The sequence below is a fragment of the Centroberyx gerrardi genome, chromosome 20, assembly GCF_048128805.1.
Source record: "Centroberyx gerrardi isolate f3 chromosome 20, fCenGer3.hap1.cur.20231027, whole genome shotgun sequence".
NCBI lineage: Eukaryota > Metazoa > Chordata > Actinopteri > Beryciformes > Berycidae > Centroberyx > Centroberyx gerrardi.
In genome coordinates this window covers 8,967,352-9,090,391 of record NC_136016.1, presented here as the reverse complement: position 1 = coordinate 9,090,391, position 123,040 = coordinate 8,967,352, and the positions used below count along the sequence as shown (strand labels likewise).

At 44.3% G+C, this 123,040-nt stretch overlaps 6 protein-coding genes across 15 annotated transcripts in view; 2 read left to right on the top strand and 4 right to left on the bottom strand.

Moving 5' to 3' along the window:
- The first annotated feature begins 6,970 nt into the window (after positions 1-6,970).
- Positions 6,971-17,783, top strand: msh2 (mutS homolog 2 (E. coli)). Its single transcript, XM_071907656.2, has 16 exons — positions 6,971-7,178; positions 7,448-7,596; positions 7,734-8,018; positions 8,130-8,276; positions 10,451-10,600; positions 12,038-12,171; positions 12,557-12,756; positions 13,031-13,140; positions 13,283-13,406; positions 14,435-14,585; positions 14,693-14,790; positions 15,092-15,337; positions 15,504-15,708; positions 15,797-16,044; positions 16,361-16,536; positions 17,241-17,783. Exons 1-16 carry the CDS (start codon positions 6,971-6,973, stop codon positions 17,415-17,417), a joined length of 2,808 nt encoding a protein of 935 aa, XP_071763757.2. The 3' UTR covers positions 17,418-17,783.
- A 1,296-nt stretch (positions 17,784-19,079) lies between these two features.
- On the bottom strand, positions 19,080-32,679 carry fbxo11b (F-box protein 11b). Of its 3 annotated transcripts, none has more exons than XM_071907658.2 (22): positions 32,408-32,679; positions 30,824-30,987; positions 30,508-30,589; positions 30,126-30,270; positions 29,882-30,011; positions 29,259-29,342; positions 28,952-29,084; positions 28,683-28,789; positions 26,290-26,401; positions 25,670-25,776; positions 25,396-25,533; positions 25,059-25,276; positions 24,513-24,693; positions 24,191-24,313; positions 22,564-22,649; positions 22,124-22,200; positions 21,891-22,034; positions 21,448-21,558; positions 21,228-21,335; positions 20,974-21,082; positions 20,705-20,803; positions 19,080-20,574 (listed from the first exon to the last, which is right to left on the bottom strand). In XM_071907658.2, exons 1-22 carry the CDS (start codon positions 32,493-32,495, stop codon positions 20,445-20,447), a joined length of 2,676 nt encoding a protein of 891 aa, XP_071763759.1. In that variant the 5' UTR covers positions 32,496-32,679; the 3' UTR covers positions 19,080-20,444. The 3 variants fall into 3 exon arrangements, with proteins under 3 accessions (XP_071763759.1, XP_071763760.1, XP_071763761.1); XM_071907659.2 differs by having other exon boundaries at positions 30,126-30,267; XM_071907660.2 differs by having other exon boundaries at positions 30,529-30,589.
- A 3,556-nt stretch (positions 32,680-36,235) lies between these two features.
- On the bottom strand, positions 36,236-44,773 carry fshr (follicle stimulating hormone receptor). The gene is made up of 14 exons (XM_071907663.2): positions 44,586-44,773; positions 42,887-42,958; positions 42,537-42,611; positions 42,172-42,246; positions 42,013-42,087; positions 41,279-41,353; positions 40,738-40,818; positions 40,026-40,094; positions 39,799-39,873; positions 38,973-39,158; positions 38,479-38,699; positions 38,094-38,275; positions 37,303-37,494; positions 36,236-36,751 (listed from the first exon to the last, which is right to left on the bottom strand). Exons 1-14 carry the CDS (start codon positions 44,771-44,773, stop codon positions 36,236-36,238), a joined length of 2,082 nt encoding a protein of 693 aa, XP_071763764.2.
- A 6,226-nt stretch (positions 44,774-50,999) lies between these two features.
- Positions 51,000-99,670, bottom strand: nrxn1a (neurexin 1a). Of its 8 annotated transcripts, none has more exons than XM_071907937.2 (25): positions 98,938-99,670; positions 94,059-94,076; positions 93,184-93,213; positions 92,067-92,078; positions 82,232-82,533; positions 81,257-81,280; positions 79,025-79,186; positions 76,878-76,949; positions 76,285-76,509; positions 75,416-75,563; positions 74,459-74,589; positions 72,996-73,248; positions 69,615-69,818; positions 68,297-68,323; positions 64,933-65,055; positions 63,928-64,309; positions 63,445-63,635; positions 63,058-63,231; positions 61,598-61,717; positions 60,581-60,762; positions 60,245-60,416; positions 59,174-59,263; positions 57,718-58,032; positions 52,050-52,121; positions 51,000-51,301 (listed from the first exon to the last, which is right to left on the bottom strand). In XM_071907937.2, exons 1-25 carry the CDS (start codon positions 99,668-99,670, stop codon positions 51,000-51,002), a joined length of 4,464 nt encoding a protein of 1,487 aa, XP_071764038.1. The 8 variants fall into 8 exon arrangements, with proteins under 8 accessions (XP_071764038.1, XP_071764037.1, XP_071764039.1 ...); XM_071907936.2 differs by lacking the exon at positions 92,067-92,078 and adding an exon at positions 82,990-83,001 and having other exon boundaries at positions 52,050-52,128; positions 57,722-58,032; XM_071907938.2 differs by lacking the exon at positions 92,067-92,078 and adding an exon at positions 62,689-62,715 and having other exon boundaries at positions 52,050-52,128; positions 57,722-58,032.
- Positions 99,671-116,379: 16,709 nt separating this feature from the next.
- Positions 116,380-119,421, top strand: chac2 (ChaC, cation transport regulator homolog 2 (E. coli)). The gene is made up of 3 exons (XM_071907890.2): positions 116,380-116,688; positions 117,146-117,181; positions 117,990-119,421. Exons 1-3 carry the CDS (start codon positions 116,554-116,556, stop codon positions 118,359-118,361), a joined length of 543 nt encoding a protein of 180 aa, XP_071763991.1. The 5' UTR covers positions 116,380-116,553; the 3' UTR covers positions 118,362-119,421.
- Positions 119,422-120,248: 827 nt separating this feature from the next.
- Positions 120,249-123,040, bottom strand: part of LOC139918434 (proteasome activator complex subunit 4B-like) — a 25,769-nt gene continuing 22,977 nt past the window's right edge. Inside the window, exons 45-47 of the mRNA XM_071907830.2 lie at positions 122,107-122,245; positions 121,695-121,828; positions 120,249-120,712 (exon numbers count right to left, since the gene is read on the bottom strand). Coding sequence (XP_071763931.2) covers positions 120,578-120,712; positions 121,695-121,828; positions 122,107-122,245 — 408 coding nt within the window. The 3' untranslated portion in view covers positions 120,249-120,577. The remainder of the gene's footprint in view (positions 120,713-121,694; positions 121,829-122,106; positions 122,246-123,040) is intronic.

Below are 123,040 nucleotides of genomic sequence, written 5' to 3'. Positions count from 1 at the left end.
ATTAGTAGAGCGAGGGCCAAGATTATTTTGGATTCGAACACTGACTGAATTCAGACTTATCTGTGTTCAGTTGTAAGAAACAAAGAGATACAGCTTTGAATATCCAGAAAACAGTCATGTAAAGTGGCCAACTGCTTGATATCACTTGGGTTTACCAAGAGGTACAGTTGGGTATCATCAGCATAACTAAAATCATGTTTGTGAATTATATGGCCCAAACAACGTTGCCGTTTTTCCAGTGATGACGTTTTCCAGTGATGGCCTGGTCTCCTCCATAGAAACAGAGGAAGTTCTATCATGCATATAGGAGGAAAACCGGTCTACCAGTGTAGGCAGTACCAGAGATACTGACCGAGTGTTTGAGATGTTCTAGTAGGAGAGAAAAAGCAGCTGTGTCAAAAGCTGCACTAAGACCTATGAAAACTAAAGCAGAAGATTTATCGGCTGCTAAAAGTATGTTAATCATCACCTTGAGACGGTCTGTCTCAGTACTATGAAGAGTTCTAAAACCAAATTGAAACTTCTCAGACATTAGTACTCATAAAAGTAACTAATTGGTTGGCTACTTTTTTCTCCAAAACCTTTGAAAGGAATGCCAATTTAGAGTTCAGTGTGTAATTGTTTAAAGAATGAGGGTCAAGAATAGGAGAGTATCAACAATATAGTAGGTTGGAACAATGCCAGTTGTTAAGGATGAATTAATAATGTTTGAGACATACAATTTCCAAGACTTTTAGGGCACGATCACACTTACACTTTGTTTTCTTTGGTCCAAGCCACAGTTTAAAAGTTTACTTTGTTGCATTTTTGTATTTGCTTGTCCATGACGTGCCTTACAGCTGATCAATACATTTTTTGACCTTACATTGACACTGAAGTGAAGCTAGAACTGGAATGAGGAAGTAAGGGAGTGGCTCTAAGGTAATTCAGATATGGGCCAGATGGAGCTTCTGATTGCCAGATTGCATTTGGCTAGTTTAGGTTCACGTGGCCCAATTACAAGCCAACCAGGGCTTGACAAAAGTCACATGGACTTCCAAGTGACATATATTGAACATATTTGTCATCTGTCATCCTACAATAGGCTATTGGAGATTTTAGCAGCCTGAGAACAAATCTGATACCTGTCCCTGTAATTTTAGCTAAGCATGATGGAGTTAGCTGTACTCTTTGCTACCTTGCCCTCACTTTATTTGTTATGCTTGACTTTCCAAGCATGAGTAATTGGTGGCTGTCAGGCGTCAACATCTAAAGCTGTATGTAACAATGGTTGAACAACAAACAAGATACTTGTAAAACAATATGTTTTGGGGTAATTTCCAATAAGTGGTAGGTTCATTGTTCTCACTCCAAACAAACGGTTCGCTTGGAAGAGGATCCAGACCTGCATTCTCAGGTTATTTGGTCCACACCCAAGATGGCATCGTTCTCACCTGCCCAAACCCCCTCCAGAGTTTCATTAAACTGCTCCTGGTGGTTAGTTTACTTTTAGAGATGTTGATGGTTGTCAAACAACAGCATGATCATTAAAATGTTTTTTTCTTGAAGTCTCAAAATGTTGAACGGAAGTTTGCACGGACGTTAGCATTTTGTGACTTCCAGAAAAAAAACATTTGAATGATAATGCAGAATAGCGGTAAATCACTAAGCAGTAAATTGTGCTGGGGAAAGAAATCGAAGATTAAAGAAGATATCATATAGAAGAAGAGCTAAGGAGAGAGATAGAAGGGATTTGTTGTGAGTGGAGATGGGATATCATTCATAAAAGGTGATGTGAAGTAGGCTACTTAATAAAAAGATGAGTTTTCAGTCTACGATGGAAGATGGGGAGTAACATTGCTTCTGACTGGCAGAAGGTCATTCCTCCATTGGGGAGCCATGAGGCAGAAGAGTTGAGACCAGGTAGAGCAGCGACCAGGTTGTCAGATAGAAGGTAGAGCCAAGAGCATTGGCTATTCCATGTACCTGTAACCCCAACATCCCTCCTCAAGACGATGTATACCATCAGCATAACATGATTAATAAAAGACAATTTTGGCTATTTCTTTACCACATTCCTCATTTTATGTCTCATAGATGTCACATATGCTTGGTTGCATTGGGCCGGAGTTTTGACCTTTGAGTTGGGAGGGTCTCCACACATGATCTCTAATAACAAAGCAGGATCTTGCTGCTAGACTCATGACAGACTGACCTTAGCCTTCACCTCTCTCTTATGGCTCAAAGTGACCCTCTGATGACTTTCTGTAACAGCTGATGTGGTGTGTGACCACTAGGGGAATTTACTGTTCATAAGTTGGTGTGGTAGGAAATGTCTCATCCCGGTTTTTGTCTCCTAACCCTCAATCCTCTATAAACACCATTATTTCTTACCATAGACTTATTGCGGGTCCCTCAGTAAGACCTACAGCCACAAATATAAACAACCTAGTTTATATTTACTTGACAACCTTCAACTCATACGCCCACCTGTGACTCAGTTGTCAGGTTTAGTCTACCGAATGTGGGATCCCTTTTTATTAAAAGACAAATTTATCTGCTATGATTATATTACTTCATACAATTTTGACTTTTTATGATGAGACTTGGTGAGACTATCATCCTTCTATCACTAAAGAACAGAAGGTGCAATTTCTCTTCTTTCATTTTACTATGGAAGCCAATGAAGAAACTGAACGGAAAGAAACCCCCAACAAGGCACCCTCTGAACTTTTACAGATCAGGTCACGATTTTCTTAACTATTTTTGAAGCACAAGAAAATGTGCACACATTTCAAGGGAAATTAATACTTTTTATAGCCACTATAATTCAGTATCATCTTTTCAACCTCTTATTAAAACACACTTTTATAGACTCGCTATTATTATGTAATATGTGTTTATTTACTTTTCATATATCCACTTTTCTTTTGAATTTATTTCCCAAATTTGTATTTCCTTTTCAGATCTTTACTAGTCCTTGTTTTATGCCTTTTTGTAAGGCACTTTGCAAACTCTGCTTTTAGATATGTGCTTTATAAACAATGTTTCACATACTACTACTACTACTACTAGTACTACTACTACTACTACTACTACTACTACTAATAATAATAATAGTAATATTTTAAGGCCAGTGGCGGACTGGAATAAAAAAATGACCCGCTTCTCTCTCTTTTATACAATGTAATCAAACACATGACCACATGTATCACTACCTTTAGGCCTACAAGGCCTATAGGGCTACTCTGCCTCATACACTCAAAGACACTCATTTCCTTGTTATTATTGCAAACAAGCCTTTGTGTTTCATACACTGTCTGAATATAATGTCTGAATGATGTGGTAGTGCGTCACTAATGTTAGCCACTCATACCCATATCACACAACCTCACAGAGACTTATTACATTAACTCAACATGGCTGATATTATCAGTTTCTCCAGGCATCAGCCTCTCTGGTAATGTGCTGTGCAGTCACACAGCAGTTTATTGTGCATTTATTGTGATTACTATGCCATATATTCATGTGTTTATAAGTCAGATTATTGTACAGGGAGCTTTTATTAGCTTTATAACATTTTGTTATGTTATATATTTCGTCTCAAGTGACCGTTGCTGATGTAGACAAATAGTTTATCTGTATATCTAACTTTGGTACAATAGCTTCATTTTCGCACAGTGATACCATTGTTTATTAAAGCTATTGTTACATACAGTGACAGCCTGCATACATGATATTCAAAATCTTACAAAAAGAATATCATTGTCCTATATCAGCTATTTGAGTCAATAGACACAATGCTGCCAGATACACTAACATATATTTTATCAGTACACATCTGATATCAGTGCATCAGACTCCCTCGTGCTATAATCAAAAATAACTGCTTTTATAGCGTCGATCAGAGCGGGAGCGGAAGGGGGTGGGTGAGGCAGAGAGAGGGTTCAGCCTGATATTTCAGCATCCTGGCTTGGATATTGGAGGAAAGGGTGGAGGGTGAGAATGGATTCATTGGGGTCATCAAGTGGGCACGTCTCACCACAGATGCTTCATTGAATTAGTATCCCAGCATGTCCAGGAAGCTACAACTGACTACAACGACAGCTAACAGTAAATTCTGGCATGCAAATTGGCCACACACTTGGCCTAACAACTCCAAACAGATTATTTACACACACCTCATCAATCTCACCATCAATAGGTTAATGAGATGGTGGACACTAACTTAACATGGCCCACTCAGTAATTCAGAAACTGCATTGTATCCACAATCAGACTTAACTGTAAAATGAATTCACCAGGAGCTGCAGGGGCCATGAATGGGTGCATATCTATTCACAAAGTAATCAGGGTATAGTTCATATCAAGCTGACTTTATGCAGACTGTGTATACAGTATGTGCCTCAGGATTCTGGCTGATATTGGTATGTTCCAGTTATTAACTATTATTCGAAATACATAGCATAGTGTGTTGTGTCTCAATGAATTTAATGTATTTGAGGATTTTTTGTTCCAAGATGAAATGTCCACTTAAGTGACTCCATCTCAAATAAATGATTGCTTGCATGAAATTAAAACCAATTATATTACTTTGTAAAGGATAAAATAAGTCCTTGGTTCAGAAAATGATAACACCTTGTATTAACTGGATCCTACTGATGAACCTCAGATAGCTCCCCTCAAAAACCATTCATGTATCACAATATGCTAATCATACATTCACATCATCCTGAGACATAAGATACTTGCACATGAACACATGCATGCACACACAGACACTGGAACAAAAAGAGGGACCTCTTTTCCTAGAACAAGGGGACATGGGCTATTTGGTTCAGACTGTAGCTGATGATACCATTTGGTGTGCAATTCCCAGGAATCTTCATGTCATGAGACCAGCACATGCAGGCACGCACATCTACCTCATTAAAGCAAATTGGCTCTTGGATCTCTCCTTGTGAGGACTTTCCCCTGAGCTGAAATTAAAAATTAAGAGTATGAGAAAATCTTCCAAATCTTATTTCGCTCTCTCTCTCACACATAAATACACTAAAACTACCATCATTAATATTCATAGCATCCCATTGCCTTATAATCATTTCATTTTACATTTTAGGTATTTAGCTGATGCTCTTATCTAGAGTGAGTGAGTGCAACAGTAGAATAAGCTTAAATTCGTAGATCACCAAAGTTACAAGCAAACAAAAAAATAAAAGCCTTGTCCCCCAAGCAAACTTTCCATCATTATTCAAGACTTGAAAATGATCAAATTCATTTTTTAGACTTTCCCGACCTGCATGTAAACTCTGCAACAAACATCAGAGAATTGGGGTAGACCAGAGGTATGAGACCAGGTATATGGTTGAGGAGAAAAGCAGACTATCCACATCATCATTCCACACCCTGTAGCTGTGAGTGCACAGCTAGAGACATCATCATCATCATCATCATCATCATCATCAACATCACTGGGCGGCAGAGACAGCGGTAACCGCCCGCTGTCTGCATTATATGTAGGCTAAACCTTATCCATGCCTATAGTTTATAATACATTTTGAGTATCAGTTAAGAAACACTGATAAAAACAATTTTTTTGTTGTTTTGTACATAAATTACACTGATTGACTGCTAAACATTTAGAGCATGGTTTCAAGCTAGTATATTTGACAGAAAAAACATTAAATTGATAAATGTACTGTGATATTCTAAAGCCATATAACCTATATGCCCTATGTGTATCGTGAAGGTACATAGTTGAAGTGAGTAGGGTAGTTTTTCATAATATGGAAAAAGCAACATATTCAATTCCAATTGGTTGAAAAATATGTAACTTTTGAGCAGCAGGTGTGTCCAATGCTCTTCTCTATTTTGTATTGACAAAGAATTTGTCGCATGGAAATATGATTTATATTGCAGTTTTCCTGTTATGTCACAATGTTACAGTAGCCTATGTTAGTAGTTTATCCTCATTTTGTTAAAGGTTATATTAGTTAAGGTACTTCAGTAGGTGACAAAGACATGGATGCAAGGATGTAACTGAATGTTGCATGCGACGTCAAAGTGATGTTACAACGTCTCCAAAAAGTGCTGGAAACATTGGGACAACGTACCGGCGACTCCAGGCATCAGGCGTTTAAAATGACTTGCAGGTGACGGCACTTTGGAATTTCATTTGATGTTTCAAAGGGACGTGGTAACAATGTCTCTAAAGGGTGTATGTTACGTCTGTACAACGTACCGTGAAGTGCTGGCGACGACACTGGCATTTCACTCAGTAGGTTGCTACAAGACTCTGTGTTAGTAGGGAGGGATTCCCAAAACAGGGAAAAATGTAATTCCTGAATTCGTTACTGTCCGTTTGCACATGTGGCAATGTATGTCAGTTCAAGTCAAGTTTATATAGCCCTTCATCACAAAGCATGTCTCAAAAGACTTTACAAAGAACAAGGCTATTTAATTGATCAACATTCAGTTACAAAACAAAATGGTGCAATACAGTAGGCTGCAGCAAAATAAAACAAGGAAACAAAACAAAGCACAAAGACACAAACGATATGGAAAATAATATAAATGATATGGAAAAGACATAACAGGCAAAATTATTTTTAACACAAATTGATAACTATGACATAAATGTGTTAAGTGTTGCCCTACATATAGTGTAGGCGAAAACATTTTTGCAAAATTACCTAAGGCAGAATTATAAATAATAATAATAATAATAATAACAATATTTTCTATATTAGAATTTATTTTTAAAAAGGTAGGCTCATTTTGAGTAGGCTATACTACAATCTGCTGAATCATCACTTGAGTGTGCAGTATGCAATACATACTGATGTGATGAGTATATAGTATGTAGTAGGTTAGATTTCGGACACACGACCAGAAGTTACGTTACGTTACTACCAGAAGTGACTAGTTTCCATGGGAACAAGGTGACAACGTAGTTTCCTGTTTGGCCCCAGTCGTGGCGGGAGTTTACAACATGGCGGTGCAGCCGAAGCAGAACCTGTCTATGGACAGTGCAGCCGAGCATGGCTTTCTGAACTTCTTTTTCTCCATGCCGGAGAAACCAGACAGTACTTTCAGAATATTCGACCGTAATGACTACTACACTGTGCACGGGAAAGACGCCGTCTTCGCGGCGAAGGAAGTTTTCAAGACGAATGGGGTCATCAAAAATCTGGGCGCAGGTAGCTAGCCTCTGTAGCATAACGTTAGCTAACCAACTAGCTAATGGCAGGCTAGGTAAACTAATGTATCTCTCGCTGGTGGCAAGCTAAGCTTACTCGTTAGCAAGCTAACTCAGTGGTTTGTTATTGTTTGATGCATCCAGAGACGAGCTCAGCAAAGGTAGCTACTCGCTAACCACAAATGCATGCCAGGTGTGTAACGTCAGGGAGCGTTGCAGGTGGTGTAGGAGGCTACGCTGACTCTAATATTCATGCGTGTTGGTCAACAGGGAGCCGCAAGCTGGAGAGTGTGGTCCTGAGCAAGCTGAACTTTGAGGCCTTTGTGAAAGACTTGCTGCTGGTGAGGCAGTACAGAGTAGAAGTGTACAAGAACCACAGCAAGAGCAGCAAAGAGCATGACTGGAAGATCGAGTACAAGGTATTGACTCCATTACTGACTATGAAAGAATGTTAAAAGAATGTTTAAAGGCTCTCCCATTCTTTAACCATTGTCTTAGTCTTCCATGACAAACTGTCTGTCCCTCTCATCCCCTCTGTCACTTCATCCAAACTCAGGCATCTCCAGGAAACTTGACTCAGTTTGAGGAGATTCTGTTTGGGAGTGGAGCTGGAGCGGAGGGCTGCGCTGGGGTTGTAGCTGTACGGTTGGCTACAGGGGCTGACGGACAGCGTGTGGTGGGCGTGGGCTATGTGGACGCAGCCCAGAGGACCATGGGAGTGTGTGAGTTTCCAGACAGCGAGATCTTCTCCAACCTGGAGTCCCTGCTCGTCCAAATCAGCCCTAAGGAGTGTCTCTTAGCCCAGGGCGACGGCAGCAGTGACAGTGCTAAACTACGCGAGGTATGTGTGTGTCAGGGTCGTGATTATGAACATAAAGACAGGAAAAAGCAGGAAAACACCTACGCCCAATTTGAAACAAACAAACACTGTAATTATTATGTGTCTGTGTAGGTGGTGCAGCGTGGTGGCATGCTGGTCTCTGACAAGAAGAGAGCAGAGTTCAGCAGCAAGGACATGGTCCAGGATCTCAACAGACTGCTGAGGGCCAAGAAAGGAGAGACTGTGGCCAGCAACACGTTACCTGAGCTAGACAAACAGGTATACACATGAGCTCCCAGACATGAGTGAGTCATTGACTTTATTTGACAATTCAAAGAAACGTAAGATACGCAATATACCACTCCTTACCGGAAACCATATCACACACAATACTTACTACCAAGGACAACACAGTAAAGTTAAGTAGCTCATTGCCATTTTGGTTCATAAAAGCACTTAAGCTAAACATTTTCAGATTCACGCTCCTAGTAAGACATAAGAGGGAGTATCAATACATTTCCAAATTCACGTTATTCTGAGAGCATAAAGTATTAATAACCTTTCTAGAAGCTGTAAACCAGACAAACAAGACTACTCAGTGATGTCATGCCAATGTACATATTGTTCCATTGACATTGAACAGGAGTGTGATTCTTTTAGGGCTGCAGCTATCGATTATTTTAGTAATCGAGTATTCTACCGATTATTCCATCGATTAATCGAGTAATCGGATAAGAAATACTTTTGCTTTATTAAAGAGCAATAGTAAATATACAAAAGAGAAAAGCTGTCCGCACGAAGCTGTCCATACGACACTGTGATTTACTGAAAACGAGGTGAAATAATTATTATTATTGATATTTATTACTAGGCCTAAATATCATACAAGTTCAAAAGACTGGCTAATGTACATTTATTTGCTATGTTGAAGGGTTGCCCTACACCTGCTGACCCTACTCACTGCAATCAAACTAAACTGAATATACCTGCTGTATTGGACTGGTGCATTTTAGGCTCCAATTGCTACTTACACCACCTGATATTTTGCTTTCTGGGGTATTTTATGCATCACTGTGAGGGGAGTAGGTGTGTGTGTGTGTGTGTGTGTGTGTGTGTGTGTGTGTGTGTGTGTGTGTGTGTGTGTGTGACTATCATAATAATAACATGAATGAAGCTCAGGCTTTCACAAATTGACTGCAGCATTTTATTTTCTGTGGTTATTTTCTTGAGCAAAACTTAGCTAACTTAGGGACATCATAACTAGCCACCATATTGATTTACGTTCTTAACTAGCCATTACATATAGCCATAATTAACGTGCATTCTTTACTAGCCTTCATCTCATCCCGTTTTAATATTAAGTGCTGACTCCGCCCACCCGGCCAGTTTCGGCGTACGCCGGTAGCAATTACAAGTGGACCCTATCCTACAGTCCCTGCTCTCAGCGGAGGGAGGGAGCTACGCTGTGTGTGGGAAGTGCTGTGACCGTCAGACCTCTCTGGATTAGACAAGCAAGTAGAGAAAACCGGCATCAGCCGAACCAATTTATTGCCAAATGCTTTGAGATTCAACACATTAACATTGCTTCCCATGGTCAGAAAAAGTCGGCAGATTTGTCGCTAGTCGCTTTTGAGAAATAAAGTCGCCAGGGGGGTCTGAAAAGTCGCTAAGTCTAGCGACAAAGTCGCCAAGTTGGCAACACTGGATCCGAAACTTTGGACACTTTCTGTCGTTTTCTCTGGCCTGTCTCTTCTCTTCGCCCCTCGCTATTTTCTCTCTCTTTCTCCAGCGCGTTGTGCAACAGTAATAATCATCCGTGCGAATCACTGAGTGTGTATATAGTTATATGGATTAAACGAAGCTTCGATGCAAAGAATTTGCATCGATGATTTTTAGTAATCGAGTTACTCGAGTTTCTCGAGGAATCGTTTCAGCCCTAGATTCTTTATATCCAAATTACCTATATATTACAGGGAGAGTGGCTCTTCACATCCAAATGACCTATATATCACTGAGTTCATCTGATTCTGTACCCTCCAGATTAAATCTTAATGGATTCTCTGGTTTCACATTTTCCGTATTCCAACTCATTCTCTACGGATTTGTGTATATTAGTGTTGCATCATAAATTAAAGGGCTCTCTTGCGTCTTGCCTTGGGAGCTATTAGGGAAAGTCCAGTAATTCAGAGACATAGAAATAACATACCCTTCAATGTAAAATGTTCAGAAAAGGCAGAATTTATTCAAAAGAAAATATTTTTTCCTCATTACAGTAAAAATAAGCTCTCCCAAGAAGCAATATTCTGCCTAACATCGTAGTAAGTAATATGGCCTGATTGACAATTATATTACCCAGTCCCACTATCAGCATATATTTAAATATTGAATTTATATTGACCAAAGTCCTCAAATGCAGAATAGAAATGAAGGTGTGTTTGTTTGCTCGTTCCCAGGTGGCTATGTCGTGCTTGGCTGCAGTGGTGCGCTTCCTGGAACTGCTCTCTGATGAGTCCAACTTCAACTCCTTCAATCTGACCCCTCTGGACCTGGGTCAGTACATGAGGCTGGACAACGCTGCTGTGCTGGCACTTAACCTCTTCCAGGTCAGACCCAGGGTCATATGATCTCACATCTAGTCCTGTTTATTTATATAGCCCTTCATCACAGTCAAGTCTCAAAGGGCTTTACATACCATCATATATACATGTCATATACCATACTGCATCATACATATACATACACATCATATACATCCTATACTAGGTCATATACATCATATAACACCTATGGGCAATTTAGAGTCTTCAATTCAGTGGTGTGTCAAAAAGAAAACTGGAGACAGGGAAGAATCTTGTTGCAAAGTCTCCCTGCAACAACAAACCTTTTCAAGCCATCGAGATGCAGCAGCAGCCAACACAAGTCATATTTCTTTTCTGAGCTGGCTTGTGGTTGAAATATTCAGTTTTATGTTATGGAGGGCTGAGTGTACAGTATGCACGTTTACAGACAAAGACTACAGCAGGTGATGTCACTGATTAGTTCCTCCTCTGGTTGAAGCTGTGTTAATCAGTGAAATCACCTGGTGCAGTCTTTGGTTGGGATGAAAACCTGCATACACTCGGTCCTCCATGGCACACAGTTAAATACCCCTGTAATAGAGTATTCAGGCAATAATCCATGAAAGATAGTTTGGATGTTTGGATGTGCGTGCTTTTGCGTATCTTTGGATAATCCATGAAAGGCCATAGTTTACAGTGATTTTAGAACAGCTAAGAGATGTTGTTAGACACAAGGCAAAGTGCCAGTAACACACCATTGTAATAAAAACAAACACAGATGTTGAAAGAATCTTATTTTTTAACCAATAATTAAATGTTTCTGCCTATCAATATAATTCTTGAACAGTAGTTAAGTAGCGTTATGAGGGGTTATTATCAGTTGAGTATGTTAAATGAACTGTTATGAAATTGTTGTGCAAATGTGGAAACACGCATTATAAGTTACATATAAACCTACAGTGGCGGATCAGAATATCATCTATGCTAGGCTGGTTTTATTTATTTTCAAACTGCTGAACACTTGGTGCAATATTATAGCCTTAGACGGATTAATGTACTTTGCTGCTGCTGATTGTTTTGTTGAAGTATCTGTTATATAATAGTCAACCACTTATGTCTTAGGTGTGGTTGTCTTTTGTGGTCTTTTGTAGTTTGGATATGTGGAGATGGGATTAGTGGTGATAATGATCTATGATGGAAACTGTAATGCGTTTAATATTTCCCCCATTTGTTTGTGCTCAGGATCTCTGAACTCCTTGTTTACACAATAGTCAATTAGATTAAAGAGTTCAGAATATGAGATGGGTACATATGGTTCTTTATTCTGTGTAATAGAGATCAAGGTTTGTGATGGTGTATGTCACTGGGTGTGCAGATACTTTTGGGAGATATCCATCAGATCATGTGTCAAGAATCCAACCTCACCTGCTCTGGTTGGGTTTATTTCATTCTGACACATGCTGTTCTGGTTGTGTTCTCCAGGGTGCACCTGATGACACCAGTGGAGCTCACTCATTGGCTGGTCTGTTGAACAAGTGCCGTACCCCGCAGGGCCAGCGGCTGGTCAACCAGTGGATCAAGCAACCACTCATGGACAAGACCAGAATAGAGGAAAGGTAATACAAGGATGGGAAATAACTGTCTAGATCAGATACATGATTATCTGGAACTGTCAGATACTGTCCGGGTTAGATTTCATTCTGTATATTGCAGGTACAAGATGTCCCACGATTTCCTGCATTTGTTATGCTATCATAGGCTAAGTTCACATTACAAGTGGCAGCGGCCCAAATCTGTTTTTTTTCTGAGCTGTGTCAACACCAAAATCTGATCTTTTCAAATCAAATTTGGGCCACTTTCATATGTGATCCTAGATATGATACATATCTGATCTAGACGCAGTGGACTGTCGCTGTTGCTTTAAAAAAACAACCAAAAAAACAGCAATATGTTCTGTTATCCTCTCACTGCTCCGTCATCAAAATGTGTGTGTGTAACTAGGCTGGACCTGGTGGAGAGTTTTGTGTGTGACTCTGAGCTGAGGCAGACCTGCCAAGAGGACTTGTTGCGGCGGTTTCCCGATCTTCACCGCCTGGCCAAGAAGTTCCACCGTCGCTCTGCAACGCTGCAGGACTGCTACCGCGTCTACCAAGCTGTGAGCCAGGTCCCCGCCCTCATCACAGCCCTAGAGAGATACTCAGGTACACACACACACACACACACACAGTACAATTGCAATTCATACAGTGTGTGTGTGCATTCATCTCCCATACATACCTACATGCATTCCCACCTACCTGCCTACCTACATACATAAAATAATTCTTCATACCTACTTGTATAAGTTAATTTCTGATATATGCATTAATTCATTCATTCATTCATTCATTAATGTCTTGTTGCACATAGTCGGCTAGGTTGGGGAAAAGTACTGCTTTCATATTTGTAACCATAGTGTGTCTGTGTGTGTTCTAGGCAGCTACCAGGCTCTGTTGGAGGCAGTGTTCCTGTCCCCTTTCAGAGACCTGCAGACTGACTTCACCAAGTACCAGGAGATGATTGAGACCACTCTGGACATGAACCAGGTCTTGTGCTTTGTGTTTGTGTATATGTGTCTGTGCACTATGTAAGAACGAAATACGTTCTGTTCATTATGTTTGTATATTATCAGTCCCATATGATGTGTAGATGTACTTTTTCATATAGTTTGTGTGCATGTGTGTGTAGGTTGACCACCATGAGTTCCTGGTGAAGCCGTCGTTTGACCCGGTGTTGAGTGAGCTGAGAGAAAACATGGACTCGCTGGAAAAGAGCATGCAGGCAGTGCTGAACAGCGCAGCACGGGAACTAGGTGCATACAACACACGCATACTAGGATGGACGCTCTCTATTATTTGTGCAGTGATTATTTACAGAGACATTGATTGTATTAATTAATCTAATGGATTAGTCTACTCCTAGAGCAGCAGTTTGATACTGCACTGTGAAGGCTGTGAGGGCCTGCACGCATTTGCTGATTAGGTTTCCAGGATGCGGTGTGGCACAAATGCAAAAGAAACCAAAGGCTGAACTAGGCTTATCACATAATGTGGCTATCAGGTGGCCATCAATTGATTGATGCCACCTGCACAGAACTTTTTTTTTTTTTTATGGTCGCAGTTTAGGCCGTCAGTTGCCTGATGTATAAAAACAGGTCTTTATAAAAAGTGGTATATTCTACAGATCCCTACCTGCTTACTGCTATACATATACTGCTGTACGTTATTAGAAAAAATAAAAATAGACACTCAAATGATTGAGATTAAAGGTCAAGTTGAATGTCTGTATGTTTTAACTAATAGAGCAGTTAATCCTGTCCTATGCAGAATAACATACACTTTTAAATCAAAAATCAAAGCTAAAACTTTAAACAACATTAAAGCATGAGCTACATGTCAGTTGATGTGATTTCAATTCAGTGAGTGTAGTTTTAGTTTTCAGAGTTTTAGTTTTTCCACATATTTTTGTTTTCTTTTGAGACCTTTCATTTAGGGCCAATTATGGGGGAAATGGCAGTTTGTGTGGAATGTTTACTTCATGTTTGGGAAATCATTCTTGCTTTTTATATATGACTTAACAGGAATCCCTCAAGTTGGGAGACAAACTTGCCATCAATCTTGCTCTTTCCAGACTCAGGAATGGATCAAAACAAAAACTAAAAATAATTCATTATTCGTGCATTTCTATTTTAGTTAGTTTCTATTTTAGAACAGGCAACATCGTTTTTAGTTGTAGTTTTTTTTTTTACTTGATTTCCTTATTTCAGTTGAGGAAAAAAAATGTTCACACTGTGCTTGCTTTAGTTTTAATTTGAGCTCACAGTAATAACCTTGTGTTCAGGTCTGGATGCTGGTAAGACGGTGAAGCTGGAGTCCAATGCCATGCTGGGCTACTACCTGAGGGTCACCTGCAAGGAAGAGAAGAGCCTGAGGAACAACAAGAAATTCACTACACTGGACGTCCAGAAGAACGGAGTGCGCTTTACAAACAGGTCCGTCTCCCTCCGTCACACACTTAATGTCAACTCTTGCCAATCCTTCTCTTCTTCTGTCATCTCACTGTGTGCATTTGTGCACATCTACGTTCCCCTATCCGCAGTAAGCTGAGCTCTCTGAATGAGGAGTACACCAAGAACAGAGAGGAGTACGAGGAGGCCCAGAATGCGATTGTCAAAGAGATCATCAGCATTGCCTCAGGTGAGGAATTTCATCACATGCTGCTCACCCTCTCCAGCCAGCATATCAACATGACATGGAAACCGAACTAACTCCCTCTGAATTCACTGGAATTTGTGATATGTGACATTTAAGAACTCATTTCACATTTTTCACATTAGTCATGTGAACTAGGTTGAACTTTCAGGTTTTGAGTAAGAAAAGTATATAGAGGTATATCAATGGGTTTGGAACCTACACGCCCTGTAGTCTCCCCAAAGTGCAGATCTGATATTTCATTTGGTTTTGGACTCTTCTAATGTGGCCTCCTCCGCTCCTCCAGGCTACGTGGACCCCCTGCAGACGCTGAGCGACGCCATAGCGCAGCTGGACGCCGCAGTGAGCTTCGCCGTGGCGTCCGTCTCGGCCCCCGTGCCCTACGTCCGGCCTCGCCTCCTGGAGGACGGCTGCAGGCGCCTGGAGCTGCAGCAGGCCAGGCATCCCTGCATGGAGACGGACGCCGACACCGCCTTCATACCCAACGACATCAGCTTCACCCAGGGAGAGAAGAGCTTCTACATTATAACAGGTGTGTAGAGGTGTCGCGCTTCAGTTTCCAAAATTACACATCCGCCATTTGAGAAAGGAAATTGTCACTGATGAAGTCATAGACACATTTCTGTTGTGATCTGTGGATGCAAATCTCACCATCACAGATACACTTACCATAGCTATCCTCTCTTCTGTCTCCCCAGGTCCAAATATGGGCGGCAAGTCGACATTTATCCGGCAGGTGGGCGTGATCGCTCTGATGGCGCAGATTGGTTGCTTTGTGCCGTGTGAGAAGGCGGAGCTTAGTGTGATTGACAGCGTGCTGGCCAGGGTGGGAGCGGGAGACAGCCAGGTCAAAGGAGTGTCTACCTTTATGTCGGAGATGCTGGAGACAGCCGCCATTCTGCGGTAGGGGCACACACACACACACACACACATTGACTCCAACACTCGTGTACACACACTTCACATCTTCACATCCGTCCTCTCTCTCAAGGTCGGCCACAGAGAAGTCGCTCATCATCATCGACGAGCTGGGCAGAGGCACGTCCACGTACGACGGCTTCGGTCTGGCCTGGGCCATCAGCGAACACATCGCCTCCAAGATCGGCAGCTTCTGCCTGTTCGCCACTCACTTCCACGAGCTGACGGCGCTGGCTGCGCAGCAGCCCTCCGTCCACAACCTGCACGTCACCGCCCTGACGTCCCACGACACACTCACCATGCTGTACAGGGTCAAGCCGGGTCAGTGCACAACACACACGCACAATGCTTTTTGGACTTTATTCATTTATTTTCCCTCTTGAATTGAAAGTTGGTTCTCTATAGGTCATGTTTCCTAGGCCTAACATGGGGGTCAACTGGTAGAAAAGAACTGATTAAGCGAGCCAATCAGCAGTCTAGAAGTTTAGAACATGCATGGTGATTGCATGAAAGACGATGTAAGATTAACCATTGAAGTACCGAATTACCAGTACCAAATGTTTTAACATATTTTTGTAGTCAGTAGTACCGATGTGACTCAATACCCCGACATAATTATGTGTGCGTGTGTGTTTAGGTGTGTGTGACCAGAGTTTTGGAATCCATGTCGCCGAGTTGGCTTGCTTCCCGCCATCGGTGGTTGCCATGGCGAAGGAGAAGGCCGAGGAGCTGGAGGAGTTCCAGGAGCCTGTGGGGGAGAAGTCGGAGCAAGAAGAGGGGCCTGAGGCCAAGAGACGCCGTACAGACAAACAGGTGGGGGGCAGTTTTCCAATGTCCTGTCACCACAACTGAGGGGTTTCATTTGGCCTCCCATTTGCATTTTAGTATGCACATATCAGTCATATCCTTTCTGCATAGCTGACATGGTGTGGGTCTGTCTGACTCAGTAGGTAGAGCTAGAGATGTGCACCAGTAGTCGAATCCTTGATTTGATGTTAAAATCGACTTTTAACATCAGGAATATTTTTTTAAGAATGGATAATTCGCAAGAATTACTTACGTTATTTATTAACTTCAGTTAAACAAAGTCCTGCCTAAAATACAGTAGGTAAGGGCCACTTTTTCAAATAATTATGGCTAATAATTTTAATAGGTGGTGCGGGTGACACGGTCAGTTGGGTTGTTTCTGAGGAGCACTCTGCAGAGCAAAACAAGACTATTTTATTTAAACAAGCCATGCATCCCACCCAATCAAAATTTACTCCAATGGTAGCAGAGCAACAAATTTAAGTCCATAGTTAGTCCATAGTCCATAATTGTGGAGCATATAACTTGGTTGTGAATATGTGTAAAAAGCATGAATTTTGACTGTTGAATTTGACTCTAAAATTAATCTCAATATATATTCACTAATGGTACTGGAAGGTGCTTGGGAAGAAGTGTCTATGAAATGGCATGTTTGTATGTAGTGATACAAGTGAAATAGAGCTCAAGCTGTTGTTTGGCCTCTTCTTCAGATGGGGGAGAGCCTGATCCAGGACTTCCTGGAGAAGGTGAAGTCACTTCCTGCTGCCACCATGACCGAGGAAGAGCTGAAGGCAGAGCTCAGGGAAATGAAAGAGGAGTTGGTCACTAAAAATAACAGTTACATCACAGAGATCCTGGCACGCTGTGCTCCTGCACAGACGGCTTGAGTTGGACACACAACATTCACATGTCCAACACAGGTCAAATTCACGTAAGCTAGAGGACCACAAATTAGATCGAAGTTTTATAGTGTTCTTTTTCAATAAAGAATTATTCCCGAATGTGTTGCGTGACTTTTTTCCCCAATAATTCCCATTCCAAACTGCTGTGCTTTTTGTGTACCCAAGGGAATAAAATGTCCTTAGGAAATATGGAATGCGAGTGTAATGCTTGCACATTGAATATAATACTGTATGTAGGTAATACAAGTTGTATTTGTTGGAGTGTGTACTGGCCAGAGAACAAAGGTTGACAGTTTTGTTTTGTTTTTTGTATCCCATTCCTTACTTCAATAACTTGAAGCTGCAATCAGATTTGAAACGGCCTTAACAGAGTACAGTGGGACTTCATGTCCTTTTGTTCTCACACACACACATCTTCACTTTAAACTTAAAAACATATTGCATGACCTAAGAATACATGAAATGTTTCATATTTGTTAGATTTAGTAGACAAAAGTGTGAAACAATCAAAATAACAGATTTTCAAACACCACTAGGCCTGTTTTGTCAGTATGTAGTCATTTAGTTTTATATCTCTTTATCTCTTATTCGCCCCCTTTACTCACCTAGGCTCTATCATGACTGTTAAAAACATTTCAGAACTTATTCTGCATCTCTAGGTAATAGTAAGACAAATAGATTTTCAAAATTGCTCTCATTTTTCCTCTTTTGCTAGGTCTTACGCTAGGGCCCTTCAGAACATGCTGATAGAAGTTTAGGTGTATGGTGTATTCAGTTTGGGAAAGCTTTGTCACTTACAGATGGCATTAGATTCCAGTTTTTTTTTTATTGTTTCTTGAATCTTCAGTCCACTTTGTGTAGATTCAAGGCCAAAAGGGGTTGTTTGGGTTTGCTGCTGCTAAAACAATAATTTTGCTAAATTGGATAACCCCTGACATTTGTATGAAATAAATTCTATAGGATATAGTTTATGAGTCAAGTGAGCATTTCAACATGGTTCTGTCTAGATGCGAACACAAAGTTAAACCAATCTGTCAGTTATGATCGGAACATCAGAAATGGTCACTTGGCCTGCCATGTGTCAAGAAGTGATGCCAAAGCTCTTATATAACTGAATAACATGGATACTGTAAAACCACCATTACCCTGGGTATGGAATTACTTCAGATAGTATTATTTCAATTGATAGAGAGCTGTCGCTAGCACCTCCTAGGTCAGTGGTTCTCAACATGGGGTCCGGGGTCCTTGAGGGGGTCCCCAGCAAATGGATGAATTGTTAAACTTCACCATTATTTCATTTACAAGAAGTTAACACAATTAGAGAATGTAGAAGGATGACTATTTTGATCATAGTTTCACTGTTATCGCTACACCTCTCTTATGCCTACAATACAGAAAGTCATGGAATTCTGGACAAAAGACAAAATATTCTCAGGGGGGTCTGGGTCTGAGACAAAGTCTCATCAAATGGGGGTCTGTGGCCCTAATGTGAACGAAATTAGGGGTCCTTGATATGAAAAAGGTTGAGAATCACTGTCCTAGGTTACATAAGCAACTATTTGGTTTATCAGACCAGGCATTTGTTGGAAGTTTTACAGTATATGGATTTCCTCACAGCACGTGAATTTAAGACAAACACTTGTGATCTAATAAAGTTTTATTTTCTTAGAAATGACCAGTTTCCTGTTTTCTTTTTTTGTCTTTCTAGGAAATTAAACCCCTTTTTGAATTCCAACTAGCATCTACATAATGGTTATTGAATACTTCACAATATATTAAGTCTAGATGTTATGGTACATGCATACGATTCAGGCTGCATGAGGAGCCACAGTCACCACGATACACGGAAGAGAGAGGGGAGGAAGGGGGGGAGGAGGAGGGGGGGCGGGACAGGGGCAGGGGCAGGAGGGAGGGGGGGACTGCAGATAGACTCATCAGTTCCAGTTCCAAGGAGCTCCGACGCCTCCTATTGAAACCCTCTCCAGAAAACACTGACTGCATGAACTTAGAAACATATACATACACGCACAACTTGCACTGTACACACACCGTACACCACACACATTTACACACACACCTTTATACAACTGTGGAGCTCCTCCACCTGCCATTTAAGCTAATATGCTGGAGAGGGTTTTTAGTGTTTAACGAGATTCTCTTTCACAGAAAGAACTTGACCACTGGGACACCTGAGTTACTGCAGTAAGCCTGGGGGGTGGGGGATGGGGGCTGGGGGGGACGCTAACCAAAGAAAATTAATAACAATAATTATAATAATATATAATAAAATAAAAGACATTCAAATACAGTCAGATTTTTGCTTGAAAATACAAAACTACATGAGAAAGCATTGAAATCAAATCCATTGATCAGAATAACATATTAAAAAAAGCCCAAGTGCTCCATCACACACAAGTCTCGCTCTTCTTTATCCACACACAAGAGAGCTACATCCGCCCATCCGTTGCCTAGTTACAACTGCCAGGGCAGCCAATGGGGACGGCAGCTGCGAGGAAGCAGGAAGTCTCTTTTGACGGCAGTTCTTGTGAAGAAGACGTGGGCTGCGAGTCGAGGATTAACACCGGGGGGGATCTTCACGCGCTGCCGAAGGGGCGCGGGCCCCTGTCGACCGCCCCTCATCACATCCCTACTCTTCCCATGTTGTTTCTCTTTGTCTAAAGACTGCAATAAGAAATACTTGAGTGAGGAATCTCTTGTGGCCGTTCTGTGTGGGTCAGTCAGTCTATATCCTCTGCGCTCCACCGCTCCCTCTAGTGGAGACTCCCACCACTGCAGCATGTCGGACTGCAGCGGGCCGGAGGCTGCTTCCTCTGCAGCCTCATTCACCTCTACCCCGACTGAGAGCGCCGCATACACAGAGTCTCTCTGGGTCCTTATGGCTGCAAGGGGACGTCAGTGTGTGTGTGTAACTGTGCGTGTGTGTTTCTGTGGGTGTGTGCGAGTGTGACGTGTTTGTATGCGTATGTAAAGGTGTGACGCGTGTGTGTGCGTTCAGTTATGTTGCAGGGTGTTGGACTCGATGGGCGGCGCTGAGTCATAGAGGGTGTCCGTGTCATGTGTGGGCTCTCCGGCCAGTGTGCAGGGATTGGACAACGTTCCCGCTCCGCAGTCACAGAAAAACCTGGAGAGCACAGATGTCGGGGATTAAAACACAGGATTTAACACGGATTAATAATTCTAGTTCATGGGGAGAGGGAAACGGCCTCAGAAAGGAATGTTTGGTTGGTGAAAGAAAGCGAACGGAGTCTCACCTATCGTGCCGTATAAACTCTACGTCATGCCCTTGGTGGCATTTCTTGATGCAGTTAACACAGATGGCATTCCTATCTGTTGTATTACAAGTGTGACATCTGGAGACAAAAGACAAAACCAGTTCATTTACAAAATTCAGACAAATAGTTGCATGGGAGACAATCTGTACACGACCCACACTTGTGTTTGTGACCGCTGTTAATCCAGTAGGGGACACTTCTTAATGTCCTTAGAGCATTTTGATCCCTTTTAATTGAATCCTGTATACCTGTAGAAGTCGTGCATGGGGTAACTGGTGTAGCTGGAGATCTTGTAGAGACACTGTCCTCTGCTCACAGCCTTCTCTATGGCATCCTGGTTATTCATAATCTTATTATCTGACAGGAGGGACACAGCAGAAAAGGAAGAGGGGAGAGTGATGAGCAAGAGCCGATGTAGTGCATTGGGCAAGTGTCAGCAATGCATTACCATATCTTATAACCAGAGTCGACAAAGCTTAATGCCAGCAAAACAGCTAGCTACCTTTCATGGTAACGTTGACCCCCGAGGCCAGGAACAGGCCTCCAAAGCGATTGTTGAAGATTTGGTTGCCTTCGAGAGTGGCTGTGGCGTGGTTAGTGATTTCAATACCTGGAAAACACACAAAAACAAAGTCCACCATCAGCACCAGCAGGAGATAAAAGGTGAATGAGATGTTACTTGTAGTCACATGGAGTTGATTCTGATATCTTATAGAGCTGACCTGCGGCGAAGCCGTCAAAGATGCGGTTCTTGCGGAGTATTGGGTGGCTGTTGGTGCTGATCAGCACGCCGGCCTGAGCATTCCTGAAGATGTCATTCTCCTCCAGCAGACCTAAACACAACGTTTGAAACATTTTACAATATACACTAACAGATAGGTCATAGCGGTGCCAAAGGGAGGAGGATCAAACACCCAGATACCTGTGTAAAGATTTAGCTATATCTTGATGTTTAGGATTTGAATTTGTAAGCTAAAGCTGAATATTAGTTTGGTTGGACTCAGGACTTAGTTTAGGGATTGTCAGTCATGCATACTGACAATCACCAACTAGGAACAAAATTTCACAAGCTGTGTCAAAATCTTTTTTATAGATCAGCTGGCCAACTGTGCTCCTGCTTCTTTTTGGCCAGTTGTTTCTCCATGTCTAAGATATTAGATCGTACCTCTGCCTCCGTTGAAGATGCAGATGCCTCCGTCTCTGCCGTCGTGAATCTTGTTGCGTCGCAGTGTGGGGTTGCTGTCCGTCTTGATCCACACCCCGGCCATGGCATTGTCAAAGATCTCATTGTCCTCGATGAAGCCCAGACCTGTGACGTTAACAAAAACACAGGATTACACAAGCAAATACACAGATACTGTATACCAGACAAACAGAGTGGCGGAATAAAGTGCAGACCTGAGTTGTAGACTAAAATGCCTCCATTCTGTCCTCCCCATATCTTGTTGCGCCTGATCTTTGGGTTGCTCCCCGTCCTGTTGAGATTCAACAAGAATTAGGCAACATTAGGATTTACACTGAGTGTACAAATGATTAAGAACACCTTTCCGATACTGATTTGCTTCCCGTTCTGCACAATCCATGTCTATATTATAGAATTAGGGGGAAGCTGGGTGTTGGTGAAAAAGAGCATGCACCATCACTGGTTAAATAATGGGAGAGATAGATAAATAAATAAATGGGTGACAGATCGATGGATAAAGAAAACAAGTGAACTAAGGGGTCAAAGCCTTCACATGGCATCATCAGGTCAATCTATTTCATGAAAAGTGCAAATGTCCCAATATTTTTGTATGCTCAGTAAATACACTTGACTGCTTCAAGGCGGGAGGTTTTACCTTATCTGCACACCAGAGTACATGTGATTGTAGATGTCATTGTCTTCCAACACACCGTGTCCGTTGTCGTAGAAATACACACCAACCTGAGAGGAAAAGAGGTGGTCAGAACATTGGATATGAAGGAAAAAGATCATACAAATCTGTCAAGATATAACATATGGCTCAGCAATTATAGACTACTTTTTTCAAGAAAAGAGAGTAGACAGTCCATTCCCCTTCGTTTATTTTTCTTTATCAACACAGTGGGAAGGCTGAGTGGACAAAAGAGTAATGAGACACTGGTCTGAAGTTAGGGCAATTCCTCCAATAATCCATTTCTGGAGTTTGAGTGTGCTATGTGGAAAAGGAAGAGACACAATGTTTACATTTACATGCATGGAGTAACCCAGGTATTGACCATACTGTGGTTAAGGGCTCATTCAGGTTAAGCTGTTTACATGAATCTTTGATATCCTGTGACTGAGTCTCCCTGTTGTCAGCCACCACCTCCCTCTTTGACTGAGCAATAGTTGTTACTTCTAATATAAATGATGATCCCAATAGTAAAAGTAAGTACTGCTTGCAGACATGTTTTTGTTGATATTAAAATGTACCCATAATGCTGTGCAACTGAGTTTGTGCAGATGTGGAAACCTTAAAGTGAAGGTGAGTAAGATGTTTACATGCCATAGTTATATCTCAGTAAACTAGGCATCTTAATCAGATTTTTCAGAATTGGAGCAGGAACATACCTGGGTTACTCTGACCCAGTTGTGATATCTACATGCATCAAAAAGAAACCAGGTTACTTAAGTAACCGGGTTAAGAAAAATGTAGCCAATGAGATCCTGCCATTCTTGTTGCTCAAATTCAGACAAAAGTCTGAAAGCAGTTTTTCTTTAACTCGATGTATAATTATCACTCCAGAAACATTGGCTTTTACCCACTTTCAGCATACTATATTTCCAAATAAACAGAGATTGAGCAGAAAAGTAGGTGTTTTGATCATCAATTATGAACATAATCAGACCAAGGGAGACTGAATCATTAATTTACATGAATGACAGTCACACACTGGGAGAGAAGGCTGAAGTACAGTGCCTTGCAAAAGTATTCACCGCTTGACTTTTTGGACATTTTGTTGTGCTATGAAGTTATTTCAAAATACATTTATTCAGGATTTTTTGTCTAAGTTCTGTGCAAAGCAATCCATTCCATCAAAGTGAAAACAAATGTGAGGAAATTTATGTTAAAGCATAAAATTAAAATAACAGACATCTGTTTTGCACAAGTATTCACCCCCTTTGCTTCGTTTGGGCTCAATTGCTCAACATTTCTTATCATCTGTTACTTAGATGTCATGTTTAGATTGTAGTTAGTGATTCTGAACAATTTTCCTTTTAAACTTTTTTTTACACTTGTCTTTCTTGCTAACAAAGCTGAGAACAGCTCCCTTAATGGGACTCAATGGGATTTTAGGGTGTAGGATGGACTGTCCACCAGAATACTTCAACACGGTTTGGTTCATTTATGGATGACATTAGAGTCCAGTTGTTGAAGTTTCAGAGAAAATAAAAAATGTGCATAAAGTCAAGGGGGTGAACACTTTTGCAAGGCACTGTATGTTTAGCTGTGTGTGTTTTACCTGTTTGCCACTGTGGATGCGGTTCCTGCGGAGGACAGGAGTGCTGCCAGTGGTCACCCAGACTCCAGCCAGTGTGTTGCTGTAAACCTCGTTCTCCTCAATCACCCCCTGGCCTTTCTCATGCTGAAACACAAAGCAGGACGGCTGTCAAACATTCTCTGAGCTTAAAAAAAAAAAAAAAAAAAAAAAATTATGAGCACGTAATAGCCCATCACTTCCTTGAAATGAAGAAAGTGTATCTTTCGTATTCACAGTGTTATTTTTTTAACTAAATACAATACAGGCATTTCATATCTGCCTGTGAAGTGATGTGTGTATTTACCACGTAGATGCCCCCGTGCTGTCCATCGTGGATCTTATTGTGCCGTACGATGGGGCAGCTGTTGGTTCGGATCTGGATTCCCGCCAAGGCGTTACCATAGATATCGTTACCCTCTATCAAACCCCGCCCATCTCCAAATATGTACACGCCTCCTTGGTTTCCGTTGAATATAGCGTTTCCCCTGGATATGGAGGATAAAAAAAGGTCAATTGTTTGGAATAAATATGCACATAGAGACGGGGTTAAGTCTGCAGTAACATGCCAATAGGGTACACAGGGATTTTCAACAAAACCACATATTTTTTTAGTCGTCAGTGAACCAAATACAAGCATTTATTTTTGCTGAACCATAACAATGTCAGCCATGTTAACCTTTACATATCTTGCTGTGGCCAAATGATATGAATTAACCTGTAATTTTAACAGGCAAAAGAAGAGACTGGTAGCATCCCTAGTGAGTTGGTTGCACCCTGCTGGTACCTAGACCGCCAGTATCCTTCTATAGGTTTACTGGTAAATGGCGCCCTCTGCGAAATGTGTTCTCACCGTATCGTGGGGTCGCTGTTGGAGGTGATCCAGACTCCGGCAAAGTTGTTGGCGTAGATCTTATTCTCTATGAACTGTCCCCGTCCCTTCTCGTGGACGTAGATGCCTCCCGTCTGGCCGTGGTGGATCTCACAACGCACCACCGTGGGGTTGGCGTAGGCCTTCACCTCGAAGCCTGCTATGCGGTTCCTATGGATGTTACAGCTCTCAAAGTAACCCTGAAACACAGACAGGAAGAGACATTAGTTGGATGGTGAAGCGGTGCATTAAATAAACCAATACCAGAGTTGCTTCAAGTTGAATGTATGACATAACATGGGTAGGAAGGTTTAGTTACCATGCCGTGATCAAAAGTGAACACTCCAACATCTCGGCCGTGGTGGATGTGGTTACGTCTGATGATGGGGTTGCCGTGGTTTTTCACCCAAATCCCCGCAAGCGCATTGTTGCTGATCTCATTATCCTCATATATGCCCTGGAACAAATAACAAGATTCAGAGTCAGATTCAGTGCTTGTGTTAACACTGGTATGTGTGTGTGTGTGTGTGTGTGTGCGTGCATGTGGTCGACCATGACTATTTCAAACTGAAAAAGAAAACTGAGGCTTTTACCTGTGCATGGTCTGTAATGTACAGCCCTACGTTCTCACAGTCGCTGATGTTGCAGTGTTTGATGGTTGGACATGCCCCCTGGCCACTCACACACACCGCTGAGCCCACTAAAGACACAGGAAAAAGAGAGGTTTCACACTGTAGTCGAGGATTATGCTCCCTAAAACATCATCTACAAATACATAAAATGAGTACTTATATTCGGTGCAGCTCAACAATCCACCCCCCCCATATTTTTTCTACGCATTTTTTGTGATTCCCAAAAACCTGGAAATTATTAAATCTATTTTTCGTTCATCTCCAGATTTTCCACTCCTGCGATGGAATATCATATCAACCAGCAATTTTCACCAGAGAGAAAAACTGTGATGACAACCCTCAAAATAGTCAGCAAAAAACATTCTGCTTCAGGGTTTCTTAGTTCTCAGTCCAAGACCCAAATTACATATTTAGTCTCTCATCCTGGGACACAGGCTCATGAATACATATTGATCATTTAGTGATCCACCAGAAGTAGGGCCACCACCTACTTTGCATTCCAAACCATAGGAAACCATGACTCTACATCGTTATAACAAGTGGTCGGTGTGTGTGTGTGTGTGTGTGTGTGTGTGTGTTACCTGTGCAGGTGGAGCGGATGATGCAGTGGTCAATGTTGGGGCTGCAGTTGACTGTGATCTCCAGACAGTGGTGGGCGTTGTGGTGCTGCGCCGACTTATCATCAGGGTTGAACTGAGGAGAGAAGCGCAGCAGAGGTCAGGCAGAGGCTTAGCCCACTGACAGCACATCCAGCTTCCACCCACCTCTTACAGATTAGCCATCACAAATACAGGGCTCCACACTACCTTTTTCTACTGGAGATACTGGTGCGTCTAAAATTTGCAGCTGATGGCGCCAGCACATAATCAGGTAACAGTAATATCTTGGGCCCCATGAGACATACTATAATCAATATGTTGCTTTAGTAAAACATCAAAATGTATGCATTGCTGCACCTAGAATTAATTAATCACTGATTTGATAATAGTAAAAAAATTGCTACAACAGGTAATAAAATAGGCAACACGATTTCCATCCACATATCAAATTGACTTGCTTTCTTAAATAATTTTAGCTGGTTTAACCCTTTAGCTGCATTTTAAAACCAGCTGATTAATAAGCCCATCAACAAAATCATCATCAGAAATGTATCCAAATATTCTTAAGTGCAAAACAAAATGACAGGCTATCAAGATTCCTACAGTTGTTAGAATTTTCAGGCAATAATGTTGCTCCACAAATTCAAAAAACAGCAAAACGTCACTTCTGCATGATGATCATGCTTTTAAAATCATTTTCTAGGCCCAAAAATCACTACAGAGACAATTTCCCATTTTTTTTCAATGCACACTGCTTGGGGGAATTACAGCATGTGCTCTTTAGGCCGCCCAGAGCCCTAAGAGCCCTGCATAAGGGAAATGCAGTATGCACCCATACACCAGGCAGTACGGTAGAAGTCACACAAGCAGATGCCAGCTCTAGGTTGGTGCGCTGTACATCCACATACCAGGAAGTAGCATGGTGATTTTCTAACTGCAGTGGCCAAGTTAACAAATTAATTTTGTTCAGTGATTCTTAGTTACAACAACACTGTGCTACCACAGAACTTTGGTGTTAACAGGTAAAAACAACATGGATTCAATCACTCCAATCATGCACACCCCCGCCTCACCCCCCCACCGGAGCACCTAGAAAGTGCTAGTGCTCTCTTTTATATTTATTATGAGCAGACAACAAGTTCATACTATTGCGTAAACTTTGCAAAAGTGAAATGCATTGAATCCAATCATTTCTGCCCTCTTAGAAACATGTAGACTAATCCATAGGCTTAAAGCTGCTATCAATAGAATTTGAAAATTGATGAATTTGGTGGCCCCTTGAGTCCCTTACTGGTAGTGTTTTACATCACTGTCCCAAAGACAATTTGCTACTTGCCCTCCCTCTGCAGAGAGAAGACAAATATGTATTGGGGCTATCAATTTTGCCCAAAAATCAAATTTGACTATAAATTGAATGAAATTAGTCAAATTCAAATGAAATTTGAATGTTAATGGAAAAATGTATGTAATACATTAAAGCAGTGCGCAATGAACGGACAACGTGTTCTAAACAGATAGATTCTATCTGGAGTTGATTCACAGCGAGTGTGCGGTCTTTCCGTTATTCAATTTCTTCAAAGATTTTAGTTGTTCTGCTGACTCTTGTCTTTAACTGAGGGGAATCCAAATATCTTCCAAAAATCGCTTGGAGGAGTAGTTAGGAGGAGTAGTAATCTCCTCCTCAGGCTGGAAGTCTGATTGAGCCCCCTCCTTTCTGCACATTTCGCAGGAAATCGTACCCAGGGAGACACACACACAGAAAAAGCACATACAAAGCGACACACAGAATAAACCAATTTTCACGGCAATGGCCTCATTTTTCTACAGCAATTATACAATACAATCAAAATTAATTTGACAATTATATATTGAGGTAAATACTGTAGGGGCTTTTAAACATTTAGTAAATTATAGTAATTTTACTGCTAGCAGACCACATACAATCATGTATGTGAGATCTGGTTGAATTACATGCATTACAGTTTACAATGAACTAAATTACCCACTGAAAGAACCCTCTGGATTTGAGGCTTGGCTTAGAGACGGCAGAACAGACTGTACAGACTGTACATGTGAGAGACAACTTTGGCAATAAACAAACTATGATAAATCCGAAAAACTCTTATGCTTTGGATAAAGAATAATCTCACTTTAGTACATTTATAATTCTAAATTATGAATCAATTATGATTTTGAGACTAAGATGGAATTTGCCACCGACACTACAGTCCCAAAATGCGAGCAAATGGCTGAACATTGGAGCCCCATAATGGGACTAAAAGGGAGGGCCCTTTGATATACCGGCACTTCTCCAGGCTTGTTTGAAAAGCTAAATCAGGGATACGGAGAAGGGGAGCAGTCAGGTCTGTGCTTACCCTGATGGTCATGTATCCCACGTAGGCATCCTCTGAGCCCTCCATGAAGACAAACGTCGAGTCTCTGGTATTCTCTATCACCACCTTGTCAGCTACTTTGCCAGGAGCTGAGGAAGAAAATAGAGAACACTCATTAAAACCCTCATAAACGTGAACACAAACGCCGCTGGTAGTTTATCTCCATCTTAGAGATATATATATTGATTGCATGCAGCACAGGCAGGCAAGGTAATGTCCAAAGTACTTTTCTGTGAATGCAATGTGCTTACCTGCACCAATCATGGTGATGGGGGACTCTATATAAATCCACTCATCTGTGTAGATGCCAGAGTGGACGAAGATTAGACCGTCAAAGTGGGCCTCTTGCACTCCACCCAGCGCATCCTCAATGGTGTCATAGTACTGCAAGAGAAACGCACAAACACTTTCAGTCAGAACATACACACGCGTATAATTTATCGGAATACAGTTTGGAAAAGCAGGCCGATGTTTACATTGGCTGTGCAGTGCATAAATTTTGGTGCTGCGGCCAATGAAATAAATCCTGAGGGATTTCTCTATGAAGTTGTGACTTACCAGCATATTCTCTCTGCCTTTGTATCTGCCTGGGTTACTGTAGAAATGCTCAGCAAATCCTGGTTTTACATGGGCACCTTTATACTGCAATATTACAAACACCAGGGTCAACATATATAGCTGTCGATCACATTCAACATAAACACAGTCATCATATAACCAGGGCATGAAACTAACTTTTTCCAGTTTTGGGATAGAAAACACTGAAGGCAGACAATCTGGCACCTAAGAAAGTGCCAAGTAAGACTGACAAACCCTGTACATAAATATCATATGCAATATACAAACAAACCACCATTGAACACAAAGTAAGCAAGCACAGGTATAATACTTCACATTTTAGGCATTTAGATGACGCTCTTATCCAGAGTGGCTTAATAAATGCAACAATAGAATAAGCTTAAATTCCTAGATCACTGAAATTACAAGCAGCGTCAAGTAAGGATTGCAAGGTCAAGTACCCTAACAATATTCCTGTGACTATTGAAAAATCATGCAAGAGAGAAGTGCAAGAAAAATTAAATAAAATAGAGCTGTGCAGAGAGAGGGTTGGAGGGGGGGCAATTTCCTCCTTGTGAAAACTGCATGACCACAATTACAAAAATTTATGGAGGCGCACTGACCAGCTGTTGGAAGCTCTCCTTCCAGGGGTTTGGGTGTTCGTGCTCCTCAGGGCTGACCTGGTAGAACCTGCCTGGCTCAGGGTGCATCATGGGACGTGTGTACTCAAACACCTCCATGTATAGACGTTTCCTGGAAAATTAAATACCATACACAAAGAATTTCAGTTGTCTGCCATTTCATAACTGAAAGTCAGAACAGGACGGGGCAGTTGGAGATTTTTTTCATCCCTCCAGAGGCACTGACCATAGGATGGGGTCATTGGCTAGCTGGCTGAATCTCTTGCAGACGCAGGCTGCCTGGCAGAGGTCCTGTTCCAGCAAGTAGGAGAAGATCTTCAACACAACCTCATCTGGAAGCTTCTGCTGCAGATACTGCTCTGCTGGGGCTGCTACACACAAACACACACACAGACAAAATGTAAGCATTTGGGACAAATCTCTACACTCCAAGCATATTACTCTATAATTAAACTGTGGAGTCATGCCACTTAATGGTGTGCTAGTATAAATGCAAACAACACCATGATTTCTTCGATATTCTGCTGAGCAAAGACTCAATTTAAATACAAAAACAAACAATTAAGCTAACATCTTGCTTGCCCCACTTGCAAAGCTTTAACACACACCTGGCAGATCGTGGCTCTTACCAGACACCCGTGCCCGCTTGGCTCGATGGCCAAAGGCCTCTGTTGATGAAGTGGATGCTCCCTGCAAAAGGGGGACAAGTAACATATCAGTTTCACATGCCAACAGTCAAGCACAGTTATCGGCTAAGATATTTACTATTCTGACAGAAAATCATTGTCCCTTCACAGGAGGATACAATTAATCAGCAAATCTCTCTCTCTCTCTCACGCACACACACACACAGAATTCTGTACACATGCACACTGCAGTGCCAACACATACACAAAAAAATGCACTTAAGTTTTCCAGTCTAACCTCCATAGGGCCCTTGCTGGGGCAGGCAGAGGCGGTGGCGGAGGCAGCGGCGGTTCTCTTGGGCAGCAGGGACTTGCGTCGGAGCTGGTAGGGACTGTTCTGAGCTCCTGGACCGGACTCCTCCACAGCCATCTCCGCTGCAGCTGCTGCAGGAGCCTCCTCATCTGGGCAGAAAGGCAAACAGACTCTCTATACATACGCTACTTTCTAAACATGCACTACAAGACACAGAGCTGCAGCATAGAGCAAGGCCATGCCACACACACGCACGCACCTGTGTGTATGGACACACACATGAATATATACAGACATAGGCTGCACCTCTCAGGCTCAGATGAATGAACACAATTATTCATGCCCTGCAATCAAATGCATTGGCTGCATGACAGCAGTCTTCACAACAACTCACTGAATATTATTCTGAACAACAGAATCATATCTCTGGTGCACCATAACCCACCTAATTTTCTCCAGTAACAGCAGCTGGTGTGTTGTACTTAGTAAAAAAATAAGCAGTCACAAACCAACACGAATGACATTCTTATTCTAGTCACCATTATTCCTACAATGCAGTGCATTCAACTCGCATACTATAAGCACACTGCGCAGGCTACCGGCAGGGTAATAGTTGGTAAGACAGACAAAGGTTGGTGATTGATAATGGCAGATGCACCCCCCGTAGCCAGACTACCAGCCAGTGGGTCCAGCTATTACCAATACATATCGGGCAATTGGCATTTGGCACTGGGTCCACAGCGCTCGCACATAATCAAAATCAGTGACCCTTCTTTTACAGTGTTTTCAAAATAAAGCAGGTCGCCAAAGGGCCGCAGACCAGGGTCGATCAGACGAGTGGCTAATGGCTAAAAACTGAACTGCGTAGCTGGCAAATCCGCGGTGTAAACAAATCGAGCTAGCAGGCACTGAGAACAAGGAAGGGACTCTGGGTTCAATCTGCTCACTGGCTACGGCAACGTTAGCTGGAAACGACTGTCCCAAGAACACAAAATGGATACAGCGAATTCATCTAAATCGTTGGCTAACATGAACCTATCATCTATCACAGCTGATGTGTGTGGCCTCGTAAAGCTGGGCAGCTAGCTAACACTATCCACTTCGTTGCTAATGTTTTTGTTAACGTTACACCCCAAAAATGGCAGTCCAAAGACACCGCAGATTTACACCCTCTGAATCGGTAGTGACAGCTGGGAATGCAATGGCCGAGCAGACATGAAGAGCCTGGTTAAAACGGATGAAGTCAAGCCCTCTGGCTCCAGCTAAGGTTACCTGAATACGGGCTAATAATGTTGGCAATCTAGCTCGGTACGCAGCAGGCGAAGACAACCCCCAACCTCCACCTAACCTCATAGCTAGCTAGCTAGCGGTGTTAGCCTCAATCACTCAAGCCAAACAAAGCGCGGCCTGGCCTAAGCCACAGAGCAAGAAGCCTCGGTTTTTCCTGTTGAACCCGACATGTTTAAGTGTGGAGACCAGGCCAATAGAAGAAAATAGGGGGTATGTAAAGACTGGTACCGCCTGACACGTCTTCATCTGAAACCGTTTGCTGACCGCGGCCTAGCTTACCTCGCTCCCCGTTGTTCCGTTCGGGCTGCACCGGGCGCGGCCTCGACACTCGCCTGGGTCTCCTGTTGGTGGCTCTGACGGAGTTCATCTGGGGAGTTGGTTGTTAAAAAATAGACTGCTATCCTCGACCGCCCGCTTCTAATTTTAACACTCGACCCAAACTACAGCCCCGACCGCCTCTTTTCCAAATACACCCAAACAATTGCGACCGAAAACCCGCTGGTATTTGGGGTGTAATCGCTGTTCTACGTAGTGTTACTGCTCCCCCCGTATAGCTGCTCGGTGCCAGCTCCGTCTCAGTCTGTAGCAGGAGGAGCCATTAACCCACACGGGGAAACAATCGCGAGAAAAAAGAGCAAAGTGTCTCTTTGACCAATCCCATTTGGTGTTGTATAATCTCCTCCTGCGGCGACCAATCAGCAGCTGTGTGTCAAACTACTCGACCAACCTTTCTGTCGGATGCCGATCTGATCTCTGCTCTGATTCGGACAGGCAATGTTTTAATCAACACTGGTCATTTCACTAATGGACCCGCTAGACATCCGACAGTCACCAAAATAATGTACACACACTGCAGCCTCAACCCCCATTGTTGAGGGGGAGGAGGAGGGGGTGTAGTGTAGAGCTAAATGTAGGTGCAATTACTGGCAATGACCTATTGTGCTTAAAATATATATTCTTGGGGGCAAACCTATGTATCAGGCCATTGACTAGGAATAGACTATTCTATTAAACCAAACATTTAAAGATTCACTAAACTCACTTGACTGGCATAAATTGGCTGTCAGTGGATCATTACCAAAAATAGAGGAGTCAAATGCAAGTTTACCTTGAATTTGTCTTGAATTGGCTCATATCGTGCTGACACACACCCACACACACACACACACACACACACACACACACACACACACACACACACACACACACAGATTTATATATTTATAACAAACACATCTATCTATAATTTCATGGAAAACCTATGGATGCCACCAGATGGCATTGTTCGGCTGCAAATGAACGATTAGGCTATGATTTCAAAGTAGAGGACAGCATTTTTCAGGATCATCTGAGACCTGGTGTTCCATGACAGTGTCTCACAGTGACATCTGCAATTCAAATCGAAGGGACTTCTAAACCTTTACAGGACACTGGGTGCAGACTTGTCAAAATACTTAGGAATAAATTGAGTGTTCAATCAAGAGCAGAACATATTTGTTTCTGGGTGCTGCATTAAAACATTTTATGAATGTGGACATTCCTTTTGTTCTATCTCATATTCTCTCCGAATGATAGGCGACACCGATCAATCCAGAGTTCTCTGTAGAATCAGAATTCTGGAAATCCAGGATCCTTGGACATCATTCTACCTTGTTTTGTCTGGTGGTCAGTTGTTCTGTTTGCTCCATCATCTTCTGTTTGAAAGTCATTGTTAAGTCATATGGTTCCACAGGGTTCTGTCTGGAGTTTCTTTGTTTTGTCACATTGTTCTGCAGTGTTCTGTCTGGAGTTTCATTGTTCTGTCACATTGTTCTGCAGTGTTCTGTCTGGAGTTTCATTGTTCTGTCACAATGTTCTGCAGTGTTCTGTCTGGAGTTTCATTGTTCTGTCACAATGTTCTGCAGTGTTCTGTCTGGAGTTTCATTGTTCTGTCACAATGTTCTGCAGGGTTCTGTCTGGAGTTTCATTGTTCTGTCACAATGTTCTGCAGGGTTCTGTCTGGAGTTTCATTGTTCTGTCACAATGTTCTGCAGGGTTCTGTCTGGAGTTTCATTGTTCTGTCACAATGTTCTGCAGTGTTCTGTCTGGAGTTTCTTTGTTTTGCCACATTGTTCTGTCTGGAGTTTCATTGTTCTGTCACAATGTTCTGCAGTGTTCTGTCTGGAGTTTCTTTGTTTTGTCACATTGTTCTGTCTGGAGTTTCATTGTTTTGTCACAATGTTCTGCAGTGTTCTGTCTGGAGTCTGTGAGAAAATCTGTGAGAAACAGGGCAGTGACATGGTACCTATAGTGCAACCTGGCAATAATCCTTCTATTAATGGCTCCGCTCTGTAGGCCCAGACTTTTGTTGCATTGCTCTGTCTAGACACTGTGGAGATGGTCAGCTTTCTATGTGAAATGGCCCAGAGTTGACAGGAAAGTGTTGGCAAGGGGAGGATGGTTTTCAGAGACTCTAATGTTGAGCTACCGGGACTGCATCAGTCTAAACTGACTTCAAGAGAGCCTGCTTCAGAAATAACATCATTCCTTTTTTGCCTAGAGCATCGTATGGATGTAATCTCATATGCAACTCCTCTTTGTCTTCAACCTCTTTTTTTGACATGATAGAATTGGGTTTGATACCCCTGTCTTGTTACAAAGCCAGGAAGAAATACACATTCATGAAGACATGTTGAGAAAGAATGACGCCACCGGCTGCAAGAATATGCTAAAAATGTGTGCACTTAACGCTCCCCAGAGAATATTACATTGTATTGTAATTATTGTATAAAAACAAAATGTTGTGCTGCCCCCATGCTGCCAAGAAATGTCTGAAGTGTTTATTTTTCATGCTTGACTAAATTAATTAAAGCCCCACACTGCACTGCTGTGATGGTGTGCTCTGCTGTCATTATCATATGAATAAAAAAATGCATGTTTGTTTCTTTGCACGCTTATTGTGCCAGTAAAGTAGGGTGAGTTAAGTCTGTTTGTCATTGTACTGGTATTTCATTTCACAGCTGAATAGACAATAACAGAGTGGTGATCACAATAAACCCTGCATCAGTAGTGTCCTCTGGTGGCTAAAGACTGTAAGTACACCCACATTCACTGTTGACGTGGGAAGCAGTGTATCCATCCATATCAATGAGGTGGACTCAGATCCTGTCTTGCACCTGCAGCCTTGAAACCCCAGCTTACGTGTGTGTGTGTGTGTGTGTGTGTGTGTGTGTGTGTGTGTGTGAGTGAGTGTGTGTGTCTTATCTAGCCGCCATATCCATCCTCCTGTTATGAGTGGTGAGAGCAGCTGTGTAGTCTCCCCTCCCACACCCACCCACCCTGACACACACAGAGTCGGGGGTGGGTGGGGTCATTTCGTCCTTGAACGCATCGGATGCTCTGAAGGACTGAGTGTTTCTAGATAAAGCCAGCTCAAGTTGGTGTGTGTGTGTATTTCCTCCACATACACTCAGGCGGAGAACATGTAATAAACATCTTTATAAATGATATAAAAAAAAACATCCCACAGAAATATTTGGTATACACAATGATATAAAAAAGTGACACTTGATACTATTTTCTTATAGAACAAACAGGATTATTACATTTCACTCATGTAAGAAATGATTTAAGAGGTATGGAGAGCTACAGCAGACAGAGCGTATGTGTTGATTATTAATCAGCAGGTCCCAGTGGTGTGTTTTTTATTAATATTACTTGATCATGATGTCTCTGTTCATTTGTTGGTGTGCATGTGTAGGTGTCCCAAGTGTCACCCCTTGGTTAAATAGGGTTTGAAAATACTTTTGTTTGTTTTATCCTACTTGGGGTACCAGATGGGTGGGGTTTGGTATATAGGATGATACACTGAGTGCCAGAAAGTTTAGACAATCACAGGAAAGTATTTGAAAGTAAATTTAGTATAGTTCTCTGTGACTGACAACTTACATGACACTATCTAACTACTGATGCAGTAAACCCCACCCATCTGGCACTTCAAGCAGATTAAAACAAACACAAAGTGACAGCTATTTGACTTAGGTCTGGTGCATGAGTCTCTATCTGTAGTTAGCCTGTATCTGTAGTCAGACTGTACATGGTTAGTTGTTGTGGGTCAGAGGTCAGAGGTCAGTGGCTGATACTAGCCAAGGAGTACAGCGTTCCATGGATGCTCTTAGGGGAGGTCCATGTGGGCTGCTGGCAGGAGGAACTCTCGGTCCGGTAAATCTGCGCCCGGGTCTTAAACAGGCCGAAGCGCGCCGTGAGGAGAAAGAAGTCCTGGCGGAAGGTGCGCGTGAAGAAGGCGTACAGGAAGGGGTTGGAGCAGGAGTTGATGGGGTAGAAGAGCACCAGCAGGAGCTTGGCGTGGGAGACGGTGATGAGAGGGAGCTTGAGGGCAGCCGAGATGGCGAAGAAGGAGATGGGAGCCATGCAGAGGAAGTCGGTGAAGATGAGCACGGCCATGCGCTGGGCCACGTGCATGTCGGCGTGGGCCGGGGCCGACGAGGGGTTGCGGACGGTCAGGTAGATGCTGAGGTAACAGCCGCACACGCAGATGAAGGCCAGCACGTTGAGGAGGAGGAGAGACACCAGATAGACCTGAGACAGGAGAGACTCCACGTCCATGGGCAGGCAGATACTCACCTGCAGGGCATGCAAACACAACACACACATTTAAACACATATATATTGACACACATAGGCTGTATATTGACACACTATTGCACATGCTGCTCCAATCCAAGACAAATTGCTTGAAAAATCCTACAGTACTATATTACAATCCTACAGTTACTATGTTATTATGCTGATTCCAGGCTAAGGGGTGGCTACCATTAAATGCACTTGAGTACAGGTTGCCTTTCTATACAGAGAAAATACATTTCAGATATACTTCAGAATATGGTATGAAGTATTTTTCAAAATATACACAGTACAACTGTAATTGTAAAGGTAAATGACATTCAATATATATTTTAGACTCTGGAAATGCATTTTCTTTCTAGGCACTCCCAAACATATTTTGGTCACTCAAAATATATATAGGTTGTAGGTATAGGTTCATATGCCATTATGCATCCCCATTTGAATTAACCTGAACATTTACTAAAAGGGCCACAAAATGGCTGCAGGTGGGAGCTATGACATCAAGAGAGAGCAAAGGATTGACAGGGTGAATTATATGGAGCATCCACCTTGCTGTAGCTGCTGACCCCCACTGTGGGCAGCAAAGCAGCCAGGGAGGAGAAGACCCAGCCTGCCGCCATGACGATACAGGCGTGTCGTAGGCGGAGCTTGCGGTCGAGGCGCAGAGCGTGTGTGATGGTGTGCCAGCGCTCCAGGGTGATGGCTGTTAACGTAAACACTGACAGCTCACTGGCAAACACCTGAAAATCACACACACACACACACACACACACACACACACACACACACACACACATATGTAGATATGTGTCAAATATATCAAACATACAGTATGTGAATGCTATTATTGGTAATTCATATGCAATAAAGTTTGGGAATGTTACTTCCCTCTAAAACAACCTCAAACACATGCAAGCACACATACATGCAGACACACACACAAAATGCATACATGTGCAAACACACACACACACACACACACACACACACACACACACACACACACACACACACAGAGTCTTACTTAAGTTACTTTTGGGGTATTTACATAAACTTACATTTGTTTCCTGGAGACTTACCCTAACCCTAACCATAACCACTACTTGCCTAAACCTAACCCTTACCCTAACCTTAACCTAACCCTAACCTTAACCACTGACCCAAAAATCAGCTTTTTACCAACTGGGGACACAGCTTTTGTCCCCAATTGCACAAGCCGTCCCCAATCAACTGGTCTTAAGTCTGGTGTGTGTCCCTGAAAGTGACTTAAGTCATACCCACACACACACGCACACACACACACACACACACACACACACACACACACACACACACACACCGTGAAGAAGCCCGCAGCACTGCAGCCCAGGCCTGTCTGCCAGTCGATGGCATGGTTGTAGTACTGGCCACGAGTCAGCATGTCTACAGTTGCTATGACTACCAGGTAGATGCCCATGCAGAGGTCGGCGAATGCCAAGTGGCACATGAGGAAACGAGGAACTGTCAGCTTGGCTCGGCTGCCTGTCAACACAGCGGGGGGGAAGAGAAAAAAAAGAGAAGAAAGAGAAAAGTGAGAATGACTCACACAAGTATAAAGCTGTACCACACCATCTGACATGTTCAAGCAGGCATCTAGAAAACACCCCACACGTGCTTGAAAAGACTCAAAAACGAGGAATAGCATCATGTGAATTCTGCTTTAGAGTTGAATTCCCCTTCAATACCTAACAAGACCAGAAGCACCGCCGTGTTCCCCAGCAGTGCGAGGATAGAGATGATCCAGATGAGGACCCGAAGGGGGACGGTGGCCATGATGTCCTCACAGGGGTTAAAGGCGTTGGGGATGGGGCTGCAGGTGATGGAGGTGGAGTTAGAGCAGTGGTCCCTGTAGAAGTGAAGGCTGTTCTGAGCGCCGGGGCGGGAGCACAGGGAGCTCCACCTGGACCTGATGCACACAGACACACCATGCATGCACACAACATGCATGTACAGACATAGACACATGCACACATATATACATTTGTGCACATCAGGGTAAGAAATTCACTTGATACTTGATAACTTGATCATCATCAGTCTTTTAGCAAAATATTTTCAAAAATGATAGCAAATGAATAGTGGTGACTATGGACACTGGAGACTACCAATCATATCATCAGATAAGCATATTGTCCCATCCCTAGCATATACTTTATGTGCGCAGTGTGTTGGTGCGTACCTGTTCCTGTGTATGTCGTGGAAGGCGCAGCAGTGTGAGGGGTAGGTGAGGTTGGCCTTGTGGAGCTTGGTGAATAGCTGCAGAGGAGGAAGCTCTCTCAGATGGAAGGCAGACTCTGCAATCAGCCTCTGCAGTCCGCCCAGGATGGACTCCGGCAGGCAGCTCAGCGCTGTGTGAGAGACGTCCCTACAGACACCAAGACAACCAGGGGCTGAGAGGGGAACGGAAACCCCCATTTTAAAGCAATAATCCATTTTCATGAATAAATGTACGTTCTGCTACTCTATTGCAGACTGATATTATACAGTAGTGATTCAACCTATACCCCGTTCATGAAAGCTGTAACAAGCTGTTCTAAACACCTGCTGTCTGGTAGGTCTTTACTGGGAAAAATCGTATGGTGCACAAGAAGTGATGCATTTAAGTTTCTAGCAACAGCAGTTTGTTTGGAATAAACAGAAGAACTGGCTGAACAGACAAAGAAAAGAGCGCCACCTACAGAAACTCAAACTCCATCAACAGAAAATCCAAAAAACCCCACAGATTTAGTAAATTACCACAATTACCACATTAATACAAATAATGCCATGCACCATTTTTATATGAGGGGAAAATAATTTTTCTCACCATCCCTCTTGTTACATTTGAAAAACTTCACTTGTGAGTGTATTTTTAACATAAATGTGTCATTTTGTGTTTTTATTGAGCTTCCCCACACAGGCCACACTGTGCATTGTTTTCTCCTACATGCTGAGAAATTAATAACAGCTGATGATGAGAATGGTGAGTCATGTGGGCATGAGTTGCCGTCGGTCATCACGCTTACAGCACTACCAGCCCACTGGAACCCGTGAAGGCGTTAGGACTGATGTGAGTAAGCTGCTGGTTGCCTGTCAAGAACCTGAGAGAGGGACGGGGGGGGAAGGAAGAAAGAAAGATAGAGAGAGACAAAGAAAGAAAGAAACAAAGAAACACATAAAGAGCACACGTCAGCTGACTGTTTTTTTTTTTTTAGCCTCGGTGTATAATTGTGAGTCTGTGCCTGTGACTCACAGTCTGTGCATCTTGGTGCCGTTGAAGGCGTCACTTGCCACCTCCTCGATGCCATTTCTGGTCAGCCGTCTGTCATTGGGAAGAGAAGCCAAGTTACAGTCATGTGGCTCTAACTTTGAACACAGCAAACAGTAAAGTCACATCTGATCAATCCAGGATAATTTTAATTTGCTCCAAGTCACAGTAGCATATATGTAATTCTCTGGTACTTAATGACAAATGCTATAACTATGGCTGTATAGAGCTTCAGTCTTGTTTTTATTATTATTTCATTATTATTTAGATTGATATAATTTAATGAATTCTATTAAATTATTATCATTATTATTAGTAGTAGTAGCAGCAGCAGCAGCAGTAGTAGTAGCAGTAGTATTTTTTTATGTGTACTGGAAAGATAAATAAATGCATACAATTAAAATACACATACACATAACTGTGATTTGCTGAGCCTGAATCATCATGTGGTTTTCAGCAGGATTCCAGTTCTGCAGCTTAAAAGGAGAAGAACGACGGCAGAGAAACAGAGGAGGCGTACACACAGAGATAGAAACGTTCGAGACGGAGAAAATGGAGACAAAATATGAGACGATAGAAAGCAGGAAGGAGGGCAGGGAGCACTGGAGGGAGCATTCATCACGGCACACGTAAAGCCACTCGGAGCTGTCAGAGAGGTGTGGTGCGTGCGGTTCTGAAAAAATAATGAATCCCTTACATCTCCTTGATAGTTTGAGTGCAGAGGCCTCTGAAGGCATTGGCTGGGACTCTCTTTATGTGGCTGTTCTCGTGCAGGTCACTAAGCAGCACATACACCAAAACACACACATGACAAACTACACACTGTGAAAATGCTGACTAACTAACACAGTAACAGCATGATATATACACTGAGTGTGCCAAATATCAGGAGCGCCTGCTCTTTCTGTTATAATGGCCGACCGGGGGAATCCAGGTGAAAGCTATGATCCCCTATTGATTCCAGCTCCGCTTCGACTGTGAAGCGGAGGTGTAGATGAAAAGGAGGAGACAGGTTAACGAGGGATTTGGAAACCTCGAGACGATCCAAACACGGACTGCATTCCTGATATTATATTATACTCAGTGCGTAGGGTTTAACTGTGATGTCATCTGTGTAGTCGTGTGTCTATTTTTGGGCATGTATGACTGTGCGTGTGATAATGTGGGTATGTACAAGTGTGAATGCGTGTTTGTGTGTGCACTTGAGCATGTGTGTGCAGAGGGGCGGGTTGACCTACAACAGGAAGCCGAGGGCAGCAGAGTGGATCTGGGTGAAGTCTGGAAACATCGTCAGTCCAGTGTTGGAGATGATCCTGTAATACGCAGAATATCCACTGAACCTCACTATATTCACACCGTGACCTCCAAACAACACACACTCTCTGCACTGAGTCACAATAATTAAGTCTGACAATATTAACCAAGATAAAAGTTAAGAGGGGCGAAGAGACTCAGACAATTTATTAGCAAGAAGCACAAGTGACAGATGTTTTATCCCAAAACGCTATTATATCCTTTTTTGGGAAAAACTCATTACATGCTCAGCATTCAACATCTCTGAAATATGATCCAGTCTGCCAAAGTGTTATTATGTCAATGAGGCAAGTTAGTTATGTACTGTCTTTGAAAAAAATTTAAAAATCATTCACGGAGCCAGTTTATTATTATTATTATTCTTGCTACCAGTTGTTTTGCAAGAACTCGATTTCACATGTTTGAAATGGAGGATAGCTCATTTTGGGGCAAAACTTTTCCCTTTTTTTTCCAGTCCAGGGGCCAAATGTGACTCTTAATGTCTCTTCCAGGGGACGCAGGCTCATTAAAAAGTAATGTCTCTGGCCATGTGGGGACCCAGAAGAACTAGGCCTGCTGTCCGTGACCCATTTTGGCTCCACACTCAGTTTAAAATTACATTCATTTTTGACTGAGTTCCTCTCCGCTGCGCATTCACTGTTGTGCTGCAGGTACTCACAGGTACTGCAGCTTCACAAGGCCCCTGAACGCATCTGGATGGATGCCTCCCAGGTCTTTTGACTTGGTTATGGTTCTGAAGGAAACACAAGTTGTAATGAATGGTGTGTTATAGTTAAGGGACTATTACTACTGCCTTTATCTTTACAGCTGTACCTACATGTCAGTGAGCTCAGTGAGGTTGGAGAAGGCAAAAGCCCCGATGCTCTCCAACACACCGTTCTCTGAGATGATACTGAGAGGGAGAGATAAGTGGAGATAAGTATCAATGAATATTCTGACGGATAATGGGAGAGGAAGTGTCAGTGGATGGTGGTGCAGCTTTAAAAAAAAAAAAATACAGCTGTTAGATTCTGCATGCACGTTTATTCTTGGACACGCTCGTCTCCCACCGCCCAGCCAAGCCTACTCCCACACTGTTTGGGTGATCCACTTTCGCTGAGTTTACAGCTCATCTTGTTCCATATCAAAGACTAAACACACACACACACACACACACACACACACAGAAAGCTGCGTACTCACATCTCAGTGAGCTCGGGGAGGTTGGCGAAGGCAAACGCACCGATATTCTTCAACATGGCGTTCTGTAATATGACACTAAGACAGGAGACGTTGGAGAGAAAGAGAAAGAGGGTGCAGGTTTTTCGGGGGTGTAGAAGCAGAAAAGTGAAGGAGTGGAGGTACAGAGAAATTCATTTGTTCCTTGATGTGTCCCCCCTCCTCCCTCTCTCCTCACCTCCCCTCTTGTTTGGGTGATCCATATCTTCAGTGTTTTGACCTCCTCCACTCATCATGTTCCATATCACAGAGTAAACACCGACGACACACACACACGCACACACACACACACACACACACACACACACACTTACAGTTTCTTGAGTTGCTGCAGGCTGGTTAGGGCACCCTGGGGAATCGCTCTGAGCTGTGTCTGTTTCACATCCCTGTTGACACAGAAACAGCCAATCACATCAACCCTCACTGACGAGCTCACGGATCACAGAAACCACTCCTGAGAAAATATCAGTGAATAATTACTGGGTGATGTGCTGTGAATTTGCTACTTCTCACATGTGAATAATGAAGGACTAGTGACGACTAGTTACTGACTCACTTTAGGGATTTTCTTTTCATGCAAGTAAACTGTGTGTGTACACTGTAGGGCTGGGCGATATTATATATCGTATAATACTGATATTGTGATATGAGACTAGATATCGTCTGGCATTTTTGGTTATCGTAACATTGAGAAATAACTTAAATGCTACTTCTTCCTGGTCTTAAAAGCTGCCTTACAACGTGTTCTGGCTGAGTAAAATGGACAATGATTGGCTTTACCTGCTCATCATATCCACATTACTTATTACTGATAACACATTACTGATTACTAATGATCATTACTAATTTTCAACATTTTCTTATGTGTAAACATCTTATGACAGCACGAATAGGCTCATCCACAACATATCGTCACATTATCGATATCGAGGTATTCAGTCTAAAATATTGTGATATTTGATTGTGCCAATATCACCCAGCCCTTCCTATGAGGTTCTGAGCTTATTTTGCATCTGGTGTTGCAGATCGCATCTGAAGTGACCGTGCATTGCTACATACTTGTAAACATCCCCGCTGTCCCTGAGCCTTGACCTTTGAGCGAGCAGAACAGAACAGATGAGAACACACACATCGCTGCCTGGGAGTTCACCATACTTCCTGGGAAGAGTCCCTGCTTTTGCCACAGAGTCTGTCCCTGTAGTTTATGTGTGTGTGTGTGTGTGTGTGTGTGTGAGCGTGTGCTTGTTTGTATGCTTTTGAGTGTGAGTGTGTGTAAAAGATATATGTTTTTTGTTCTTTATTTGTGGAAGAGTGTCAGTCGATCCTGAATTTGACCTTGACGTGGACACTCTCTCTCTCTCTCTCTCTCTCTCTTCCTCCTCCAGCCCATCTGTGCTCCTAGCCTTGAGATTCCTTCAAAATGTTTCAAGTGCCAAAACAACAGGTCAGTGTTTACTGACTGATCTCACTCTGTGTCACCGTGTCAGCGACACCCAACCCAACAGCAGCACCTTCACCCAGCACCTCCGGAGCTTAAAGGAGAGGCTTTGTGATCGAATCCTCCAAAATCTGAGCAAGGGGGGAAAGTCAGGAACTCACATTCTCCTCCACAAAAACCTGATCATAGTGGGTTTGATCACTTCACCCCTAGCAGCTCAAACCATTGCAGTCTCAAAGCGTGCGTGTGTGTAACTGTGAGTGTGAAGCCGCTGAGCAAGAGCAGACGTGCGGCACATACATTCCCCAAAGTAAATGAATGTTAAATAAAACCAACGCTGGCATGTTCGCTACTGCGTTCAGCCAAGAGGAGATGAGCCAGGATTAGTGCAAAAACAATAAGACTAAATCATCAACGCTTTATTGCTTCTCGCTGATATGGGATTTTGACTTGTAGAGTCTCTGTTATATTACTGCAGGAATTTCTTAACAATTCCCCTAAGGTGTGGGGCAACAGTGGAGCTGTCTGTGTGTGTGTGTGTGTGTGTGTGTGTGTGTGTGTGTGTGTGTACTCACAGGTACTTGGTGTTGCTGGGGATGTCGGAGGGCATTTCTGTGACCCTGCTGCCCAGACAGTGGTAGGAGCTTCTGTTGGCCGAACAGGACTCAACCTTCACCTCAGCTCCAGGCACCAAGGCTGCTGTGTCCGGCACAATCTTCATCATCACCATCACCCACATCATCACCATCATCATCATCATCATTAACAGCCTGTGCCCTCTTTCCTCAGTTCGTACCAGGAACTTATTCCTAACTCTCTTTTCTCCTCTCACACCTGTTTTTTTTTGGCGTCTATTCTCCTTTCTTTTCTCTTCCTCGGTGGTGTTTTACATGTGCGCGGGCCTTCCGGCAGAGAACTGGCTTCTCATTTCATAGGAGCGCGTCTGTTCTTTCGTCCATCTGTCTGCTCACAGTTCACTGCCGGGTCCGAGAGAGAGAGAGAGAGAGGGGGGGAGGAACGAGAGAGTCTTGGTTCTTTCTGCCATGTAATGGCGAATGTGGAGGCGTGTGTAAAGCTTTGAGGGTGTGTGAGATAGGAGGTCTCTGTGGGGTAGTGTGTGTGTGTGTGTGTGTGTGTGTGTGTGGGATTGGACTAAGAATCACCACAGCATAGCATAGACCTTGATAGGACGATATGATAAACACGCTTTTCTGTTTTCGCCTTTCAAATTACACGCTACAGCCTGTTCTAAAATCTACTCCCACTTTTCATTCGTTGCCCTTTGACCCCTCGGAATTTCTCCTTCAGGTCCAATCAAATTTGTTTTTTACACAGACGCGTCCCAAAACACTTTACACAGACGCTGAGAATAATATAGAAAGCAAGCAAAGAAGTGGAAGTAATAACAACCATTAAACCAAAATAGAGGCCACGAAAAGAAGCCACACACGCAGAATGCAGAACAGATGTGTGTGTGTGTGTGTGCTTCTTGTACTCTTCTAATTCTACCTCCACACTCCCTTATGTTGTTCTAAAGATAGAGGATGCAGCATTAATGGGGAATTGCACATGAGACCGTTCTTAATAGTCATGTGACTTACAGTAATTTATGTTTTAACTTTATTTCCAACTTTCACTTTGTTTTCAAGACATGTTTGTCCTAGTTTAGTCTCCTCACTAATGCAACAGTACATAGAGCAGCTTTCAGTATATATTTAGAATTAGTCATTATCAGTATTAAATGATGTTTTATTAGTTTCTAGGTGATTCTCCAATCAACTAACGATGAAAAATAATTATCAACATTTTTAAAATTTGGGGATTTTTAGTTTAGGATGCAGAAATCACAGTATTTCTGTCCACCAAAATGTGTTTTCAAGCCTAGTTATTAATAATACACTCATCATGCAGTGGAAACTATCTCATCTCTCCTGTTTATGAAGTGAAACTAACCTCATGCAGACATCATGTCACAGGTTTAAGGTTGGCGGACTCTAAGGCAGAGACACAACACGAGGAGGCAGCAGGACAGTTCACATAAAGATTTATTTGAGGGTAGGGTAAGAGGACGAGTCCGGGCTTGACAGCAGGCCTGGAGAGTGGAGGAGTCCAGGCTTGACAGCAGACTGACAAGGCGGCAGAGTGGATGAAGGGCTGACAGGTTTCCAGAGCTGGAGCAGGCGGCAGGAGTCAGGACGGGATCTGGACAAAGAGGCAAGAGTGAGTCTAGGTAAAATGCAGGACGGGACTGCAAACAGACTAAACGGCTAGAAGGTGACTAACAGAGTGAACTGAGTCGACAATCTGGCGATGAGTGGATGAAGAGCCGGGGTAGATATACTGTGGCCGATGAGATGATGAACAGCAGGTGAGCAGACTGGAAATGAGCTGATAGCAGACTGGTGTGTGGAACGAGCTGAACCGGCAGCCAGGGGCAGGAGGTAGGGAGACCACGCCCACGCCAAGACACAAACAAAACATAGAGAGAGACAGACAGGGGGAAACACTGGGAACACAGGGAGTACGGCCACAACCGTGACACATCACACATACAGAACCCCTTTCAACCATGACAGCGAAAATCAGTTCCAAAGCAGTGTCTCCTTGTTTAGACAATTATGTCTTATTAATGAGATGTATTAAGTATTAATAAGATAATCAGAGCTGCACAACAGTTAAAAGCCAGATTCTCCTTTTCCTGTGTGAATGCAGGCTCAGCTACATGCTTATCATTGCAGATAATTGGTACAGCTTGATGAGGAAGAGGTCACAGTGTGAGTTAGAGGTGGAATAAAAAGGAACAGCAGTGAATCTGTTTTGTCTCCTGTCTCATATTTGTGTTGGGTACAGTATGGGTACAATGTCATAGAAATGGACATAATGTTCCCTTACATGCAAGGACGCTGCGCACACACACACACACACACACACACACACACACACACACACACACACACACACACACACACACGCACACTCACACACACACACACACACACACACACTTCAACTTATGTAACAAACAATGATTTTTGCTCATTTTCTCCTTTGTGCATCTTCGTTCTTCTCCACACTTATTCTTATCTCTTGCATTGATACACAGTTATGAGTATGTGTGTGTGTGTGTGTGTGTGTGTGTGTGTGTGTGTGTGTGTGCGTGTGTGTGTGCAGCGCTGTGGGAACTTGATGTGGAGGAATGGAAGTCTTTGTGATTTATTCCTCCGCAGGAAGAAAACTGCAGCCTTGAGCTCCTAACATGGCACACGCACACACGCACACACGCACACACGCACACACGCACACACGCACACACTCTCCCACAGTTTTGTTTACACACACAAGGCGAGGAAGAGAGACAGAAGGACAGAGAGAGAGAGAGACAGACAGACAGTTAGACAGATGAGTGCAGGTGCAGAGACAAAGGAGAGGCGATGAAGGGCAGAGGAGGAGGAAGATTCACGGCATCGGTGTGCTGATACATGATACGAACTTGTAGATTAATCTGAGTGTTGCTGTTTTGTTGTAAATCTGTGTCTGTGTCCTCTGCTGTGTGCAGGGGGGGTATGGATGAAAAAAATAAGAAGTTTGAACACTATCTTCATTCACTGTGCTCGGTGCCTATATTTCTTTTTTTAACCTGTAAATGTTGAAGACCCCGGTGTATGTTGATGAGGTAACTGATTGCCCGCCGGTGAGCGGTGCGGTTGTTTCTTATTTCTGTCCTAATAAATATAGCAGGGCTGTATCTCTGTCTCTGTGCTCGCTGGCTGTGGTCAAGGACAGCGCAGTGGCAGATGGCAACAGCCTAACAGAAGCCTTCTGTTGAGCAGAGTGCGTGCAGCAAACAAATTCTTCATCCCTGGTCTGGAGAGAGAGACAGACAGAAAGACAGAAAAAGCAAGAAAGAAACAGAAAGAAAGAAGAAAATGAGAGGATGAGGTGAGGTTGAGGAAGAGAGGGAAGCGATGGGGCAGACAGGCAGATAGAGTGAGTGAGAGAGAGAGAGAGATAGTGAGACTATAGGGAGGTGTTTGTTGAAACAGTGGGTCCTTGCAGCTCCTCTCACCTGAGGAGGCCGGCTTCAACTCTGCAGTCTCGGGGATCTTTTCATCCAGCAAACAGCAATCCTGCAGAGACTTATTCCGTTCGCTGCACTGAGTCATACTTCAAAGCCTCGCTCGGTGTGTGTGCCTGCGGTACGGGCGAGAGGGTATTTATGTGTGTCTGCTGTCCCAGTTAGAGTGGGGAGAGGGACTTGGGAAGAAAAGGTGCTGCTGTGCTCACTTTGATGAGGCAAGAGGTGAAAGGGAAGGGAAGGGCTGCGGATACTGTGAGATCTTTACTCAGAAGCAGATAGTCAAGATGTACTTACTAACACAGAGCAGGTTGCTGCTGGTGCGTCCTACTTCTACTGATGTGCTCTCATGGCTACAGGCGCTGCAGACAGACGCAGTACTGACGTCCACCAGCAGAGGGGAGCAGAAACAAACACAAACAACAACGCACACTGGGCTCATTTCACTTGGGTAATATTTTATTTACTCATTAGATCTTCAAAACTATTTTTCATAATAAATTTCCACTTTATGTTCATCAAAGAACTGTAACAATAAAAATAAAAGTAAATACTGTAGAAAAATTGTACATATAGAAAATAAACATGGTTAATGAACACCTAGATGTAGAATCCCATTGGTTCAGACGCCTCCTTTTGTTTCGAATGGCAACACAACAGAGATAGAGGGAAAAGGAAGAAAGATAGACACAGGGAAGGATTGTTTGGCAGATGGGGAGAGAAACTAAACAAGGGGAAAGCAAGAGAGAGGAGGGACACAGTTAAGGATAGGGAGAGCGAGGGAATACATGAAGTTAATCTTGCCATTATACTTTGAGATTCCATACATAGTCCATTTGTATCCTTGCCTGCCCTGTTCTGATTTGCATGCATCTGATTGGTTGGTGGCATTGCTTGGACGACCTGGATGGGGCTTGTCCATGGCACAGTATTTATAGATATTTCATGTGGGTTCAATTTGTAGAGCAGGCTTGGTCGTAGCAGAGAGTAGAGGGCTCAAATACTACAAAAGTCCATAAACTCACAAACCCCAACACAGCCCATCGGAAACCCTTCAGTCTGTCTGGGATCGGTCATGTCATGAGTATAGACGGATCAATCAACCAATGGCGTGAAGACAAAGGACGCAAAGAGAAAGAGAGAAAGAGAGAAAAGGGAGGGGCAACAAAATCGAAGCAACAGAAATCCTCATATAGCCAATGGCATCATGAACTGGACTTTTCTATCTATCAGCAACACATGGTAACATTTACTTTGTTCTGTTTTTGATTCTTTTCCTCGGTTGGATTTTGCTATAAAAGGTGGTTGGTTAGAGCAGGTATAGTGGGCGTGGTCTATAGGACATCAGGCTAGAAAACAGGGCGTGGCCTGCGGCGGGAGCACACATCCAGTCACTGCACCAGGGTTACGCTGCAACCCGCACCCCCCCCACCAACAAACCTACCACCTCTGGACTCAGTGGGACATTCCACAGCACGGCTCAGAGACTCAGGCATGCAGCACACTCGAGATGGTCACACTTTGTCAATGAGGATTTAAACTGAGAGTCCATCTATATGTTAAATCATTTTTGAATCCCACGGACTGAAAACCATTTTAAGTGTGTATACAGGAATACTTCAAGCCAAGGTGGTAAGTTTATGATGGCGGTGCGTAGAGGCAGAACCTCTGGAGTTTCAACTCGGTATAAATCACATGGAGTAAGATAATTCACGTGCAATAAGTCCCCCCCCTCCCGCCCTCCCCAAAGAGTCTATACTGCCCAAATGTTCTTCATATTCATCATTATCATCGCCATAACAATAATCATAATGGTCGTTGTCTTTTTCACCATCGTCCTTTTGTATAATCAAGATCTTCAATGTCAGTTATGAAGATATGGTGGGTATCTAGCCTTGTAGGTATGTGTGTCTGCATATTTGTGTGTGTGCGTGTGTGTGTGTGTGTGACACCACAGTCATGCATGACTGGTGTCTGTAGGTAGCATCTGAAGTCTCAAGTTTCCTCTCCAGGAAAATATCGCTCAGTTTTCCGCTGATTCCGCCTTTGTGATTTATAGGGCGTCGTAAAACAACATCGGCCCTGCGGCGTAACGCGCAGAGCAACACTCGCAGAACATCACACAACTCATTTTAACTGCGCCAGCCTGCCCCATCGTAATTCACTGCGTGTCTATGGCTACACCCTGATTTCCCGTCCCGTTGCTTGGGGTTACGCTTGGACCGTCGGTGTGCTTCTTTCCTCAGCATCCTCAGTGCTTCGTCTCGAGTCCCGGCCGCTAACGGAGAGGAAGGCCGAGAGGCTTGGAAGAGACACTTGGTGTTGATCTTGGTGCTTTTTCATCGTCTTTGTTCTGGTGCTCTCTCTCTCTCACTTTAACACTGAACACAAGCCTGCTGTGTGCTTCATTTTAAGTCTTCCCCGACCTCTCTGAGTCCAACATGAGAGTTCCTACTGCGGCAGGGGAGTGACTGGTCATTTCTCCTGGCTGGCCCCTTACTGGTTCTTAACTGGGAATTGAACTGGTGCTTTCTATATCATTTGTACTGGTGTATGTGTTCATAAAACAAGCCTCTCACAGAGACTTTGCTCATTGGTTAATACTGTACAACGTGGGTCCATGCCCTTGGGCCAGTCTGTGTGTGTGTTTGTGTGTGTGTGTGTGTGTGTATGTTTGTGCTTGAAAGTGTGTTTATGCTTCTGTGTTGGTGTGTGTGTGTTTGACTGTGTACATGTGTGTTTGTGCTTGCCAGCATGTGTGCAAGTGTGAGTATCGGAGAGTAAACATTAACGTCAGCATGTCTATGTCAGTGTGCGTGTGTGTATTTTTTTTCGAGAGTATATCTATGTATGTACATATACCGTTATATATAAAGGTGTATGCGTATATGTCTGCATGTTGGACCCTCCCGCCTCAGACGTAGTACTCCTTGTCCTTGTTCTTCTTGTTCTTGGAGATCTTGGCGATGCCCAGCGGCTTGTCCTTGGCGCTGCCGTTGGGCTGCGTGGCTGAGTTGCTGATGTAGTTGCGGCTCTCGTCCACGTGGTACGAGCCCTCGTCGCGGTTGCGGTACTTGTACATGGCGTAGAGCAGGATGAGGATGCAGAGGGCGGCGGCCGCCACGATGCCCACCACCATGCCCGTGGTGCTGCTGCTCTCTCGCACCACCTCAGAGGGGCCCGGGAACACCGTCACCGCCGGCGGTGGAGGGCGGGCTGGGAGGGCAAGGGGGGGAGATACATGATGTTAAATTATAGCACATACATTATTAATCTGGGTTACGCATGTCGAGGTGGTGGATGGAGGGCTGGAGCAAGGGGATACAATGCATCATCATGATACATTATTTTACATGTTTTTTGCATAATGCTACATGCAGCTAGGGGGAAGCTGCAGGTTAGGACTAAAGCTATTTCCTTATTATCATAATATACAAATAGATTATATTACACATTGTTGCGGGTAGGGCTACAGCACAGGGCCGCATTATATCAAATTATATTACACACATTTAACATTATATGACATGCACAGGCAGCAAGGGCTGCAGTACAGTGATATATGACATCGTATTAAATGATGGTTGGTTAAATCATTTGCATCCCAATTCTGTGGGCTGCATGGAGATGAGGTGAGGGAGAGAGGAGAAGGACAGGGAGAGGAAAGGAAAGGAAAGATGAATAAAAAGAGTAGGAAAATGAGAGGAGAAGGGGTGAAAGTGAGGGAGAGGGACGGAGTCAGAGATGGAGAAAAAGAGTTAGGAGTGTTAGGTAATGCCTGAGACCAGAAATGGCTACCTAAGTGGAAATGAAAAATTCATTGTAGTGACGCAAAGAGAGGAAAAAATGAGAGACGGTGAGTGTTTTGCAGAGTGTGGGGGACACAAATGGAAAGAGCCCTAAGGAAGTGTGTGTGTGTGTGTGTGTGTGTGGGTGGGGGGGGGGGGGAGGTGGGGGGACTAACCTGAGCTGGGGTCACAGGGGTCGATGTCCTCATCATCGCTGGGACACTCAGCCGATGCCACCAGCAGGTCGTCTGTCGACTAGAGAGAAAGGAGGAGAGAAATTAGGAATATGAAACACACACACACTCAAAGATAGACACATGGTATGTGATGGAGAGGCGCTGTGAGAAGAGATACACTCGCTGCTTCACACCACTACCTCCAGGGCTCCATAATGACCAGTAATCGACACCATGGCGAACGCTTTGATTCCTGTTTATTTTCTACATGTGAGCACACAGCACCAGTCCACCGCCCGCCCACTTCCCAAATCGCCACAGACACTTTGCCTGCTACTGCCCCCAGCAATGGCAAGCAGCCAGCATTACAGTGAGAGAGAAAGAGAGGAGGAGGAGAAAGGAGGAGGAGAAAGGTATAGGTTCCCAGCTGTGTTTTAAACCACAAGGGACGGCCACCGTTATCTTCTCCTCCTCTCTTGACCCTCCCCCGTCTTTTTCTCCTCTGGCATTCCTATCTTCTGCACCTCCCTCTTTCCCTCTATCTGTTCTCTCCATCTGATATTGACTGAGTGATCTGGGCTAGTGTGTGTGTGTGTGTACGTGTGTAGGAGTGCTGCGGTTGTAGCCTATGCGCGCTGTGAGGCCGAAGAGGAAGATGAAAAGCGGGAGTTTTTCTCCAGTTTTCATCAAGAATTCCAGAATTCGAGCGCTGCCAAGGGGAAGATGGGTAAGTCAGTCACTCGATAGTTAATCAAACCTCTTTCATTTAACCCCTCTCCATAGGCCTCATGTCAATACCCACTCTTATTCAACATCTAACCTACCACAACCCACTATTATCTCAACAACTCTATCTCCTCCTCTCTCTCTCTGCCTCCCTTCCTTCTGTATGGAAAAGGCGCCCTTTCTCCACTCCATCCCTGCTCCTCCTGTTGCCATGGCAACTCTAAGTTCAGGCTGTTAAAAATGATGGGGAATAAAAAGGGAGTGTGCGCGCTCAGTGGGGACCTGTGCATCGATTTACCATTCCAGCCAGAGTGGGGAAAGAGGAGGGAGGGAAAGATAGATGGATAGATAAAAAGGAATTAAGGAAGAAGTGATTGGGGAGAAAGAAAGAGAAAAGAAGACAAGATAGGAGGAGGACTTCAAAGTGCTGCGGTCTTTACTTAACACGGTGCTAATGTGCTCCGCATATTCATGAGCTACTGTTAAACATCGGCCGCCCTGATGCTTCAGCATGAGAGATATGATTGTGTGTGTCAGCGTGCGCGTGTGTGTGTTTTAACTACGCTGGGCGCTCAGTGCCAGCACTAAATTAAAATTGGATTGTGATGCATTGCAGTAGTTGTTACTAACCCACAGAATAAAGGAGAGGGGAGAGAGCGGCAGAGCTAAAAAAGAAGAGGTCTAGAGGCAGATTACAACCAGACCGGCACAGAATTAGAACCAAATCAGAGTGCTAAGTGTTTGATGATGCCTTCGCTGAAACCTGTGGGCAATATTTCAAAGTGGCATTCATTAAGCTCTATTCTCTTTCCTTGTTCTCTCTATTCCTCTATCTTGCCCTTATAAGACTATGGATTATATAAGATTAGAGGTGCACTCGGCAACCAGTGCTAATCCCAATTCAGCTAAAGAAGCCTGGACTTGCCTGGTATGGTGTGGTGTGGTCTGGTTCGCTCTTGACAGGTCTACTGTGGTTTAGTTTGGCCTGGAACATACAGTAGGCTACTGGTGCCTGACTCTTTCTCTTTCCTCCACTGCCTTTCCAATCAGTTCTGCCCACTGGACTGTCAAATGCTGCTGGGGTGAGTTTAGCCACTGGAGCCCAGCCAGTCAATAAACCTCTGTGCCTTTGCCAGGATCCAAATAGCACAAGAGCCAATCAGCCGGTAGAAAACACATCACCCCTGACATCTGTCACAGATCAGTGCCGAGCCACCCTGCTTGATTATTGATCCAAAGACACCTATGTGTCATCCACAGGAACCTGTTGGGTGTCCTGATTTGAGCTGAAAAAAAAAGAAGAAAAAAAAAAGAAAAACAACAACAGATAAGTAAATTTAACCAGGCTCCTCCTCTGATCTGTGACATCATCTTGTCAGCTGACCGCTCCATTCAACAGGGAAGGTGTCAATCGGACTATTGATCCACCTATCACACGGGAGACATTGAACAAGGGGAAAACTAGAGGCATGCCAAACAAAACTACAAGCACATCAATAAACCAGTCCAAAGTCAGACAATGTATTGAGATCTCCCTGAAGAGAAATATATCCTAGAATCCTCCCTTTTCCTTCCTCCAACCACCCTACATCTCACCATCCTTCTCTCCCTCCCTGTTCTCCTCTTCTTTGCAAGTCTTTTCATTGTCTAGCAACAGAGCATGCTGACATGCCTACGGACACAGATCGACAAAGATGGAGAGAGAAAGAGAGTGACAGAAAGAAAGAAAAGAAACAAAGAAGACAGAAAAAGAGAAAGAGAGAGAGACAGAGAGATGTCTGCATGCTGAAAGAGTAAAATCTCTACCTGAGCAGCCGAACAGTGCCAACGACCATCCATGCCTCCCTGACTGCCTAGTTCACACATAGGTGCACTCTTTTCACACACACTCTCGCTGAAGATTCACCGCCTTGTCTGATACTTTCACAACTGGAAATCACACACACATGCACACACACACTGCTCTATAACTGGCAAAACTCCTCCATTGGTCTATTTCTATGCATTTACACACGTACCCAACACACACACACACACACACACATACACCAAATTAGGTAGAAGTTGGCACGCTGGTGAAGCGATCCTGACGAGAGAGAAGAGCAGCTAGCTCCACTACTGCAGATGGTGAGATAGACTCATACACCGCCTGCATTAAGAGCCTATCACTGGAGCTCAACCACAGAGAGAGAGAGAGGGAGGGAGGGAGGGAGGGAGAGTGAGGGAGGGGAGGGCAGGCGACGGGTAAATATGGAAAGATATGGAGGGAGAGATAGCAAAGGAGAGAGAGAGAGGAAAAAATGAGCAAGTGAGGAGGGAGCAAGTAACTCCAAATGATGGGGAGTGAGAGAAAGAAAGGCAAGAGGGAGAAATAGATGTGAAAGATATGGAGGGAGGGAGGGAGGGAGAGATTGGGGAAAAAGAGAGAGAGCAAGAAGGAGGGAGGGTGGGAGAGAGGGAGAGATGTTCAGAAGGCTTGTAGATCTGTCTGGGTCAGCTGATTCTCGATATCCAATCAGACACCCCGCTGAGCCCGACGTTTCTTCTATCAGTCTTACCCATCAAGCAGAGGTATACACACACATGCACACGCACGCACGCACGCACGCATGCACACACACACACACACACACGCACAGACAGTCAGACACCAAACATCAAAACGAAACTGAGCACTGTGAGTCAGAGCAGCCTGTAGCAAAATACCGAGCCAGATTCTGCACACAAATAGACACTCTCACACACACACACACACACACACACGCACACACACACACACACACACACAATCTCTCACTCTCTCTCTCCTCCTCTCTGGTGCTCCACTGTCATGCATTATTAATCCCTTCCACTTTTCAACACACAAAAAATTCTCAACAAACTGTAGACTGCAGGAGGAGGCACATAACACACTCTTATTGCACTAAGCACCGAGGGTAGGAGTAAACCCATGGGGAAATTTAGGCTGACCCACTTCAACACACATATCACACAGACACACACACACACCCACACTTGGGCGCGTGCATAAAATCGATAAGTTGCTTGGACCAATAGGACCTTGGGAAGACGGCGCTCACTGCCCCTCCTCTGATGCAACGTGCTGCAATTCAAACCTATTGTTCTCACTCCACCTGTGTGTTTGTGCGTGCATGTGTGTGTGTGTGTCTGTGCGTGTGCGTGCGTGAGTCTCTGTGTTCGTCTCTACATTATACGTGTGCACTGGTTAAGGCCAGGTTGGTTGCTAGGCAACCCTAGGCGGCCTCAATGGAGAACGGTAGATTCTTCTTAAATAAGACAAACACACACACACAGTTTGGGGCCAGAAAGAGCGATTGCACTTACACACACTGCAGTATATTGAGCATATAATGAGTGTGACCTAGTTCCCATATAGTGATATTGACTCCATTGCATAGCCCTGCATACCAGATACAGCACTGACATCAGCATATCATAGGTGCAGGAGTACTTATGAAACATACATACACATGCACAGAGGCATGCACACACACACACACACACACACACACACATAAACAGAGGGAGCCTGAGAGGTGAGGTGTGAAAACAAGCCCCTGTGACACAGTCTGTCACTCTGGAGCGCCATCCATCCAGCACTCATATCCATTATTGATGCCTGAGGCTTAGCTCACAGCTCTCTGCATTCTATTATTTATGTCTGAGACAGCTGGCGGCTTATACACAGAGGAGCTATTCTCTATGGGAGACAGGGAGGGAGAGAGAGAGAGAAAGCAGCGGGTAGTGGGGTTCACTATCTCCATGGCAACTCGTATCGCTGGGAAAAAAAAAATCTTTTTCAGTGCGGCAGACTCACGGTTTTATAACAGAAGAAGAACCGCGGCACACACGTACGCCCACGGAGCTCGACAACATCTCAGTAGTGATCATAACAATAGGCCATAACAGTCTCTGGTGTAGCTTGTGATAATGTATTGCATTAACATTTGTTGTGCAGTTACATCCACTATCAATGAGAATCAACAACAGTTATGTGTTTCCATTGTAGAGTGCCATTTGCATCAGTTTACTCAGCATGTATTGGGAAAAGCTATTACAGCTTCCATTAACACAAACATTCCTCCTCTGTAATTTAGTGGGTGGGTACCACTTACTTTGAACTCGCTGAGAATTCACTACCTAATCCCCTCATCTGTGTATGTGGGAGAGCAGGGATACGTGTATGTGAGCCTTCTACTGATGAAATATTTTTGTTTCTTGTTTTGAATCTAAAGGACATTTGACATGTAAGATTTAATATAGTTAAAAGATTATGTTACATGACAAATAATACAAAAAATGTCCATTTTCATTATCTTAATCATCAGAAAATGTAGCTCTTGTTGAAAAAATAAGCTGCAGGTAAAATTCATCTTACAGCAACAGTTTTTCTTACGAGCATCAATCAGTCGCTTATGTCAGGTAAGGTTTGAACTATAACTACTTGATCTGATTCATGTACAGCTCACATTAGTTGTTTATAACACATCTCAGCGGGCTTTTTAGCTGTGGCCCAATTTATTCTGATTTTATCTGGTGTGACATGGCATAGATTTGTGAATCAATGATTGATTGACTCCCAGCCTCATCATGGCGCTAGCATGGGAGCTTAAAACCATCTCGCTTTTGCCACTTCTTGCTATTCACTAGTCCTTCAGTAGTGGGCTGTCTGCATGCTAATCCTCTTATTGAGCTCAATAAGGAAGTTATCACAGAAAATTAAAGCTCATTAATTACCCATTACCACCGTGAAGTATGTTGGCAGTGGGGTGGTAGATATATGTACAAGATATCTGAAGAATTACATAGGAACAGTAAATCTTATTTTTAACCACACGCAGCCTGGATTTAATGGGTTTTCCTGACATAAAAAAAGATTAGATGGGGTTAAAAATCAGACCCAGTGAATGTGCCGCTGTACTGACCTGCTGCGTGGCGCCCTGTTTCCTGTTGGTGGCCGTGGTGGTGGTGATGTCACTGATGGAGGGGGCAGAGTCGGAGCGGTTGCCCCCGGCGGCGGCGCTGGACTGGGGGGTGATGGAGGAGGAGGGCATGTCGCCCACCAGTCGCGCGCTGCCCTCCACCCTGATGTGCGGGTGGCCCTCGGCGGCCATGTTGAGGATGCGCAGGCCATTGTAGTAGAGGCCAGACAGCTGGCCCTGGAACATGCCTGCACCCCGCTCACCTCCGCCCACACGAACCGTCGTCTGGCTGTTGAAGATGGTCAGCTGGCGACCTGCACGGACACAGACACACACACACACACACACACACGCAAAGTCACACACAGGCAAAAACACACACACACACAGAGACAGGCACACAGGAAGGAAGGTGGACAGACACACGCATACACAAATACAATCACACACACATACATACCAGTGGTCACATACGTGCATACATACACACACAAGAGTGTTTGAGTGTTACACAATCTACCACCCCCAAGCCACGGTGAGAGGATGGGATAGATTAAGCATGGCAGAGCAAATCGAAGCCGTGGAGCACCGTGGGGGGGGGCTGAGACTGAGAGAGGTAAGAGTGAAGAGAGGGGACGAAAAACAGGAGAGGAGAAAAGGGGGGAGGTGTGTGAAAAGGCTGAGAAGTCGAGGAGAGGAGAATGAAGAGGCGAGGGAGAGAAGGAGGAAGAGGCAGCAGATGAGAGGAGTCAGAGGGCCCTGAGAAGACGGGGCTGACAGATGGTTGCTATGGCGATGGCTGTGCGGCACGACATTGTGTTTGAAAGAGCAACAGACAGGCAGACAGAAAGAGAGAGATCTAGAGAACTGTTGTAACAGCCCTATGAAGCATGCACAGGTTATAAGCTCTGGCACTGCTCACTGTTAAAGGGACTAGAGGCTAATTTAAGGAGCTCTGCCGAAGTTTAAGAGGAAAACTTTTACATTGTTCAAAAAAGCAATGCTCTATTAGTCATTTCAAATTTACATAATTCTTACATGTCACAATACTTTGCAAGTACTTTAATTTGATTACAAAATTGTTTTTCAACATGGGTAAATAATCTTTAGTGAATGCTTTATAGTTTACAATTTGATAAAAAAACAAAACTTATTAACCAGTCTTAATAAAGCATCTTTTATCAGTACTTGTTTTCTATTTTCTGATTTATTCACATTTAAATCTCTCCATCGTCCCTTTAACCTGATATTATCAGATACACACTAACAAGATACGTTCACAGGCACTACAGTTTACACACTATTACACACTACAGCTGCCCCACTTTTAAATACTTAGTTATGGATTTAGATTTTTAGATGTTAGTTGATGGTGCACAGTATAGTATATTCAACTGGCTTCAAATTGTATTTTTTAAGCTCAAAGTTTTAAGGAATTTTAATCAGGGTTTTTACCTTTGTCGAGTAGCCAATCGTCAACTACTCGACCGAGCCGATAGGGGATTCGCTGTCTGGCGATGGCCAGGCGCTCGTTATCAATGTTGCCTTTAATTTAGAGATGAAAACACAGTAGTAATTACGCACATCCAAACGTGGTACAGGAGCTGGATACAAAAAGAACAGCAATGAAAAGAAAGTAATGGTCTGCTCATTGTTAGCATGTCGCTGCGTTAAGATAAGCTTTATCCAAGCTTGATGTGCTACGAGAAAAGGAGTTGAATTCACTAGGTTTCCAGTGAGCGGACTCTTACTCTCTGTTCATTGGGTTTAATTTAAAGAGACATTTCAGGGGTTAACATCTGCAAGAGCACAGGGAAATAATGTTACAGCTGCCACATACTGTCTATATGACTGTCTGAGTTTAGAGTTACATACAGGAAGAACCCTCACACACACCTCACAACAACTAGCATTTAGCATTTTAGCTAACAGCTACCTAAAACCTGGACCTCAGTGTGTTAAAGGTGACTACCTAAGATTACAACTTTAGGATGAAATATAAAAACAAACAAATATAAAACCAAAGACTATGTTCAACAATATACACTCTTTTTTCTTTTTCTTATTTTTTTTCTCTCTAGTTATACATTTAACTCAAAATATGACATCTTTTTAAATTATTGTTTGTCCAACAATGCACCAACTGTTATTATTTTCTTTTATGATGAGAAAAACAACTGATACCTGAATTGAATATTTTCATAAATTACCTTTAACACTATTTAACAGGCCTAACATAACATAGCTGGCTAGTACATGTCTATTGTAATAAATATCTCATTTTATGGTTTAAACATTCATGTTTCATATCATATCACACATATTTCATTTCACACACAATAACATAAAACAAAGCTGTAATTATATTTCTAAACCACAGTGTTTGAATATAAACATTGATAAGAACAAAGATGCGGTTCATCAATCAAGAAGTGGGCTGTTTGAAGCCATATGTGATTGGCTCTGCCCCAGCTAGGCAGTGCTGTGGTTGGTGGGTTGGGTTGATGTGGGCGGGGCAGGGCCTACCTGAGGGGTAGCGCTCAATGACCGGCAGGTCGTCCAGCTGCAGGGTTGCATTGCCTCCGCTGCGGGTGAACCGAACTATGTGGTACTTCCCGTCGTTGACAAACTTGGAGCTCTCCTCGATGTTGATGTCATCAGTACCAACATTAAACACTACTCTAATGTTGCCCTTGTCCTGAGGAGGCAAAAACAGTGAGCACGCTATGTCAGCATATGTAATGTAGAGATTAATCATTAAAGGAAGAGTACTATGTTTGTCCTCTTCCTTTAAATTAAATTGTATGCAAGTATATCAAAAGCACCATTTTCACTCTGCCTATTGTTTGTATGTGTACTTACTATCTGCAGCTGGAGGTAGTCTCCCAGGCCAGATGCGCTGTCCACCCTGAGCAGAATGGCGTGTTTCTGCTGGGTGCTGAACCCGAGGGCCAGGCGGTCTGCCCTGGTGCTGGGACGTTCATTGGGGGGCCACGTGTACACCACCACGCCCCCATCACGGCCAAAGATATAAGTGGTCCCAGCTGGGCCAGACAGAGAAAAAGATTTAAGGGCAGTGACACACTTACATATGTCATGAACAGTGGTAGCTATCATCAAAAGTTCCCCATCAGGCATCTATCTGGCCTCAGTCCTGCATTAGCAATGCAGAGGCAAATTCTGCCTATTCTTTCCCTAATGTTTAATATACAATGGGCAAATTGACACTAAAAACTTAAATGTCACAGTCGACTGGCTGCCCAGACTTTGCTTGTGCCTTCTGCAGGCTGAAAAAAAAAAAATTAAATTTGCATTTTCCAAACCACTCCTCAGCATCAGGCGGCAGGCGGTAATAAGTGTGACTCATACAATGGCTACATAATGAGATATCTTGCCTCTCAGGCTGAGGATAATTTAGAGTCTGAGGCTAGAAAGTGTAAAGAGGAAGTCATTCTATGTTAAAGTATCGACCCTAGTGAAACCAAACCAGCTTTTTGAGTAGGTAGTAGAGAACCTTTTAGTGCCAGTTCAGAATCAACAGTTGACACTGCCCTCATGTGGTGGCTCTGTTCAAATGCACCCAGCGGGGCTTTGATACAGTGTTTGAAATTTACTTGGAGGTTTAGAACTGGCACATAACAGAGCCAACCCTATAATCAGAGGAACTCTAACTGCTATTTACTGAGCATACCTGGGTCAGACATACTTTTAAAAATTTTGTTGATTCTATGATCAGGCAAAAAGGAACCAAAATGCAAAGCCACCGCATCTTGCACTCCCAGCTCTCTACACTATGAGCAATTTAAATTATTCAGTTTGATGTATAACCTACCCAGGTCTGAGACATGAAAACATGAAACGGGAATCAAAGAGACTCACCATCATTGCACAGTGGCCCAGCATACGAGGTCATGCTGCAGTCACAGCTGAAGCCCTCCCACTGCTGCAGACAAACTCCCTGATTGGAGCAGGAGTCTTCTTGACAGGTAGTGCTGGGACCTGGAGAGATAGAGAGAGAGAGAGGGGTGGGGGGAAGTGGGGGGTCACAGAAAGTTAGGAAAAGATGAGCACACACCTTTTCTTGACTTTGTCTGGAGCCCAGTGTGTTCACTACAATGTCAGAAGGGTATGGTCATATTCAGACCTGCTTTTCCTTGAATCAGCATTATGCAGTTCTGAACGGGTTGGTAGACTGTTGTGCTGCAGTGATGTTAATGGTACTTTGTAGTGATTAGTAGTATTAGTAGAAAATCATTGTGAAAGTAGGTAGTATTATTGTTATTGGCGGATAGGCTCCTATTCTTTATCTTTCCCTTACAGAAGATACTAGATTTTACAAATAGACTGAACTGGGATGGAATTTATTGTTACTGGTGAAAAGAGCCAAAAGTGGAAAGCATGCAGGCGGTGGGGCTAGATTTGTGTGGCAAGGACAGGAGGAAGAGTTAAACATAAGAGGGCTGAATTATGTTTAAAGGACTTGGCCTTCATCTCAATACTCTTTCCTCAGCAGTCTAGCACCATTCCCTCCTTGCCTCGTACTGAAACCACGTTGGAGGAGAATGTCAACGCTCTAACCTTCTCTTTCGATGCGTTTCCAGTACGAGGCACGGAGAAAAGGGTATGAAAGGATTCACAGATAGAGTATTGATATCCAACCAAGGTTAGGTTAGGAGTCAGTGGGAGGGGTTAGAGAGCATGCTGCTAGGCAACCCGGGTGGAGGAGGTGTGGTCAAACTCAAGCGGTGGTGATGTCACTACTGTGATGATGTCACTACGGTGGCCAGGAGAGGACAGGTCAGTGTCCGGTAACCTCTGACCTTTGACTTGGATCACTGGGATCCACACAACACTGGGCACCACTGGGAAGTTGTAACACACGCGCACACACGCACACACATACACACACACTCACACACACATTTTCCCATTCACACACGTGTCTCACATGCACACACAAAGTGATATACCTTGCAAGTCAGCTTTCATCAATGCAACTTTTGTCGGCCAAACAAAAAAAGCAAACAAGCAAATTAAGTTAGATGGTTAGTCAAAGCACACAGATGCCTGTGAACTGCTGAAAGAGAGTGTGACAGAGAGAGCCATAAAAGATAAAAGAGTGAGAGAGAACACAATGTGCGGAACGATAAAGGAAGAGATGAAAAAAAAGAGAATACAATTCACAGCTAATAGACCAAAAGTTGGGTTAGCAGGTTAACCTAATAAGAACAGAGAGCATGAGTCAAAAGAAAACAGAAAAAAAAAAAAAAGTTTGATATGCAATGGGGACATGGGAGCAGGCCAGGGTTTCTAGTGTGTTTTCAGCGTGTGTGCCTCACCTTCACAGCCTCTTTCTACTTGTCCCATGGTTGCCAAGGCATCAGCCAAAAGGTCAGGGAGACGGCCGTTCAGGTCAACTGTTGCTAGGCAACCCTGGAAGCCCTCACGGGAGTGGACCAGCTTGGGCAGGTCTCGGTACATCTCTTTGGACACGCCCCCAATGTAAAGGTCACCTATGGGGAAGCAGCACGATCACAATGCTTTATCTTAGTCAAATTGTATCAGTATAGGTTGATATTGTGTCAAAATCAGTTACATACCAAGTAATGTATGTGTATGTTTTGTGAATATGTGTACCAATGTGTATGTATTTTCAAGTGAGTATTGTATTGTATAGCGGGGTATCACTGTGTACCCTGTTATATTGCATGTATACATGTGCGTACCCTTGAGGTCGAGGTTCTTGGCTCCCATGGTGGTCTGTGTGGTGACCTTGGTGTCGATCTTGACTGTGTGGAGATTGTTGGTGTCTCGAGAAATGAGCACGTTGTGCCAGTGGTTATCATTCAGAGGGGTGTTAGAGTTGCCCTTTATCAGGTGGGCTCCGTTGCCCAGGTCAGAGATATAGTGGAGGTATCTAGGGAGGGAATAAGGACAGGAGAGAGGGAGGGATTAATCAAATGAGGAGGGAAAGGTATTAAACTAATGAATTGTATTCATGATCGAAAACAACATGGGACCATGCACTTTGAGGTATTTTAATTTTCCCTGCAAAAACCTCATTTCAGGAATTGAAAAAAGCTGCATTTTTGACATTTTTTCATGTCAGTTTGATAGTCTGGATTGTTGTACATGAGGGACTATGTTAATTGCAACTTACAGTAAAAAATGGCAAAATTGGATATACAAATACACATTGTCTAGCTCACCCTTTAACAAGCTCTACCACTATGAAGTCGTTGCCGTCTCCCCTGTTGTAGAGGATGAGGCCGTCGGGCGAGGTGGTCTTGAACTGCAGGAAGAGGTGCATGGAGTAGTAGGCCTGCAGCGTGGGCAGCGTCACGAAGCTAGAGCGCGAGCGGAAGGTGACAGGGTCGGCCACGATGCTCTTGTAGCCGATGACGGCGTTGAGCTCGCAGTAGTCGATGTCGCCGTTCTTACACAGGTCGATATAGGGCATGCCGTTCAGCGTCAGGCCCTGCAGGTGGCCAATGAAGTTGGAGGGCACCGCGGGCATGAAGCGCTTCTCCGTCACAATGCCCGTCTCCACATTGTGGAACTCCAGCTGGGTGTGGTCACCCGCCATCTGACCTGGTGGCGGGGGCAAAGGTCAGAGGTTAGAGCTAGAGGGGTTCCACGTGGAACTATGCTAATAATAATGCTAATACTAATATTATAACTAATACAAACACAAATAGTATAACTAATAGTATAACTAATACTTACACTAATAGTAATATGAATACTAACACTAATACAAATACTAGTACCAACACTATAACTAATATTAACAGTAACATTAATACTATTACTAATACTAATACTATAACTAATACTAACACTGTTACTAATACTAATACTAATGCTAATACTAGTACACTACATTTCATTCAATTATAATTATAGTCATAATCATAATCATCATAATTCAGAATGATTATTTGAACAGCTCCTTTCTATACATAGAAATGGCATAGCATTATTTTCACTCATGTAAAAGATAGATATATCCCATAATTTACTGTGCATTCAACTTTGGCTGAGAATTGAATAACAAGCATCTCCAAGCAGTTCATTATATAAAAACACAGGTTTCCATACAGAATGCTAAACAGAAGCCAATACACAGTCGGAACAGACCAAGACCTGGGTAGAGTGTTGAGATAATTTTGTGGTGAAAAGCTAAGGGGTTGAAGTTAGGTTGCTATGGTTACCTTCGACAGGCTGCAGGTCGTCCACGGTGAGTTTGAGGCTCTTGCCACGCCGGACCACTCTCACCGTGTGCCACTCATTATCATTGAGGCCCACCCCCGCAAAGATGGTCTCTGGGCCTTTACCTACACATAGCCCAGAGCACCATTAACATATGCAGAGAGAGAGAGAGAGAGAGAGAGAGAGAGAGAGAGAGAGAGAGAGAGAGAGAGAGAGAGAGACATAGATAGAAAGAGGCATAGAGGCAGCCAGGCAGGTATAATTAAGATGTAAGGACAGAAAGAGAGAAAATGGAGAAAATAGCAGAAGGAAGGAGGGATCACACACATCCTGGGGAGACAAACACCTCCTTGTCAACACTCTCTCTCTCCACAGATACACTGGCAACAAGACAGATGACGCGACAGAGACAGACAGAGACAGACAGAAAGATTAACATATATGGATGCCATGAGTGCCTATGATGGAGATTGTGAGTCACACCAGGCCCACGCCAAGACAATCCATCTGTGGACGGGATAAGTCACACCACCATGACAACCAACCTACTAAGCACACATACGCAGACACCACACCCCCTCCTCAATCCACACCCTTCACTCCTAAAAACCCGTACGCTCACAATACAACGGGCCTATGTATGGGCTTACACCTGTCTTTTTTCCCCAAAACACAGAGTGCAATACTCTACTAAGCCACATGGTGGCACCAAATACACAGCGCAGCGGCACCGGAGCTCTCCGTGGTGCTGAATTGCAGCAGAATGAGAGAAGCTGAGCTGTTGACTGCACACATTTGACAGCCTGCCTCTTCCCAAAACCTTGCTGTCCCTTCCCTCCCACCCACTACATCCCAAGGGTTAAACACCCCACCAACCCCGAACACGACCCCCCCACACACACACACTTCCACTCCCTTCAAGCCCCTGTCCGTTGGAGGCAATGGCAGGAGTGAGTGACTCTGCTGACAGTGACCTATAGGAGGTAATGACGGGGGGGGGGGGGGGGGGGGGGGGGTGAGAGGTAAACTGCCCCAAACAGATTCTGCTGTGGAAAATGTCAAGCATGGACACACGCCTACATTACTCACGCACAGACACACACACACACACACACACACACACATAGACAGACAGGGAAAGAGATATACAGGCAGACTGACACACACAAACATAATTAAACAAATATGAGAAGTCCATCAAAATGGATGTGGGACTGAGAGTCTGTGTGTGTGTGTGTGTGTGTAAGTGTGCGCACAGCCAAAAGAGTGTGTTGAGTGTTCAGAGAGGACATAGGGGTCCCCTGAGGAGACTCAGCTGTGCTCTGGGCATGAGCATCTCATCCTGTTACCATGGATCACTGCCTGGCACTGAGTGAAGGAGAGAATATGTGCATGTGTGTTTGTATGTGTGTGTGTGTGTATGTGTGTTGATGTCTGTGTGTTTTTGCGTATGTAACCGAACACTGAAAGGGTGAACAGGCTGATGTGAGAATGAGGCAGTGATCCGTGTCAACCTGGGAACAGGCAGAGGCGCACACACACACACACACACACGTGGGCACACACACACACACACGGGCGTCTGGGGTCAGTGCTAATAGTGCAGTGAGTGACGTGGCGAGCTACTAGTGTTCGGTGTTACTGTGGTGTTCAACACACAGTGCACCTCTGTGCCGTTATACCGAAAGAAAACAAGGCGAGATGATTCAAACAGAAAGACAAGAGGGACCGTTCGTTGCAATGGAAATACAATTCAAATCAAATGACAAAAGCTACTGGAGATTATAAGAGCGAGATAATGAAAACAAAACGACAAAAAGCTTTTCATATTTCATTAGCTCCAAATAACAAATGGCTTTTCTACCGGATAAGCCTCAAATCTCTCCCACGCCGGGGCTTTTATTTGACTGCTGAGTGGACTATTTCAGTGGCGCCTGGCTTTTAAATACGTTTTTTTTTTGCTTCCCCCTCGAATATCAGATGTATAATTTATTGTATGCACACGGTGTGCCAGAAAAGTGGCTGCCTACTGAAATGTTCATTGAGACAACCGGTCTAAAATTGGCCGACAGACGTGCGGGATAGCAACAGTGCTGTACAGCTAGTTGGGTTTCTATGGCAACCGCAGTCGTCCATTTCACCACCTCTTTGCCGTCACAGAGCATTCCTGCCTCTCTCGCTCGCTCTCTCTCTCTCTCTGGTCGTGAGAGAGAGAAACTCCACGTGAGGGAATTAAACTTCATCAGGGATTCAGCTCCGCTCGTGACAACATGAGCAGATACACACACACTCTCACACAGGAAAACACACACAAAACACACACACACACACACACAGATGGGCAATGAAAAAACAGAAGAATGCACAGGCACGTACTAGCTCACTCGCTCACACATACAGGCACACACACACACACACACACACACACACACACACACACACACACACACACACACACACACATTAAACACATGGAATGAAACACTACCCAAAGTCCCACATGTAAGGTTTGGAAAGAAACAACAAGCTAACAAAGAAAGCCACCAGACAGACGTTGGGATGAAGGTGCGGCAGTGAGGGAAACAGAGGGATAACGCGTCTTTTGTCTCCGGCGTGAAGGAGAAGTAATTAGCCGGCAGCCCTAAGTAGCATTCATCCAGCACCTAGCGCTCTCTCTCTTTCGCCCACTCCTCCCAACATCCCTCGCTTTCCCTCCCGAACACCTCACACTCAGCTTTCGTCCTCATAGCTCTCTTTCTTTCTCTCCGCGCTCCATCACATATTCCGCTGTCCCCTCGCTTCTCTCTCTCTCTCTCTCTCTCTCTCTCTCTCTCTCTCGAGTACCTCTGCCTCTCCTTCCTTTCCTTCCTCTCTCTCTCTCTCTCTCTCCCTCCTCCAAACCCCCACACCCCCCCTCCCTTCCTTCTATTTCTCCTCGCTAAAATGGCCGACCTGGAAAACCCTGGCCCTCAGCAAAAATCTCACCACTCCTGTGGAGTAGCTGAACAGGCGGACACACGCGCGCATATGTGCACGCACACACACACACACACACACACTCACACAGACACCTGTGTGTATGCCCACACATATACACACATATTCACACAAGCACATGGTACAAAGATATTTTGAATCAAGAGACAGAGGAAGAGCATTAGATGGGTTGACAAACAGAGAGAGTGTCAGATAGACAAACACACAGACTGATGGACAGACAGATAGACAGCTGCACACACACACACACACACACACACTCACATAAAGACATAAATATACACACGCACACAGACACAGACACACACACACACACACACACACACAGAGTGAGGGGAGGGGGGTTAGTTGAGATGGAGGGTCACTTACTGGCTGTACAGTTTATCCTGATACAGTCTGGAGGGAGAGCAGAGCAGAGGGTTAATGCTGCACACACACACACTCCACGCCCTGGGGACGCACACATCGACACACCCTGCACTCATATACACACACGCACACACACTGCTGAGAAAACACACACTCTCCTTTGTCATAGGACCTCAAACTGGACTGTGCACTTCCTAACAGCAGTGCAGACTAAAAATAATGATTGGCACCTTGGTTTTAGCCAATAAAGAGTTAGGACAGTGAAATCTGGATCACGATTGGTGGATCTATATGTGGAATTGATGTATCGGCTAAGGAGAGTGGTGGGTCCCAGCATGAGCAGTGTGGTCATTGGCTGCTCTAGCTTGAGCGACAGTCTCAGTCACCAATCAAAAGCATCAGGAGTCTGAGATGGGTATGTGTGTCAGTCTGTCTGATGACATCTAACACATCCCATAATTTAGTCGCCCATGCAGAGCACCAAACTCCGCAAAGGGAGGCTCACGGTAGGCCAGGGGGTCAGAAGATTCAGCCCCTTTTTTACCCATGATGCCTTGGTGTGTCGTGTGGCGTCAACCACAGTAAAGACGCGGCTGCAAACAACCAGAGACCAACACATGCACCCCTCTGTGAGTCTGTGTGTGTGTGTGTGTTTGTGTGAGAGAGTATGCTTGTGAAAGTACATGTGTGATTGTAATAGACCGAGGTTGGAAATGTGTGCAGGAGTTGAAATAAGAAAGATAAATGTAAGAGAACGAGAGAGATGTGTGTGTTTTTCATACTGTCTGTGGCGTGTTTGTGTGTGTATGTGTGTATATGTCTGTGTGTGTGTGTGTGTGTGTGTGTAGTGTCTGTGTGGGTGTTGAAGGCATTAGGGATGCACAGGTCATCTGGGAGTGAGCAGAGAATGCAGCCTGAGGCTTGACCCTCTGTTCAACACAAAAACAGACAGCAATAATATTTATTTGTGTGTGTGTGTGTGTGTGTGTGTGTGTATGTGTTTTTGGTTGGAATATAAGCTATAATTACATTATCCTGTCAGTCTCAATGCTAAAAGTGCCTTTCTTTCAATGCTGGTGAAACAAATATATTGAATATAACCAGTCCAGGAAAATGTCCATTATCTATGCTGGAGTCTCAGTTTATTTTCTAGGGATAATATATTATTAATCAACATTTAATGACGTTTCTGTAACTGAGCCAGAATTAGCCAAGAGGCCAGTTTCAGCTGTAGTCCCCTGACAGGTAATTAAACTATGTTTGAGAATGTACGTGGGTGTTCGTGTTCAAGTTCGTGTGAGTGTGTGCATGTGTGTACCTAGGTTGACAGTGAGTCGGACGCGGCCCCCGTCCAGCTCCAGACGAAGGGTGTCTGCGGAGTTACGAGATGTGGTTGCCATGAGAACGCCGTAGGCCCGCTGGGAGCGGAACCGTAGCGACACGTCCTCCGCCTCGGTGTGCATCGCCACGGGCAACTGCACCTTCATAAACTTACTGCCGTCGTACGACAGAATCGTAGCATCTATACGAGAGAGAGAGAGAGAGAGAGAGAGAGATGGTTGAGACAGATGCAAAGACAGGCAGAGAGAAAGAGACACGGATGATAGTGAGGGAGAGTGGGGTGGGTAGAAAGAGATACACAGCGACAGAAATAGATAGAAAAGATGATTGACAGGGAGAAAAGAGAGGGGGTGGGAGGAGACGAAGGCAAATTTGACGTTGAGTGAATCGAATTTAAACATGACAAAGTGCGGCGCAGAGTGGCTACACTCCCTTGTTCCCCGCCACATAATGTTGAGTCTCAAACCCTGCATCCAATTCCTACTAAATTACCCCATCTCTTTTTCCCTCATTCATCACTCCCTCTGTCTTACAAAAGAATATGTAAAAATACTCGCGGCTGGTTGGCTGGCCCCACTATCTGGTTAAATCAGCATGCACGGCGGTGAGTGTGTTAGCCACTGTCGCTGACATCCCAGACCCTGGAGTCATAATGTAACAAGCTCAGGTGATCCCACTTTAATGTCTTTTGCATACTCATTTGCATATTCATAATCTTCTCTCCCCGCTACCTGCTGGGGCCAATCCCCGACCACTAAACTGTTTACCTCCAAGGACCCTGTTTTTTATTGGCCAATTACATACACAGCTAAACACACTCTCCCTGTCTCTGCGTCTCTATCTCTCCCTCCCTCCCCCCCTTCTATCGCCCTCTCTCTCTATCCCTCCTTCGCTCTCTCTCTCTCTCTCTCTCTCTCTCCCTCTCGCTTGCTCGCTCTCCCTGTTTCCGTGGGAGACGGTTGGAGCCGAGGCGAAAACAAGAGAACAGGAAGAGAGGGAGGCCTCATGAATACTGATGAGCTGAGAGAGAGAGAGATAGTGTGTGTGTGTGTGTGTGTGTGTGTGTGTGCGTGCGTGCATGTCAGAATAAGTGAGTGAATTTAAGTGTGAACAGAAGAGGGTTCAGTAAAGTGAGAGCGAGGGGAGGGAGAAAATAGGGACCGAGGGAGATAGACAGAGAGAGAGAGAGGGGAAGGGTAACAGAGAGAGCAGAGGAAGAGAGAGAAAGAGAAAGAGAGGAAGAGCGTGAGAGAGAGAGAGAGAGAGAGAGAGAGAGAGAGAGAGAGAGAGAGAGGGAAGAGAAGAGGGAGAAAAGCTCTTGGCTAAAATGCAAATGAATCCTCATTAACTTGAGGAAAAAGGAGGTGGTTGGCCTGTTATATCACAGATAACATAACTAACAGCCACACATACACATACACCCACCCACGCACACTCACACACACACTCACACACACGTGCACACATCTCTGATAAGGGAGACAGCTGACTAAATTTTCTTCGCCATAGCACCTGACTCACTACCAGGCAAACAGAGGGAGGAGGGTCAGAGAGAAGGAAAGCGGGAGAGCAAGGAGGAAAAAAAAAAAAAAACAGCGTGAATAGCAGCGAAGGAATGGGAGATAGGTGGAGAGAGCTGGATGTGTTAAGAAATGTGCAAACGTGCCCTTGGAAATGTGTCTGTGACTGCTCTTTATGGAATAAAAACCCATCTTGGAGCCAGAGCGTGGTCAGCCATCTTTGTTCATTAAAGAAGATACAGGGGGAACAAAGGAGAGGGAGGATGAGGAAGAAAAAAAAGGGAGGGAGAAACCGCAGGTAGAAGGCGTAAACATGGCCAATCACTCTCTCCATCTGCTTCTCCATCTGTGCTTCCTTTAATCCACTGAACCACCAGTTAGTGACCCCTCGATGCACACAGAGAGAGCGATGAAGAGAAGGAGAGAGAGATATAGAGAGGAAGACAAACACAGAGAGAGAGAGAGAAGCAGAGAGCGAGAGAGAGAGAGAGAGAGAGAGAGAGAGAGAGAGAGAGAGAGAGGGAGGCAGGGATGGAGTGCATCCCTATGACAAACATACACTGCGGATGCCTGTCCTCTCGCTGTCTGAAAGAAAACATTTTCATATCCACACCTTTCAGACTGTGTGTGTGTGTGTGTGTGTGCATGTGTATCTCCCGTTAGATGATAGTACAATCATCACTTGAGACGCGTCAGCCGCTGTGGCACAAACAACATCTCTTCTCTTCTCCTTGTCTGACTCCATCTCGCTTCTTTTAACAGTGCAGTATCAGTTTCTCCACCAATCTTTCCTACTTTCCATTTCTTCCTCGGTCTGAATTCATACCTTTTCTCCCAACCCTGCCTTTCTCTCTCTCTCGCTCTCTCTCTGTCAGCCCTTCCACTCCCATCTCCCATTCCTCCTCATCTCCTCACCTGCTGTCATATGGCGGTTCCAGCCTAGTGGTTCCACCCTCCTCTGTCACAGCCTCCTGCTCCCACCTTTCTCCACGCTTCCTCTCCCATTGATTCCCAATTTCTGCATCAATAGCAGTCCTATACTCCTGTCCGCAGCTCTGCTTCTTCCCACCTCCCCTCTGTCACCTCTGTCACCTCTGTCGCTCCTCCTCTCTCCCTGCCTCCATCTCCCTTCCCTCGCTTTCAGAAAATAAGGAGACATGCAGACAGTTACAAAAGATGCACTGTTTTTTTTTCAGGGGGGGAGGGGGAATTTCATTTTCTTCTCCTCTCCTCTTTACTCTGTCTCCCACCTCCCCATCGTTAGTTTCCTCTCCTCCTACCTCCTGTCCTCTTTTCATTCTCACCTTCCCATTCACCTCCATCCCCAGGGATATAGAGAGTAAACCCACCTAAACTCACTTTACCCACCTTTTTATTCGTGGAATACAGTGTACACACCGTTTTAGTCTGACAGGAAAATTTATAGTGTACATCATAGTAAATACTATGGGGTCTTTCAAGGGGAAAAAAAAAAAAGATTTTTATTGCCCCATTGCACAAAATGACCAGATCATCACCATATCTTTAGGGGGCTGATAGGGTCCCGTCTGTTTCGGACCCCCACCACTTGCATTTTCAACTGCTCAGTGTTCTCAAGCCAAAAGGCAAATGACAAAGCAGTATTTTGCATTATGATATATTACTTTTTCACGAGACGTTGCTGTTGGATCTCTACTGTAATTAGCCAGCTTACTCGTCTCTACCGTGAAAATGCGACTTTATTTTTTATGTCAATTACAGGCTACCACAACACCCCCCCACCCCCAGCTCCCCCCGCCCCCCCATTTTCCTCCTCCTCCTCCTCTCTGACCTCCGGTCCTGTGTTTTTCCATTCTCACCTCTCTCACAGGAGCGTCCCAGGTAACCCGTCCCGGAGCAGTCGCAGACGTAGCGATTCCAGCCCTCCCTGCAGGTGCCGCTGTGCTGGCAGGGGTTGGACAGGCACTGTTTGGGCGCCTCCCTGGAGCACGACGGCTTCACCCCCACCGCCCGCTGGGCCTCGGCCAGCCGACGGATGTCCTTGCTCTGGCCGTCCACAAACAGGTCTCTGACGCAGCCCACGTAGCCGTAGTTCAACAGAGCTGTCCACACCTGAGGAGGGGTTACCAGCAGTTTCACTACATGCACAGTAATTCAACAAGTAGTTTATTTACATTTTGCAGTACCGTAAGTAAAGAAAGTTAACATTCCTTGCACTTCTCCTGTGACAAACCCAAATAGAGTTATTTATTTGCTGTTTACATCAGGACTCTAGCTTCTGGCAGGCAGCTGTCAGCGTGTGGGCGTTTTAAACACAATGAACATTCCTTGCACTTTATTTCAAACTGAACACAATTTTTTGCTAACATCCTAATCAGTGCTATTTTTGCAGTCGTGAGATTTGAATTATAAGACATTGCAGATGCAGAGGATTGTTTTGTACAAAATAGATCAAACTGCTTTGAGTAACTTTAGATAACAAAGTATATATTGCTCTTGAGGGTATCTTTACTGTTGTTCAACTTCTTCCAGTGTGAAGTAACTGGCAATTTAAAGTAGTATCAACACTGGGAAATACAATTACCAATACATTTACTCTCCTTAGTTTAGTTTAGTGATATACCATATAAGTGAAGTAGTAAAAAAAACCACAATGATAAAAAAGAAGACAAACAAATTACTAATTGGCTCAAATCAAACAAAAGAAACAAACAAAGAACAAAACCAACCAAAAACATCAAGATGACAAGAAAAGAAACAACTGAACTGAACAACATCTAAATGACAACAGAACACAACATAGTGCAAAACATAAAAATCTTGCAATTAGAAGGCAAATAAAATGTAATGTAATGTAATCTAACCCTAACCCTGATATGATATGATATGATATGATATAATATAATGATAATTATTGGTTATATAGATTTTAGATGTAGAATTTAAGGCTCTAATTTATGGGTTTCATTCCAAATCCGTTTAAAAAACCCAAATGATTACATCCTCTAACATGCAACTATTTTGTAAGTAAAGAGCAAGATTGCTAATAACATCAATAACATGCCTGCACGCTTTCACGCCAGCAATCTTTTAGTCATAGAAGGCATCACATTTTTTCAAATAGCCAATATGCGATTTTAGAGCAAAACCCATCAATTCAGAGAAAACACACATGTACACTTTCTATACTTTCCCACGATGACTTGAGACAGGAAGTTTTACCAAGCTTATTGAGCAAACTCATGATGATATATGTCATAGATAAAGACAGACACACAACAACAACACATATATGTGCACACATACATACACATACACACACCTCAGTAGGGAAGATGAGTCCGGCGCGGTCCTCAGGTAGTCCTCCGAGGTACAGAGTGTCATCCAGGTCCAGGATCTCACTGTCTCCTGGAGCCGTGTACGCCGTTCGCACACTGTTCACTGAGATGGTTCCTGGATACACCACAACATGACATCAGTGCTTAACAACTTCAGCAATTATTATTACCTTCAACAACAACATCACCACCGTCATCGCAATAATCATTGTCATCATCATCACCATCATCACCACCACCATCATTGTTATCATAATCATTATAATCATCCTCATCCTCTTCCCCCTCCTCCTCACCATCATCATCATCATCATCATCATCATCATCATCATCGCCAGTCAGTGCAGGCTAGTTTAAAGGAGCTACATGTAACATAGATTGTATTAAACATTGTGTGCCACTGTGTCTGGTTTGCGGGAAATCTGCTATACTTTACTCCCTTTATGCCACAAAACAGGACGAAGGTGTTACAAATGGAGCTAAAGCTTTCAGAGTTTCTTGCAATGGCAGATGGTGGAATGAGTGAAAGGCCTATGAGATATCAAAGGCCATCACTTCCAACATGTTTATCCTCTTCAGTAAAGTGAAATAGAAAACAAATCTGATGCCATGGAAGGAGGACTGACAATATCACTAGCATGAGATAGAGGCTACCAATTGTCTTGAACACTGTCTCACTTTTTATGGTAATTATTATACCAACGTATCACATGAATTTGACAATGATATATTGATGTTTAAAAATGGTCCATGTAGCACCTTTAAAATTACACTCAATAGCTACAGTTTGAATTTAATAAAGATGGAAGGGAGATGACAGCTAAATGGCCTTGCTACTGCGCCCACAACCCTTAAGTACCATCTCTCCTACTCATTATCCTCCTCCGCCTCCTCCTCATCCGTCTGGGTGAGCATTGGAGGTGAGAGAGCTGTGAGTGTACCTGAGCGTCCGTCCCTCTGGAAGTCCACATGGTACCACTCCCCGTCGTTGACCTTCCTGTCGATGGCCTTGGTCTTGGTGGTTCCCGAGCCCATGTCCAGCAGCAAGTACAGGTGGCCGTCCAGCATCTCAATGGCGAAGAAATCCACCTGCAACTCCAACAAGACACAGAGTCAGTATCCCGCAGAAGATAGGGTTGTTGATAACTAGCAATAAAGAAAACCTTATCTTTACACTCGCAGCAAGATCCAGCTGTCAATAAAAATAACAATAACGATGACAACCAACAGTATAGTCTGCAAATTAAATACCCATATTCAATTTCACACAGCTGAATCACAGAAAACAACAACATAGAGACATGAGTTCAGTATCACAACATACACACTGTTTCCATCCAAGTGTGAAGTGAATTTTGAATGCTCTAAATGTTGCAAAAATCAAAATGCAAATTAGGTGCATTGCCATCAGTCAGTCTTTCAAGAATTGATTAGTATTGGACAAGTAATTATTGTTCTTTTGTGTCAGATAATGTCAGACATATTTCAAGCTGTCTGAAGACAAAAACAGAGAAATCCACTTGACAATAATCTAATGCACTAACTAATGACCATACAACCATGACAGGCGCCTTACACATGTGTTTCCATCGTTATTTATAGCATCACTTCTTTGACAAAAAAACTTGGCAACAAAACTCGGCATTTCTGTTTTCTACTTGAATACATCATGACTCATAAAAATACTTGGATGGAAACCTAGCTATTGTCTATGTTCAGTGTCTCAAATATTCAGCTGTTGTTCAAAGAGTGTCATGAATACACATTAGCCTATAATTTTTTAGAGGTGAGAATTTGTATTTATTTTCACCTTGACAGTAGGTGGTGTGCGGGGGTCCTTGCGTTGCTGCTGTCGAGGTTTGCCGTGGCTGAAGAGCATCAGTCCGTTGGGCTCCGTGGTCCTGAAGTCGAAGGAGATGGATCCCGCCTTCTTTGCCGTCCACTTGCTCAGTGCCACATAGGATTCTGGGGTGTCAAAGGTCACGGGGTCCAGGGTGGCCACGCTCTCACACTTAAAGGCCACCACGCCACTCACCTGGGACATGGGGAAGAAAAAAAACAGGTTTAGGGGTTCTAGCATTTGAAAAGACTGGCTTATTATACTTATGTCCAGTGAATGGGGAATGAAATCGTTCCTGCAGTGAACAAGACCTCTGTAATCTAGGACTGCGATAAAGCTTGTTGCTCTTACCGGTGAACTGACTGAAAGTCAATAGCTTTTGGCTACCTTTCAAAAATATAATCCTATTTACTGTGCGTTGATTTTCTTAAGAATCCCTACGGTACAAGTCTCATGGGACCTGACAGGAGGTTGTGATACAATAAGATGCCAGTAGATAAGGGGATAATGTGTTGTCTGATTCAAGTTGTATAACGCTGATGAAAATGCATCCCAGCTCTTACCTTCATCTTTGGGTCTCCCTGCTTGGCCAGTCGAGACAGCTCCAACCGTACATCATTGTTCTTGTACACCACCTTCAGGGCCAAGGAATTGGGGCCGGGGAAAGAGAGAAGCATGAATTCATCTCTGTTGTCAATAAAAAGTAGCTTTTTCTTCATTGTTGGTCAATAGATGTACCCTTTCCTTAGTTTCCTTTCAAAGACTTCCCGGACTGGTACGGAGTTGGACTATTGTGGGACAAAATCATTAGGATGCTGGCCGCAGCACTGTTTTTATACAAGAGATTTTTCTTCATTCAACCATCTGTTCTCCACGCTAGGCACTTGTTTTTTCCATAGGTATGGTTCGAGTAAACAGATAAAGAAAAAGGAACCCTTTGAATTAACCTTTTCAAAAGTTACAATAGAAGAGGATGATAAAGAGATCAGGCGGGACAAGCCACTTCAAATATGACCAGAAATCCATTCATCTATCCAAGACACTTATTATTTTTTTTTAGTTCAAGTGTTCTGGCATTTTGATATGAGAGTGACTACCCAAAGACCAGCTAGCCACTCAAGCCCTGTCTCTTGATAACTCACATTTGTCCCTGCCACTTGCCCGATTGCTTTTACTCTTTTTCTTTTTTTTCCCTTTTCTCCTTCTCTCCCTCTCCTTTCCCTGACACAGTCCTCTCTCTCTCTGACCGAGCAGAGTGTGTGTGGAGAGTGTGCTTGTGCCGAGCATTTTGATGTTGAGAGAAAAGAGCACACACAGGCTCTGCTTTATTACGACAGACCTCTTTCTATGACCCGTGCACAACTCGGCAACACACACACGTCTCAAACTCTCCTGCATTTGCTTTTTACCTCCATTTTTTTTTATTCTGTGAGTGCATGCGTGTGTTTTCGTGTCTGTGGGAAAGGTAACGTGGGTGATTCTTGAATATTCATGTACTGTAAGTGTGTGTAAATGTGTTAGTGTATGTGTGTGCGTGTGTGTAGGAGTGTGCCCGCGCGCATCAAATGCATGTTATTGTTAAAGCCGTGATTGCTCATGCGCGTGATTCGCTGCATACATCTTAATTTGCTCACACGGATTATCATATCATCGTATTAAATATGTAAATGTGCCAGTGGAGGGTTCACTTTGACAGCGGCAGCCTCGTTTAAACACCATCAGTCTTAATGAAGCAACACAGAGCGCATTCACCACTGATACAGATAGCTCTCTGTTTGGCACATCATCTGTCGGCTTGTTTGGTTGTTTGTTTATGCCTCTGTGTGTGTCTGTGTGAATGAAAGAGAGACAGAGACAGGGTGTGTATATTATGGGTGTGAGGGTATATTTGGGAGTTTCTTTGTGTTTCTTTGTGTCAATAGCTGTGCACGCACGTGTGCGAGTGCATGTGTGTTTGACTGTGTTTGTTTTTGTCTCAATCTGTGTGTGTTTACTGTATGTGTGTGTATTAGCGAGTATTTCTGTGCATGTGTATTTGTCTGTGTGTGTGTACATGTGCATGTATACGTCAAGATTGTGTGTATGTGTACACGCACATGTATGCGTATTAGTATGTATTAGTGTGTGTTTGTTTTTGTATCAATATGTGTGTGCTTCTGTCTTCGTGGGAATGTGTGTGTGTGTGTGTGTGTGAGGTGTGTGTGTGTGGGTGTGTGTGTGTGTGTGTGTGAGGGTGTGTGTGTGTGCGTGTGTGTTTGTTGTTGCAGTGTTGTGGCCCATTTCAAGCAGAGCGGATGGATGGAGCGTCTCCGTGGCGTAGCTAATTAGCATGTTAGTGCTTAGCACTGCGTCTACTCCCTCAACGACACTCATCACTGATTCTCTCTGATGCTGGGGAGGGTGTGTGTCGGGGACTGTTTGTGTGAGTCTGCCAAATGGAAGCATTGCTGTGCGTGTGCTTTATAAGATAATGTGTGTGCATAACGTTTGTGTGTGCGTGACAGAGAGGGAGAAATAGAGTGAGAGAGGGAGAGAGAAAAGACAGCAAAAAAGAGAGAAAGCAAAAGCAAAAGAGAAAGCATAGTGTTTATTTAAGCCTCAGAGTGTACAGATATCCCTGCGGCATGAGTATACGAACACTTCAAATGTGTTTTTTGTGTATGTGTATGTGTGTGTGTGCGTGCGTATGTGCATCATGCATGCATCCCACCTCTTTGAGACAGCCCATGAAGTTATTGCTGACTGGAGAGCCAGGCAGGTCGGCGGTGCTGGGGCTCCCTCCCACGTAGAAGAAGTCATCGGAGCCCAGCATGGTGTAGTCCTCCTGGGTGTAGCCTGTGGTAGTCAGGATGCCGTCCACAGAGATGGTCACCTACACAACAAAGCACAGGGAAAGGACACGCTATATACTCACACCAAAGGCAGCGCTAAGCGCTAGCTAGGCGCTGACCAGCCGAATTAACCCCCATTACTCTGGCAGCCACTGTGTGTGCGTTCTGGTGGGGAGATGGCCTGATCGGGTTTGGGAATTGGTCAGTTGTGCTGTAGGGAATTTGATTTGGTGTGGTTGGATTAGTGCTAACTGTGCGGTTTAATTGAGTAGTGCTGCCTCTAGCCTTTGCTGCTACCACTGGCATTAAAAAGAAAGCTATATAGTGTTAAATGCCAGCTGCCAGATTTAGCTCTGCCTTAGCCTGCCCACAGTTAGTAATAGTGCTACACTCTGTAGCACCATCTACCACTTGTACACTTGAACTGGAATCAGACAATATGGTCTGCTTGCTTTGGCCTGTCTGGCAATGGTGAGCCTATTGTACAGCAAGACCACTCAAGTCTGTGTGTGATGGATAACCATTTACTGCTGGCCAAATCTTATCTTCAATCCCAGCTCTGGTGGACTGTTAAGTGTTCGCACCAAGTCCGCTACTTCAAAGCCAGCTGATTATTTTCTCACTGCACATGATAGTGCTGGCCTTACAGAACAGCGCAAGCCAGCCCAATGTGGGCAGGGTTGCACTGACAGGCTAGCCCTGTCTACTATGAGCACACTGATTTAATCTTTACATTTAAAGCTTTTCCTTCTTTTATCTTTGAGGCAGACTATAAGCTATTTTATCTTTGAGGCAGACTATAAGCTATTTGATTCACTTCACAATATTGGTACTAACTTGAACTTTACTTACTTCTCTTTGTCTAGAGTGACAGTGGTGCTGGTGGTCTTATTCAGCCAGCCCACTCAGTTATATAATAGTCTCTATAGAGGGCAGTTAGCTAGCATTGGTAGCCAACCCTGTCTCCTACAGGAATGTCACACTTAAATCACAGCTAGTGGTACAACAGTCTGACTGGACTGGCTAGAGAAATTGTACTGTATTTGGCTGCAATATGTGGCCATTTTAGACTGCCTGTAGTGGCTGTGAGCTCTCTGTTATCCCACTACAGGAAATTCCCTTTCACTGACGGTGGTTATCATTGCTAGGCAAACTTGCCCAGCCAGGCAGGTGTTAGTAATGCCTCCACAGGCTTGTTAGTATTGTACAATACAGTAGTTAGTTGTTAGTACTGGTTGCTAGTTAGTAGTTGTTAGTTGTTAGTAGTGGCACTGCTGGCAGCCGCAGTAGTGTTAATTGTCTCAGGCCAAGCTGTGTTGGGTTACTGAATGGTGTCAAGGTTAGGGTTAATGATTTCAATGCTGTTAGTAGTTGTGATGATGCTGGTGTGTTTGGTATTAGGTGAGTTGTGATGATGGTGTTAGTTAGTTTGAGGTCTGGGGCTTGTTAGATCAGCGAGTCTGAATGAGGTGACACAGACAAACACACACATATTGATGTACACACACGCACACGCACAGGTGTTAGATGGATTAGCATTACAGCTCATTCCACACACACACACATAAATATAAAAACATGCAGCCTGTTCCTCTCTCTGCATGCAACCACTGGCATAGAGGAGACAGTATTTAAAAAAACAACAACATCAACAGAGGACAGGATGAAACTTGGCTCAGAGGCATTATGGAAAACATGCAGTGGCAGAGTGGAGGACGAGAGATCAAAAAATAAAAGGAAAAAAAGAGGGGAAGGGGGAACCTCTCTATCCATTTAACGGACCAGTCAGAGAGGGGAAGGGTTTCTGGGTCACGCCATGCAGGGAGGGGGGCTCGCCAATTGCGTGCAGGTGAGGGATGAGCCAATCAGTACACGCCTACATGTCAATCACAGAGTGATGGGGTGAACGGCAAAAAAACGGGGGTTAAAGAAAAAAAGTGGTTGGCAAGGAGGAGGGGCGGGGGCTTTTTAAGCGTAAAAGATTACCAACCGCATTTATCCTTTTTTTGGTTTAGTTTTGATGTCTATGGCTCAAAAGGAAATAGACACGGGGCAAACCCAAACTAAGAAACAATTAGAATGATATCTACCGAACAATGGAGTTTGTTTACCATAGCGTGTCCAATGCCTGAGTGCTTTGTAGGAGAGGGGGAGAAAGGAAAGCAAAAAACTGTGAACAGAACAACTTCGGGAACAAAAAAAGAAAAGGTAGAAGGCCTCTGGCGAGGTTAGTAGGTTGGTTGGAGTGGTTTCGCTAGGAGAAGGGCACAGGTTAGGTTAGTAGAATGAATCATTCCATGGATGGTGGTTAGTTTCACTAGCAGGTTAGTAAAGTTAGTAGTCAAGTTAGTAGTACAGACAGGCAAACAGGAGAGGCAGAGCACAGGTGGGCTACAAGCACCTGAGTGCTTGAGACCCTCAATGTTCTCTCTTTCTCTTTCTCTCTCTCTCTCTCTCTCACTGTTACACACACACACACACACACACACGCACACACACACACACACGCACACGCACACGCACACGCACACGCACACGCACACGCACACGCACACAAACACACACAATTGGAGAAGCACTCACCTAAAGCTGAAAGCAGTGCTGGTCTGGTGGTTAACCCACTGTAAACTAAGACCTGAACCTCAGATATTTTCTTCCCACCACAACCTCATTGCAGTTAGACAACAGACCACTGTCTGTAGGCTCTGGAGTGATTAATTCATTACTAGCCAACTAAAGTCTTTTCTACTGTCTGGCTCCCTTCAAACAACTACAATAGCCACTGTGGTTCACCATTGACTGTCTCACACGCTGTCTCAAATATACAATCAAACCATTTAACGGGCAATTTAAATCCATCCACTCTTCCATCCATCTATCCACCGATCATTTCATCTTTTTGTCCCTCCCTAAGTCCATTCCCATCTATCTTCTACAAGGCTTATCAATATCATTCTAGCTCATCTACATCCTCTATCTTAGCTCCGCTCCTCTCCTCTCCTCTCCTCTCCTCTCCTCTCCTCTACCATCTCTCTCTCTCTACTCTGCTACGTCTCTCCCTCTTCCACCTCTTGTTGTCTGGTTACCTGTCTCAGGTTGCGGGTGACCTTGACGTCGTGCCAGGCGTTGTCATTGAACTTGCCGTTGACGGGCTCCACCAGGGCCTCAAAGGCCCCGGAGCCCAGGTTGATGACGAGCGACACAGCACCGTTCTTCAGCGCTAAGTTGACGTAGTCGGCTGACTTGCCCGTGTGCAGCATCAGGCCGTTGCGCTGCAGCGTCTTGAAGGAGAGCGTGATTTCGTCGCTGCTGGACTGGATGGGGCTGGGCGACAGGTCATAGCAGAAGTACTCAGAGCCCTTGAACGTGGCCACGTACTCCTCGCGAGCTGAGGGGATGGGAGAGGTGGAGTAGGAGGGAATGGGGGAGGAAAAAAGTAGAGTAGAGCCATTACATTCTTGTTTTACGTTATTGCAACGATTAGTACAGTATCCAAGCTATGCTGCTTCATCCCACACTGCTCTTCCCAATATGCTGAAAGATGATAAAATGGTGGATGTTCATCAGAGCCAGCCGAGTAAAACAAAGCTCAGCTGGGCCTGGTTAAATTTGATTTGGATATGCAGTACAAAACATATTGTGTAAGATGCTGAAAATGTTGTTATTGTCAAGCAAAGCCACACTGATGCCAGCACTTGGAAGAAACATTTCCTTCCATACCTCTAATCGTACCATGGAGTGGTGTATAAACAAGCTTTGATCACTCATGTGGGTTGGAGATTAAACGGTGTGGATGTGAGAGAGGCAGTCGTGAATCTGTAGCATTCCAAACTCGTTATGAAACCTGCCATCCTCCCTTTTGAGAGAAAAGCTGTGTTGGCAATCTGAAGTGATGTGCTCTTGTTTGACAACATGGCTCATTTTGTGACGTTCTTCAAACGCCACAGTGTGTGTGTCTGCTCTGTGTGAGTATGACAGCGATAGAAGGTTAGAAAGTTTTCGGGATGATTTACGCGAGGAAGGCAAAAACTGATGATGAGGATGGAGAGCAACAGCCTATAAGCATCATGCCAGCCACAGCAGGCAGGATTGACCAATTAGAATTCAGAATAGCAGGCAGAGAGCCAATAGCAACTTACCGTGCGCACCCTTAGTGACCCCCAAGGACACCAGACCAAGGTTTTGCAATCCATCATCCTTAAGCTCACACACTCTTATCTGCACTCACACACTTACATACACAAGTGCACTGCCACATACGCAAGCAAGCAAAGAAACAATCACGCACACCTACACACACATCTGCGCGCACAAAATGATCATACTATTGTGCTGGCATACACAAGCAGGGGCGACATTATCTGTCTCCTTCACACCCATCCCCCCCTAAGCGTCATCCTTCCCCCGCTCCCTCTCTATCACTCTCCTCACCACCATCCCTCTATCTCTCACACCTCCCTCCTGCTCCCCCCCGCCACTCCTCTCCACACATCTTGTTGGCCTCCTTTTCTCTGATTGCTCGTGTAGCCTTCTGTACGGAGCCTCTGGCGTAGCCACCATCTTCTAGTTCACGCTAATGAGGAGAACAGAGGGGAATTTAACACACTAGGTCAGGCTGGAGCAAGACAGAGACTTGGTAAGGAACCACTGGAGAGGAGGGGAAAAAAGACTGCCACGTAATGAATAGACTGAAGTATAATAGGTTATTAAGGTAGTAAGAGGCAGAGAGAAGACTGTTGAAACGGAATCGGCCGCACTTGAGTGAATATAACACAGGGAGAATAATGAGGAGGAAAAAATGAGAATGTATCACAATTCAAAGAGCCGTCGTGCTAAATTGTCTTTCTTTGCCTGTGTTGCTTGAAAGACCCAAAGTGTGAATGCCAATATGTAGGCAAGTGAGAAACAACACGTTGTTTGCCAGCATGTGTGTGAGTTCCCCCTAGTGTGTGATTCCTTCCCTCCCAGCATGTTAATTAAGTGTGTGTGTGCATGCTCAAAAGATGTGTGCAACTTTGCGCATGGTCCCCTTCTGTATGTGTGTGTGTGTGTGTGTGTGCTTGCGTGAGTATATGAGTTTGTGCTTTTTATGTGTGTGCGTGAAATGTGTGCGGGGGTGTGGGTGGGTGCTGGTCTCTGTAAATATTGGTGTATTGCTGTCAGAAAAGCTATTACCAACTCAGGGCCTCAGGCTAGTCTTTACTGAGAGGAGCGAGAGCGAGGGGGAGGAGGGAGACACACACACACACACACACACTGGAACGGCCACAAACGCTAAAACAATCACACACACACACACTCTCGCACAGCTGAAACAGCCGTACAGCTAACACCACCACACGCACACACACACACACAAATACGCACTGACACACACAAGCAGACGTGCAGACAAATGTAGATGAGGTGGCAGAGTGAGGGGGGAGCCAAGTTGTTCACAATGAGAACACACGCAGCCGTCCAGCGGCATTCTAGCGGTAATTTACAGAGGTGCCATTAGGTTTCAGTGTGGCGCTCCGCCATTCTGTTGCTAATTTACAGACATGTCATTAGACCAGACAGGAGCACATAAAGCATCTCTGCATCGATCTGGAGGCTCTGGCCCGCAAACACTCACTCCTTGTTCTATTACATCACACACACACACGCACAGGCGCGCACACACACACACACATCAGGCAGGAAAATGCATATTGGGTCACACAAACACACAGACGGACATACACATGTGTCATGTATGCATGTACGCCTACCTGCATTCAAGTGCGCTCACTTATAGACACACAAAAACACCACACACACACACACACACACACATACACTCTCAAGTGGGCAGGGTGGAGTGGATCTGTTGTAGCTCAGATTAATGGAGTGAGTCAGTATTAGCTCAGAGTAAACAGTGAGACAGACACTGACATACACACCACATGTCACATTCCATCCTGTGGAGAGCTCTGTCGATCAAAGCGAGGCAAGAAACAGAGAAAGAGCTGGAGAGAAAAAGGATACAGTGAAAGAGGGAGGAAAACTGAACGAATAGAATCAAATGAGAGAGGAGGGAAGGAAAGGAAAGGAAAGGAAAGGGAAGGAAAGGAAAGGAAAGGAAAGGAAAGGAAAGTAAAGGAAGGGAAAGGAAAGGAAAAAAAAGGACAGCAGGAAGGTAGGAAATACTGGACGCGAGAAACGATGCATGGAACTAAGAAAGGACAGAAGGAAGGGACGAATGAGGAAGGAAAAAAATGTGAAGACTCTGAGCGATTGGCATGAGACCTTGAAGGCCATGAATAAGGCAGGCTATGTGGAAGGGGGAAGAGAGAGAGATAGAGAGAGAGAATAACTGCTCTGATGGTTGCTACTGCTGGGACCAGCTGCAACTGTACCACCAATGATCAAACACACATCACTTCAATTTCTCTGTGTGTTTGTGTGTGCTAAAGAGTGTGTATGTGTGTCTCACACGGCTTTGTCTCTTCTCATGGGTCTTCTCCTCAACCTTTCACACACTAATTTGTCATTTCCATGGCAACCCTGTGTTACAGGGGCTACAGATATGAATATGTTTGTGTATATGTGTGTGTGTGTGTATGTCAGAGAAAGAGAGAGAGAGAGCAAGAGAGATGGAGTGAGAGGGCGAGAGAGAGAGAGTGATTGAGTGAACAGTACATTATCATGGACAGCTGTACTGAATCAAAATGGCGGATGGAGGCAGGGAGCACATCAGGGGAGCCTACATTATACAGCACCTGATAGAGGGAGCAGGGTGGAGGGGAAGAGGAGAGAGGAGAGAAACAGAGGGAGGAGAATGGGAGGGATGTGGAGGGGATTTCGAAAGAGGACGGGATAAATAGGGAGATGGAGAGAGAGCAAGAAAGAAAGACTCATTGAGAGGGGTAACACAAAATGGAAGGGAAAAGAGACATGGAGAGAAGGGGAGGCAGAGGGGGAGGGATAGAAAGAGAGACAGGCAAAGGGAGAGGCAGGGAGGGAGGGTTGGATGGCTAGAGAGAAAGGAAGAGAGGGTGAGAGGAAAATGCTGGTGTATCTAAATCCTAGAGTAGCAAGCCTCAATCATGGCAGCCCTGTCATTCTGGAGATAGCACACTGCAATTCCCCTGCACCTCGTTTTAGCCCACCATGCATTTCTGCTATCAGCTCCCCTCAGACTGTCCCTCACACACACACACACACGCACGCACACACACACAAATGCAAACATACACATGCACGCACACACACACACAACACAAACTCATACAACATGCTGTATGAAAGCAGCCCATTTTAATAACAGACACAGGTGGATTAACTATTCGCTCTTACAGTATATATACAGATAGATGACCAGTGTAGGAAATGCATGTAAATGTATGCTAACATATGCAGACTCTCTATATTAACCTAAAGTGTGAAAATCCATACAGCTAAGTTCACTACGGGCTACGACTCCCTTTTCCATCTCTATTCAATGATGTATCTGCCTTTGAAACCTATTGGGCTATCACATCACAGCCAAGGGAGCAATGCTGTTGGATGGGATATTACTGTCGTGACACTAGTGACAGATTGGTTGTCTACTGGTCTCTCATGCATTTTTTTATTTTTTTTATTGAAGGCGTTCGTTCCCAAAATGCGATATCCATAGTTTGAAAAAACTGACACCTGCTCTGACAGAACTATTACTGGCCTGAAAGTAAAGCGCATTATGGGCTACTACTAAAGTGTTGATAGTTATGTTTTTGAGAGTAGAATCATCTGTGTTTTTGAAATATTGTCAGGTAGCATAATATTTCCAAAAAGGATATACAGCTATGTAGAATTAAATACTTCAATTAAGTGTTTGTCACATACAACACAACTAGATCCTATTATATTTGACCAAAATTATAGTTTACCTTTCTATCTGAGAGAATCAGTCTGTCAATAGCAAATTGTGTTTAGGTGGCCAATCCCTTTAAATGTTATTAACGGAAAATCAACTGAACAACACACTTCCTATTTTCCATCCTTTTTGCTTTTCCCTTTTTCTTCCTCTATCTGTGCTTATATCTCTCTGTCTGTAGCTCAGGTTTGGCCTTCTCTCCGGTACCCAGGGAAACCGGCTTGTTTCCATGACAATGTCTGCAGGCAGAACAGTGTATTTGTCTTAAGCTGGATAAGATCAGAGTCAGTTTCATCCCTTTTACACACACACACACACACACAGACACACACACACATACATACCAGCACAAAGAATGGTAAGTGTGTGGGCAAAAGCATACACATGCATGCATTCATGCATACAGTCACCCACGCAAACATACACACACAAATTTGAAAGCGTGAAGATAAACATACCCAGATAAAAAAAAATGATCATGCTCAAGTACGCACACACACACACACACACACACACACACACACACACACACGTAAACGAACACACGTAGAAACACGCACAAACCTAATGAAACCCTCTTACAGCAGGTCGTTAACAAATAACAAGAGCATAAAAACCTCTTTTCATAAAGGTAATGTAATGGGTTTTTAATGAATGGTGTGGCTATTTCAGATGTCCTAGTTATAGCAGACAAGTACAATAAATGAATGTTTGTGTGCGTGTGTGTGCGCGTGTGTGTGTGTGCGTTTGTGTAAGTGTGCATGCGTAGGTGCGTGCTAAAGTGTGTGTGTGCGTTCTTGTTTTGGCAAACAACAAAGAAATGAACTTCAAATGCCAGATGGGGTACTGAAGTGAATCGCCAATTGGGCCACTACCTCAGCACCCTCCCAGACACAATGGAAATGCTTGGAACAGGTAAAAGACAATTGGGACGCAGACCAGCCCATTTCTCAAAAAGTGGGGATTGGGGGGGGGGGGGGGGGGGGGGCATCTGCATCACCGACGAATCCCATCCCGGGTGATGCGAGAGCGTGTCAAGACGGGGAGCCCAAGGAGAGATCCAGCGCCCCTGCTGAGCAACGCTGCAGTCTTATCTCCCTCCTTGTCTCCCCCTGCGTCTCCGACCTTCTCGTTCCCTCCCTCCTTTCCCACTTTCTGAATGTGTCCCTATCTTTCCTCGCCATCATTTTTCTACACTCTTTTGCACTACCCCACCCACCCCCTCTCCCTCCCTCCCTCTCTTTCACACACTCTCACCCAGCCTCCTCTCTATCTTTCCCCTTCATCCTCTCTGTAAATGGTGAGACCGTTTTGATGTCTTTATTTTTAGGCGGTTACAGGGTGCGTCGGCTTCCCGTGTAGCCTATTAGCGAATGTAGGAAAATGGTAACGTGTACATTTACTAACAGGGCGGTAATTGTATACAATTACCAGTGGGGTTGGTACACATTTCCCATGGTAAATTCGGTAAATGTGTACATCTCGCCGATAATGTGGGTATGCACTGCATGCAGTGCTGTGGCTTTCATTACAACAGCTCCAGGGGTGTTAAGCATTAATGAGCATTGTATTTTAATGTGTTGTATCATTACTAGTGGGATCTGCGTGTTGTTTTTTTAATAGTGGTGAGCGGGGGTAGAATTAGTCCTATAAGTGGAGAGAATTTATCTAGCAAAATTATGAACTTTGCAAGAAGAACATGAAACTTAGTCCATTCATATCTTACATAATTACAAATAATTAAAGACATTGTGCACTCATTATATCACTGCAGATGGCCAGAGGGGGCGCTATTTAGTTTTAATGGTGTTTTTTACTGATGGGTCTTGATGTGGGCAACCGGAGCCATTCAGCTCAGCTCACCTCGTATTGAGTGATGCTCGCTCGCAACAGTCTTGCTAATGTGTTTATACTTTGCAACTGCAGTGGCTAATCTATGTGTGACAAAAAAATATTTTTTGCAGGCAAATATTTTAGTTACAACTACATTGAGCTAGCAAAGCAGATTTTTTTAACGTTTCAGCAATGCTAACGAAACATTTTGGCAAACAGGCTACTATGTTACTGAAATACAGCTAACTTACTGGAGTGTAGCAATATAGTAGAGTATAGAGTGGATTTATTCTTTTTCACAATACATTGGGTGAATTATGTAGTTATCCTGATTATTCCAGGACTGCAGCAACTTAAATTACAGCAACAGTTGATAATGCACATCTACGGGACAGCATCTGCACTTTTTTTCCTAGAGACAATCTGAGTGTGTTAATTTGAGAAATATTTGACACATAGTTCTGGATTTGGTTTTGGTGGACCTGTATTTTATCGAACACATTAATAGCTAGGCCTTTTGTGATTTATTATTAGGACTGTTGGACGATGATGAGTAAGAGGTAGGAGACATGCTGTACTTTTCTGGTACTGACTGGTTCCTCTTGTCTTGGCGTCTGCTACCACTCCCAACCCCACATATGGTGAAGTCAGCAAGGAGCTCGTCCGCTGTGTGTGTGTGTGTGTGCGTGTGTGTGCGCGTGTGAGGGAGAGAGAGCAAGTGTGTGCATGTGTGTGTCCGGGAGACAGCGAGAGAGGGAGGTGGACAGAAAAAAAGAGTGAGAGAGAGAATATATAGAGAAATCCAAAAGTGTGAAAGTGAACATGTGTGTGTGTGGCCTGTGCATGAGTGGAGTGTGTGTCCATCTGTGTGTTTTTGCCAGAAGACAATGTGTGTGTGTTAAAATGAGCTGCTTTGATTGCCGACGCTTTATGAGTCACAAGTGATGACTCACAATCCACCTCCCCTTAACACACACTCATGCGCTCACACACACACAAGCACACACATATGCATGCGCGCGCTCACACACACACACATACACACACACACACACACACCTCGCTCTCTCCCCTGCTTTCATCCACTGACCGTGAAGAATATGTGCAGGCAGCCTTACTCATGCATATTTACACTGAACACACACTCACTCACCTACTCAGCGGGCACTCTGTAAAGGTTATTGTGTGTGACTGTGTGTGTGTGTGTGCGTGAGTGTGTGTGTCGGTCTGTCCGTGCGTTCACGTACGTGCATGGTGTAAAGGTCATTTCGAGCGAGGCAGACCACTTGTCTACGCCGTGCACAGATTGTTGGATTGATATCGAGAACACTTGAACATGCAGACAAACAACCGTTATTAACTGGACACACACCGCCCCGAAGACAAAAAACAAACAAGCCCCGCTGCCAATTACGTCCAGAGAAACCACTCTTCAATCCTATTCAGAACCTCCAATTGCTTATTCACCCAGAACCCTTCACGGTCTATTCTTGGCCAGACAGAGAGAAGAGAAAGGGCAAAATCTGCTACTTGGCTTTAAGCACATTTTCCATCCAGATTATTGCTGCTCAATACTTTTCAAAAAAAAAAATCCATTTCCCCCTCTTCCTTTTGCTGCTCGATACTTATGAAAATCCAATTTGGCTCCCTCTTTTCTTTCTTCCCTCCACAATTCATGCATTTTCGCCCACTCAAAGTGATTAGTGATCTGTGGGTATAGTTTCCAGGGAGAATGATAGCTGTGTTTTATGGAGGAGGGGAAAGGTCCAGGGCTCCTCATCAGGCCTGATGTCCCTGTGAGAATGACTGGGCTGGGAGGGCAGACTGGAGCACCACTGGCCCTTTGCAGATACAGGCAGTCGCTCTACATCACAGGAGCGAAGACGACTCGCTTTATCTTCCTCCCTCCCTCTCCCTCTTTCTCTCTCGCTCTCTCCTTTCCCTCACTCGCTCCCTCCTTCGCTCTCTACCTCCCTCCTTCTATCATTCATTCTTTTAACTCCTCTCTCACAGGCACAGTCTCTTTTTCTCTATTTCTCAAGCACAGACACACACACACACACACACACACAGACACACACGCTATATCTTTCTCAGACACCCCCACCCTATCCACCCCCTCAAAGAAACTCATTTCAGCTTTGCGGGCTCCTCAAAAAGCCTCTTTGCGCTGAGCTAACCTAAGCTAGGCTTCGTCTGCACCATTTGACAGCCTTTACATCTCAGTATGCAGAGCAAAAACACACTCACACATACACATACACACACACAGCTTTTTCACGTGTACAGTTCCTGAAAGAGACTTCAACGGCTCAAAAAAAAAGAAAAAATCAACCACAGTTCTACCTTCAGCCTATCGCAATCCAACCATTAGTAATAGTGAGGGCAGCCACTATACGCAAATATACTGAATACATTGTGTAATAATGCTGGGAACATATGTTAATACATGTCAGTCCTTGAGTAGGTGATTTAAAATGCTGAACATAAGCCAGATGAAGCAATTAAATTTTCACTGCCACCTGGATGATTCATGGCAGCCATTTTGAGGCAGTAAGCCCACCATCAGGAGCTTACTTAGCAATCAAAACGTAGCGAAACGCTCAGATAGAAATATACAGTACTTGTCAGAATAGACATGTCTCACCATAATAGATGGCTTGAGACATCATTTGGGCGCTATTCAGGATATTTCTATTCGGGACTTGGTTGAACGTTTCATTAAATAGCACATTTCACTGAATACACGGCGGCCCTGTCACAATGGGAGAGAGCCGTCATCATGTCCTCTCTCATCCAATCAAAGAACACAATAGCCTCAGATCAGCCCGTCACCATCAGGCCTGTTTTCACATGGGCCAGTCAGTGTATTCATCAGCGTCATGCAGAGTCAATCAATCGAGCAGCACCTACCTTCAGATTTCCAAAAGCACCAGAGGCTGGGGCCCCTAATCATTCACACACATGCACGCACGCTTAGTTCGAGCACGCACGCACACATACACACACACACTCACACACATGCATCAACAGCTTACCTTACCAAAAATGAAACATTCCGATTTAATGGCGGCTGCAAATAAGAGCTTGAAGCTGTACAGCTCTAAAGGTCTGCTTTATCATACATATAAGAGCTTATCATCACATTCAATATCTCAAAACCATCCAGAGCAGCCCAATAGCCATACATATGAAAGAGTCGGGGGTACCTCTGAGCTTGCCTAAATTCACACAGAGGGTGGTGTCCCAAACAGTGAGAAAGAGAGTAGGAAACAAAGAGGGAAGGGGGTACAAGGGTGGGGAGGGGAGAGAGAGAAAGAGGGCAAGAAGAGAGAGGTGGCATTGTGAGTTTTGTCCGTCAGTGAACAAGTCTTCCATTTTCAAAAGGCAGAAAAGCGGCACTTGTTTTTCGGGTGGCGTTCAAAAGCACTGGCCAACTCTGAGGTCGAGGTTCAACAGCGCTGCTTTCATATGCTGTAGAAACATCTGTTCAGAACAACATGCACTCGCCAATGGATGAGGAGGAGCCCCGTGCGGGAACCAATGGCAGCAGAGCGGGACATGCTGGAAGCCAATGAAAAGGCACGGATGAATGTGGATGAATGCGAGGGATTTGAGGGATATGAGTGCCTGTGAGAACTGCCACGGTCAGTGATTCAAAGCACATAACCCTGATGTAAAGGCACACACACACACACACACACACACACGTATACACACACACACTCACTTAATGCTCCCATCTTTTCGATCAAACAGACTCGTACACAGATGAGAGAAGATGAGGTGAAGTGGAAGAGTAAAGACCAAACCAAACCATCCATGGAGTCAGTCGGTCAGTCAGCCCTTAGCTCCATTTCCATGACCAGGAGCCCGGCCAAGTCTAACCCAGCCAAGCGCTGTCAAACCCCAGCCGTCTACACCCTCCCATCCTCCCTCCAGCATCAGCAGCCACGATTGCATATCCCAGTAGAAGTTGCTCTCAGACTCTAAGATCAGCTCATCACCCACCCCTCCCAAAAAAAGATAAGACCAAAATTACCCTTAAAGGCATATTTCATGTCAAATTGGTCCAAGTCATAATTACTTCATCCATTTAAGCTTAAATTGAAACTTTTTTGTGCTTTGCCAAACGGCACCATTTTAAATCTAAATCCCAGAAAAAAACTGACCTTAGTTCAGTGCCTAGAGAGATAACTTCCGCCCGCGCCAGGTGGTGATGAAGAGGAGGGGGAGGGTACAGGGAGTTGTGAGGGTGTGGGTGAGGAGGGGGGGGATGATGGTATAGCAGAGGACAACAGGAAGTGAGGTAAGAGGAGGCCATACCTTGGTCGCCGATCATCAGGTGTGCCAGACCTTAAAAGAAGACAAGAGCACAGTCAGCACAGCAAAGGATCATGGGAGTGATGTCTGTGTGTGTGTGTGTGCATGTGTGTGTGATAACAGGACTTTCTTAATGACACGCTGTTGAAAGCTGCACTTCTGTGTGTAAGAGTCTGTGTCTGTGTGTGTGTGTGTGTGTGTGTGTGTCCTCTAAATTATACCAAATCTCTAGAAAACTCACTTCGAAGACACTTTCTCATCCTAGGCAGTGATCCCGCGCACACACACACACACACACACACACACACACACACACACACACACACACACACACACACACATACACGAAGTAGTTAGTGTACTTAGTGTACTTGTGTGCCTGACCGTCTACATAACCTTGAGGCAACAGCCACTTCAGATGATAGCACATGGAATGTAGTACTTACCAGCTGTCAGCAACCAACCCCCACATCCACACACACACACACACACGCACACACACACACACACACACACACTCCCCAACTCAAACCACATTTATGCTGGCTACCTTGTATTTCCAGAATAGAAGACGTAAGGAGAATGTGAAGGACAGATATAAGGAGGTAAAAGACAAGATGGATGTGAAAAAGCTGTAAACAACTGCAGAGAGCGTGGGAGAAGAAGAGGGAAAATAAGATGACAGAGCTAAAGAAATAGGTATTAGAGCAGGAGAAAAAGAGGGAGGAAAAGGTAGAAAATGAGAAGAAGAAACAAGTAGTGGGGAAAGAGAAAATGGTTGCTTAAAGGGAGAGAAGGGAGAAGAACTCAAAGACAGACAGGCAGAGATAGATAGATAGATAGATAGATAAAGAGAGAGAGAGAGAAGGGCGACCCACCTGGAGTGTAGCTGTGTTCTGGGAAGGCGTCGCGGCCGGGCGAGGAGAGAGAGAGACAGACATTCATTAACATGCATGCTCAGCCCCTGGGTTACCATGGCTACTCACATGCACACCCGCCCCGGGTTACCGTGGTTACACACATGCAAGTCCACGCAGACGTCACGATGGATACCATGCTGCACTGGTAGCCAAACTGGAGTCGTCAGTACATACACATACAGCCGCACAAACACACACACACACACACACACACACACACACACACACACACACACGCACACACACACACGCACACACACACACACGCACACACACACACACATACACACACACCTGTAGACACAGAGGGTTGAGGGGGTGGGCAAAAGCGTACACTCCTACCTGTATGTTTGGATTCAAGAGCCGTTTAACCCAGAACTTACCTTGCAGCCGCCTCCTCTCCCCAGAGCCCCCCGACAAGTAGCATGCAACACACACAAACACACACACACACACATACACACACTCATACACTCTCACACTCTCTCCTTCACTTTCTCTGTCTCACTTTCACACATACACGCACACACACACACCTACATTGACTATGGCAGTAATAGTAATGATGTGAAATAGCTGGAAAACATGTAGGGATGGATTAGCAGTGCAGGAAGACGAGGGGCATGCAGGGGTCAATACTGGGACAGAGTATGTGTGTGTGTATGTGCGTGTGCGTATATTTGTGTGTGTGTGTGTGTGTGTGTGTGTGTGTGTTTGTGTGTGTGTGCTCTGAGCTGTATCCTGATCTGAGTGTTTCCTTGCCTCTGCCCTTGTGCTGGTAATATGGCGGAAACAGGTGGAGCCATTAGCATGCTAACAGCGATCTGCCCTCAAGGACAATGGAAGCCAGGCCAGGCCTAACAAGCCAGGTTCACTCTGCCTTCACTGGAGGACAGAATAGCTCAGACAGTAAATACATCTATGCATAGCCCTGCCCAAACCCTCGTCGCAGACAGTTCAGAATTAGATATCCGCCTTTTGAAAAAAAAAAAGTTGCCTACTACTGTATAACAAAACTACTGCTGTCATGAGGGTAATGCATGTTATAGGTGACTATTAAAGTATTAAGACCTTTATTGGAAGGTGGAATCATCTTTTTTATTGACTATTTCAGGTAGGATTTTGTTTTCCAAAAATGTATATAGATTGTAGTGTTTTGGAATGAAACCCTTCATCCCAAACCCTTCCCTTCATAGCCCTACAGCTGCCATTGCCTTTACTAATACCAGTATTAAAGCTGTGATATAGCTTTGGGGAGAAATAAATATATGATAATCTTTTGCAGTTACTTTGCACATATTTCTAAGTTTGTCACAAATCTGCAGAAATAACCATGCGAAGGAAGGTGGATCAACAGTGACCCTTGAAGGTATCTCTTCTATTGTAAATGCGATGGAAGGCTAGGACTGCCACAGCGAAATTGCATATTTCTGGCTTCAAACGGGGTCCTAAGGATCAAATATTCCCCTTGCTGAGGATATTCATTCAGTATTAAAGATTTATAATAGATTTTTTTCTAATTTTCAGAGGTTTAGATTTTCACCTGAGCTTCATTGTGCAGCTTCAATGAGGTTTCTGGGTTCAAAATAACATCATAATTTGATGGTACCACATAACAGAACCACCTTTAGACCTGACTCTCACAAAACAACTACACAGCCTGGATTCAGATCAAGGCAAATAATGATCATTACCATTACCAAAGAGACAACTACTGTCCGACCACATACAATCAACATCAAATAATGGCCTTAGATGCTGTTTACACAGTATTTGCTCTTTAGTCAAAGGGAGATTCTGACAAGAGCTTTTATTCCCTGGTCCCTAGCCCTTTGCCATCCACCTGATTTCTCCCAAGTACAACCTTTGAATTTTCTTCTCCACAGCGCCTCAGTGCGCCTTAAAACTAGTCATTAAGCCGCACTGAATTACTACCTTCATGTACCACTCATACTCTCTACCCTCGAACAATGTCCCCCTAGACTCTGAACCAATACCAATCTCACACAGCAATCCTACGCCCTGAGATTAAAAAAGGAGCTAGAAAGGACCCTTGTATTCCCACTGCAGAATCACAACCAAATTCACCCCAAGAGCAACCCACTACTCCTTAGGGGGCTTTTAACATACGCAGATTAAGCCTGATCCAAAGCTGTGTTTCTATTCAATGAAGACCTGTGCTGAAAATGTCTTATTCTGGTACTACTACATGTTACAATCCATGTAATTCAAAGCTGATCCTAGCATATCTAATGGAAACCATATATATGTACCACTTGAACCAAATACTTACCCTATGTACACCCATCTAAGCAGGCCTTCCAACTGGAACCATTTTATGAGACTATGACTACTACTAGTGCCATGGGGAGAAAATGGTTGTAGCACTTGTTCTCAACAGTAACACTCAGCGTCACACACCAGTGACACCCATACAAATGAGGGTCCAACTGTAGAAATACAGCGCAGCCCCTTAAAGGAGATAAGTAGCCTCTTGCCATGAAACAAACATCCAATCCAAACACAGGTAATGCACCTAGTGAGAGGCCTTATGTAAAATGTCCTCACCTCCCCTTTAGCCTGTAGACCTGCACTGCTGCTATGGACCCCAGTCCCGCTGCTGCTAATGGTGGTGCTGGAGCCCGCTCACTGGGTCTGTGTGTGTGTGTGTGTGCGTGTGTGTTGTACATGTATGCGTGCCTTTGTGCATGTGTCTCCCCTTCCTGCCTGAGTTATGTTAGCATCTCATTATCCACTCAACTGTGTACACTGTCTCTTTAGCAGGATAGCATGTACTATCTGGGTGCTCATCTGTATTTGTGTGTGTGTGCGTGTGTGTGTGTGTGTGTGTGTGTGTGTGTGTGAATCTGTCTGTGTGCTGAGGTCCTCTCCCACTGTGCCCTATACTCCCACCTAGCAGCAGACTGGATCAGACTGGCCTGGATCACATTTTATTCCCATCAGCACATCACTGGGTGTCTGCAGCGAGCGGATCATATCTTCACCTGTGACTTCCTCAACTTATAGACAGCCCACATAGAGAGCAATAAGCATATTGCTGCAGCTACCTGCCCCGTCCTACTTGGAAAATTAAGACCACTTGTCAAGACAGCCATTATTGCCTCAGGGATGCCTGCCATACATACATACATACACGCCAGCACACACACATACACACATATCCGAGAGACAGTGACACCACCTGCAGCCACTAAGAGTCACGATGGACTTGGGAGGAAAGGAAGGGGAGGTTAAAACCGAGGGATGGGGGTAGGGAGGGAGGTAGGGAAGAAGAGAGGCAGTGAGAGGGGGGAGGGAGAAACACTTATGACTCCCTATCAGTCCTGTCTCCATGGTAACCTAGGCCATCCCACTGTCCGCTAAGTGGTAGGGTGTGATATGGTGGGTGGCTATAGGGAGGTGTGATGGCAACAGTGGTGCTGGGTGGGGTGTGAGGTCAGGGTGGAGAGGGACGGCAGCAAGGCCACTCTACTGTTTTGGCAGATGCATTGGCGTCATTGAAAAATCAATAGCTTAGGCAAAGCTGAAAAGCCTCTTTGACGTCAAAAAGAAAAAAAAAATACAGTACAGTACTTGAGATAGCTAATGATTAAAAATGCAGATTTGCTCTGTGAATGAACTGAAGCGAATCTGACGACACAGACCACTAAGCAGGGGGAAATTAAAGCATTTACAGTATTGTCCATAACAAGGTAGCTGAGTTCATTAAGCAGCTGTTTCATTTGTTTTTCTAATGGCCATCATTACAGTGCCCTGTATATTGGCACTTGTATAGACCAAAGTATTTGACAATATTAAGGGACGGTATTTTGTAGAGTTGAGATATTATGTTTTTAACGGATCACTTGCACAACAGCATTTTTCTTTTGCCTTCCAATAACACACAGTTAGAAAATATATTTTTTTTTATATAAGGCTATTTAAATTCATAGTTCTATGTATTTATATAGTAATACTGACAGGACACTATTTACAGTTTTATAATACAGAAGGACACCGACACACACACACACACACACATATGCACACACACGCACGGAAACATCATCTTAACAGGCTGCAAATTGTTCAAATAAATGGCAGGAAACAGATTGGTTGTACACACTTCAATTCAGCACCCTATGTATGGCACCTATGAAGGCCATCTAGAATCAATGCAAATCCATTAACACAGGCAACCAGGTGTCAGCCATTCAACAACCACTGAATTCCAACCTCTTAGCCTATTTCCAATGAAAGTCTCTCAACGGGAGCCAACAACCCCATTCATAATGGATCTATACTGTTATTGTATTTTGCCCATACACACCAATATAGCCCAGCAAGGCTTACGCTGCTAGCCAGGCAAGGCTTTCAGCGAGATTCAGGAATTTGTCTCAAATCTCCAGACTCTCCAGCTTCACAGTCTGAATGCAGCTCAAAACAGCAGTTCTCAAGCTCTCAGCTCCAACTCCAGTAAACTAACTGCACTTCTTGGGAGGGGGCTTAGCACTGAGCCCTGGAGATACATACTCAGTTGCGAGCCATCGGCAGCCATAGGAATCAATATTAAACATATTCAGTATGCATGCCTTGCACTGTTTGTGAAGGCTGCCAGTCCAGTGAGGGTGCGAATGAGAAATAAATGTCTACACTGAAGAATTGCAAGTATTAATTTGGAGATTTGTGTCCAGTGAACTGTGTGTGTGTGTGTGTGTGTGTGTGTGTGTGTGTGTGTATGTGACTGTGTCAGTGTATGCAGGTGAATGTGTGTGTGTGTGTGTGTTTGAAGGATGAGGCGGTGTGTAATGAGGGTCAGCATGGTTCTGGGCCTTACCTTCGCTGCAGTCGTTGCCTTGGTAACCGGTATCAGAGCAGTCGCAGACGGCCTGATCGTTGACCACGCTGCACACCCCTCCATTCTGGCACTGGTGGTCCGGCCCGCAGCCAGCCGTTACCGTGACACCCTCTGAGCTGTCCAGCCTCACTAGTGAGCCATTGACACTCACTGCCGTGATCCAGCCGCGGAAAGCAGGATGTTCCCGCACCGAGGGGGAGGTGAGGCGCAGGGGCGAGGAGTGTAGCTCCGGCGACACCCCGCCCATGAAGGTGTGGCTGAACACCGTCATGTCTCTCCTCTTGCTCTTCACCTCCGCCCATCCTTCTAGCCGCCCGTCCACCTCCAGCGAGGTGTTCCTCCAGTCCCGCTTGACACGCACTGCGTGCCAGCGCCCATCGCTCACCGCCACGCCCGACTGCAGCTCGGCCGGCTCGGCGCAGAAGATGGAGAAGCGCAGGCGGAGGTGGCCGTGGAGGAGCAGCAGCTCCAGGAAGTCGCAGAAGCCCTCATCGTCCAGGTAGAGCAGCAGGCCCTCCTGGCTGTGAGTCCGCAGGCTGAAGCTCAGCACGCTCTCGCAGCAGGCGTTCCACACTGGGAACCGCCCCCATTGACCAGACACACCCCCAAACTCCAGGACCTCCCCCTGGGCCTGGCCCCCCACACTGCACAGGCACAGCCCCAGGAAGAGTAGGGGGGCCGCCGCCCACACACACACCGCCATCACACTCATACACACACTCGCACTCGCACTCACACACACACACGGGAGGAGATAGGGGCTAGAGCTGGGGTGTACCCTCTAGCCTACAGCTCATGGTGATAACTGTAGGGCACTTCGTGGCACACTCTAGGTGTCTCAGTGGCACCCTGCTGTCTTCCTAGGGCCCTTGGTAGTGGTCTTCACAGGGTGAAGCTACAGCTGTGGAGGGGGGGGTGGGGGGGGGAGGGGGGGGGGTAACACAGCAGCTCCCTTGGTCTTCTTAGTGCCCTTGGGGCATCTTCTCCTGCCCAGGCCTGGGGACCGTCTGGTCTTCTTGCCTTCTCTGAGATGCTTTATTCTAATGTCTTCTCTCCATTCAGTCACTCATTTCATTCTTCACATCTGGGGTGTGAGATTACAGGTGTGTGTTTCTCTGTGTGCATGTGTGTGAGTGTTAGATATGTGACGAATAGGATGTGAGCTCCATCTTTGTGCCCTAGATAGGGCCTTATCCCCCATGCAGGCAACTCCCCACGCAGTGTGAGTGTGTGTGTGTGTGCGGCTCACACACCGGTAATGGAGAGAAATGACACCGTCATAGCAGAATTTTCTCCCCCTCCTCCCTGTCTTAGTAGGGCAAGACTTAAAGTCTGTGTGGGCGAGTGTGTGTGTGTGTTTGTGTGTGTGTGTCTGTGTGCGTGAGTGAGTGAGGGAGTGCGTATGTGCGCCTCTCACTGCCGCGTCATCACTCTCTCCAGCGACCTACAGAGAGAACAGAGACAGCACAATCAACCAGGGTCACACACACACACACGCACACAAACACACACACACACAAGCCGAGCCTGCTATTGTACTCAAATTACTCTCTCTCATGCGCTCTCTCTCGCTCTCTCTCACACACACACACACACACACACACACACACACACATATCACTGATACACATTTCTCAGGCCCATATCAAGACTCTCTTTGAACATATAGACACAGTAAACACCCAAGAATTGTACTATTTCACCACAGCCAGCACAACAACGACTCTGGCCACACACACACACACACACACACACACACAAACACACACCAACACAGCACCTCCTCAGCAGAGCTCCCATCATGCCGCAGGAGATTCCTATAAGCTGGCATACCTGCTACTGTCATAATGTCATATACCATGGAGTTTTCACTTCGCGTCCCTTAAGACTTAACACTTATGAGACTTAACATCATGCTGAACGAGGCACTGTAGCCTACGAGCTATTTTTTTTTTTAGCCTATTTTTCTCTCTCGGAAGCTTTAACGACGGAAAGCGACAGCCACCTCGCGCCACCGTCAAGGATTCGGTATACAGCACAAAGAGCGGGAGCAGCACCGCGCGCTGCGGCGGATGACTCAAACGCGCCTCGCTTATCGAATTAACGGCTTCCTCGCTCACTCACTAACGAATGAACACACACACATACACACGCACGCGGACACACACACACACACACACACACACACACACACACACACACACACACACAGACGCACGCACGCATAGTCTATAGTTTCTTTTCCGCCTCTCAATTCTCTGAACGGGAAAAGCGACGACATCACATTATTGATAGAGGCGGTGAATGAATGCGGTTGAAATATCGATTCTCGATTTGCGGCCATACCTCTTCTCTGTTTTTTTTCTCTCCTCCTGTAGCCTACCGGAGCGCGCCCGCTACTCGGGGTTTCAGTCTGTCTCATCACCTGCGCCCGAGCACTCACAGTTTAACCGTAACACCACCCGGTAACTAGCATCTGTCCTTTTACTTAACGGTATTTACTAAACTGTGTTAATTCTCAGCACAGCCTGTAACGGTTGATGTAACAACCTCATCCCGGTAAATAAAAAGCAACAGAACAGCGGGTTTTCATCCATGAGCCACAGAAAACCATCCTACCTCACGCACATCCTGTGGCTCCGTGGCAACAGTGCCGCGCGCGACTCATCGATTTTCTTCTTTTCCATTTGACGAGAATCTCAAGTCGCGAGAGGAGAGAACCGCGCGCCTGGTAGATAGAGCCGGTATACCGGACAGGGACAGAATTATCACAGGCTCGCCTCCAGGCGACAAGGTGCTATTGCTCGCTCTCTCTCTCTCTCTCTCTCCCTCCCTCTCTCTCGCTCTCTTTCTATCTCTCTTAATGTCTCTCGCTCTCTCCTCTCTCCGTTCTCTTGAGGAGGAAAAGGTGCAGTCTGATGCTCTCCGCGAGACTCGGCAGAGGGAGCGTCACGTGGTCGCGGGAGAGAGAGAGTGAGAGGGAGAGAGAGGATGGGCGGGGCCGCGCGCTGCTGCAGCACCTTGGACAGCGCGCGCCCACCGCCTGCACGAAACAGAAACGCAATTACCGGAGGCAGAAAATTCGGCGAAAACCGGGAAGATCCGAATGATTAAATTCGTCAGCGACAATGACAATGGCCTTTACCTTCTCTCCACCACAGGAGCGAGTGTAAGGGAGACACCGATTCAATGAACTGGGAGGGGGGGCAGGATAAAAAGAAACTGCAAAAGGTCCCCTCGAACCCTGTCAATTTACAACGCTCTCTCTCTCTCTCTCTCTCTCTCTCTCTCACACACACACACACACACATACACATACACACACACAGTCTCACACTCATCTGGACACACATACACATCTACACATCCACACTCTTCTCGACAGACACAAACACTTTCCAGGATGCATACACACAAGCGCGCACACACACAAGCATACAGATACACACACATATAATTCTCAAATATAGACACAAACACATGCACAAGTTCATGGGCATATAAACACACACGCACGCAACCACACACACACACACACACACACACAGAGGGAAGGTAGGGCTCTGTTCCAGTCTGTCCCAGAGAGGGACTCTCCAGCTGTGTCAAGCCCAGCTCAGAGGTGCTCTCCCTGGGCACATTGGGCCAGCTGCTCCCTCTCTCTCTCTGGGTCTGGATGTGTCTGTCTCCAACTAGCCAGCACATCTGCCGTACTCTCTCAGTGTCATTAAGTGCAGGAGTTGGAGGAGGCGAGGAATAGTGGAGCTGGTGAATCGGCTGCCGAAGGCTGAGGCCTTGTAAAAAAGAACAGCCCTGACCTGAACAGAGAAGCTGATGCAAGATGCAATACGCAGAAAAGATGAATGGAGCAGCCTTTCATGCAAGCACTCACCACTTACTGATGTGCAGCCGCCAATTGACTATGTTATAGCACACACATTCCTCCTACTTTTGTACAGTACTTGTCACCTTTACCATCTGCGTGTGTCTGCGGGGGAGTGTACAGTACGTGTCGGCTGTTTGGTTCTATGAGATATTTGCTAATATGGATATTTACTCCAGCAAGGCAGGCTGTAGTAGCTGGTAGGCAGCCTTAAATGGTGGAGCTATATATTAGTGTGAGCACACAGCTGGAACATGAAGGCTGAAATTGATTTGTGCTACAGATAATGAAGCGCAAGGGGTTGACCACAGGGACCGGGGTAGAGAGAGGGAAGGTTTGTGTATATGCAAGTGTGTATATGTCTGTTTGTGTGTGTGTGTGTGTGTGTGTGTGTTTGTCTTCGTTGTGTAATGACTGTGTGTGAAGGGTGTGTTGGAGAGGGAAGAGGGGAGTAGGAGAAGGAGGAGGGGTTACTATGGAAACTATCTCAACATCAGCACCTGGTTTCCCATTGGACTGACCACTCCCCCCCCCTGCACCCCTCCCTCTCCCTCCTCTTCTTCCTCTCCTCCCCCCTCCCCTCCTCCCCCTTCTCTCTCTCTCTCTCCCATCCCCAGGCCAGGCTGACCTTTTGGACCAAATGGCATTATCAAATAATAACATTCCTCCATCTCTTCCAGATGCACCGAGAAACACCATGGAAAGTTCTGGTAGAAACACACAAATGTCTTCGTTGAAGTGAATGAACGCACACACACAAATGTTAAAATTCACATACCGTATGCACACACTGCTCGACAACTGCACTGACAAAATTAAAGCTATCTTGAAATTAAGCAATGACTAATTATCTAATTCACATTGTATGCACACACCAAGAGATTAATTCCAAACTGAGATATTCACCATTTGAAAAACTCTCAGAAAGTGATTGCTGTTGTGAAATTAAAACCCAGTGATGAATATCATTTGTGGTATTAGCTTTTTTGAGAGCTTTGCTTTTGCTTCACAAAATAACATTTTAGAGGATAGAATTATTTGTATTTCTGAAAGATTGAGCAGTGAACTTCAGGTAACTTTTGCTTTCCAAATGGGTTTAGCGTTTTGGAATGTAACTCTTGTTTGCAGCCAATTAAGACGAACATAAAATGAGTAAATGGTCAGGCATAATGCGACCCAATTCAGCATGCTGCAGAGCAGGTTATCTGTTTCTACAAGAGCCATCAAGGCGTGATGTGATGCATCATCAGTCTGTAAGAGGCACAGGGAAATGCATTATACCATGAGCATTTTAAATTGCTGCAACTCTATCAGCCAACATTAACCGTGACAGATATGGGCCGCCTCTGATTGCATTAGTCTTTATTGAATGAAGAGGCGGAATGGAGGAGCTCCATTCTGTATATTCCTCCATCCTCTTTTGTTCTTCCTCTGCTTCTCCTCTCTTCCTCTCTCCATTCCTCTCTCTGACAGGCTGACAGCAAGCAGTGACCCCTGACTCTTTGCCTACTCAGCAGAGAGAAGGTCAGTGTATATGTGTGTGTATGTGTGTGTGTATATATTGTGTTTATGTATGTGTGCGGGCGTGCAGGCGTGCTTGTGCACAGTAATATGTGTCTGAACTGCCAGCAGAGAGAATATACAGCCAAAAATAAAAACTCATCTGTCAGCATACAGAGAGCGCATCAGTGTGTGTGTATGTGTGCGTGTGTGTGTTTGTGTGTTTGTGCGCGCATATTTTGTGCTTGCATTTATGTCAGTTTGTGCTACAGTATTTGCAGCTGAGTTTGAGACGGTGAGATTTACCTAGTTTGTGTTGTGAATGGTGACAAACAGTGTGGGGAGGTTGAAATGCCACAAGTGGAGAGGGTGCAGCTTTATAATGGTGATATGATGTATGCTGGAACAACAGAGAGGAGACAATATACTTCCACAGTAGGAAGAATACTCTGCTTCTATGTCATGGAAAATACTGTGCTTCTACAATGGTGAAAATACCAGTATATGAGTATTATCATATGGGTCAGACAGACACTCCCACTCTTATTGAATACTGAGGGAGTGGTCTCTGTGTATGTACAAGTGTGTGCGTATTTGTGCATGTGCATAAGTGAGTTAGTGTGTGTATGTGTGAGTGTGTTTGACAGGCAGCCACCCTTTTCTAAATGAGATTAAATGGGAGGTTTGTCTCTAATCGTGTTGTAATGAGTTTCTGTGTAGCTCATACATTTACTAATTCCACTTGCCAATAGTGCAAACAGCCACGTGCGCATGTGTATGTGAGTGTGTGTGCGCGTGTGCATGCGTACGTGTGTGTGTGGGTGTGTGCGTGCGTGTGCGTGTGTGTGTGGTGAGAGAGGTCACCTCCCTGCAATCTTACTCTCATTTATAACAATAGCACTGACCTGTCCTCATCAAAGGATTGCAATTTCTAAACACAAACAACATTAGCTCATGTGCACACACATGCACACGCGAATACACACACACACGCACACACACAACACAAACACAAACACAAACACATACGCACAGTCCATCTGTGTATAGATCTGTGTGTCATTAGAACTCTCAACAGGCATTAGCATTGATCACCTGACCAGCAGATGGAGAGTGACCGACAAGGACCAAACAAAGCCTGCGTGTGTGTGTGTATGTGTGTGTGTGTGTGTATGTGTGTATGTGTTGGGGGGTGTGGCGGAGGTGAGGGGGGGCTTGTGTGCATGTGTGGCCAAATGGAGAAACACAAGATCCATAGTTCATTACAACCATCCTCAGACCACTGATTTACCTTTGTGTGTGTGTGTGTGCATGCACATGTGCAAAGCTTTGTATGTGTCCATGTGTGTCAGAATGGCTGTAAATCTTGACCTATGTGCCGTTGGTTGTCATGGCAATGCAGCCGCTCACAGCCCGCGGCTGTCCATGCCCTACAGTTAGAGGGCAAGGGTCAGGGCAGTTCTGTGCTGCGGAATAGACTCTCAGAGTGGATAATGAACAGGAAAGCCAGTAACAAGGAACACATCGTCCCCTTTTACCTTTCACCTTTCATCTCGCGCCCCTCGAAATGTCATAGCAGCAGCTGTACAGCACACACAGAGAACCTTCCCACTGCCCTACAGCCTGAAGCTGCAGCACCACACAGGGCAACGGAAGGAATGAAATGAAGTGGGTTTGTACACCAGGCAGGACAATAGACGCACACACTTGCCAACAATCACACACCCACATACCTGAACACACACACACACACACACACACACACACAAAGCCGGACGAGTTATCTCCTGACGAAACCACACATTGAATGGGATCTCATATCCTGTGTATACACAGGAAGTACCCTATTTGTGTGTGTGTGTGTGTGTGTGCGTGTTTTGCGCATGTGTGTGTGCATGTGTGTGTGGGAGCATGCGGGTGCCGGAACGTACGCTCGGGCCGTGCTGGAGCGGTTAGCATGAAATAGGAAGTGTGAGCGGAGAGAGGAGGGTTACTATGACAACGGGGGAGAATGTTCCAGGTGACAGTGAGATCGTTGAGATGCTAATTGTCCATTTTCAATCCTCCATAAAGTTTAACAGCCACTCTGCCTCCACATGTTATTCTAACTCAGTCACAGAGTATACCTCTGGGATGTACAGCACTCCCTCTCTCTCGCTCTCTCTCTCTCTCTCCCTCCTCCTTTTCTCATATATAATGACACCCCTCGCTCCCCACCTCCCCAATCCCTTCATCTCTTCCTCCCCCCCTCCCTCTATCACTGGCAGAGAGAGACTGGGTAAATATCATAGGAGATCTGGAGCATATGTGTGCGTCTCTCAGGAGGCCAGCGCACACCTGATCATCAGACTCTCTCTCTCTCTCTCTCTCTCTCTCTCTCTCTCCCAGTCGCTCTCTTCCCGTTTGCATTTCGTTTGCCTGCTCGTCCTTGCTCTCCTCCCCCCTCCTCCATGCCCGTCTCCCCTCTCCTCTTTTCCCCCTGTCCAAATTCGTCTCTCTTTAAGTTCATTCTCCGTTTTTTCCCCACTCGCGTTCATTCCCCTCTGTTTATCTCTCCCCCCACCCCCCCCACCCCCCAACCCCTCCCAACGCAGTGCGTTTAGCCACTTTGTTCCCTTTAAGATAAAGATAATTAAATCAGCAGCCAAATGAGAGAGAGTGTGCTGCTGGCGTCACCATGGTTGCGCTTTGATGTTCTATTTCAGCGCGATAGTATCATCATCAACTCATCAGTCCAAAACTACTGTTGCACATACGCACACACACACACACACACAAGCACAATTCATGCATTCACACCCCTCACTCCGCCTACTACCTGACACCTCCACACACACTTATACTCTCTTGTCCCCACTCATACACAAAGACAGATTAGGACAGCCTAGGCTCTACTGTATGTCTTATTCCATCCATCTCATGGTCTCTCATCCAACCCCAGCATTCTTTTCTGTTGATCTCACCCACTTCCCTTCCTTCTTTCCTTCCCTCTCCAGACCCCTCCATCTCTCCTCTTTTCTAATCTTATGCCTCTCTCTCTCTCTCTCTCTCTCTCTCTCTCTCTCTCTCTCCCGCCTCCTTCCTCCGATCAGCAGGTTGCTAGGCAACTGTGCTCCATTGATCTAGAGGAGCAGGATGACAAGCTCACATAACTGTCATGAAAAACACATCCACATCCACACACACACAAACACACACACATACACGCACATGAACGCACACATAGTTATCAGAGATGTGTATCTCAATAGCACCTTTGGAATGAATACATCCTCTCTTATCTGATCTGACTAAGGACAAGGAACAGGAGGAGAGAGGGAGGAGGGACAGAGCGATAGAAATGACAGAGGAGGAGGAGAGGATGGCTGTTCATGTTGCTTACCTACTCATACCCTCCCTCCCGTCTCCATTCTCATTCCTTATTTCTTCCTTTAGCTACCCCATGTAACCCCTGCTTTCCCTGGAAAACAATTACCTTCCCTGGTGGCCTGGCTAAATTTCCAATCTGACCCGTCACACAGTCACAGCCACCTCATCATTCCAAGCTGGATACTGGTTCCATTACATTTCTGCCCCCACTCCAGCACTTATTACATGTACTGTCACAATGAAATGAAATAAGATAAAAGACAGCGGTGAAATAAAGGGAAGTAGAGGGAACATGCTTAGCTTGTTAGCAGTGATTGCCCTAGCCACTACTAAGGCTCTGGTAGAAAATGTCTGAATGTCATACTGTAATCAGCCTCATACAGCCATGCATGGACTTTACCGCTTCATAATGGATTGGGCAGTTTCCAAATTAAGGGGCCATTAAAATATGTTGAGATAGTTGGTATATTTTCAGAGGCAAATTGAGGTGAGCATGTTTCTGAGTCTACACTAACAGACCCTGAGGAACAGTAACCATCTAGCCTATTGAGCTGGACTGCAATACACTGATGGAATGGTGGCCTACAGCCAGGTATTTGGCCAGTATTTGGTATTGGACGCAATATCTGCTTAAAACAACTTTAAAAAATGATTTATATTATGGAAACCACTACACTGGGTACTTGCCTCCAAACATGTCAGTGTTAAAGATGTAGATGCAAATAAATGTGAGTTGTCATGTTATGTCATAGAGATTCTAATTATTGGATTTATTAGGTACTATTTTTCATCAGTAGGCTATTATCACCAATCAGTCAATAGGCCACAGTTTGTCAAAATAAATGTAAAATATCATTAAACTGTATTTTTCAATTACAAAGCATTAGGAGAAAAAGGCAGAGAAAGAAGAATGTTGGCAAAATAGAAAAGCTAAACATTTGATCATGAGCAGCAAGAATAGGTGGCCTACTATTGTGATAATTGCTCTTTCTGCCATACCTTTATAGAAAGCAGCTCAGTGTTACGATTATCATGACATCCGACCGGCAGCCCTCTGTAAGCCATACAAACATCTGTTATACTCAACTGAGTAGACAAAACATGATCAACAGCACAACTTACTGAAATAGCATACAGTAGTCAGCTAAGCAAACAACAGTGAAAAGGGAAATGTAGCCTCTTTTCATCATTATATTACATGAATTGGATTACAAGTGACCTAAATTAGTTGACCATATAGAGAAAGCAAGAGGGCACAGAAATATTGGATGCTAGTCAGTCAATCCTGCAGATTGAACATAAATAGAAACACATCTGCAAACTGAAGGAAGCTCTTCTCAAGGCCAAGGTAGAGAGGTAACAGCAGGTCATGGAAATAAAGACCTTGAGGCCTGACTCTCTCAGGCTGAGCTGCTTGCTATGAAATATAAGAGAGTCAGAGGTAAAAATGTTAACTGACCAGCAATGGAAACCAAAAGGCCATGAGGACTTTCAAGCCTGGCAGCTGGAAAAGCTGGAATGAACAAGAAGGGAGATCTGGACCTTGAAAGCTCTGTTCAATGTTGCACAGTGTGATTAGGTGACAGAAAATAAGGGAGGAAAACCGGCATAGTCTCTTGGACTTGTGGCATCAACAAGGAAACCTACGCAGGGCACAGAGAACAAAACAGGCAGAGGAGAGGGTCGCCTATCTTGACTGAAAGAACGGAGCATTGAAGGAGATGCTGTTGGGTACAACATGGACCCTCTGCAGGGAAAGAGTTCTACTAGACATGGAATAGGATATCACCTCCCTAATGGATAAAGTCAACATAAAGCAGGAGGAGACCAGAGGTTCCAGGAACAGCTGACGAGGTTGGAGAATGAACATAGAGAGAGGAGCAAAGCAAAGGAATGCACTTTGAACCAATAAGAAGTCGGAAAGGAGGAAGGCCTGGGAGAAAAATACTAATTTAATGGGACAAATATGGAGAATGAGGGAAGAAAACCGGAATGAGAAGATGAAGCTGATGGAAGAAGACACAAGGACAACACTGTCACTCAAGATGTCCCAGACCGACCTACAGGTACTCTACCACAGCAGATTATTTGATTTGGCATAATGATTCATTTAATTCAGAGGAGAGAGCAAAGATTCTGTTGATTACATTAAGACCAAGGAATAAATTAGATTAATGATTGATTTGATTTGAAGTTCTGAAGGAGTTTCATTGCTTAAGGTCAGTATAAGAACTGCGGTCTACAATATTAAAAGGAGAAAATGTTCCTTTTCCCCAGGTTACCAGCAGTGAGTCTGCTAAGTGTCTGGAGCAAAAAGTTCAGTGGGAAATAGGAGAATTTCAATATCCTTCCTTGTCTGTCTACAATCAGAGAGTGATAGACTCCCTTTCATCATATCAAATCAATCCTCTTCACCTGTCAGGCTCAACATCTTCATTGACGGCACAAGTTTTCATCTCCAACTCTACACTATCCTTGTATTTTATATTCAACACATCATTAAAAAGGCAGAAAAAAAGAACACAATAGAAAAAGAAAGAAAACTCTCAATCTTCACAACCTCCTACAAACTCCTCACCTCAGTTCCATCTCCCCGTGGCCCTGACTCCTCCACCACTCCACTTCCCTCTCCGACTTCAGCTCAGACTCCGGCAGCTTTGTTCTGGCTCTTCTCCAGCAATTATCTGGTTGGTTCCACTCTGACGCAACTCAGACTCCGCTCATCGTCCTATTCGTCATCAGCTCCCGCTCTCTCTCTCAGCAAAAGCGAGACTCCCTCTCTGACATCAACTCCTACTCATCTCCAGAATGGGCATCAGTTCCAACTTAGCTCAAATTCCTCTCTGGCATCAGCTCAATCTCGGCTCCAACTCCTCCCTGGCTCTTCAACCAGATTGACGCCGACTCTGGCTCCGCTCGGATGCTGGCTATGACTCCACTTTGGCCCTGGATCCGCTTTGACTCCGCTCCAGCTCTCTTCCAGCTCTGCTCCGGCATTGGCTTTGACTCAGCTCCGGCTCCTAAGCCTCAGACTTAACCATGCTGGCCTTCTTTCCAACCCAAAACATCTGCCTACACAGTGATAGGACCTTATCTTTCCCCCCAAACTTCTGCCTGAACAGTAAACAGTAACACTTCTATCTGCACCAAGCCGACTGGGAGGACCACTCAGATGTGAAACACTTTTCAATGCTGCTTGAGGATTTCCATCATTCCAACACTTCAGCACCAACACTAAAACCTATTGCACCTATAAGCACTATAGCACCAACTTCAGCTGAATATTATCACCCGTGTAACAATGGTTTATAGTGAAAGAGGCGTAGGTGACATTTTCCTAATTTTATAGCAGGGAAATTTTAAATGGTTGCATCTTTTTTTAATCTTTTTTCTTTTTAAAACATAGAAACCATTCATACTCTTACAGAGATTAAGATTCCGAAATTTGATATACTAGAAAATTGATATAGATAAAAAGCTATTAAGTGCAGTTATGCCCTTTAATTTAATTTAAGGCTTTTCACTTTTGCTTATGATTACAAATGTGTTCTTTTGATCATCAGATAGAGCTAAACAAGAGCTTTCCAATGATATAATAATACTCATTTTGGGCAAAAATGTCACTGACGCCCCAAACCCTCAATATAATCTAAATAGAAACGTTCACTTTCTCTGCAGTTTATTTTAAGATTAAGTAGGTTTTAACACCCAGTTTACAGATCAAACTGTGAGTGGAAATCTGCCAAACTAGTGTGAGGTTCCCCTGTTAAGTAATAATCCACTGGGGAATCCTGCAGCTGGACAGGAAAGCACCTTTATGTATTACTAAACCTGTCATAGAAAAAACAAAGGGAGTCGATACTGATCATAGTCTCCAATAACACTTACTCCACGGGTCTCACTCAGCAAGCTGATTAAGTTATAGACTTTGGTTATGCCTCAGGAGGCTTTAGAGTATTACTAGTTTGCCTTGCAGTCACTGGACCTAAGCCTTTTTTATACCAATTTTAGGGGGAAAAAATCTTAAATCCCTTCAGCAATGTCAGTACCAAGTGAGGAGAGTGATATGTGTCTTTGTAGTTACTCACCAGACCCAGGACGGATGAAAATGCAAGTTGGAAGATATATTTTCCAAATTGGACATTTAATCAAATTTTGACTTACAAAAACTCCAATTTCTAATACACATTTCAAATATTTCAAATGAAAAGATATAAAGGGAAATAATTGAACATTAGTGAAAATACAATCAATTGTTACATGCAGATCATCTTCTAAAAAGTTAGTCGGAGAAAAGGGACAAGGACCCAGCTCTGAATAAAAAAGAAAACATGATATTACCAGTGACCTAATTTAGGTGTCTAAAACCTTCATTTATTAAGAACAGGAATAACATGCAGATTGCTTTCTCCTTTGTGGTGTAGTGAATCAAACCTAGAAGCTGACTGTCCAGATAAAGAAAGAGAGAAGGTTCCACACACATCACCTCTGCTTCTCTCATTGTTTAGTCGATGTTTCAGTCAAAGCACCTTTCACAAGGCAAGCATCTTTTTTTTCTCTTGAGAGGGTCTTTTGGCAGAAACGTCAACCTCACACACAAAATGCAGAGTAGATATGTATTCACCGAACCTTCTATCTTCATGTGGACTGCAAATTTTGGGGCGTTGGTTGCTGACACCACAAAGAAGAATGCAGCATTGTTTATGATATCATCTCTAAAAACTTTTATGCTATCATCTCTGTTATCATTTCTGTAATAGCTGAGGACAACAGGCTTTTCCATTATCAGTCAATGTGGACATGGTAGTCTCTGTGTTATTCAAATTCTGTGTTGGTTCCCTATTTCAGAAATCATTTTCTGTGCAATCTCAGGGTTTGAAATTCAGTTGAGTCAAAGCACAAAATGCATGATAATAATGACTTGCTTATCTGGCAATTTCCAGAATAACAACACCAATACTCCCCAGGCGCATAAAACAGTGCTGATAGACATGACTGACTTTACCAAGCTTGTAAATGAGCAAGAGAATCCTCATGAGTCATATGAGCAGTTTATGATGAAAACAGGCTGGAGGTAAAACAACCCATTCTACTGTACCTGCTCTGCATGTTTTAGACTGTCATACCATAGCTGAGAGATTCCCCAGTATGGCTGCTGGGATTGAGGCACAGGTTAACAAGGCTTGTCTCTGAAGGAGCACTGCAGCTGGGGGGTCTCAACATGGAGGAGACCTTTGGTTGGGTCTCACAGACCTCCAACACTGCTGGAGGACAACTAAATATTGGATGGTCTGTCCATCCTGCAGGTTAAGGGTGAAAAGAAAGAGATCCGTAAACTGAAGGAAGCTCTTCTCAAGGCCGAGGCAGAGAGGGAAGAGCAGGTCATGGAGGTAAAGACCTTGAGGCCTGACAATGACAGACTGGGAGAAGCTCCTTATGGTGGTCTAGGCTGAAAAGGAGTAGCTTGCTATGAGCTTGCTCTATAACAGCTTGCTCTATAAAGTCAGAAGTAAATATGCTAAACGGGCCAGCGGGGATTAGCACGCCTCACGTACCCTTCAAGCCTGCTAGGCAGAGTGGTAAAGAACTAGAAAGGAGATCTGGACCTTGAAAGCGCCACACAGAGACAGACACTGCAGGAAAGAGTACAACAGACAGAGGAGAGGATCACCTATCTTGAATGGATGAATGGAGCATTGAAGGAGATGCTGTCGGGTGAAAGATGGACCCTCCACAGGGAAAGAGACCAACTGGAGGTAGAAAACAATAAGATGAAGGAGAAGATGACGGAAAAAGATATCCTGGTCACTTCCCTAATGGATAGAGTGAACATGCAGGAGAACAAGAAGCTTCAGGAATGGCTAGGGAGTTGGAGAACAAACACAAAGATGGGGGAGCACCGGGAAAACCAAGTGGGAGCAAAGCGTGTGCTTTGGGCCAGTAAGTGGTCAGAGAGGAGGACGGCCTGTGAGAATAAAATGCAGTTAATGGAACATCTATGGAGAGTGAGGGTGAGGCTGATGGAAAAAAGACATGAGGATAAAGACAATTACACATACTCTACTGCCACAGATTAATTGTTTAGAGTAATGGCTCATTTCATTTAAAATGATTATTCTGTTGATGTGGTGAAGAGAGGAAAGATATCAGAAATAAAGAGTGGATTACACTGAATGTATAAAATATTAGGAACATCTCCCTGATTTTGAGTTGCAGCCCCTTTTTGCACAATCCACATCTCAATTGTATCAAAGCTTTAAAATCCTCTAACTTGTCTGCTTCTCTTTATCTACATCTCCTCCTTGGTGATTGGTATAGATTTAATAAGGGAAATCAATAAGGGATAATGGCTTTTACATTCACCTCATCAGTGTACTCCATGAAAAGAGCAAGTGTCCGGTTAATGATTAATTTGATTGGAGTTCTAAAGTAGTTTCATTGCTTAAGGAAAGTGTAAGAACTGCAGACTACAACGTTAAAAAAGAAAATGTTTCTTTTCTCTGATTAACAGCAATTACAAGAACAGTTAGAGAATCCCAGTGCTCTTCCTATTCAGTCCTCTTAAATTCCCTTCTTATGCAACACACCATTATTGTTTCATTTTGCAAAAAAACCTAGACAACAAATTTAGTCAAACGTTAATCTAGTGCATTCTTAAAAAAGGTAAATAAATCAACATCTTCCCCATCATAAAAGATGCCTCTGTTTTTCAAAGAACAAACAGGCTTCAACACCTAACTGTTTACATTTCCCTAAATTCCAACGTTATATGTTATTTGTCTTCAGGATAAATTATATGCCAGAGGTGGTGGAAAAAACACACTGAAAAATATGTTTCTAAGGTATCTTTTCCCTGTCAAACACAAGTATTGCAGTAACGAGACATGGGACAAGCTCATGAGACAATTTGTGTGTAATTTTATAGCATACAATACTGATCCATGTATAGCCCGGTCGCATCTGAAGCCCACATCAGTAAGTGTACTTCAGTGTAATAATGTAGTGATAATGTAAATTATAGCTCATTTTTTTCATCGTAAGGGAACCTCAGCTACTACTTGAAGCTGCCAATCCTGCGTTTATAGTATGACCTGCTTCAAATTAAAGTAGTCTCAATAACAGTAATTGTGGGAACACTTAGGAACACTTGAAACTGAGGAAAGAAAAAAAAAAAAAAAAAAAGAAAGAGAAGAATGCGGTTGAGAGCTGGTGGCCAACGGTTTCAAGTGTGGTGAATTGCATATTTCTTTTTACCTTTATTTATCCAGGGAAAGTGGAAAGAGCATGCGTGCTCTTTTTCAGCACTGCTGAACCACATGTCCGCGGTCCGTCCATGGATTCAAACCGGCCATCTCGCCGTCACGAGCCCGCCGCTCTGAACTCGGGCCTGGGAGATTAAAGACTCCGTCGGCTGGCTGTGACAGACAGATGAGGGAGAGCGGCCGCTGTCCGCCGAGCTGAAATTACAGCCCAGACTGTCGCTGTCCACTTTATTTGGTTCTGAATCAGTGCTCGTATGGCAGACGAGAGTTTATAATTTGGGAGAACACGAAACATTACACCGTGGGAAATATCAGTGTGGAAACTCAGCACCCCCTGGTGTCAGGATATAGGCCTATCCTACCTGTGATTTTCGTCCTTATTTATTTATTTAGCCTATCTATTTATTTATTGGATAAATGTATTTTCTTGATTGAAAATTGAATATAAAAGACACAAGCACAGAATGCAATCAAATGAATGAGATTAAAACGATTACATGAAGATCTTAAAGGAGAATAGGTTTATGAATATAACATTTAATCATTCAAATAATACAACTGATTAAATACATTGTTTCTCTTTGCTTCTGTTATCTACTCAAAGAAACCAAAAGCAACAGTTTTCCACAACAGGGCAAAGGTCACAGATATGGTCAGTACTGATTCTACAAACATTTCCAGATTTTCTTACTGCTTACTACTTTTCTTGCATTTATACACAATAAATGTGACAGTCTACTGTTTGTGGGTGGAAAAGACAAGTCCACAATTTAATTAGTGGTTGGCAGGATCATATCTATGGCTGATTTTAATGAAACAGTTATCAGTAAATCAGTAATAAACTGATTCTTATAAGCCCTACCGTAGAGAAATATTATCCTATTGCAATAAAGCATGTACAACGCTGCTGTTGTCATGGGGATGTGATCTGCCCTCACTAACATGGCCTGTGGCCTACCCACAAGTAACAGCCCGTTTCCGGGGTGTGCGGGGTTAATAAGAAATCTCTGCTGTGGTTGGACAGATGTCCGATTTGACAGATGACGTCAGACTTCTCTGAGGGTATTTAGCTTCCGGGGAAAAAGTGCCGGCCAGAAAAAGGCCAGAAAAAGTCCGGAAAGAGGCAATTTTGCTTTCAAAATAAAAGCCAAGAGCCCTGAATTTATGCTGTGAAAAGGGACTTTTGGTAAAATATATAAATTCTATTAAGACTCACTACTGATTCCTTCTCAAGTATATTATTTATTCTCACTTTATATTGTTTAAAAAAAGTAGTTACAATCTATGTTTGTCAATAAAGGTTTGATACTGAAGGTTTTTGACCGGACGTTGTCATTAGTGTGGGTGACTTGACACCCGTCCTGACACTTTTGTCCCTCGAATAAATATTAGCGCCTCAGTGATTCGACATGTTATTAACAGTTAGGTAAAACCTACCGTGTCTCAGACAACATGTATATTACTGGAAGCTCTTCATCAGCTGTTATCGGTCTATAGCCGGACGGAAAGCCGGCTGACAGGTGCCATGCAGCTAACCCGTCCTTGTTTGTAACGGAGACACGAACCAGCGAGCTGAGTCTAGTCATGTGGGTTTTCGGTTACGGGTCTCTTATATGGAAAGTGGATTTTCCCTATGAGGAGAAGCGTATTGGCTACATTAAAGGCTTCAGCCGCCGGTTCTGGCAGGGCAGCACCGACCACCGGGGAGTACCGGGGAAGGTGAGTCCGTTTGGCTTTAGGGCCCCGCAGAGCGACGGCAGTAAACACGTGAGAAGAAACTACATTGATTTGACTCTAAGTATCCGTCACTATAATATTCCTTTAATATTCCCATAGGGAGTTATAGCCTAGTGTCTGTGGTGCTTAACAGTGAGGTTATAGTGACCTCATCGCACTTTATGCCATTTTCTATGGTATTGTTTATCTCCTATGGTATCACTATAACATTGCTATAATATTCTTATACTATTCCTATAGGAACTTATGTTATAGGCTGTTCATATCACTGTAATATTCCTATTGCGTTCTTATAGTCTGTTTTGCTGTGATATTTGTAGCCTATAGTTTCTCTCTATAAATGTAATTATAGGACTGCTACACTTACTGTAGTTGCTTTGCGTGCTTATTTGCTGCTCAGTCAGTTGTAAAGCCTGTTCCTCTCCCGGTCCCTCCACAGCCCGGCCGGGTCGTGACTCTAGTGGAGGACCCCGAGGTGAGCCATGCAGCTTTACCTATTACCTTACATCACTTTTTAATGCCTACCAATAGTGTGTCACAATGATATACTGTATATGCTCGCCCTGCGAAAAACTGCATAATTGTAGCACTTATATTTAGATTTGCAAAGTGCCATAAAATAAAAGGAACAAAATGAACATTTCAGCAGACAATCAGGTGTAATAATGAATGTTCACTTTACCTACCTTCTTATTTGCATACTAGAGTTAACTGTCCTTTTTAGACTGACATAAACCTTTATGACATACATTAATGGGTGTGTATGATAGTAGGCCATCAAACCAATGTATTATACAAAGGGCATTTTAAGGGGAAAAAGCATATATGAATTCTTACCTGGAAATATCACTGATTTTTGTTTATATTGATGATTGTAATGGGTTATGACAATCAATTGTTGTTTACCCAGTTTTATCACTGGGTATAATAAAGGGAGGATTTGCACGGCTGAACTAACAGTACTAGTACAGCGTGATGTTATCAGTTTGTTTGCAAATCATATTTCCTCATATCCTGTTGTTCCAAACTGTGTGAGCTAAATAGTCACATTTTGACCTGCAGTGACAAAGCTGAACAGGTTATGCACAAATCAACAAGGTAGTAATTTCTCTCCCCCATCCTCTTTAGAGTAACATTAGTAGTGCTAGTGGGTCTCTCCCTGTCCCTAATCAGAGTGTGTTAGAGCAGTATTAGCGTGTAATCCATCCATCCTTAAAGTTGCCATTTGATATCCTACACATGCTACCTGTGTTTCCCCCTGTAACCTCCTCTCTCTCCCTCAGGGGTGTGTGTGGGGAGTCGCCTACAAGCTGCCCACAGGCCGGGAGCAGGAGGTGAAGCGCTACCTCGACCACCGGGAAAAAGGTGGATACCAGGTCATCACGGTGACCTTTCACCCCCGTCCGCCCCTCACTCCCCCTCCCAGCCAGGCGCTGCTCTACATCGGCTCTCAGGACAACCCGGACTACCTCGGCCCCGCCCCTCTGGAGCAGATAGCCAACCAGATCGTCGACGCCACCGGGCCCAGCGGGCGCAACACGGAGTATCTGTTTCAGCTGGCTGACGCTCTGAGGACACTGCTGCCCGAGGACTCAGACGCACACCTGTTCTCTCTAGAAACACTAGTAAGAGACAGACTAAAGGCTGGGGAGTAACACTCACACACTCATGTACTCATACAGGTCAATGAGTAACACACACTCACTCACACATGCCAGGCCGGACTGGTGAAATCATCTCAGGGCTGAAGGTACACATGGACCATCCAGATGTTTGCAGGGTACAAATAACTTGTTAGTGATGCTACCAGTCCGCTTTTTTTTCATCACAAAGTAATTCAGTCTCACCATTTTACACTCTGTTGCCATATGTCCCACATGGAATAACACATAAATTACACATGTACATATAATATGTATAGAGATATATTTCCAAATATACAGAAATGGAAGAAAAATGTATTTGTACAAGTAGACGACATTATATACTTATATACTTACAGATATATGTTATCAACAGCAAAGGAAGAATGTATTTCCAGTGTCCAAAATACATTTTGAATGAGTGTCATCTACATGAGCAAATACATTTAGTCAGTTTTTGTATATTTTAAAACATAAACATTTTCTGAAGGACAGTATATGTGAAATGTTTTTTGCACCATTCGGTGTAAAAATCATGTCAGGATAACAAAAATACAAAACATATGTTTAGTTTGGCTCACCAACAATCTCAAAACATCTAATCTGGATAGGATTCTACAAGCGAGGGAAGAGTGTTTTACCCGCTCATATTTTTTGCTGTTTAACTCCGCTTAGCCCTGCCTCTCTATGTGTATTTGAAGGTTTCTTCACACAATATGGTAACTATTGTATATTACCATAAAAACAACGGTCCCTCCAAACAGTTATGTAACTCCTCTGCTTGATTTTGTGACTGATTTGAATCATGAATCAACAGGTCTAGTCCCAGTTTGAAAACCAAAACATTTCGGGACTTATCACAGTCACACCTGTACAAAGCCATACAAGTACACCCTGTATGTTCCACACTGTACTTACTACTCAGTACGTCTACCTTACCTGTTGGGATATCAAAATCAGCCGTGTTTGTTCTCATTCCACCAGCATGCAATTTAGCACAGTGAACTTAACAATCTCGACAGCGCTGCATCAAAAAAAAAATCCATTCCTGCCACCTGCAGAATAAAAATGTTCACAGCTCTCGCTTTGATCCTGTCTTTCTTACACACACACACACACACACACACAAGCACACACACACACACACACCCACACACACACACACTAACAGAAACAGAAGGTTGTAACCAGTTAACAGTGTTTATTGGCTCTGGTCAGTAGTAGCAGCTGTACAGCATAGCTATAGAACAGTTTGGCACTAAACTACAGCTCTATTCATGCGGAGAGGAAAACCTCATTAGTGTGTGAACTCTCAGTGTATGTACAGAGCATCAACTGCTACGGATGGCTGTGATATATACAGATGAACCGCAGGTATTGTAAATGATCAATCAACCTCGGCATACATGCAGCACACCACACTCATTCCCCTCTAAAATAAAAGATAAATAGAATTTCTCTTTACAAATTGTACAGTATATCAAACAGTAAACAACAATAATTGTCTCAGCACTGATCTATTGTATGTACAACACTGGGGTGTGTAGAAACATGACAGTAACGTTATTACAGCATAGTATAGTTATATATTTTTGATAATATTATAGCATGTTATAGTATAGTATATACATAATTAGAAGTGTTATGGTAATTCCATTTTAGTACAGTGTGTTTATATGTTTCATTATTAATACTACATACTCATATTCATTAGGGGTTAGGGTCTGCTGCTGGTCCCTATTGGTTATATGTATTATTATTGTATTTTATTCTTGTATTTAGTAGAAGAATGGGCAGTCCTACTTTAAGTATTTTTTGTTATCTTTGAAACAGCAGGTAGGGAGAAATACTGTAAAGAGAAATAGTGAGCTGAAGAGATGAAAGAAGTTTGAGGCAGACGTGGGCAAAACAGTGGTTGAATATGTTTTAAATAGAAAACAAAAAACAAACCTATGGGGCGGCTATCTCTAAAGTAAAGTGGCCACCTTTGGGGCTGTTCAACTGCCTGGCGAGAAAAATCAAACACACCAAGTGAGTTAAATATTTGAAACTGTTTTGCCCAGGTCTGCTTTCTGGCGGTGTTTAATCGAAGGCCAACAGTGGCACACGAGGCTCTCAAACGCTACGGCATTGTTAGACGGTATTATAACAGGCTGCAAAGAATAACAGCATAAAAGGTGTAACCTCTGGTGTTTGTGTGTCTATAGAGGGCTCGGTCAGGTAGCTGTCTAGGCGTAGTAACAGGGGGACACCAGCAGGTCTGTGAGCACCAGCAGCTGGTCGTCAGTGAAGCACTGCCGATGCTCCTGCCAGTTGTCATGGTGAGTGCGCCTGAAGTCCGACAGGGTCTTCTTCACCGTCATCTGGGGGAAGAAATCATCATGATCCTCATTATTACCATCATGTAAAAATGTTAAATCACACAATATTCTGTATTCATGAATTATATTGTACATTAAACCTGCAATACGCGATTTCAGGGAGGCCTATAGAGGCCGGTAGAGGCTGCCAATTTTCTCTGCAGTGGTCTTGTTTGTTTACGGTAATTATACTAACGTCTCAAAATGAATGTGGTAATGATTTATTGATGCTAAAATGCGACATGTAGCCACTGAAATACATTTGAAGTGGATTATGGGTCAATAAGGCCGCAAAAACAGCAAATTAAACAGATAATCCTAAGGATGTATTTATGACTTACCAAATTAGTAAAACCAATGTTAGATCTTTATACATTAGATCTTCATGGGCTACTCCACATTCTGGTCTGAAAACCAAAACTGATTGAGCATTTGTAATTAAAGCCCTTAGACTACAGATAAGCCTAAATCAGTTAGAGGAGTGTGTATTCAGTCAGTCTTGCTCAAAATAATACATATCCAATTGTTACTAATACCATTTGATTACAACTAACATCTACATCTAGATTGTGTAATATTATTTAAATATGTATAATTAACATGAGTGTTATTGTCTTTTCCAGTAGCCTTTATGATGGGCTGGGTAATCTGTCTACTTGTAAATATTGTTTTATTGTGCTGCATTATTTTGAAATGGATTTTCTTTTGTTTTTTGTTCTCTTTGCAACTTGAAAAGCACTAAATTATTAACACCATTATCATCATTTGCCTCTGATCACTGTAATGTATTATTCAAACTTTTCACTACGGATTACATTGTATGTCTTTTTCATGCCTGAAGTAAGGCCAGAGACACAATTTTCTCCTCAATTGGACAATGAAATTGTATTCTTTCAGCTCACTGTGTGCTGAGCTAAACATTTGTGTATGAATAAGTGTGTGTGTGTGTGTGTGTGTGTGTGTGTGCGTGTGTGTGTGGGTGTACCTCTATAGGCTGTGGGTCGTTGAGATGGTCACTCAGGTCCATCAGTATCTGGGGCATCCAGTCTGGAACATCGTAGGGACTCGACAGGATGCACGCACTGAGACCCAGCACTCCAGCATGGCGCCGCACCAAGTCTACACACACACACACGCACATACACGCACACACACACACACACACACACACACACACACACACAGACACGCGCCCACGCACGCACACACGCATACAAATGATGAGTGAAAGTGGGCCAAAGAATTTCAAGGTTCACAATTGCCTTGGGACAAGAAAGGGTAACAGGGCAAGTATTACTGTGATTGCCTCGCCTTGTGGTTGTGATGTGCACATGTGCGCTTAAGTGTGTGTGTGTGTGTGCGTGTGTGTGTGTGTGTGCGTGTGTGTGTGTGTGTACCTGTAGAGGCCAGCTCTCCCCTGGCCTTGGGGAGGCGAGTCTGACTCAGCGTCTGGAGCTGTGTCTGCAGACTGGAGTCCAGGGGGAAGAACTGGCACTGCAGTAAACCACTGAGGGTGGTGCCTGCCATGTCCCTCACCTACAGCGAGAGCGAGAGAGGGAGAGGGGGAGAGAGGGGGGGTGGGGGTGGAGGAGGGGGGGGTGGGGGTGGAGGAGGGGGGGTGGGGGTGGAGGAGGGGCGCAAGCAAGAGAAGGAGACAGACAGCGCGGGGGGAACAGAGACCCGTGGAGATCGGGACCGCCAAATAAAGAATGCAGAGGAAAGCAGGAGGCAGTTTGAGAGCAAGAAACACATACACAATTTATTAAAAGAGAGGAGCGCAAGGAGACAGAGATTGGGGCGAGCGAGGGGAGGGGGAGGGGGAGCGAGAGAGGGAGAGAGGGAGAGAGGAAGAAATAGATGCTGAGTTTAGTTGAGGTAAAATTCACTTACAAAACATCACTGCATTCCTGCATCACTTTACATAAATTATGAATGAGCGCTGGTGACGAAAAGAAAGGAAAGCGTGAGACGGTTGACACATAGAAACAGACGACGCCACATGGGAAAAATATCCACAATCCATACACTGAGCGTGCAAAATATTAGAGCCAGCTATTGTTTCCATAATATAGACTGACCAGGTGAATACTTGTGCTCTCTTATTGATTTGAGAGCATAGGTGTATAGACTGGCCAGGTGAATGCCTATGCTGTGTTATTGATTTCTTATTGATTATTGATTGGGGAGGGGAGACAGGTTGAAGAAAGATTTTTAAGCCTTGAGGCAAGTGAGACATGGATTGTACAAAAGGGGCTGTAACTCAATATTAGAAGGTAGTACACTACTAATATTGGAAGGTAGGTAGTAAGTGTATGGCACAGAATATTAGTA

What these genes read in the sequence shown, in the direction of transcription:
- fshr (XM_071907663.2), bottom strand. Translation starts at nt 44,773, where the DNA reads ATGATGATGATGATGATGGTGATGATGTGGGTGATGGTGATGATGAAG. An exon ending in TCCAGTGGGCTGGTAGTGCT is followed by an intron (nt 39,159 to 39,798) that starts GTAAGCGTGATG and finishes TGGTGTCTGTAG; the next exon opens with GGACGTCTCTCACACAGCGC. An exon ending in GTGCTGCGGGCTTCTTCACG is followed by an intron (nt 37,495 to 38,093) that starts GTGTGTGTGTGT and finishes TGTGATTTTCAG; the next exon opens with GTGTTTGCCAGTGAGCTGTC.
- chac2 (XM_071907890.2), top strand. Translation starts at nt 116,554, where the DNA reads ATGTGGGTTTTCGGTTACGGGTCTCTTATATGGAAAGTGGATTTTCCC. An exon ending in ACCGGGGAGTACCGGGGAAG is followed by an intron (nt 116,689 to 117,145) that starts GTGAGTCCGTTT and finishes GTCCCTCCACAG; the next exon opens with CCCGGCCGGGTCGTGACTCT. An exon ending in CTCTAGTGGAGGACCCCGAG is followed by an intron (nt 117,182 to 117,989) that starts GTGAGCCATGCA and finishes TCTCTCCCTCAG; the next exon opens with GGGTGTGTGTGGGGAGTCGC.
- fbxo11b (XM_071907658.2), bottom strand. Translation starts at nt 32,495, where the DNA reads ATGAACTCCGTCAGAGCCACCAACAGGAGACCCAGGCGAGTGTCGAGG. An exon ending in TCACTTTTGATCACGGCATG is followed by an intron (nt 25,277 to 25,395) that starts GTAACTAAACCT and finishes TCTGTGTTTCAG; the next exon opens with GGTTACTTTGAGAGCTGTAA. An exon ending in GGTCAACGTTACCATGAAAG is followed by an intron (nt 21,083 to 21,227) that starts GTAGCTAGCTGT and finishes CCCTCCTGTCAG; the next exon opens with ATAATAAGATTATGAATAAC.
- msh2 (XM_071907656.2), top strand. Translation starts at nt 6,971, where the DNA reads ATGGCGGTGCAGCCGAAGCAGAACCTGTCTATGGACAGTGCAGCCGAG. An exon ending in GATCATCAGCATTGCCTCAG is followed by an intron (nt 14,791 to 15,091) that starts GTGAGGAATTTC and finishes CCGCTCCTCCAG; the next exon opens with GCTACGTGGACCCCCTGCAG. An exon ending in GAGACAGCCGCCATTCTGCG is followed by an intron (nt 15,709 to 15,796) that starts GTAGGGGCACAC and finishes CTCTCTCTCAAG; the next exon opens with GTCGGCCACAGAGAAGTCGC.
- nrxn1a (XM_071907938.2), bottom strand. Translation starts at nt 99,670, where the DNA reads ATGAGTGTGATGGCGGTGTGTGTGTGGGCGGCGGCCCCCCTACTCTTC. An exon ending in GTGGTAGAGCTTGTTAAAGG is followed by an intron (nt 63,636 to 63,927) that starts GTGAGCTAGACA and finishes TTCCCTCCCTAG; the next exon opens with ATACCTCCACTATATCTCTG. An exon ending in TGGGCCACTGTGCAATGATG is followed by an intron (nt 60,763 to 61,597) that starts GTGAGTCTCTTT and finishes TGTCTGGCCCAG; the next exon opens with CTGGGACCACTTATATCTTT.